This window comes from Astyanax mexicanus, chromosome 11 (genome assembly GCF_023375975.1).
Source record: "Astyanax mexicanus isolate ESR-SI-001 chromosome 11, AstMex3_surface, whole genome shotgun sequence".
NCBI lineage: Eukaryota > Metazoa > Chordata > Actinopteri > Characiformes > Acestrorhamphidae > Astyanax > Astyanax mexicanus.
The window spans coordinates 16,048,680-16,192,858 of NC_064418.1; the positions used below are offsets into that span (position 1 = coordinate 16,048,680).

Below are 144,179 nucleotides of genomic sequence, written 5' to 3' on the forward strand. Positions count from 1 at the left end.
GTTATAATCCATTAAATCAGGCTTACGAATACAATTTATTAAAAAAACAAGTGCATAGACAAATAAATAAGCTACATTGCTGCTTTCATCTCTTCTAGTATTATCCTGCTAATTATACTCTTCTTCAAATTTAAGTCTTAGTCTAAGTCTTTAAATTAATGAAGAAGGTTCTGTGTTCTGAACTAGCCTGTATTTCTGTAGAGTTTAACATGGAGCAGCAGCTGAGACAGCATTAGTTCATAGCTATAGTAATTATCTGGCTAATATATCAGTTTAAACTGCACCTGCAGAATGCAGATGAGTCACATCAGATTCATATCACATTCTCACCACAAACAAACCTCTTCAGAGTTCATTTGGAACAGAACTGAGACCACCTTCTCTTAAGGGTGCTGTAATTTTGGTTTGGAAAAATTAACCAGAGTCCAACAAATCCAAACTACCAGGACTAAAAATACAGGTATAAAAGGGCCTTTCGGAGAAATCGGAGTGATTTCTGCTTCTGAAAATCCCAGTCATCTTAAACACATTCATTCAATGATGTTGAGGTCTATACAATTGGGGGTGGGGGGTCATACTGTCCTTCTGAGAACTGCAGCAGCTTCAGACGTTTGATATTCTTTATTTTTCTGGCTCCATTTTTCAGTAATATCATTTAGCTTCACGTTCTTTCATTGGGCTGATCTCCAAATATCTCCAGAAAAATGAAGAACCTGTTCTTAATGGCTGGAACATTGACTGGAAATAAAATGAATCAATGGTGGAAGGTTGATACAGTATTTGTGAACCTCCATCTATATACTGTATCTGCAAAAAGCCAAAAGAGCTCAGATAGAGAGTAAAATCTACCCCAGAGGTGCTGAATGGACCATTAAATACCTTTGGGATGAATTGAAGTGGTAGAACTAATCTTCCTACATCAGTACCTGACCTCACTAATGCTCTTCTGTCTGAACGCAATCAAATTCTCACAAGAGCAATCTAGTATACAGCATTCCCAGGAGAGTAGAGGCTGTTACTGCAGCGATGAGGGGCAAACTCTCTAAAAAAACATTGATTTGGTGGAAAGAGTGAGTCACACACCAATTATAATGTAAAATGTTGCACAGAAACTCATGTGGTTAACCAGGTTCAAGTACAACATGCATTTTAGCCACCTAGCAAGGTTATCAGACAGTTATTTCTCCAGATTGCACCATAAAAGTAGCTTTTTATTGCAGGTAAGCTTGATTACTGACAAAACACAATTCATTTTATGTTACTCTCCTCGTGGTGTAGGTAATATAGCATGATTTAAAGCAGATTAACTGATTTTAGTGAGTTCTAGGCAAGATACAATACAGCCTCCCAACAGGGGATTAGTTTTAATGCAGTTTTATAATTAAGCCTTCCCAATGAGAGTAGTCTATATCTACACATGCACAGTAAGAAAACAATTGTTTTCCAATTTTACCCACAGCTAACTGCAGAATTTATGGCAGTAATCACTTTTATATGAATGCAAATAACATAGATCAAAGCACATAACATTTTCTGAGATGTACTTAGGATATTGAAATGTGACAATGAATACAAACTTTTGTTGAATAGCCCACCTCTATTTTTTTTAAAATACAGTGCTTTTAACTGATGCTCCCATATAGCTTTTAGTGCTGGCAATAGGGGCATAATGTTGCCCATGTAAAGAAATTGCTAATTTACACCATTAACAAGCTCAAAGTAGTTCCACACTTCATTGGTAGAATTCTGAGGGTCCTGACTTTATATTCACACAGTAAAATTAAGTCAGGATAAATATCTCTATAATATTGATGCATTTCCACAGAATACATTTTTCAATCTGTTCATCTATCCTACCTGTTCGTTTGTGCTTATCAGTCATTATTATCGTGACATAATTTCAGAGAACTAGCTCAAGGTATTGTGTGTATAAACAGTGTTTTTAATAAAAAACTGTGCACTTTCATAATTCTTACTGTCTTGTTTTAAAGGTGTACTCACACAAGGCACAGTTCAGGTAAATTGTGCTGAAGCACAGTTCTGCCCCTTCTCCACTCCCCCCTTGCTAGTCTACACTCACACTGTGTTTAGACAATCCATGCCCGGGCAAGCTTATGTCTTTACTCACTGCTTAGTGGGCTAGGCGGTGTTGTGCCGAATTTAACACCCCCACCATGCAAAGCACGTTCTCTCGGGAGCACGTCTTCTTGATAAAAGCAGAGAAAATCCGCTTTAACTTACTTAGAAATATGTGCCACAAGTCATGGTGACCTCTGTTATGGTCATATAGGTGGGGGTGTTTTCCTGACGGCGGTGCTGAATTCGGCACAACAAAGCCATGCTTGTTTACAGGAAAGACGCATCGCTAGCGCCATCTTGTTCCGTGCTCGGGCATGGATCAAGCTCACAATGCATGTGTAGCTGGGCCCAAGTCCAAGTAAACCATGACCTGGACCACCTCTTCAAGCTGGCCAGGGCACGATTCGGAGTGATCAAACTAGTCAATCGAGCCGTGCTTTGGGATGTAACCATACCAGGGCATGCCACGGATTGCTTAATGTGAGTAAACCCTAAATGTCAAAGCCCTCAAAATTCTACATATAAAGTGTGGAGCTGCTTTGAGCTTGTTAATGATGTAAGAATAGTGATTTCTTAGTATGTGGAAAGATATGCCCCTATCACTAGTATTTGTAAACCTGTTGGGAGCATCGGCTAAAAGTACTGTATTTTTAAAATGCTGGGAGTGAATGGAGGTGGGATATTCGACAAAAGTTAGTACTCGTTGCTATGTTTCATTACACTCCAAGTCTATTCCACACCGGATTTCTCCTTTAAAGTGAAGGTTATGGTAAAATGGTTAGTTGAAGAGTTGGTGTGTGTTCAGGGCTGGAGTGCGTCAGTAAGAGGGTGTGGTGAGTGTGTAATAAGGTCCTTGTGGGGACCAAAGCAAACATCTCCAGCATGATGGAAACACTTGACTACTCCCAGTAATGTAAAAAAAAACACATATATATTTATAATTTAATTTGAAGTGAAATTTTTATGTGTTTAAAATGAAGCTAACATTAAGGAAACATTAGCACAGAATGTAGAGTACATACCCCACAAAGCCAGGAATACAAAAACCGTGTGTGTGTGTGTGTGTTTGGTAAAGGGGGAGGCTCCGCTGCTGATGCCGGGACACACACTGCGTTCAGCAGCGCATCTCTCCGGCTGCATGGCGCCCTCTCTCAGACTCTGAATCTGCTCTCAGAGCTCCACAACCGCCCAGAACTCACACAACCATGACGGAGCCCTCCGCCTCCTCCCCCGTCCCCGACCCCACCGTGGTGGACCCCTCCGCGGTCAGGAACGGCCGCTGCGCCGCGGCTCTGGAGCCCAGCGCGGGCATGAGAGGCAGCGAAGTGCGCGCTGTGGACCAGGACCAGGAGATGAAGATCACGGACAGCGTGGAGGGAGAAGGTAAGCGCGAGGGTCTCTTTATCATCATTATACAGCATTTATTAGGGCTTACCTTCAGGAAAAGTTTATATAAAGTGGTTTATTAATAAGTGTAGGTTAAATATTAGAAGCTCATCTGAAGTTTCTATTAGAACAGGCGCAGAAATCAGTGACTCGATTCTTTTTTTCTTTTTTTTACTGAAAAGGATCAATTAAACTGATTCGAAGTTTGTGAACTAGGATCTATATGACATGGTGTTGCCATATAAGCAACAAATCACTTTTTATTATTACACTGTCCCCTCATTTTTTTATATGTTAAGACTATATTCTGAAAGCCAAAAAAGCATCTAAAACACGCAGTTCAAAAGAATCGATTCAGCAAACTGAATCAATCTCATCTGACTGAGACCCGAGGGCATAAATTAAAATAACAAATTATTTTTTTTATTTTTTACTAATATTCAGGCAGAACATAGTTTAATATCACTGTTAATATAACGCCAAATTGCATACACTGTCCTCTAATTTGTTAATATATTATATACTGAAAGTCTATTTTAAGGCCAAGGTGTTTTTCTTATTTACCTCCTTTAACCTCGTATTTTTAATATGTTGCCTCAGATCAACATTACACAGATCACAAGGCAATAAGGCTGAAGTAATGGTTCTCTTTTTTTTTCTGACAGATATAACAGGGACCCCCAAGCTTCTAACAAAGTGGGCTGATCTTTATGCATTTATCATGCTATAGATGGTTAAGTTTGCTAAAATAAATAAAATGATAAAAAATATATATATAATAATTTGCTTTTCCGTTTTTGTTAAATCTTACAATTCATAAAAGTCGATTACTGGTGTAGGTTAAATATTGCAAGCTCATCTTAAGTTCCCATTTGAGCAGACTCATTGAGTCTGAATTGTTTGTTTGATTGTTTGTTTTTTAAATAGACCCAGTTCAACTATGTCAAAAATAATTTAGTTTTCATTAACGCTTCAAATCAACTAAACAGATTTAATTGAACAGATTTAAAGTTTGTTAAGACTTATAATAATATAATATTTTTACTTCAAGATAAATAATGTAATGTAAGAAACATTTCTATAAAGTTTATACTATTACAACTAGTATAAAGATTATACAATTAAATGCAGGTAAAATATCAGGAGCTCATTTGAATAATCACCTTTTAATGAAAAGGTTTTATTGATTTTATATTGAAGTTTGTTAACATTTCTAAAATAATTAATTTGCTTGTCATTTTTTTAAATCATATAATCCTTCAAGAAAAGTCATTATAAAGTAATTTACTTTGGAGTGTCAATTGAAGTCTGTTAAGATATTTATTTTTTTCTTAAGATGAAAACTATGGTTTTATGTATTTTTGTTATAAAATCAACACTTCAAATCTGTTTTTTTTTTTTTTACATAAAATCAACACTTCAAATTTACTAGTTACATTTTAGAGATTGGTTCATTGTCGAAAGCAGGCAGGTCAAAAGAATCGACACAGCAAACTGAATCATACTTTCCATCATTTAGGAAAAACACACATACAAACACAAAAATACTTACTTTTTTTACTTTTATATAATATTACATCAAATTTAGACACAGGGTTAGTCGGTTGTTTTTTTATTCATTTCACTAAACAGATTCAATTCAGCCGAATCGATGGGTGTTAAGATAGGTCAAATAATTCATTTGTTATCTCTAAATTGTCGCTTAATATGAATTTTAAAAAACACTATTCTTCACAGTTTAACACGTGGAGTAATGAAGCAGTAACTGTAGTCGAAGTCAAATTGGGCAGGGTCAGTCTTAGGGAGTTTAGAGTGTCTATGTTTCAATAAAAATATCCATATTTGACACATATTGATAAGGTATCTGAAACTAAAACAATAGGATAAACTGCAATATTGATATTTTGTCCCACCCTTGTACATTGTAAAATGCCAGGGCTTAGCTTTGGCTGACGCAGCCAGTAGTCTGCTAAAAGTCTCTTTTCTAATACAGACACTCTGATATTGAGCCCTTATGTAAATTCATTAGATTAAATACTGGTGAAAGATGTCAGATTGATATATCCAAATTTAATTAAAAATCTATATAAAAATCACCACAGGGATTCTCCTGCAATCGTAGTAAGATGGTGCTTCGACTTATAGGAACATCACAGCCTGTGCCTTCCACATCATTAGAAGAGAAAACAGTGGGGGGTGGGGGAAGGGGCAGGTAGACTGGATTACCCTTGTAAGAATGAACAAACCTAAATACTCTGAATTTGGATAGCTCATATTAAAGTAAATAAAATGTTGCTGTTTCTGTGCAAAGACTGTAAACTACAGCTGTAATGAGATATCAGTTCCTAATTATGCATCATTTTAAAAGCTGTCAGTAATTAGTCACTTTATGAGTTTATTGTTCAATCATCGATTGAGATTATGTTTTGTTGATGATAGAGATGACTGTTTCTGGATTGGTTTGACTAATACCCAGCTGAAGTAGAGCTCGAGCTCTGATTGGTTCTGCCTCTGAGTTTGACTGTCTCTTTGAAAGCTGATGCACAAGAAGGCATGCAAACAGTTTGCTGAAGACAAGCCTTATCTGGACAGGATTAGTTTCTCAGCGGGTCCTGGAGTAATTTTCTCTTTTATGGGGGGTCCTCTGTGATTTTATTCCCGTCCAGAACAACCATGTACGTGTTTTTCTCAGATGTCCTTTGAGAAGGTTACAGGCTGAATTATCTACTGTTTTTCTCTGAACTCCATGGTCCTCCAGTAATTTTAATCCAGTCTGAATCCATATCTATGAGTTTCGTCACCTCACGTTAAATAAAATAGCTATTTGTCCTCTGCTACACACCGTAATTACACTTTGGGTGCGCGTTTCCACGAGTGGGAAATGGAGGAGCTACTGAACGCGATGTCATGTGACCAAGAAAGCCAAAAAACTCACTGGTCCTCCTGTTTTTTCAATTGCAGTGCGGATGCAAGAGTTTTATCAATGAGTAGAAGTGTGAAATATTTTTCACAGACGTCCCCATTAGAAACTAATCCCATCCGAATAGGGCTTAAGGATATATTTAACTGGAATCATGTTCTGTGGTCTGAGGAGACCAAGATAAACTTGTTTGGATCAGATAGTGTCAAGCGTGTGTAGAAGCCTCACCTGGCGAGTAGTACAAAGACAACTGTGTATTGTGTACAGTTAAGCATGGTGGTTTGGGGCTGCATGAGTGAAAAGTCAGGGTAAAATTAATGGACTGGCCAAGCATGTCCCTGTTGAGCAGCTGTAATGAACTCCGTGCCCAATGCTCCATTAGAGTTTCTGGAGAACTCCATTGTGAAATGGACTTTGGTGTATTAAAACATGGTAAAAAGTACTTACCTTTGTTGAATAGCCCATCTCCGCTCTCCCGCAGCTTTTCGAGATCCAGTATTTTGTACACTTTGCCCAAACAGGCTTTAGCATGGATGATATGGGGCATGCCTTGCGCCTGCAGATAAATTGCTTTTTCCACCGTTATCCAGGCTCAAAGTAGCCTCACAGTTCACTGGTAGAATCTAGAGAGCACTGATATTTAAAACGAGGCATTTAGAACTTTAGTACTGCACAAGAAGCTTATACAAAAACACTGTTTACATGCCATAGCGTAGGTAAATCTCTATGCGCCACCATCTTAAATTTAAGTCACAATAAGTCAGCTATTAAGCATGAATACTAAAACATTTTGAGCAATTTTTATGTCATTTGTTGTTGGTTCTTTGCATTCTAATATCGACAGTAACCAGATATTTTCAGCAACAGCTTGAATTCATGCATTTCCAAAAAAATTATTTTGCAATCTGCTCAACTATCCTACCTATTCATTCTTGACAGCTGACTTATTGTGACTTAAATTTAATTTACCTACGCTATGGGATGTAAACAGTGGCTTTTAATAAAATTCTTGTGGAGTTTTATAGTTCTAAATGCCTAGTTTTAAATGTCAGGGTCTGGATTCTACCAAAGAAGTGTGGAGCTACTTTGAGTCTGGATAACGGTGGAAAAAGTGATTTATCTGCAGGGGCAATGCATGCCCCATATAATCAATTCTAAAAGCCTGTTTGGGTAAAATACACAAAATACTGGATCTCAGAAAGCTGTGGGAGAGTAGAGGTGGGCTATTCAACAAAGGTAAGTACTTTTTAGGTACCACTTTAAAATACTACTACATTTATAACAGGTTTATAAATGGTTTACAATTAGTTTATTAATGGTTACTAATTTGGACCTGTTGTTTGCCAAATAGTGAACCCACAGCCATCTATATTGTTGCCCTTTCTACGTATGTGTTATAACTGATTATTAATGATTTTTAAGGCATTTACAACCTAATTAGTAACCAATAATAAACTAATTGTAAACCATTTATAAACCCTTTATAAAGGTAGTCTTATTTTAAAATGGTGCCACTTTTTATCATGTTTTAATACACCCAAAGTCCATTTTACTCTGGAGTTCTCCTTTAAGGCAGTGCTGAGCAATAATGGTGGAAACACAATATTACCACAATTTGTTCATTTTCACATAGGTGTGTACTCCCTTACTTGCTTGTATTTTATACAATGATTTTAAAACCCACCCTACCTCTTGCTAATTCTGATTTAGCCAAATATTTTTGGTTGCCAAATATTTCTGGTTGCCAAATATTTCCCGTTGCTAAATATTTCCCGTTGCCCGATATTGGTGCACCCCTAATTCTTTGGCTTGACTATATTTCTGGCTTTTTGATCCTGCTTGTCTTTTGGTTTACGTCTAAGTCTATCTAACCAATGACTGTTTTGGTTGCCTTAGCTCTGTTACTTTATATAATCTGTTTATCACTGCACACCTGCGATCAGTGATTGCTTGCTACCAACACAATCACCTCAATCTTTCCATCTATAGATACATTATTGCACAACACATCCTAGTACAATGATATTACTTTTTCTTATCCTCTTAAATTCTGGTATTAGTTGCAGTGATGTTTATGTCTGTGCATTATCAGATCTGTACATCATAATATTGCTACTGGCACCAACCCAGACCTCTCAAATCGATACATCGATTTCATTTGGGAAAGCCGCAAATGAAAGAAAACACTGAACTGTGTTAGTGATGGATCTTTCTGTTTTATAAGTCTTCTTTTGTTGTTCTGGGATCTCTTTCACACTGATCATCGCTGCTCAGTGTTCTGAGACCTCATCATTTTCAAATAAAGCCCTGAAGCTGACAACTTCATTATTTTTGTAAAGCTTCCAGCTACAACTATTGTGTACATACACCAATCAGCAGTCCCAGCATGCCACCAGAACAGCTCTGACCTGTTGAAGCATGGATTACACAAGTCTGTTAGCAGCATCCTTTAGTCAGAGTTCTTACATCCTGGTCACGGTTCCTTCTGCCCAGCAAATTAATGGTTTTCCATTTTTCTAACACATGTTATTCAACTAATCTGTACATTAACAAGCCCATTCAGAGCTGCCGTGGGTGTCTTACAGCAGGTAGTCCTCTAAAAAGTGCATGACAATGGCCATGTACTCAGATACAATATAACTGATCATTTTAGAGTTGTCTCTTATTTTTTTCCAGAGCTGTATATAGACACAGGAAACAGGCAGAACTGTGTGTGCAGCGCTGAATGGGAAATTACAGTGCAATCTTTCTACACCTGCTGTCGCTCCCGTCTGTCAAGCTAAGGATTTTTTATCCACATCACAAAAGATATCTTTCCTCGCAGTCCCAGGTGGAAAGAATATTTTGCAGTGTGTAATCCAGCCTCTGCAGGCATCTACTGGGATGCCTTCACATCCTTCCAGCTCCATGCAGAGCAGATCTCCTTTTTTGGGTTAAGGAATTGAGAACATGGTGAGAGTAATTTAATCAACATCCTGTCGTATGTCCCAAACTGTTGCCTGATGATGTTTGAGTGATGAAATTTCTTATTCTCCCAAATTACCACATTTATAAATCTTCCCTGTAGAGCGGGGTTCTCTAACTCAAATTACCTGGGGGCGGCCACTAGCCAGGCTGTGTGAAGGATTGCAACAAATTGCAATGCAAGAGTGAAAATCAGCTCCTCTTATAAACTATGTACCAAAATGTTTAATTTCTGATCTGATTCAGATACTCAGCTGCTGATACCAATACAAAAGAGGCAAACACAGGGCCCAAGTGAACTCAGGACATGCTTTTATTTTTTAAACTTGCCCTAAACCACACCCAAAAAAACTTAAACACGTATGGTAGCGTTGTAGCATCTTCTTACATGGAACGCAAGAGTCCCGGTTGCCTCAGCCCTCCTTCTTCCGTTGAGTCCTTTCCCAAGTGTTGGCTGAGGTTCTTTTGAATGTCCCTAGCTGAGCTAATCAAGAATACTAGAACCGAGTCTGAGTCAAGACCAAGACCGGGACATGTCGAGTCCGAGTCAAGACCAAAACCAGGAAAAACCAAGACCAAGACAGAGACTAGATTAAGATTGAAAAATAAAAACATTAAATCAGCTTAATCTGTGTCTCTTCTAAAACTTAAAAAGGAGTCACCACGTGACGTCAATTGAATCAAATTCTACTTATTTTTATGATAAATTGTAAAAAAAAAAAAAATCACAATTTGCCCTTAAACAGCTCGTCGCTAAGATTAGCTAGCTCGTCATGATGCTAGTTCGCTGCTAACATTAGTTATCTGGCTAATTTGTATTTATCTCTCCTTATTTTTCTAAATGTCTGGAAAAATTAGCTGTGGTCCCTGAGGTCCCTGTTATCGTAATGTGGCAGAATTTACATTCTGCAGAATGTTTTTTCTTTCTGTAAGTCCTGCATATAAAATTTACGATCATTCACATAACCAAAGAGTATAACTCCAGTGAGCCGGTGAAAAAGGGCACATTTAACTTAACATTGGACTATTCAAAATGAAAATGTGCATTGATTGGATACTGAAGGAAAGTGGGAGTAGCTTGTTTTTTCACCAGGATCAGTGTTGTGCCAGTTCACAGCTTTTCTGAACTAATTCAAGTTCAGTTCATACATGCTGAAAGTGAACAGTTCATGTTCAAAGTTCACCATTTTAATTCTGAACTGGTTCAAAGTTCAGTTCATTCAGTTCACTTTTTTCGTGAGATATTCAAATAAATACTTTTTTTCACACTACAAGCTAGCCCCCCCTTGCCTTCGCCCTTGCGCTCCGCTCTCTCTCTTTCTCTCTCTCTCTCTCTCTCTCTCTCTCTCTCTCTTGCTCTCGCCCTCGCGCTCCGCTCTCTCTCTCTCTCTCTCTCTTGCTCTCGCCCTCGCGCTCCGCTCTCTCTCTCTCTCTCTCTCTCTTGCTCTCGCCCTCGCGCTCCGCGCTCTAGCCAACGTTCATTTACAGGGATGTCTGCTGTTCATGACACATAATGTGAACTAATTCACGTTCAGGTTCTTTATTAAAAAATGTGTTGCGTTCAGTTCAACGTTCACGAAAAAATGAGCGTGTTCAATGAATGCGTTAATTTGAACTCGTTCACGCACAACACTGACCAGGACTTCACCAGGACAGTCTTATCCATAGTCTCAGAGTCCACTTCCCCCTGAGACCGAGACAAGACCGATTCCAAACAAGGTCGAGTCCGAGACGAGCCTGAGACCGCTCGTTTTTGATCTCGAGAAAGGGTCACTACAACACTTTTAATCAGTCCTGTTCTGCTCAGCTGGGCATCCTGAGAAGGGGCGTGTCACATTTTCAGGTTGGGCCCACGGTTCTCTTGCCTCGCTCTGTGTCATTACAGTACCAGTCAAAAGTTACATTAAAATATCAACTTTTTAATCAAAGCAGCTAGTTATTGGCTCACTGGGACTGGGGCTGCTGCAGATTTATGGTAAGATGTGGAACTGGAATCTGGATTGGTGATGTGTCTCATGTTAATATTATGGCAAGTTTATGGTCCAGCGCAGGCTGTGGACTGTAATTTGGATCGGTAAGTGGATAGGCCTTGTCTGCCTGTTATGTGATACACTAATTATCTAATTACACAATTAAAATGTACAGCAATTTAAGCTCATTTTGATCAGTGTTTGCATGCAGAAACTTTGCAGTACTCGTCTATGCATATGCCGCAAGTGAGTTTGCAGTGGACACACTGATGATGGCTTGGAGAAGGACAGTCAGTCAGCCTGGATCTGTGCTTTGATTTATTACAATTTTTAGTGGGGAAGTGGGTTTTTCACACAGATCAGTTCTCCCACAGAGACACAAGACTGGCATTAACAACTTGGACAGCTCTGGATGGGGGATGGGGATAGCCCTGTTTGAAACTGTCCAATAATATCTAGTTTCCCTGGTGTCTCCCTATGATTTGTTTGGAGATCAGTGCTGCACTGCAGATCTATAAACTCCATCTGAAGCATTACTGTAGCCCTGTCCACATCAAAGGTAAAATGGGTCTGTATATCTGAAAAATGTTACTGCAGTTATTATTGAATCAGCAAATCACTGGTCAAACTCCTGCTATAGGTTCTTAAGAGCAGCAACATACACCAATCAAGCATAACATTATGACTGTCTCCTTGTTTCTACACAATATATGTTTTGTCAGCTTTATTGATCATATAGGACATAAAGTTCTATAATTTCTGTAGTCCTGTATCTGTTTCTCTGTATATTTTATTATTATCCTTCTTTCACCCTGTTCTTCAATGCTTAGGACCCCACAGGGGAGACCACCAAAGAGCAGATTATACATTTTTAGGTGGGTCATTATTCTCAGCACTGCAGTGAAACTTATTAACATGGTGGTGGTGTATGAACTGTTAGTGTGTGTTGTGCTGATGGTATGAGTGGATTAGATGCAGCAGTGCTGCTGGAGTTTTTAAACAAAAGGTAAATACAAGATGTAGAGTTTGGGCAAGTAATTAAGTGAAATTTTAACTAAATCAACAGCAAATTCCTTTCAATTTATACTGCTTTCTCTTACAATTATAATTAAGGTTGATTTGAGTATGTAATTATGGGCCACTAATAGGTTATAATTATGCATTTGTATATATAATATACTGTTTATATACAGCTCTTAAAAAATAAGAGACCACCTAAACATTGTGTTTCTTTGATTTTACCAAATTGAAAACCTCTGGAATATAATCAAGAGGAAGATGGATGAAGCCATCAAACCAAGCTGAACTGCTTGAATTTTTGCACCAGGAGTGGCATAAAGTTATCCAAAAGCAGTGTGTAAAACTGGTGGAGGAGAACATGATGCCAAGATGCATAAAAACTGTGATTAAATCCAGGGTTATTCCACCAAATATTGATTTCTGAACTCTTAAAACTATGAAAATGAACTTGTTTTCTTTGCATTATTTGAGGTCTGAAAGCTCTGCATCTTTTTTGTTATTTTAGCAATTTCTCATTTTCTGCAAATAAATGCTCTAAATGACAATATTTTTATTTGGAATTTGGTTTTATAGAATAAAACAACAATGTTAATTTTACTCAAACATAAATAGCAAAATCAGAGAAACTGATTCAGAAACTGAAGTGGTCTTTAATTTCCAAAGTTGTATATATGTAATACATTGTATCGTTTTCTTTTGCACTACATTATTGATATGTGATGTAGGCACTCTACACAAAACATTGGCGCTTCAAAATATCTAAGACAAAGACTCACCATCCAGTTTGAGTTACTAAAGTTACGGCTTCATTATGGTGGCCCTAATCAAATGAATAAAACCTGCAGTGAAGAATATTGGTAGTTATATTCTGTGAGTATTTTATCCTCTTCAATAAAACTGATGCTGTGAAGTATTATAGAGAATTGTCTTGCAATAATATATAGAGAATTGCAGAATCATAGTATTGTTATTTCATCGTTACCATTTCATCATTACCAGTGTATTGTGATAATATTGCATCGTTAGACGCCATGTTATTCTCAATCTGTAGTTATATTTTAATTCCCTATAACCTTGGATGTTTTCACACCAGCACTATTTGGTCTGGGTAAAAGAGAACTGTGGATCGATTGTACTTTTGGTGCAGTTAGTTTGGGCAGATATAAAAACAGTAATCACACTTAGTTGATGATTAAAAGAACTGTACAAGATCTGCGAGAGGAGGTGGTCTCAGTCCGGTTCCAAACCAATGCCCTAGTTGAGAATGTGGTCTGACTTCGATCCGACACAACTATCAAATATACTCCTCATGTTTGAGCTTTAACTGCTGTTCAGGTGCAGTTTAGCCTGATTTATTTACCAAGATAAATACCATAGCTATGAACACACGCTGTGTCTGCTGCTGCTCCATGCTAAGCTGTTTTCACACTGAATGCCGTATGTGCAGCTATCAATGCTCATGTCCGCACAAGGCCACTTGCTACATGGATTCAATGTGTTCAACATTAAAGCTGCTTCACATTGCACAACTATATGCACAGGTCTGCAAGATACACCCTTTTTGCTATATTTACCTTCTTGGTCCTGTGCCATACAGCTCTGACCAATCAGATTAGACAACGTGCTTGCATGCTTTGTTAGGGCGCATTTTGGTGTGTTTAGGTTTGTGCCTGTGTGAAAACAAACCAAACAGGTGTGAAAATGCCCTTAAATTCTGAGATCTGTACCAGATATCTACCCACTGTTATTTGGCGTTGACTTGCCTAATGTGCTTTAGCGCAGTGTATAACAGACCAAATTGGGTGTTTTCGGCACTAGTTCTCCATAGCTGCCCTTAATGACACTTGATGACACCTCATTAATGCGCGGTCAGTGTGCAGCAGGCTTGTTTGTAATTGAGAGGAAGATGAGAACGCTGCTGCACAGCAGTAGTTCAGTCAACATTACGGCAGCCCCTCTACATAAACGACTGCAGGGCAGTAAAATCTCTGCAGGGCCAGAGAATATTCCTGTGTGTAGCTCACCAAAGACCAGGATCAGTGAGAATCTGATCTGCTGTTAAACTGTCTAAATGATGGGTTCTTAACATTTTTTCTGTGCGATAGAGTTCAAAATATTTTGCAACCCCTTCCAACTATAAAAAAACACACAAAAACCCTGCTTTCTAAAATAAAGAAGATAATTATTTGATAAAATTACTCATTTAATGTAAAGGTTGGGCTGCAGTGAGACACAGGGCCCTATCTTACACCCTGTGCAAAGGCGCATTGTGATGCCCATTGCAATCTTACACCCCGTCAACAGTCTATTTTCGTCGTTTAAATGGCACAGTGCGGATCAAAGAACCAGAGTTTGGTTCAACCAAAAGAGGATGTCTCGGCCCAGATCTACTGAACCATGGTCTGGTTTATTTGCAGTGTGAAAGCACTTTTCTTGATGGTTCAGAATTTCAGACCAATTACAGGAAGTTGAGTCAGTCTTTAAACAAACCAGAGGTAAAATGAATTGGTGTTGTGCCGGAATCTGACTCCCCTTGGTGTTCAGGCACGTCACGCAGAAGTATGAACACCACGCTTAGACTGGAATTCATTTATTTACTGAAACAGTAGATTAACACTTTTATATAAACAGAAATAAAAGAAATTTGAGGAGAATCTTTTAAACACATTCAGCAGTTTGTAAACTGATCATAAAGTATTATACTGTATAAGATGTGAGGTGGTATCTTGTGAGTGGTGTTGTTAGTAACGCTAACCAGTATGCTCATGGTAAAGCATACATACAGTCGCAAGAAAAAGTATGTGAAACCTTTGGTATTACTTGGATTTTTTTGTAAATTGGTCATTAAATGCGTTCTGATATTCATCACAAAAAATAAATATGTTTGCATGGTTTTCTTAAACACAACATGTTAACATCAGTGTTCTCAAGTCTCACGCTTTGAGCGTGTGACACACACACTTCAGCGAGTTCACACGCTCACACACCACACATGGTATTTCTCACGCTTGCCAATCCATGGCTGTATTTTATAATGTACTTTCGTTGAGCCAATCAGAATATAGATCGCTCTGTTGTTAGGCAGACCTAGTCTAAGAGGGTGGAGTTCAGCCAGAGTGTCAGGTGCGAAGAACTGTCCGAAGACTCCCACAAAACTTTAAAACTTGAGAGCCCTGTTAACATACTTTTTCTTGCAACTGTTTAAACTGCAACCTTAAACTGTTGGACAAAAAATACATGTTAAGCTTCTCAATGAAACACAGCAAAACAAATACAAAATAGACAAAAACAAAAATATAGCTATTATCATGGTATGGATTTTTTATTTTTTTCATAAAAAAAATTCTAACACTATTATCATATAGGATATGATATGGCACACCCCTATTCAGCACTATTGCAGCACTGCCAGGCCACAGACTCCACCCTTTCCTGCCCAACAGCGCAGAATTCTAATCATTAATGTGCTCTTTTCTCATTACCTGTTTGTGGAGACAAGCACCATTACTTTAAACTTTAAACAGTACTGTTCCAGGATTAGTTTTTATCTTGTTTTAAGAAACGCGTCTGCGGATCGATTTTTTTTTAAACAATCGCGGATCAACATCTGAACTCACCATCTCATCATCCACCCCCTGCCCACCATAGTGTTCCTCACAGCATGAGCTGTGGAACAGCGTTCCTGCATGGTACCTGAAATCCCACCATGCAATCAATTTGTGCCATTGAATAATTTATAAGGGTTTTTAATTTGCTGCCGGGGGTCCTAGACTGCGTGGTGGGGGTGGGAGTGGGCTGCAGACATGACTTCCAGGCCTGTTGTTGATTTTTAAAGGGAGGACTTGGGAAATGAGTTTCCTCCCTTTCAGCAGATTTAATTTCTTTAAAGAGCTGCTGGTGAAGTCGCAGTCAGCAGTCGCTATAATTACAAACAAGAAGTGTGATGCAGAGCTGATACACTGATATTATTCACTTCACAGCTTAGGTGCTTGTTTCACTATGGCAAATTTCAAAAATGTTCCCTTGCAGTTCTCAGATTTAGCAGGATGCAGGTTTCATGAGAAAAACTCAGCTCGCAAATTAGCACAATATCTGCAACTACTTCAGAGTTACCGTATATACGGTGGAATAAACAGCAGCAAGTTTTAGAGAGGTACAGTGCTTGCAATGCATTTTTTCATCTTTAGAACCACACATTTAAATGTATTTTATTGAGATTTTAAATGACAGACCAACACAAAGTAGCACATCATTGTTTAGGGTCATTGTCTTGCTGGAAGGGGGATCTTCTTCCCAGTCTTTTCTTCCAGGATTGTTTTGTATTTAGCTCCATCCATCTTTCCATGAACTCTGAGCAGCTTCCCCACAGCATGATGCTGCCACCACCATGTTTCACAGTGGGGATGGTGTGTTCAGGATGGTGCCACACATATTGCTTAGCATTTAGGCCAGGAAGTTCAACTTTGGTTTCATCTGATCACAGCAAACTGGCAAAATGCAAATGACACTTCTACGTCTTTCTTTTTACAATGGTTTTCTTCTTTCCACTCTTCCATAAAAGCCAGATTTTTGGAGTGTATGACTTATAGTTGCCTGTGGACAGTTCTCTGAGCTGTGAATTTCTGCAGCAAAAATATCAATGCTGGATTATAGTGACTTAGTGCTTTGTGAATGGCAGAATGATTGCGAGTTTCCCTTGTCAAAAAACCTGATTATGCTCACGGCATGTCTCTAAGCTGCCTGTATTTCCTAGTTTTTGACACTCTCAAACTCTCTTCCATATTCCTTATTTTTTGCTTGGATGAGTTTATTTGCAAAAACAGAGTGCTATCCTTTAACCATAGCTTTATCTGTTTTTGCCAATGAACTCTTCATATGTCTGTTCATCAATCTGTCTGACGTTTTTTTCTCTCTGAACAATAGTTGCTGCTTTTTCTTCACACTGTGAAGCTCATCTCAAATCACCCGTCTCAGTAGGGTTTAGGTCAGGGGATTGTGGAGGACAAATAAAGAAAAAAACTTTGAAAGAGAAGGTGTTAGTGTTGCCAACTCCTCAGTAAGGAAAGTAGCGTTTGGCTGTCCTAAAAGTCGCTAGAAGTCACTAAATGACATCATCATCTAATTTGCATAATACATGTTTTTGAAGCTATGAAGGATTAAAGTTGTGGGAGAAAAAAAGAGTAAAAACACTCTAAATATGGTAGAAATTTTACAAATGAAATCTAACAAATGAACAACTTCTGTTCCTTTTTAAATAGGCAGTCACCTTTTTTTTACAATAACTTCATTTTTACATGAATTACATAAATTAGTTTTTCCTATGTTGTTAAATGTTTTCTTTATTTTTAAACCTATTATAGACAAATTGTTTAATAGATATTTAGCTTTTTATAAAGAGGCAGACACTGTGGAGGAGGTGAGTGACAGGCTATGTGGTGAATGAGGTGAGTGACTGACTGAGACTGTGTGGGAGTTAAATTCAGTGATTTCTTTTCATGTCACACTAAAGACACATTTATATTTACATCCTGCTCTGTAAATACTTGGGCGGGGTCAGTCAGTGGTGGCTTTGGTCATACGCAGTTTATTTACAGTGTGTTCGTGGAGTGGTGTGGGTGAGACTGCACTGTGAGTGTTGAGGGCGGGACTGAACCCATTTATCTTGGGAACCAAGGCTGTATTCGAAATGGCTCTCTATTTACTGTTTAGGGCACTATTAATGAAGGTCATTAGAGGGAATTGGAACGTGATTTTGAGGGCACTATAAACTCCCACAATGCATTCTGAATTATTGTAAACATTGCTGCTTACTACTCGAGCTGAATGTGTCCCAGACTGCATTGCACAAGCACATTGTTTTCTCCAAACAATTACAAACACAACTCGGCATTTAGCGTGAAACCACCCAATCTGTGAGCTGGTGTACGCTGTTAATTTCATGTTTCTCCATGTAGTTCATTAATGGGAGGGTAAATGTTTCTAAACAGTGTAAATGTAAAAGTCAGAGATTACTCCATGATCAGCTCAGAGCTTCTGTCACACCTGGCGCTGTAGGCGCTTCTGTCTCTCCCACAATCAGCTCTACCTGCAATCTGCAGCCTCCGGACTCCATTGCCCAGGATGCACCTCACACTGAAACTACACTGACTCATGATCACATGACACATCACATGCTTCTACCAGGAAGTCGGTCCCCAGAATACTAGGCCTCATGGCCTATAAAAGGGACTCATTTTGCACCTGTGCTCCGCCGAGTATTGATGGTATTTTTCCTCATACAACGCGTTTCTTTTGCCTATTTTTGTATCTCTTGTTTTTTGACCTTGCTTTGTTCACTGACTCTGATTTTTGCCTGCCCTCTGATATTGCCTGCCTGTGTTTGACCTCTGGACTGTTTCTACTCTGGTATGTTGTATTCCTTCTGCTGTTGTTCGCCCCTGTTGATATATTTCTGTCTGACTATCCCTTTGTCTGCTACTTTATTTAATAAAGTCACGTTTTATCTGCATCAGTCCTGTCCAGCCATGACAGCTTCACTAACTTTTAAAGACATTTCAGCCCTTCAGGAGTTCAAGTGTTTATGCGACCAATACTGGAGCATGTTATTAGTGTACCCCTATATAGTGCTACACTAATGAGGAAGTAGAGTAGGGCTGCAGCTATTGATTATTTTAATAATCGAGTACTCTACTGAAAAATCGATTAATCAGATAAAACATAAAATAATAGATTTCATAAAATAAGAAATTTCACTTAATAATGAATGACCAATTGGTTTAATATTTAAATTCACAACATAGATTTCCACATTGCAACACAAATATAAATAAATAAAATACAAAATAGACATAAATACCACAAATGATAATTTAATAATTTAATCAATTAAATTAAATTATATCAACTTAGGTGTCATATTCTGGATAGGACTCAGACAAGTGCAGATTCAGATTTGGGTTTCGGAAGCAGTGTAATAACAGCAAACAGGAACCACGTAGACAAAAGCATACCATAAACAGGGATAGTCCAGAGGATCATACACAGGAAGGCCAACAGCAGGGTTAAACCAAAAGGCAGAAACGATTAACAGTCCAGGTCAAACACGGTAAATCCAATAATAGAGGAACAGGCAAAAATCTTCGTCGAAAAAACAAAGAGCAAGGTCATACACAAAAAAATCTGAGACTAGAGACAGAACGCTTTGTAATGAGGTAGAACCAACAATACTGGGAACAGGTGTGTGCGTGAGGTGCTCTTTTATAGTGCCAGTAATCAGGAAGCAGGTGATGTGTCATGTGATCGGGTGTGTGTGTGATGTCAGCTGGTGGTGCGTTCTGGGTAGTGTAGTTGTGTGGGAGAAACAGGAGCGCTTTTAGCACCAGACGTGACATTAGGATTTCTTGTATGTATTAAATATAGGGCATTAATCAGTAATAAAGGCATAAATATTGTTGTTGTTATGTTGTGCATCTTAGACAATGCAGTAAGTATTGTCATGGCTGTGCATTCTGGCCAGAGTAACTTTATCTCGCTAACTTCAACATGTATTTATTTATAAACTCCACAGCGCTGTGTTTACTGTGTACATAAAGCCTGTATTAAGTCTAGAACGCGTCTCTGTTGTAATAAACTAAACACATGTATTAGACAGTATTCCTAATAATCAGCGCTCCACAGCGCTGTTTCGTTATGTTATTAAGGTACATTAATAGTAATCTTATTGATTTATTATAAGGTAAATTGACCTGCTCACCGCTCCACCACTTCAAAAACCTCCGCCTCCTCCACCTGCTTACTATGCATGGGTGATATAACGCTAAGCACGCTTTTTCACAATAAAAATCCGCACAAAAATTAGTGCTCTGCGTTTTAAAACGAATTAAATGATTACTCGAGGCACAGAAAATGTATCGATACATTTTTATAATCGAGTAACTCAAATTACTCGAGTAATCAATTCACCTTTAGTGTAGAGAGCCATTTCAGTCACAGCCCTAGAATCTTAGGTATATTGGGTCCAACTATTGAGAGTGAGTATATGTACACATGCCTATGTACACACATACTTATTGAAGGGATGTATTGGATCATGTGACTTGGTGGAGTAGTGGGGAGGGGGCATTTGTTCAATTCCTCCTAACACTGGTAGACTTCTCCCCCCCTCCCCATTAGCATGTGACTGCTTCACCCCCGCCGATCACTTTATTAAAGCGGATGGAGTAAAGTAAAGCAGTTTAAGTACAGCGTTTCTGCTAAAACAAAGATGAGGCTATGCATGCATAGAGCTTACAATGAACAGTGGGTAGTTTAGGCTACTGGTTCTTAATGGACTGGTTGCATTGTTCAGCAACTTACTGGAGTCACGTCTCCCCTGTGAAAGCCCCTGTGCTGAGAAACACTGAGCGGGCTGTTTTGCAGTTTAAGGCATCATTGGGAGCTGTACGCTCCTGGCATTGCTTTGCGGCAGGCTGTGAAATGCCTCAGACTGTCATTAATAGCTGTACCTCGTCTCTGCACGTATCTAGAAACCCTCCGCATGTGCTGGACTGACCCGGAACATTCTTGACATCAGGAACATTCTGGAATAAGGCTGGGCTCTTATTGTTTCTGTAAACTGTTCTGTGAGTATTTCTTGGTAGACGTTGTTTTGTTGGTTTTCAGGAGGCCTGTCACAATAATTATATTATCAGCTTATCGATGGTACAATAAATGGACACAATCTCATAGTATTTAATAATCGTGATATCATCCATTGTGTCTATTTGTATATGTTTTTTCTCATATAGAAAAATTGAATAGTATTTTAGACAATCATGCTTCAATGACTGTGACTCCATACACACAGTGTGAAGTGCAGTAGATGAAGAAAAAAGTATTTTTATATGTATTTTCCAACTTTTGGTTAATTATTATATTTTTTGTCTTTAAAACCGTGTAATTGCGTTGTAATGCTATTCTATTATCATTATTTCAGTTGAATTTAATGGACTTAAAATTGCAAAAATATTGTTTATCACAATCATTTCTTGGATGATATATCTGCTTTTTTTTTCTACAAATAATTTAATAAGCTGGAGAAGGCTGATTTATTCCAGAGCATTAAGGTTAAGGTCAAAGGAAGCATTCATATATTTCTCTTTTAGTTAGCATATATTGGTTTAAGTACCAAAAATAGCCATTCTCTATCATTATTTTATATATGTTTTATAATTATGTCTTCTGAAGTGACCAGGATGTTTTGCTTCTTGTGCCTTTAAGACTGAGTAGTAACATGATGTGTTAGAAACATCCCCCCCCCCCAAAAAAAAAAAAAAATCTAAACCAGTCAAACATTTGGACACACCTCCTCATTCAATTATTTTGTTTAATTTCTTTATTTAATTGATTTTGTACATTGTAGATAAATTTTAAACCATGCTCTTTCAACTGATTTACAAAAAGCGGATGGACAGATTTTTTTTATGTTTGGAGTGTTTATAGGGGCAGTTAAGACTCAAGTGCAAATACAAAAGCATGCAAAAAGTGAGTTTTGCAAAATATGTTATCCTTAAAAGGGGCATTAAACCCACCTTCACTCAACCCTCCAGACTCCACCCTCAGCCTAAATAAAAAAAAGGCAAAAAAAAATGTGAGGGGGTAGTTTGGGAGGGGCACTGGGTGATGGTATGGGTTTAGAGGCAGGGCAGGAGGGAGAGCTGATTGGCTGAGCTGAAGCAGCAGCAGCAGTGTGCCTCTGATAGCGGTGAGACACAGATAGTTGGATGTGATTTAGTGTCTGCGTACCAAAGTACACAGACACATCACCCACGCCTATAGCACAGTTGAACCTGAGAAGGTGCTACAGAGGTGGAAAATACCATAAAAAAACAGTTTTTTTAAAGGTCAGAAAATTTTAAGCAGGTTTGGTATGTTTCATGACACATTGTTTCAAAGGAACACATTTCAGATATTAATGGAAATATATATGTTTTGGGTTTAGTGGATCTTTAAAGTGTAGATGAACATCTACCGAGCATCTACAGTGGAAAATCCATATAAAGCTTTATTGAGTTCTTTCTTTCTTTTTTTCTCCCTCTTTCTTACTTTTTCTTTTTCTCCTTCTTTCATTCTCTCTTTCTCTTTCTTTTCCCTGAGCAAGTATTACAACCATCACTCAGCTAATAAGTCACATCCCCTGTGAGTTCCAGCACCTGCCTCGCAAGCAGAACTAATTTTCCTTTTATTACAGGCAAAACAACAAATTAGCGAGCCCTAAATCTTGTAGGAGAGCATTCAATTCAGCTAATTTAACAGGCCCATTTAGTTCCCGGCTGCGAGTCTCACTCTCTCTCCCTCCGGCTGTTCAGCTCGGAGAACACTTAGCAAAAGCTCAGCCTGGCTTGGCTCGGCTCGATGCGGTCACGGATCAGCACATTCCTAATAAGCCCTTGTCGCCGGCTCCTGTTCAGAGAACGGGGCGGGTGCTATCAATTGTCTCTAAAGCAGTGTTTTCATTGTTCTTGTGACAGGTCTGTTGGAGAGCAGCATGCGCCTCAAACCCCATGAAGCTCAGAGTTACAGGAAGAAGGCCCTGTGGGTTTCGTGGATTTCCATTGTGGTGACCATCATTCTGGCGGTGGCAGCGTTCAGTAAGTTTGCACTCCAGTACTTTTGCTGTGGGATTGGATGGAAGGGGGGTGGGCTGGATCTCAGTGGATTGTGTTGCTTCTCAGCTTTGGGCTTTGGAGTTGTGTATTGGAGTTTGTGTATTGGAGTTTTGGAGTAGCATTTTGCTACTCCAGGCTCGGCGTGCAGCTAACTGCACTATGTGACTTTGGTGAGATTGGCAGGACAGTGCTTACACAAACTGTGTAAAGCCTTGAAGATACTCAAACACAGAAACTTTAAGAAAGTTTTGCATGTGCCACGACAGAGTTTGTGATGCAAAGCAAGTGCTAACTGCATTCTAAGCATTGCCACATGGGGCAAAACAAACTGTTTCTTGTAAGCAGTATTGGGCACCTTACTTTGAAAAAGTAATTAGTTATAGTTACTCGTTACTTCTCCAAAAAAGTAACTGAGTTACTAACGGAGTTACTCCACTATAAAAGTAACTAGTTACCAGTAAAAGTAACTATCGCCTTACTTTTATTATTCGCCCGTCAAAAAAAAGGAAATCAATTATGTATTTACTATTATTATTAGAAAAATAACAAACGAAAATAAACCCAAAATGTTGACAAAAATATAATCTAACGAATTACAAAAAATAAAAACTAAATTCTTCACAGAACCAAAGAAAATTACTAAAACAAATAATACTGAAAAAAGCGGAAAAACGCGTCTGGGGATGGAGTTAAACAAACCAAGCCACACTCAAAGGAAATATGTATATAAACAAAACAAAATAATGGACGAAAACAACAATCTAATGACCGTTAAAATAGTATTAATATAACAGCTTCACCAAAAGAGAATAGAGCTCAGAGATCGGCCCAAAAAATCCGACCCAGCCCGAGCCCGTGCACGTTCTGCCCAAGCCCGAACCATGAACTGTCATTATGAGACCCAAACCATAAACTGTCTGTTTTCGGGCTGATTGAATGAGCGAAATATAATCAGAATTATGTTAAATAACACTGAAACATAGCATAAAACTATTATTTAATTAAAATGATTTTTAAGAACAGCTACACACAGTGCTGCAAGTCAAACGCGGAGGTGTTCACGTGCGCCCAGAGCTACGTGATTACATTTTTCATTTTATTATAGTTTGATTCAGTAAGTTTTAATTTGTTTTTAGGGTGGGCTTGCTAGTTTTTATTAGTTTTCACACATCTCATCAGAGAGATCAATCTAATAAACGTGAGAGAGAAAGAGAGAGAGAGAGGGAGAGAGAGAGAGAGAGAGAGAATGAGAGAGAGAGAGAGAAAGAGAGCGAGAGAGGGAGAGAGAGAGAGAGAGGGAGAGAGAGAGAGAGAGAGAGAGCGAGAGATTTGCATGTTCTGGTGTATGAGCTACTCACAGGTAAATGTTCTCACACATTGTATCTCCTGTTTCTCTTTCATCTGCCTTGCGCTCATATTGTAATCCCATACATAGTTCTGCAGTTTCTCAGTGTTTTCTGTCGTATTTTGCGGCTAGCGCGAGCGCTTTACACAAGAACTAACGCCACAGACCACGAGGTGATGCGCTGTTGTACAACTCCGCTGTACAACAGCGCTTATAAATAAATAAATAAATAAACACGAAAATTCAGTAATTTTAGTTCGTTTTAGTTAGTTTTATAAACACAAAATACAGTTCGAGATAGTTATGTTTTTTTCCTTTTAATTACCGTTTTTATTAGATTCAGTTAACACAAATGTTTTTTCACTTTCAGTTTTCGCTATTTCGTTCGCTTTAGTGAACAATAATAATTGGTTACTTAGCAACATTGTGATTATCACACCAGAGCTTTATATAAAATAAAAATAGGAGCCCGATTTTGGGACGGTCTTTGGGTCAGGTCGGGTTCGGGCAGAGAATCTAAGCTCTAAAAGAGAAAGCAGCAGCACCACAAAAACCGGAGCAGCTAAAAAAAGCTTAACGTCCTTAAATCGCAACTTGGCCTGTCCACGGCAATCACTGAATTGATTAGAGCAGCAAATCGTCACAATTGTGCCTCACTTCACCACGCCAACACACAGGCACAGCGGCCAGAAGCTCAAGTTCACCGGAAAGAAGAGGGGTTAACCAGGGCAAAGCAAAGTTACAACAAAAAAAAGTTCATAGAGCGGCTAAAGTAACGTGCAGTAACGGGGTGTCGGAAATGGTAACGGCGTTATAGTTACAGTCATAGTAATTAGTTAGATTACGTTAGTAACGCCGTTAGTTTTAACGCCGTTACTCCCAACACTGCTTGTAAGTATGTATGTGTGTGTTTATGCTAAATGCTGAGTGTGAACTCAAATTGTTACTCCAATTTCATTTCAGCTTGTTTTCATTCTTTCATTCATTTCAAAAAACTCTATCTAGATAAATCTCTCCATTCAGATAGAGTGAAGTTGATTGTGGTTGGAGGAAAAGTATAAATATATACCATTCGACACCCTATTGGTTTATACGTGATCCATCACACCTGCACATCATGTCATGTCACACTCCAGCAGAACATAGCAGACGTATGTAGCCTGTTATGACTATATTAATATATATAATATAATATATTTGTATTGTACTAAAATTAATTCATTTTTAATGGGTATATATATCGTCGCTGTCCTATGAAAAACACAAAAAAAGTTTACTATATAATTTAAACAGACAAACTGTCCCTTACACTGTGCCAAAGTTTCTTGATGAAAGTACCAATAGAAACTCTTCAAAATGACCTGAAATAAACTCTTTTTACATTGACTTACATTGAAAGTTTAGAAGGTTTTTTTATCTCTCCTGTAAAATTGCTGTTTTGAGATATGTGTTTTCCATTGGACAGCGACAATATACATTATAGTCATTATGACTTTTAGAAAAATGTGTTTTGTGTGTATATTAAAGCTGGACGATATGGCCAACATTTAAACTGCAATATATTTTCTTAATTTTGGTCGATACAATATGATTCCGATTTCGATATAAATACTTTGAAGGCCTCAGAAAAACTGCTACAAATCCCTACCAAGTAAATCTGTACCTACTACTGTCTTCAAAACCTCTCACAAAACACTATATTATACCATAGAAATGAAAATGTTGTAAACAAAGCAGTAAAAAAAACCTGTCCATGACAGGTTCTGTAAATAATACATATAAAAATACTACAAAAATTATATCATCGTTATTGAAACATTTCTTATCGCGATAAATACCCATATTTAATTATTGTCCAGACCTAAGGGCACTATAGGCTCCTGTGGTGCTGCTTAAGCTTTTGTCCTCAATGGCATGTTTTTCCCCTTTCATTACTTTTACTTTTATACTTTAAGTAGCTTTGAAACCACAACACAGTTCATGCTCTCTGAGCTACAAATGTAAGACTGAAGCTTCTAGCATGTTCCTTTAGTCAATAAACCCCTGACCCAGACGCTCCTTCAGGCCTGAGCGAATCCTCTGATCAACTAATTGAATTGTAATGCTTCAGTAAGTATCTGTCTTCGGATGCCTTTGCTTAGGTGTACAAGATCCCTGGGGTTTGATAATCTAATTTGTAGCATGTGTATCCAGGCTGTTTTAAGTCACCCATGACCCACTAATTTATATTACTTAATATCACTATAATAAAACTAATAATTATAAAGATAATACTCTTTTACAAATTATTGAGTGTTGATTTAACACTTCCTTATGTCACTGTGTATGATAGGCAGGACATCAACTTTCTAGTACACATAGCAATGGATAACGATTAATCAAAGTTTTTTTTCTCCTTATGGCTAAAATCTTTTAAAGGTCATTTAAATGAAAATAGTTTATTAATCACGACAATTTTCTGTGATTTATACATGATTCAAATCGTGATTCAATTTTTTGTTTCCCTGTTTTTTTGGAAGAGGGGTAGTAATAATAGTGTAGTGTGGTTGAGTAATTTGTAGGGCTTTTCAGTGTGTCTTTGCTATCATAACGTATTTTGCATGGCTCAAAATATACAAAAGGCATGTACTAATTCTCCTAATGGATTGTGGGTTTGTTTTGGGCGTAACATGAAATGAACCAATCAGTGTGTCACTTGCCATTCTCTTTAAGAGCCAGGTGCAATCTGACTTTGGTGGATTAGTTTTTTATGGAGCAGCGTTTCAGCGCTTCTCAGCAGTGGAAACTGTCCTGCTCATTCACAATGTGACGGTGCAACAGCAGGTCATTTACAGGAACAGAAGTGTTATTTTATTTTGTATTCTGTTTATTGCTGATGTAAAAGTTGGGTTTGTGCACTGCTCCTCATCTGTCTGTGTGTGTGTAGCGAGTGGGGGTATATGCATGCCAAGCATACGGTGCACCTGCATAGGTAATATAGGAATGAATGCCTGACTTTTGACTGTTGTCAGGGTTCAATTCAGTCAGTGGTGCACCAGCAATACACCAGAAATGTACCTAAACACATGTCATTTCCAGACCACCCCTTCCAGCTGCGTAGTTATATTTGTAAACTCTGTTGCTATATAAACGACATAGATGGAAGGTGTGAAAATGGCTTGTTGATGGGGTGTAATATAGTAATAAGTATTGCCACGCATTATTTGCAGGGTGTTATAACGCTACAGACAAGAGTCAGACGCATGCTGTAAAAATGAGATGAGACTTTAATATAAGGAACAAAAACAGAGAGTAGTCATTATACAGGCAAGGGTCAGAAAAGACGAGGTCAAACGGGAAATTGTCCCTGAGGTGGAGATTGCCCATTGACGGAAATGGAGGAGTCCGGGTTTTGGACTACACAGTCTGTATAAGGCATGACAGGTGAAAGATAAGGCACACAGAGAGTGAAAAAGAGAAAGAGCACAAATAATAAGTAACTCTGCAGTTTTGACTCTGTTCAGACAGTCATCTTAACAGATCTTATTTAAGAATCAAATCTAGTTTGCCTTCAGTTTAAACATAATATAAGCTCAATGTCAAAATATATTGATACTAATTTACCATATACTACTATCTACAAGTGTACCAGAGTGGCAAAGCGGCAATTCTTGATTGTTCACATTAATAAATGTAAGTGAGCTGTTTTTGCTTGTAATGTAAATTAATCTGTCCCTGAAACAGCACATGTATGCACATTAATACATTTTTCACGTGTTTTCTCTGCATGAACATGACTGGGAGAACCCTGTTTCATCAGTGACTGTTCTGTAATGCTTAATATGGTGTCTGGTTACGGATAAAGTCACCTTTGGCTTGCTGAATATGGTAAGGCACAACATGCTAGTGAGGTAGCCCCCCTGAATGTGGAGCTGTGCACAAGCGCAGTAGCCAAAATAAGCTGGAAAACCATATATTTTTTTGCACTATTGGTGCAAACACTTTAAACTGTTTAGGAGTTTCCAATCAGACTTTATCATTCATTTAAAATGTGCAATAATCTGTTCAATAATCTGCCCATCAGTTTAGAATATTTTAATCTTTCCCTGTTTAGCAATGAAAGATCAGAGCCTAAGGGAGATCACCGGTTCGAATCCTGTTCATGTAGCTTGCCATCGGCTACTGTAGACCTAAGAGAGAGCACAATTGGCTGTACATTTCATTAAGGTGATTGTAAAACTGTATGTTTAATTGGAAAGTGTGCAGTAAAAACTGAATTAAAATAATTGCACTAAATATGTGCAGTATTTGAATAGCCGTTTTTAAGAATCTGCCACTGCTGATGCATTTTGTCTGAACATGTAAAAGACTTGTCTTTAAGAAAAATCACTGAGCTCTTCTAGGAACAAATATTTAAGTAACTTAAATCTGATTTTAAAAGATCAGTTTTGACATGTCTTCACTGTCCTGGAAAATTAGAGTTCACATTTAGGCAAAAAATCTGATTTGAGTTACTTTAGCCTGGTAATGTAAACATAGCCGAAGTATTTAAAACAGAAAAACCTCATCTACATAATCTAATAAAGCTTCAGTTTCCCCTGTTGTTGTTTAATTAGCACTGAACTCTGCCTTTGAAGCGTGTGGTAGACTCTGTCCTGGATCTTTTGTTTGATCTCTGCTCATCCTCGTCAGGCAGAGCTTTAGGAAGACAGCTGACTGTCAGTCCAAACCCTGTAGACAGGATGAACAGACCACACAGGACTGAAAAAAGAGAGAGAGACAGAGTTGAAAATCTGGTAATGACTGAGCTGATTGATGCTCCTCAGTGCTTTGCTGCTTCATGTGGATTTTGAAGGAGCTGGCAGGCTTTGTCAGGAAAACTACACATCGTTGGCAGCCTTGTTTTAGTCTAGGGACTTCCTCTTTCCCAGCAAGTCTCGTTATCCTTACATTTTTGTTTCTTGTTGTTTAGTGTGGTCCTGTGAGTCTTTCTGGCCTTCTTTTAAATGATACTTTGCATCTTATCTACTAGTGCATCTCAGAAAATTAGAATATCATTGAAAAGTTACTTTATTTCAGTAATTCAGTTCAAAATGTGAAACTCATATATTATATAGATGTATTACACACAGAGTGATCTATTTTAAGTGTTTATTTCTTTTATTATTGATGATTATGGCTTACAGCCAATGAAAGCCAATTGGTGCTTTTTGCAATGTGGGCAGTGTGCCAAGTCCTGTTGGAAAATGAAATCTGTGTCTCCATTAAAGCTGTCAGCAGAGGGAAGCATGAAGTGCTGAAATATTTTCCTGGAAAACACCTGGAATAGCTTTCAGTTAACAGCTGTGCTGAACTTTTCAAGAGTTAATTACCTACATTTCTTCTCCTCTTAATGTGTTTGCATCAGTTGTAAAGTTGTAAAGAGGTTGGAGAGTTGGTATACAGTGAATAGCTCTATTTCAGTAATGTTCTAATTCACAGTATGACAAGAAATACTCAATTAAGTAAAGAAAAAAATGACTTAAAGCAATGAAGGTCTGTCAATTTGAAAATTTTCAAGAACTTTAAAAGTACCTCAAGTGCAGTCGCAAAATACCATTGAAAATGTTTTGATGAAACTGTCTCTCATCAGGACTGCCCCAGGAAAAGAAGAGCAAGAGTTACCTCTGTTGCACAAAACAATAAGAGCCACCTAGATCCTTCATAAAATATTTTGGTTTGTTTAACACTTTTAGTGGGAAAAGTATTAATTTACAATGTAGGAAAAAAAAAGAAAAACATGGAATGAGGAGATGTGTCCAAACCTTTAACTGGTACTGTATCTTTGAAACATGACAAAGTCATTATGAATAATTTAACACATCTGCAGCTCTAGATCAACCATGTTTCCATCAAATTAGTAGTAAAAAAATGGAAAATCTTGTTCTTTTTTGGAAGGTTATGAAAACCAAAATGCACAGTATTCTGAGAATGACCCACAGATAAGAGCATGTGGGTCTGGTAGGATTAATAGAAGGGAATAGACTGGTCAATGGACAGAGACAGACTTTCCAGTAGTTGGGAATGAATGCTTGGTTCACATTGACGCATTATCTGTTTTCCACATTAAATCAGCTTCATATGTTTCTCATTAAATTGCTAGAAATCACACTGTTGACCAAGCTATTACACATTAATTGCTGTGTAGTGACTTGATTTATCTGTGATGTATCAGGAGTTCATCAGGATTTATTAGCTACTGATTATATAATACATCTACAGGCTGTGTAGCACTGCCTGACAGTCTGTTTTTTTTTTTGTTTATAACAAATACCTCAGCTTTTCTTACAAAGTCTTCACAGTAGCCAATAAAACTTTCAGAATTGTATTTAATTCCAGTTTAAAGATATTGCATTGTTTTGAACCACACCTGTATACTGATAACTAGGGCTGTATATAGGCCGGTCACCATATTTGTTATTAGTGCAGTATGTACAAAATGACATTTATATATTTATTTGTGTGTGTGTGTGTGTGTGTGTTTAACAAAACCATCAAAAAAATAATACAAATAAGACGTTATATCAACCGTGTTTTTCTATTTCTGTTTTATTCATTTATACAGGATATTACATAATCTCAATATTCCTCAAACATACAGCACCATTTAAAGTGATATGCAAGCTTCTTTTTCATATACATTTTTTTAAAATAAAAAGCACTTTTACATGAACATTTTATTTATTCAAGAAAAGAAACTATCCAAACCAATCTAGCCCTGTGTAAAAAGTGTTTCCCCCTAAACCCAATAACTTGGTTGTGACACCTTTGGCAGCAACAACTGCAATCAAGCTTTACTGATAACTGCCAATGAGTCTTTCACATCTTTGTGCAGGAATTTTGGCTCCACTCTTCCTTAGGTTTTAATTCAGTCACATTGGAGGGCTTTCCAGCATGAACCACCCGTTTAAGATCATCCACATCATCTCAATCAGACTTTGATTAGGCCACTCCAAAACCTTCATTTTGTTGTTTTTAAGCCATACAGAGGTGAAATTGTTTGTGTGCCCTGGATTATTGTCCTGCTGCAGAATCCAAGTACGCTTAAGCTTGAGCACATGAACAGATGGCTGGACGTTCTCTTTCAGGATGTTCTGGTTAACAGCAGAATTCTAGCTTCCATCTATTACAGCAAGTTATCCAGACCCAGAATCAGCCCCAGATCATCCCACTACCACCACCACCGTTTTACGTTCAGTAGGATGTTCTTTTTCGGAAATTATGTGTAAGTTTTATGCCAGATGTAACGGGACACACACCTTCCAAAAAGTTCCAATTTTGTCACTTCAGTCCAAAAAATATTTACCCAAAGTCCTGGGGAATATCAATCTGTTTTTTGGCAAATGTAAAATGGGCCCTTGTGTACATTTTGGTCAGCAGTGTTTTTTGCCTTGGAGACCAGTTTCACCCAGTCTCTATCTTACACTAGACCTTAACTGAGTTGTTGTTCTGGGTTCTTTTGTGACCTCCTGGATGAGTTGTCCGTGTCCTTTTGGAGTCTTTTCGGTAGGCCTGTCACTTCTGGGAAGGTTCACCAGTGTTCCATGTTTTCTCCATTTGTGAATAATAGCTCTCACTGTAGTTCTCTGGAGTCCGAAAGCCTTAGAAATGACTTTGTAACCTTTTCCAGACTGATAGATGATCAATGACTTTTGTCATATTTTTTTTTGTTGCTTTATCAGATCTTTTAGCTGGTTCATGTTATCAGACAGGTTCTATTTAAGTTATTTTTTTATTCTACAGGTCTGGCAGTAATCAGGCCTGGTTGTGGTTAGTAAAATTGTACTCAAGTTTCCAAAAATGTGAATAATCACACTTAATTTATGGGGGGCTGGGCAAACAATTGGTTTGGATATTTTTTTTCCCTAAAATAAATGAAATTATCATTTGAAGAGTATTTTTAATATTTACTCAGGTTATATTTCTCTAAAATTAACGTTGCTTTGATAATCTGAAAAATGTTAGTATGACAAAAATGCAAAAACAAAATAAATCTGTAAACTAAACTAAATATTGCTGTATTTCAATGTATTGGTATTTTCTAACACCCCTACTGATTATTATATACGTTATTATATGCACTTACCAAAAAGACAGGGCTGATAAAGGATAGGGCCTAGAGGTGGGTGCTATACACTGGCATGCCACATGTGACTTTCATTTTTTTGAGGTGCAGTAAAATAGCTGTACACACAGTGTGTGCAGTGTGTGGAGAGGGTAGTGTGAGCTTGGGGAATCAGCTGCTCTATTTCTCAATAAAAGGTTATTGAGATAATGTCATATTTATCTTACATATTTCCTCAGAATATCATGAGACCATGTTTTTCCACAGGAAATAAATGGTAGGAAGTGGCACTTCTGAACCTCGAAAGAGGGATCATATGGTTGAACCTTGGCCACGTTTCGTCTGCAGATGTGCAATCTGATCCTAGAGCTGTCATTTCCTCTTTCTTTTTAATGACTGATTTACACTATATTGCTAAAAATATTCGCTCACCCATCCAAATTATTGAACTACAATCACTTGGTTCCAATCACTTCCATGACCACAGATGTATAAAAACAAGCAGCTAGTCATGCAGACTGCTTCTACAAACATTAGTGAAAGAATGGGTTGCTCTCAGCAGGTCAGTGAATTTCAGTGATATGATGCAGCACCTGTGCAACAAATACAGTTGTGAAATTTCCTCACTGCTAAATATTCCACAGCCAACTGTCAGTGATATTATAACACAGTGGAAGCAGTATAAAATAACAGAGCGGAGTCAGCGGATGCTGAGGAGTATAGTGCACAGAGGAACCAACTTTTTGCAGGGTCCATCACTACAGACCTCCAAACTTTGTGCAGCTTCAGATTAGCTCGAGAACAGTAGAGCGCAGAGACACTCATGGAATGGGTTTCCAAAGAAAAAATAAGAAAATATGGAAAAACCCAATCATCCAAAAAAAAAAAAAAGACTCATAAGTACTTACAGCGGCATTCATAACACATTATAAACTACAAGTATAAGGGTTTATAAAGAAAGGACTTATAATGCCTTATAATATATGTTCATAAGAACATTGTACAATGTAGTGTTGTAATGCACTATCACACAGATTTGGTATATTTTGGTATAATGCTTTATAAAATGCAGCTATGATTTCTCAAATTAAGCTTTTATATAAGTGCGTAACACATTGTAAAGCCTATATTATATATTATATTATATGCTGTCATTACTGTCAAGACATTATAGTGAAGCATAATAACATTTACTTCATGTTTAAAAAGCTTATGAAAATTAACTTTACTTAAAGTCAGTAATGACTGTATATAAGGCTTTATAATGTGTTTACTTCAACTATTCTGTGATTGCTGGCAGTAGGAACCTAAGATATTTAATGTTTTGAAATATGATGTGCAATTTAATTTAATTTATTAATAAACAACCGTTCCTGCATTTCAGGCCTGCAACACATTCCAGAAAAATGTTGGGAAATTCGAAATATATTTAGGGCTAATAATGAGGTAAAAATAGTATGTGATGATTTTTGATTTAAACAGTTTCATTATAAATTGATATACATTTATTATAATCATGATTTTGGTACAGTGATGCTTATAGCTATCTTACACGCCACCAACAGTCTTTTTTACACCTTCTGTCTGTGCCGTTTAAAAATCAGCGATGCTTGTGAATATATCTATGCTTGAGGCTTGGTGGTCTGAAAATGAGGTGTGTTCAGGAAGATTTCTGGCCCAAATTCACCCCTGAAATAGCAATCTGCCAAAGTCAGAGTGCACCTGCCTCTTAAACACTACATTTAAAATTAGTAACAACAGCATTAACTTTGGCTATTCACTGTATGACAAGTTTTGGAACCCTTCTTTAATTTTACAACATACAACGTCATATAAAATAAAAAAGGTACCATGGATGACTTTATAAAAAGGAGAAAAATTATATTATAGGTAATGTCCTAAAAAAAAAAATGCTGCAGAAAACTTGGTCTTTGGTTCACCCATTCCCGGGACATGTGAGCGCCTGATTTAAACATACAAACACTAAAATCAGATAAATTACACCCATAAAATATCTTACTCTCTATCATAAAAAATCACCTGAACGCTTGCCTCTTGAGAAAAAAACATAGATGTAAAACAATATTTCACATCACACCCAAAACACACCCACGATTAATTAAGATCATTAATACATGCCTCTTAAATGTTTTGAGCTGTGCAAGGTGTACTTTTACCTTTGTTACGATACAAAGACACACTGATACACCCTACATCAAGCTGCACGGTTGATGGCTCACCTATGGATCACTAAAACAGGACCCTCTTTGAAGATAGAGCCCTTCAAAGAGCACTTACTCTCCTAACACCTCTAACTAACTACCTTCTACTACCAGATCAGGAGAATCTCTCACTATCTTTAATAAACTCCTGAAGACAGAGCTTTTCAAAGAGCACTTACTCTCCTAACACCTCTAACTAACTTCCTTCTACTACCAGATCAGGAGAATCTCTCACTATCTTTAATAAACTCCTGAAGACAGAGCTTTTCAAAGAGCACTTACTCTCCTAACACCTCTAACTAACTTCCTTCTACTACCAGATCAGGAGAATCTCTCACTATCTTTAATAAACTCCTGAAGATAGAGCTCTTCAAAGAGCACTTACTCTCCTAACACCTCTAACTTACTACCTTCTACTACCAGATCAGGAGAATCTCTCGCTATCTTTAATAAACTCCTGAAGACAGAGCTCTTCAAAGAGCACTTACTCTCTTAACACCTCTAACACACGTACTACTTCTAACCTCATTTCTTTCTTCCCCTCCTTCACTTCTCTATCCCATTATTTCCCTTTGACCTCCTTTAGGCCCTATCTAAAGATGTTTTTACCTTTAACTTCTATTACTTTTGTACTTCACTATTGTAAGTCGCTATGTAATGTGTTAAAATTATTTATGAAATCCATCCCTCTATTAAGCAGTCCTCATTTTGATGAGTCATTTGTGTGAGCAGACTTTAGCTTGGTCTCAAATTCGCAAGACTGTGACTCATCTGTCCACAGGAAGTCTGACTGTCTCGTGTGAAGCTCGACGTCCTGCTCGCATTCTCTCACACTCATATCCACTCACCATGTGCCCAACTACCACCCTCATCACACCGGAAAGAAGACATGCATCTGAATGACCTGGATATTGTGTAAAACCCCATGATCTCCACAGCAAGCATGCTCTCCATTTCTGAGACTTCTCTGTTCATTAAATCAGTAAGGGCTTGGATGAAATCTGCATTATTCAGACACAGCCACAGACACAGTGTTCAGGCCTGATTACTGCAAAAATGCACAGTCATGGAATGACCTTAAAGTCAAAGCTTGGCACAAACTCTCATTTACACGCAGTTCTGTGCTGATTTTGGAGATTTTCTCAACTTACAGTACATAATATCATCAAAAGATTCAGAGAATTTGGAGAAATCCCTGTGTGTAAGATACACAGCTGACAGTCAGTACTGGATGCTGGTGATCTTCGGGCCCTCAGGCAGTTTGAAACTAGCTTCTATGCAGTCTCATAGTATGACTTTTGCTTCTTTTATAGACAAGCGTAAAATATTATTACAACGGAAATCTCACAGGCTTTCTTCGTTTGAAAAAAAAAAAGGTTATTTTGTATGGATCAACAGACAGATTTTATTGTTATTGGAAAACCCTGTCAGGCCTCTCCATATATTGATTAATACAGGACTCACAAATGAACAAACTTTGTTTTATATGTAGAGAGTAGCTTATGTATAAATATATATAAATGTATATGTCTTGCTGTTGTTCTTTGTATGTGGCAATGTTCAGAGCTTCAGATTTATTGAGAAGAGGTTACTACATTTATTTCTCATTTAATTAAATATGATATGCTAATAGATTGTAAACCCTGTTTGCTGCACATTTTTCCTGATGACTTTGGAGGGACTGAAAAAAGGAGGCAGCTTGTCAGTTTTTGCCAGCTACAGCCCAAACATGTGATTTGTGTTGAACAGGAAGAACATTGAGGGGCCAAGATAAACCAATGGATTAAACAAATGTCTAGAAACCTGGCATTGGAGAAACTGACTTTTACAGCTTACTTATAGCTTACTACTAAAGCCAGCAGATGATGAAGCTTTTAGTTTCATTTTCACATTTTCAGTTCCACTTTAAAAGGCGCAAATGTGACATTAAGTGCTTTAAGAGTGAAAACAGTCCATATAAAACTTTAAACAATCTAAAATCTTCATGTGAGTGATTTGGTTAAAACGGACTCAAAACAACCGCACCGGTACCTGCGCGAGGAGGTGGTCTCAATCTGAGCCAACAATCAAATATACTTCATAGTTTATTTGAGCTAAATGGCTGTTCAGGTGCAGTTTAATCTGATTTATTAGCCAGGCAATGGTAATTACCAAACTATGAACAAACACTGTCTCTGCTGCTGCTCCATGCTATGCTGTTTACACACTAAACATAATATGTGCAGCAAAAACACTATGTTTCAAAGCCCAGTACCAAATTTTCTGCCTTCAGTGTTAAATCAGCTTCACACTGCACAACTACACGTGCTGGAAAACAGAATCTTCAAGCTATATTTGCTTTATTGCTCTTGCACCTGACGGCTCTGGCCAATCAAAAGAGACGTTGTGCTCACATAGGACACGTTTTGGTGCATTAAGAAGGGAAACGCTGCAAGAAAATGAATTATTCAATTAATTTGGAGCAGAGAAACAAACTACAGGTGAAAAAATGGCTGTAGAAAACTAGATAGCAGCTACTTACACATAGATGTGGGAGCTATCTTAATGGGGAGCCAAGGCAGGACCTTATTTTCTTTTGCCTGGATTTGTTTGTGGAGTCCAAGTCTAGTCTCAAGTCTCTGTTTGTGCAACTTTAGTGTGACTTTAAGCTTAAATATTTAAATAAATATTGTAACTATGGCATTAAACAAAATGTTGCTCTTTAGTGTTACTTTTTATAATGTTTGAAGGCGAATAAAAAACAAAACAAAAACAAAAACTACTGACATGTATTTACAAAGATAAGATTGGTTATTGTTCAAGTTCAGTGTTTGTTATTAATGTTAGCCTAGCTTCTTTCCTTTTTTTTAGCAAACTAAAGCACACTCTAAAACATGTCTAGGCTGATCGACTGCGTCACGGATGAGTGATCAATCGTGTCCAGCTTCTTGTTTTTGTAACAGTTCAAGAACTGTGTAAATACATCACTTTAATGCCTTTTGTGAGGCCCGTACTTGTGACTTCATGTCCTTTAGCCCAGTCTGAAGATGAACACCAGGCTTTGTTCTCCTCTTGTTTTCTGAGATCCAGAGACTTTGCTTCTTGGGCCTTCAGGGGAAGTCATGTGATAGGATCCAATCACATGATGTGCTGACACGCAGATATCATGCAGATGCTGCACTGGGCAAATGCATTCTTTAGGGACAGAGCATGTGGTTTATGAAAACTTTCTCATAGTGACTTCCACCTCTCAGTGCTTCTGTAGAAGTAGAACTACCTTAAGTTCAGAAAGACAATGAGGTGGGAGGTGGATGAAATATGAAAACAGTTTAAATCAGGATATTATTTAGGCAGAAGGTTAAAAGTATTAGAACTTCTCTTTAACCCAGCATAACTTAATGAACATTTTTTTTCATTATGAGCATCGGTGAGCATTAGGCACCATGGCAAAAATGCAATGTTTGATAACCCTCTTTAAAATCCCGCTATAGATGTAAAAAATACCGTAAATTAGTTTAAGGGTTTTTCAGCACATGTCTTAGGGCGTTTTCACACCTGTAGTTCGTTTCTCTGGTCTGAATCAGTTAATGAGTTTGTTTACTTGGAGCGTTTTCTCGCTCTGTTCGGTCTGGTTTCACATAGGCATAAATGTAAACGCACCAAAATGCGCATCAATAAACCACGCAAGCAGCCAGTGTCCTCTGATTGGTCAGAGCTGTCTGACACGGGAGTACGTTAAATATAAATATAAGAAAAAAGTAAATACAGCGAGAAGATTTTGTGTTCCAGCGCAAATATCTGTGCTTTAACACTGAACGCTGAAACGCTGCACTTTCAAACACAGTGTTTCTACGTGCAGCGCAGATTTATATATACATAATAAACAGAGTCACGCGGCTGTGAGCAGTGAATGCAGCGCAGACGGCGCGTGCATGGACACAGTGTTTGTTCACAGCTGTGGTAATTAGTGTTATCTGGCTAATATATCAATTTAAACTGTTCTTGCTTTATCAGCAGTTTAGCTCAAATAAATGGCTTATTTTTTTTTTTCAAGTCAAGTAGTTTTATTGTCAATACTGCATATGTACAGGGCATACAGAGAATTGAAATTACGTTACTCTCCTTCCCAATTTTACAGCAAGTACAGATAATAGATATAATAAAGGAGAATGGGAGACACTATGTGTACAATACAGCAGGGACACAAATAGACATACATGAGACAGAAACAAGGTGCAGTGGTGTGGGGGAGGAATAGATATATAAATATAAGTAAATAAGTAAAAATAGATATATAATTATAATATAAAAGAGTGGGAGACACTATATGTTCAATACAGCAAGACACAATAAACATACGTAAGACAATAGTGCAATATTGATGGTGATTGAGATGGAATGACAGTAAAAATAGTAAATAACAGTAGTGCAAATACGGTATATACGGTATATATATTTAATAGCTGGATCCGATCAAGACCGGATCACGTTCTCACCACAGGTGAACCGCTCCAGAGTTCGTTTGGGACTGAGTCGAGACCACCTCCTCTAGCTGGTCTCGGTCCGGTTCTTTTGATCCGCACCCGAGTGCGATTCCTGTTTTCACACCTGCTCAATCGAACCGCACTAAAGTTACAAACGGACCAGATTTCGTTTTAACCAGACCAAATAGTGCTGGTGTGAAAACGCCCTTAGCTGCACTTATTTTTCCCCGGATAAGATGTGGTTATTGTTTCTTTACTCTATGTTGCGATTGCATACTGTTTAACCCAACCCATTCACATTTTGCTTAATAAGGTGTGTCAGGCGTCAGACTGGATTGCTTTTAATTGAGCATTTAAAGATAATCAGAGCAGGAACCATTATATACAGTATATAGAAATATAAGGACTGTGTTTAAGAAGCTGGTGACTATATAGCCATAGCATAATCTACGTAATTTTAATAAACATTAAATGATTCAGTGACCTGTCCCTGTCTGCTACTAGGGTTTAGATTCTCTGCCTGAACTCCAACACTTTCCACTTTTCTAGGAGCCTGTTGGGTCGGGCTTAAGAAAGTGGTCTGTGATGTAGGCCTACGTTTTTAATTAAATTCTATTTTAAAAAATGCACATTTTTATATAAAGCTATGCCGTGATAATTGTAGTTGTAGAATTGTAATTGTAGACTCGATATTGTAGTAAAAGGTGTCCTTCTGCTAAAATCCACTTTTTCTTGATCTTTGAAATACAATAGGTCTCTATGCATGCTGCAAATTCCAACTTTTACTCAACCTCTTTTTACTTTCTGGACCTGGACCGAACTTTAGGTTTACATAGGATCTCCAGTGGATTTCCCGTTTTACAGAGACTCCAAGACTAAGTCAGTAGCAGGGCATAACTCATGTTGTAAAGTAACATATGACATTGCAAAGGCTGACAGTGTACAATTTGTGTTAAAATTTCTTTATTTTAAAACATTTCTAACTGTTGTCCATCTTGATGCCTCGCAGTGCTTTTAGCCAGTCAGAGGCGCTATGTCTGTATGTATGAATATTCATAAGCAAAAGCAGAAATCCTATCGTTTCTCCTCGCCCACTCCTCCACCGGACTAAAGCAGTGTTATAGCGGATCACAGGAGCAATTTTTTCACAAAAACCAGCTCACATAATATTCATTTATTCTAGAGACTACGCTACCGGTAGACATTTTAAAATGTATGACAAACCAATGAAATGAGACATTTTAAAAGCTCAATTTTAAAGCTTTTCACTTAAAAAAAATGCTGGGTCTAAATCAGGCTTGGGATCATGATGACAGTTTATTGGGTGTGCGCGGGCAGAACATGTACAAGCTCTGGATTTTCACATTTTGATTTTCTAAAATGATTTTAAATACCAAGATATTTTACCATGATAGGGTGGGCAGATTAGGATTTACTTCATCTAAGTATAGAGACAATATGATTAATATTAAGAATATATTAATATTATTAATTACTGAACATGCATCAGCAAGTGCCTTCAGTTCCTTAAAAAAATAAAAACAGTGTAAGGGTTGATATATCACAGAATTATTTTTTTTAAATGGGCGTGACAGGGTAAGGTGACAGGGTAGATAGGAAATTGTTGTACTCAATTAAAATAGTTTTATTTTTCTATGAAAATAGCTAAATTAAAAATGGATTTGCCAAAATTATGTTAAAAAAAAGTCAAACACAGCACTGTGGACATGGTAAAAACCCCAAAATTTTGCCCATATTAAATAAAAACTGTATAAAATGTAAAAAAAAAAAAAATTAATTTAAGTAAGGGTTAGGATTCCTCTATGTGTGTAATAATGTGTTAATTCATAGAACATATTGAAACATCTATTGTTACAGAGTGTTTGTATGATATTTATTGATATATGAGTCCCATTATGTTAAAATTGATCCTAAAACATTCTGTGCATTTCTACACCTCTGTTACAGAAGTTTTTCAAATAGCTTTATTTGCAGTAGATAGTAAATGTTTATGCTCTGACAGCAGCTCTTATGTCAGAGCGTGTCTGGGGCTTATCTGCCAGATGATGAGCTTTGTTTTCAGCATGTCTGTAAATAGGAGGTTGTGTGTAGAGCTGGCAGAGCGGGTGCTGGAGGTTACATGAGCTGTACCCGCTGCTGCCGCTGCTGCTGCTGTTTTCCTCATTCATGTGTAGCTGCTGCTGAGTTTCAGCTGTGCTCTGAAGAGCTCCACTGGGATACAGAGGAAGAAAGCAGCTCGGGTAAACACACACTTAAAATAAAACACTGCAGCCCAGCCGTTCCTCACACCATCACAAGCACCCTGTCTGGAGCAAGAGAACATCCTGCCCTAAATTCTGCTGTTAGTGAACCTGAAGTCGCATATGAACAACACACACACACAGACACATACACACCGATCCATGCAATCTCAATTAGGGTTAATTGCAGCAGATGTAAAATGTAAAACTGATCCTTTACCCTTACCCATGTGCTGTTGTGTAAGAAGCACCATAAACAAATGTGAATATCATTGAAAAGGTAGTACATTAAAGTAAATAAATTCAGTATAAAATTGGTATTTATAGGTATAAGTTTAAGTAAAATAAACATTGTTGTTTATTCTATAAACTACGGATTACATTTCTCACAAATTCCAAATAGAAATGTTGTCATTTAAGAGCATTTATTTGCAGAAAATGAGAAATGGCTAAACAAAAAAATGCAGACCTCAGACCTCAAATTATGCAAAGAAAACAAGTTCGTATTCATAAAGTTTTAAGAGTTCAGAAATCAATATTTGGTGGAATAACCCTGTTTTTTAATCACAGTTTTTATTAATATTGCCATGTTCGCCTCCACCAGATTTACACACTGCTTTTGGATAGTTTTATGCCACTTCTGGTGCAAAACTTCAAGCAGTTCAGTTTGGTTTGATGACTTGTGATCATCCATCTTCCTCTTGTTTATATTCCAGAGGTTTTCAATTTGGTAAAATCTAAGAAACTGTTCATTTTGAGTGGTCTCTTATTTTTTTTTCCAGAGCTGTATATATGCACCAGCCTGCTGGTCAAACTTTATTAATTGCACATTGCACCAGTAAGAGCAGAGTGTGAAGGTTCAATAAGCAGGGTAAGAGCACAGTTTTGCTCAAAATTTTGCAATGCACACAACATTATGGGAGACATACCAGAGTTCAAAAGAGGACAAATTGTTGGTGCACATCTTGCTGGTGCATCTGTGACCAAGACAGCAAGTCTTTGTGATGTATCAAGAGCCACGGTATCCAGGGTAATGTCAGCATACCACCAAGAAGGAAGAACCACATCCAATAGGATTAACTGTGGATGCAAGAGGAAGCTGTCTGAAAGGGATGTTCGGGTGCTAACCCGGATTGAATCCAAAAAAACATAAAACCACGGCTGTCCAAATCATGGCAGAATTCAATGTGCACCTCAACTCTCCTGTTTCCACCAGAACTGTCTGTCGGGACAATCAATTATTGTGGTCTAAAACCAGGTGTTTCAGTTTCATTGTCCAACCCCTGTATATACTTTACTATTAATACAACATATAATTTAAAGCATATTGCTTAAAAATACATTTTAAGGAAATACAGAGAAAGTATATGTAATGTATATGCTTATAAAGTATATTCATTTGAAAATGCATTTTTTTTTATTCTTTACCTAATTAAACATACTTTTAATGCTCTTAAGTATACTTCCTTTTCACAAGGGGTTCCATCATATATACCATAAGCTATCATTTTCGAGATGGATTTTGCCTTATTTATATCAGTGTTATAGGCTATTTCTTTGTCCAGAGTTTCTGATGTCACGGCTTCATTGTATTACCTCTGGATTTAGGAGTAAACTTACTCCTAAATCCAGATAAATACACTCTACACAACACAAGAGCCTACAAACATGAGACATGATCTTAAACAGCTGCTGTTTGAACAGTAAGCAAGATTTGCCCACGCTCTCACGTGTTATTAGTTTCACCTAATTAGGTTTTATGAGTGAACTGCTAGTTTCTCAGTGCTGTTTATGCCCCATCAGCAAAAAACTAGCCCAAATCCCTGCGTACTGCTTCATCAGTCACTGTCATCCTCACAGTGTGGAGTATAATCAGACCACAGCATTAAATCTTAGCTTCTACTGCCTCATCAATCTCATCACTGTTATTCCAGCACAGTGTCAGCACCATGTAGCGTCATTAAGCCTGCGTCTGGATATAATGTAGGTGTGACTGGGTTTCATATATAATGCTATTATTTCATTACAGGTGTATTTATTTTTTACTGATGCTATATTATATCTAATTAAACATAGTTCCCAAATGGTGCTGGTTTGATTCCTGGTCTTGCCATCTGAGGCTAGAAGCGGCCTAAAGATCTTAAGTTTCATGTTAACTAAGGAATTTGTAGCAGTTACTTTATTATTTTTTAGTAGTGTATATGGGTGTGATGAGATCTTGTGCCATGAGATCTCTTCAGAGATTAAAATGGTGTTAAATGTGTCTCGCAAGACTTATGCACAGGTAACCAAAATAAATGTTTGGGCATTTTGGGTGGAAAATAGCAGCACTTTTTTTGTTTTGTGATCCGTAATCAGAGGTGGAAAGCAGTGGATTACATTTACTCACATTACAGTAATTGCGTAGATTTGATGAGTAATTTGTCATTTTTAAAGTAGTTTTTAAAATAGTTAATTTTACTTTTACTCAAGTACATTTGACACAACTAATTAACTTTGCTACATTGGAAAACTCCCCGTTACTGAGTAAAAAATAAAATGCTGTGAAAAAAACAAATGTCTGAATTAAAAAAAAATCATTCCTGCGGATGGGCCGGTGCACGGATGCTTGCGCGTGGAATAACGAGGCAATAACGTCCTCATGCAATACAAAATGTGCCCCGTCTGACGGAGCTGTCAGCTTTCAAAACTTCCACATCAAACCTGCGAAAGCATGTGGTGGTAAGTATCTTTATCATTAAACAATCTGCTTAAATGTAAAAAAAAAAAACATGTAAATAGCAGTTAAAGCATAGCAATGGCAAGTTAAAATATAACAATGACCCGTAAAACTATAAAAGTACGGTTTATAGTCACCTATATGACCATAACTTTTTAACAGTAAAGAAAAAAAGGATCATAGAAACCTATGCTACTTGTTCTTGAAAATGTTTTATGGGGTGGTCTGAAATTATTATGTGGAATAATAATTCATTAAAAACGATTTAATGTATGCTTTGTTGTACTTTTTACATCAAATAATTAAAAGTAACTATGTAACTTTTACTCAAAGTACATTTTTACAGAGTACTGTTTTACTTTTACTCGAGTAGATTTTTAGATTGGTACTTTTACTTGAGTAGAATTTTAGCAAAGTAAAGGTGCTTTTACTTAATTACAATTTTTCTGTACTTTTTCCATCTCTGTCCGTAATGTAATTAGACTCCGCCTCTTTTCGACCTGCCACAGAAAATGCCTGATCCCTGACAAGATGCCTGTGCTGACCGACATTACACAAGTGCGCTAGGATGGCACCTTGTGCTCTCTCGGACTCTGACTGCTGATGGCAAAGAGCATGATCAGGAATTCCAGAGCCAGGAACCTGGGAGTCCCATGTTACTGAATTGTTTCTAGTAATGAATTCATAATACAGCTTTGAAAAAAAAAAGAGACCACTTAATGATGATGTTTTTCCTTGATTTTACTAAATTGAAAACCTCTGGAATATAATTAAGAGGAAGATGGATGATCACAAGCCATCAAGTCAAACAGAACTGCTTTAATGTTTTGCACCAGAAGTGGCATAAAGTATCCAAAAGCAGTGTGCAAGACTGGTGGAGGAGAACATGACAAGATTCATGAAGATCAGCAGCACTGAGAAATCATGTTAACAAAGTAGCTAGTATGTGCTGGAAATGTTCTTTTTAGAAGAATGGATTGTTCTTCAACAATGCATTAATCTAAACTCTTTCTGTTTGAGAGTTTCTATTTCCTGGCTTACGTAAGAGTAATACCATTGTACCAGCAGGCATTCTGAATCACTACAGTAGATCATCCTGATCTCCTCAGCTTTTTCATCACTCTATCAGCAGATAAAAGCCTGAGCAGTGGGGTTTACAATGAACTAGCCTACAGCGTCTGCAGATTCTTAACAAGCTCTGCCTCTGTCTTCCTGATACCAAAACAAAAAACCTGACAGAACCAAAAAAACAGCATCCAGTCAGATCAGCTCTCCCAGGAAAATGGAGAGAAGACTTTCAGTCAGGTAGCGGGGGGCAGCTGGGCCAAGGGGGGAGGATGAGAGGATAAAACAACAGTGTTGTGGCTGCTGAGTCAAACAAAGGAATGCATATGTATAGTACCATACAAAAGTTATACACACCTTAGATTCTTTTTTTTATTTTTTGAAAAAGTTCTGCATTTTAATTAATTCTGTTTCGTTTCTATAATTGATCAGGTGTGAAAACAGTAAATGCACTCCGGTGCTGATCAAAACAGCCTGAGCTGGTCTCGATCCGACCCAGCTATTAAATATTCTCCTTTTATTTGATCTAAACTGCTGATAAGGCGCAGTTTAATCTAAAAATATATTAGCCAGATAATGCTAATTACCACAGCTTTCAAAACGCAGTCTCTGCTGCTCCATGCTAAGCAGTAAGCAGTTTTACACTTATCCCCATATGTGCAGTGTTCACTATTTGCAGCCGTGCAACTTCGTCGTAATGTCTGCATACCACCAAGAAGGACGAACCACATCCAACAGGATTAACTGTGGACGCTGTAAGAGGAAGCTGTCTGAAAGGGATGTTCGAGTGCTAACCTGTACTGTATCCAAAAAACATAAAACCACGGCTGCTCAAATCACGGCAGAATTTAATGTACACCTCAACTCTCCTGTTTCCACCAGAACTGTCCGTCGGGACAATAAATTATTGTGGTCTAAAACCAGGTGTTTCAGTTTCATTGTCCAACCCCTGTAGATGTATTCCTAAACTTTGCTGCTATAATAATGGTGCTGGTGCAGGGTGTCAAAATTGACTGTTGGCTGTCAACATCCCTTGCTCAGGGTGTATGATAGGACCACAAATGTTGCTTTGATATGTTATTTTTGTAGGTGTTGATGAGTTTGAGTGTGTGTGTGTGCAAATAGAGTGAGATCATTTGTTAAGTAGGCAGGAGTGTTGAGTTGGGAATTGGCTGTTCTCATGGTGGGGTTGATTTTGTGGGGTGTTAACAGATGCACAGCCAATTCTATATTGAATCTGCATGTGGCTAATGTTATTAAAGCACTTATGATGCATTTATCATAAAAACTCATATCTCGTAACACCAACAATCAGATTTATCTTACAGCCCTACTAAATTTACTCTTAAGAAGGGCCTTCTCAATACTTTTTAGCATATAAAGTTCACATTTTAAGCCTGACATCCTTTCAGATATTTGTCATGCCACAGTTTTAAGCACCTGTCCCCCTCTAGACCGGGTTCATATCTGACTCACAAATCTAAACCGGCCTTTGGCTTTGTTGTAATGGGACTCGTGTCATATTGACAAATGACATCTGGATAAAAATAGTCGCAGGCATGAGTCAGAAGGCATGAATTTTTCATCAGTGAAGGTGTGGAGTGTGTGGTGAAGCAGGCGGAGGGCTTGTTCCTGTGTTGTTGGGTTTTTTTGGGGGTTTTTTTTCTTATAAATTCTTGTTAGTGCTGTGGAAATTGAATTTGGTCAATTTGGCCTTGAGTTTAATCAGGTCTTTATTGTTACAGAGTTTTAATGTTGAGCTAATGTGAAACAAGGTAAATAACAGTGATTCATTACTTTTGTTGAATCTGGAAATAGAATGGTAATAGAATATATATTAAAAAAGGTATTTTTATCTGACTTGAAACATCACTGATTTACACTGATTAACCCTGTAAACCCTGTAAGACTTTTGTAGTCATTTTGTTCTGATATATTTACACGTTTAAATCTAGGGATGCACTAAATATTTGGCAACCAAAAATATTTGGCAACCATCCCAGTGAAGACAGTTTCAAGTGAAAAGTCCTCTATAACTACACTTGAATGAGTGAAAAGGTAGAATACTTTATATTGAACAGTGACAAATTTATTTGGGTGATTTCAGGACACAGTAGCTTATTTATTTTATCATTTCTTTTAGCAGTGGTGGCATTTTACTGGATTCAAAAATAGAACAAAATTAGCGTTAGAATAAAAACAGCTTTAAAACAGACAGGAGGCTTCCTATAGTTACAGTGTCAAGTGTGAAGACTGAGCTCACACAGAGACTTCAGTTTGTCATCAACTCAGTGAGTAATCCAGCTCAGAAAAAAAAAACAGTTAGCATTGTAGCTAAACCACTTCAGCCTAGCTGAGGCTGCTGTGTTTGTTAGCATTACAGATGAAACCCAGCTAAAAAGCAAGACAAACATACATTTAGGATATTTAGTTTTTTATGCAGTGGTGAAAGTAGTGGCAAAATAAATGAAAACCTGCAAATTTACCTTATTTTTATTTTCTACTCACATAAATTAAACAAATTAAAGCATTATTTACATGACTATTCAGACTTGCTAGTGTGCTTTGGATCATTGTCCTGCTGCATAAGCCAAGTGTGCCTGAGTTTAAGGTCATAAACCGATGGCTGAACGTTCTCCCTCAGGATTTTCTGGTAGAGAGCAGAATTCCCGGTTACATCAATTACAACAAGCTATCAAGGTCCTGAAGCAGCAAATCAGCCCCAGACCATCACACTACCACCACCATGTTTTACATTTAGGATGATGTTCTTTTTCTAAAATTATGTGTTAGTTTTACACTAGATTAACCGGACACACACACCTTCACAAAAGTTCCACTTTCGTCTCATCAGCCAACAGAATATTTTAATAAGTCCTGGGGATCATCAAGATGTTTGTTGGCAAATGTGAGATGGGCCGTTGTGTTGTTTTTGTTCAGAAGTGTTTTTGCCTCAGAATCCTCCACTTTCGTCCAGTCTCTTTCTTATTATTGAATCTTTAACACTGACTTTAATTGAGGTGGGTGTGGCCTGCAGTTCTTTAGATGCTGTTCTGGGTTCTTTTGTGACCTCCTGGATTAGTTGTCCATACCCTTCATTATGCCAGTCACTCCTGGTGATACGATAGTTACCATACAGGTGTTATGATTCAATATATCACAATATATTTTGTTACTGTAAGCAAAGGTGTTTATTGTGACTGTTTGAATCTAATTTTAGGAAAACTGTTATAGTATAAAATCATACAAAAAAGCATACAAAAATGTTGAATGAAAGAGAAGAGGCTTCTTATAGTTTCAGTGCTAAGTGTGAAGACTTTAGTTTGTCATTAACTCAGTAAGTAATCCAGCTCAGAAAAACCCTAACTGAGACAGGTGTGGCCTGCAGTTCTGTACGTGTTGTTCTGGGTTCGTTTGGGACCTCCTTGATGAGTTGTCCATGTCCTTTTTGGAGTAATTTCTGTATGCAGGTCACCGCTGGGAAGGTTCACCAGTGTTCCATGTTTTTTTTTTTTCATTTGTGAATAATAGCTCTCACTGTGGTCTACTGAAGTCCCAAAGCCAAACCCAGAACCTTTGTACAATTGCTCAAGAATTGGTGATACGATATTTTTCATTCAAGTGTTACGATTCAGTATATTGCAATATATATTTTGGTAAGCAAAGGTGTTTTATTGTGATTGTTTGAATCTAATTTTAGAAAAAATGTCCAAAACAGAAGAGGGGGATCTAGTGAGTGGGGCACTAAATTAACCACTTTGTCTGACACCTGTAAACTATTCATTAAAATCAATACTGTGTTTTTTTAAAAACGATTATTGTGTATTGCAAAACAAAATATTGTGATACTTTGATATATTGATATTCTCTCTCACTCCTGTATAGAACTGTATATTGAAGTAAAGTAACAGTAGTAGTATAAGATTAATGATTAAGCAGAGGGACACTGCTAAAAGGCTGTTCCAGACTGACCATGAGATATCTGTCCAGCTACATTACCTCTCTGTATTGAGCTTTCCTCGGTTCGCTCCATTAAATCAGCACACAATAAGGCCAGAGCCAGAATCCTGTTCCCCCAACTCTGAGGGCAGTGAACTGTACTGCTGGTAGCTGAGTTGGTGCACTTCAGGTCTCTTCCTGGAGTTATATCTGAGCTTAATACAATGTCAGTCTACCCTTTGCAGCTATAAAACCTTCAACTCTTCTGCGAAGGCTTTACACAAGGTTTAGTAGTGTGTTTTTATGGGAATGTTGGACTATGATGTTGGAGGAGAAGGCCTGGCTCACAGTATTTGCTGTAATTTATCTCAAAGGTGTTCTATCGGGTTGAACTCAAGACAGTCAAGTTCTTCCACACCAAATTCTCTCATCCATGTCTTTATGGACCTTGAAACGTGTAATGATGTTTAGTCATGTTGGAATAAGAAGGCGCTGTCCCCGAACTGTCTTCGCAATGTTGGGAAACTCTTGGTTTGCTAAAGCATTAAGAGTTCCTTTTATGGGAACTTTGGGTGCAAAAACCCAACCCCTGAAAAACAACCCAACATTAAAATGCCCCCTCTACCAGGCATTACACTAATTGGCCATTTAAAAAGTGAACAGTTTCCAGTAGCACCTATTTGTGAGTTCGATTGACATATTAGGGAGTGAGTGAACATCATGAACATCATCCTTTAAGCTGATGTATTAAATTAGGGTAGACTGGCAACCAAACTATGGTTTTCTAGATGACTGGGCCAGAACATCTCCAAAACGTCAATGCTCCAAAGAAGCACTGCTTCCTCCAGGACAAATGAAGACAGTCATAGAGCTTTATAGGCTGCTGCTAATGCAGATTCACAGATCTACACACTTAGAGGAAAGCACTAAGCCCCAGCAATGCTACCTCGCCTAGGAGACACCTGCACTGAACTGCACCAAATGATGATGAGGAGTGGAGGGACCATCCCACCATCAGCATTTTTGTTTTTTAATGATAGGTTTCAGCACACACAGACACACACACACACATGCGAGTGAGAGTACAGAGGTGAGTAAAGTCTGTCCCCTGACTCCATGTTCAGAACATTACAGTCTAGTTCACATAAGCCCAACCTAAAGCTCACATAAGCAGAACATGAGCATCTGCTGCTCACACACACACACACCTGCCATTTACTCGGCCACACAGCCTTCCTACAGTACATGCATACTATACGCACTCACCCTCACACACACACATGCTGAGAGCAGGCAGGTGTTCAGAGAGACGTCTTACCATTAGGTCAGCTTTCATCCTGTGTTCCCGGTCTGGAAACAGCCGTGCTGGGGAGAAGAAGAACACAGTGTGTTCAGGGTTTCAGTGTCCCACATTCAAGCAGGCTCACTCTTTGGTTTTTTCCAATTGTGGTCTGTGGAATGATAGTTTTTTTCCAATTGCTAAAACACAATTTTGTAAACTAGGCAGGTTTTATCAAATTACTTAACACGATTCACGAAACCACACCCTGAAACTGCAAAATACTTCATTCATCCTGCAAAATGAAGCTCTCCAACCAAAATTACATATAGCATTATCAAATGTACACTTTGTCAGTGTCAGTTTAAATCAGGGGTGTCCAAACTACGGCCCGGGGGCCAATTGTGGCCCGTTTCCTTTTTTGGAGCGGCCCGCGAGGTATTTTAGAAATAAAATGAAAGTTGGCCCACTGTTAAGCAGGTGTTTATAGGTGTCAGAAACTGGCCAAAGAGTCCAAAAGCGGCGAGAGTGAAGTTTTATCGCAGAAAAAACGGGCCAAAGAGTATAAAAGCGGAGAGGGTGCGCAGTTTTAGCGCAGAAAAAAACAGGCCAAATAGTCTAAAAGCGATGAGGATGCACAGTTGAAGCGCAGAAAAACGGGCCAAAGTGTATAAAAGCGGAGAGAGTGCGCAGTTGTAGCGCAGAAAAACGGGCCAAAGAGTCTATAAGCGGAGAGGGTGCGCAGTTGAAGCGCAGAAAAACGGGCCAAAGAGTCTAAAAGTGGAGAGGGTGCGCAGTTGTAGCGCAGAAAAACGGGCCAAAGAGTCTAAAAGACTCACAGACAGAGTCTGTGGCCCTTGACTTCAAATATATTTCTACTTATGGCCCGCAACAAAAAAAGTTTGGACACCCCTGGTTTAAATAATTGTGCTACACATTTTAGTGTGTTAGCAATTGGAAAAAAATTTAAACCTCACACTGGATAGTATAAACTTTGCACATATACTGAAAACCTATTGCCAAAAGTCCAGGCTTGTGTGAATTACGTTTGGTGATGTAAGGTTTGAATGGAGCTGCGCAGCCATAGAACCCCATTCCATGAAGCTCTCTCTCTACACTCTACAGTTCTTGAGCTGATCTGAAGGCCACATGAAGTTTGGAGGTGTGTAGTGATGTAGTGTTTTCACACAAATGAACATTACCAGTATTTTAGCCAGTCCTGTGCTTCCATACACAAATAGTAGACTGCAAACTACTGGTATTAAATGTTCACTGTGCTTTGAAGTAAAGTGAATGAATTATTTTGACTTACCATTATTCAATGGAATTAATTTGTCTTAAAATAACAATAATATTGTTATGCATTGATTATTAAATTTATTTATAATTAGAGGTGTGTATTTTTAAGCCATTATTTATTTATTTATTATTTTAGTGATCTATAGGTGAGCTGTCAACCCTGCGCTGTGTATCTTGATTTAGGGAATGTCAGTTTGATGTGTTGAAACAGGAAATATGAACAAGCATAAGAATCGGAGACACTTTGAATAGAACCAAGCTGTGATGTTCTAGACTAGATCTAACATCTCTAGAACATCAGGCAGGTTCTGTAGTGTGTTTTTCCAGGATGCAGTGGTCAATATTTTCCAAATGAGAAGAAAAGAACAACTGTTGAACTGGTGACAGAGTCATGTTCATGACGCAAGTTCTGAAGACTGATATGGTAGATCTACAACTGATCTAGTGGGTGGGGCTCTGGTGGGGCTTTACAGGTAAGGGGTGGTGCCATTTTTGTTCAATTAAGGTTTCCTTATTGTGATAATTCCTGACCCCAGACTCTTTCAGCTGATTCACAGAAAACAAATACATTTTGTTTACACTTGGGGTGCTTATAGGGGCAGCTGAAACCTAAGTGTACCCCTACCACTTACCCCTACCACTTCTTTTCAAGTGAAATCCTCCCCCTAAGAACTGGACAACCCTTCAAGCACCAGATATGACATCAGGAGTGCAAAAGTTCAGTAACCTAGCTGCTGATTAACTAGTTAATTTTAGGGCTTTATTATATGTTTTCACAAAGGGGGGAGATGGAGCAAAAATGTATTATTATTATTGTCCATTGCTTGATTCCTCTTTGATTGTGAGCTAAAATTAGCTTTGATTAGCTAATTTGTTTTATTTTACTTTTCCATTCTGCATTAAAGCAATCCGTTGTATACTTGTTATGAAGAATTCGGCCATAAAACATTGAAACTACATATTAAACGATGGTAATATAGGGTAATATTGTTACGCCATCTTACCAGAGTTTCTCATACCCCTCGGTTTAAGGTGCCTCTGAAAAATCTTGGTATGAACGGCTAATAAGCCTTATCCCTTCCCTCTACCCCTCCAGCCTAACAAGAATTAAGACATCCCTTCCCCTTGGCAATCATACGCAAAACAGAGGGGTAGGGTCAAGGGGTGAAATGCGATTGGGCCTTGGTTATTGGGGCTATTTTGGTGGCATAACAGGAAAGAAGCTACTCAAACTGCAGGTGGCAGGTGGTTCTAATGTTATGGCATACGACTGCAAATGAGAGGTTCTCTGAAATGAATGGGTGTGTTGGCGATACAGATTTTGCTCTCTGGTCTTGCAGAAATGCAGCTATACTTTGTGAGAGTCAGAGTTACAGGCCCTCCAGTGATGTTCATTACCGTCCAGAGATACAGAGAAGAAAAGCAGAGCCGGCTGCATTCCCCCCGGGACCACTGGCCTGCTGCAGGCCACCGCTAGCTGTCAGTCGGGCTGTTAGATAGCCGCTCACGCTGCTCTGTAGGGACATGCTGGGTGAAAAGAACAACTGAGTTAGAAAAAGGAGAAGAGAGCAGCTTTTCAGACACAGGAGACATGAACGTCAAGCAGACAAGAAGAAGAACTGCAGGCCAGTTAAATAAAGAGCTACAGCCTGACAAGACACATCCGTTCATCCCAGATGTGATAGTGTTAGTTGCCCATGCGTATTGATAAGCTGTACCCTGTGTTCACACTGGTAGGTGACAAGTCGCACTTTTCCCCTGTCTGTCTGTCTGTCTATCTATCTATCTATCTATCTATCTATCTATCTATCTATCTATCTATCTATCTATCTATCTATCTATCTATCTATGTAGATTAAAAAATGCCTTTTTAAAAGGTGCTGGGGACATGCCCCCTGGTTATGTCAATTGGTGGGGGTGAAAGGTGAGTGTGGCATGTATTGGCATGGCTGATTAGCATGCTAGCTAAACTAGCAAGCTACCCATACATGTAAGGCCACTTAAAATGATGAGTTTCTTTGATTTTCTCAAATTGAAAACCTCTGAATGTAATCAAGAGGAAGATGGATGATCACAAGCCATCAAACCAAGCTGAACTGCTTGAATTTTTGCACCAGGAGTGGCATAAAGTTATCCAAAAGGAGTGTGTAAGACTGGTGGAGGAGAACACGCCAAAATGTCAAGAAATAGCTAAATAAAAAAAAACTGATGTGTAACTGGTGTGTTACTAACAGTAATCTTTGAGACTGCGGTCCCAGGTCTCTTCAGATTATTGACCAGGCAACGTGTGGTTATGGATTCATTTTTGGTAGTTCAGAGATCAAAACAAGAAACATTTGACCAGAGAACATATAGAGAGGAGAACACACACTTCAGAATTAGGAAGCTGTCCCAAAATGAAAGGGATTCATATGGAGGAATTAAGTAAAATTATTTATAATATTGTTTATAAATGTTTGATCATTTTTATACTGAAGGAAAGTTGTTATTTTCTCAACAACAGTATCATCATAATTGTTTCAGCATCATAGATATAATTCGAATTCTTTTACTTTACCTTATAAAAAAAACTCCACCATCAGCTCACCAACCAGTCAGTTAGCTCACAGTAGCAGTAATGAGAGCATCTCTACTGCTTATCACCTCCACAGCTTTTATCCTGATTTTAACACAGATTTCCAGTGGTGGTGATTCTGTGCTAGATTGCTTTAGTCTGAAGACTCTGGTGCAGTAAGTGCTGACAGTCAAACTGAAAGTCCTGTAGTGTATGATGAGCTAAAACTCGACTTCAGTCACAAGAAAATAAACTTTTGATTTGGCACAACATCTGTTAACATCAAGGCAACTTGCCAAACTGAGAACCGTCTACAAACCAATTGGTGTCAGATATAGAGTAACACATCCCACACAGGTGATGATGTCAGGATACAGTAGAGTTGACCCGAGCTGAGGGAAATATTGGGTCATTTTTAAATTTCATATTTCATAAGTTTCCTTTATTGAATCCATTAAGATATTTAGTTTTCACAGTCATCTTTCCATTCACCAAAACCTGCAGTAGGAAACCTGTAATAGGAGGCAGGTGCAGATGCAGGACAGCAGCCAAGCGGAGCCGCTCTGGCTGGAAGTCGGTGGTCTCTGGGGGGCCGTGGAAGCTCAGCTCAGGCCTGCTACTGCACTGACCTCAATAAATCAACCCAGATTAGAGATGCCAAACCTGGTCTGGGCTGTAGAATCCAACTCTCTGTAATGACGGGTTTGGGCAACACATGGACTGGAGTGCTTGGAGTCAAGACTGAGGTCACCCCCAAGGAGAACATTGTTTGGGACTAGGTGGCATTCTGGGAAAACAATAAGGCTGGCTTTGATTATGTTATACAGCTCTGAATAAATTTAAGAGAGCACTTTAGTTTCTGAATACGTTTCTCTGATTTTGTTATTTATAGATATATGTTTGAGTAAAATGAACATTGCTGTTTAATTCTATAAACTACGGACAACATTTCTCCCAGATTCCAAATAAAAATATTGTCGTGTAGAGCATTTATTATTTACATAAAATGAGAAATGGCTGAAATAACAAAAAAGATGCAGAGCTTTCAGACCTCAAATAATGCAAAGAAAACAAGTTCATATTCATAAAGTTTTAAGAGTTCAGAAATCAATATTTGGTGGAATAACCGTGGTTTTAATTACAGTTTTCATCTTGGCATGTTCTCCTCCACCAGTTTTACACACTGCTTTTGGATAACGTTAAGCCACTCCCGGTGCAAAAATTCATCATCCATCCTCCTCTTGATTATAGTCCAGAGGTTTTCAATTTGGTAAAATAAAGAAACTCTTCATTTATAGGTGGTCTTATTTTGTTTCCAAAGCTGTATATGAATACCACAGTTCTGACTCACTGGAATACATTACATTATAGAGATACTGTATTGAAATAATTCTGTTGATAAACTATATGGACAAATGTATTGTTTCTTCTGAAATCAAGGGTATTAAAAAAGAGTTTATTCTGCTTTTGATAGACTGGCTTTAATGTACAGGAAAAGGTTCTTCTAGTTTTTTTAAGGATTGCTTTAAGGATTTGATTGCATTTAGATGATCCCTACTATACACCTCATCCCCACAGTGGTGTTAGAGAATTCTGTGTTTAATCATATAATCATTTAATCATAGTTCAGAAACACAGCTCAGTATATCTGTTTTAAATAACTAACCTGAGTATTGATGATAAAAACTGACTGTCTGAGAGAGTGAAGTCTTAGATAGGTAGCTAGAAAACTAGCCACTTATAGCACAGCACAAACCGTCAATGTTTGAATTAATTGTAATCTAAGTTAGTATTGTAAATGAACACTTGAATCATTGCAATGTTTATTATTAACATATAATGTAACTGGTAAGAATCATCACTGATCATAATTAAATTTAAAACAACAGCTGATTCAGTTCTAAGCGGTAACAAAAGGTTAAACAGTAAATACATTCATCTTGTAAACACACAAATTAATACTTGTTTTTTCCTAGGGAATCCTGTGTATGAGTGTGTGTGCGCAGTGATGGATGCAGTGCATTAACTGGATTAGAAAATAAACCCCATAGCCACACTGGTACTCAAAATAATATGCTTTAGCTGTAATCCGATCACGTTGAGAATTACCTCACTTTATTTTGTGGATTTGTGTAGAAGCTTTGGCATTTTCTGAGTCTTCTATCATACAAATGAATATCATCACAAAGGATGGGGTACAGTGGTGAAATTAATACCATGACAGCTACCAAGAGTAGATGAGAAAAGACAAGACCAAAATTAGGAGTTAGCAAGACAAAAACAGTAGCTGTGTTCCAAAGGTTAGACTTTAGTGGAGGTGGGCTGCATTTCCCAGAAGCTACCTCACAGAAGGCTGTTCCAAAGTAAAAGAATTTCACACCTTATTGTCATAACATGACATTCACACTCACGTGACAAAGCCTACCTCTACTCCAGCAAAACCATTAGTATAACGCAGCTAATGGTATTTTATAAATAGTTACAGTGGCAAGCCATACCAGATGCCTTGTTTTAATGATCTATAGGCGAGCCATCAACTTGTGCAGCTTCATTTAGGGGGTTTCAGTGTGTCTTTGCTATTGTAACGTCTGGAAAAGTATGTCTTGTGCAGCTCAAAACACACAAAAGGAATGTACTACCCCTTTTTATTAATCATGGATGTGTTTTGAGCATCATGTGCAATAAACCAATCAGTGTGTCACTTGCCATTCCCTTTATGAGCCAGGTGCACTCTGACTTCAATGATGCAGCTACCTGGATGTGTCCAATGCTTCTCAGCAGAGGAAACTGACCTCCTTGTTTGCACTTGTTCATTCTGTTTATTGTTGATGTAAAAGTTTGCATAGCTGCCAACTACAGGCACGCGCTATGGGTTTGTGCGCTGCTGAATGTCCATGTGTGCATAACAAGCGAGGGTGTACACATGTTGGGGATGCACCTGTGTTGACAATTTACTGCCAAGATAGCAATGAACGTCTGAGTGTTAACGTCTGTCTAGGTTGTATTCAGTCAGTGGCGTACCTCTGTTTTCTTTTTCCAAGATAAACAAGCAATACTCCAGAAATTTACCTGAACACAACTAATTTTCCTAATTTTTAGATCACCATCAGCATAGATTTATTCATAAGCATCGTTGCTATTTGAGTGACCCAGGGGGAAGGTGTAAAAATAGTCTGTTGGCGGGGTGTAAAAGAGCAGTGACTAAAACAAGACTGAGACCAGGTGGAGGCAAGACCAAGACAAAGGCAAGAATCAGGTGAGATTGAGACAAGACTAAAGACTAGCATTTTCACAACAACACTATTTGGTCCATTTAAATCTAGTCTATGACTCGCTTGCACCCATTGTGCGATTCGTTTTTGGCAGGTGTGAAAACAGAAATTGCACCAAGGGTGTGGACCAAAACAACCACACTGAGACCTGCAAAAGATGGTGGTCTTGATCCAGTTCCAAAGGAATTTAGGGGTGGTTCATTTATGTGAACTTACCTCTATCTGACCTCTATTTAACAGTAATTATCAAATATACTGCTCATGTTTGAACAGCTGTTCAGGAGCAGTTTAAACTGATTTATTACCCAGATTATTACTACAGCTATTAACTAATGCCACCTCTGCTGCTGCACCATGCTAAGCTATTTCCTATTGTATTTTGTCCTTCCATGTTTGTCCTTCCAGTTCTGGTGGAGTTTCTCAGTGCTGGTTTCCTATAGTGACTTTCCTCTGAGAGTTTGGAGAATGGAATCAGTCAGGCTGTGCTGATTGTGCCAACAGAAAATCCTCAGTAGTGCAAATAGTGCATCCAGAAAGCCCAGCAGAGTAAGATTCTGCTTGCTGCACAAATATGCTGCAGCTGAATTAAGTAGAATCCTGTTTTGTTTCTGGGGTAAACCTCTGCTCATATTTGGAGCTGATGAGGTGATATGTCTCCAGGTGTTGAGGTAATAACAGGATCAGCTTCAGGTCATTTAGTTTATTACATTAAGACGTGAAATAATGTTATGAAATATTTGGAAAACCAAAAGACCTTGTCAACATTAGCCTAGACTCTTAGCGTCGGTTTCCCAGTAAGGAACAAAGCCTAGTCCTGGACTATATTTTCATTTAGTCCCAGATTAGGCTTAATCTCTGTCTGGGAAACTGACCTATTGTAACACAGAGGAGGAGGCAGGATGCAAATGCACGTCTTTATTTTCCATATTTTAAATTAACAAAAACAAAACACTAAAAAAAACGAGGATGAACTAAAAGGCTGCAACAAACAAGCAAAAATAACAAACAAAGAAACAAACCACAAAAAGCAAACCTGAAACACTGAAGACAAAAAACACAGCAGGTCTGAGGTTAAACAAAACAGATAAACTAGATCTGGACATAGTAACAAGACAAGATCAGACAAAAAGCACGACAGAGAACAAAGGAGCACATGGGGTATTTATAAACAGGCACACACTAGGGACACCTGTGCAGGTAATGAGGGGGGCAGAGTTACAAATGAGACAGGAGGGGGTTACAGATGACAAGGCGGGGCTAAGGCGGAGACAAGACCAAAACACAACAGTAGCACATGGCTGGGAAACATGACAGGTAAACAATAGAGAACAGGACAGGAGCAGAAAGGAACCACAAAAAAGGAAAGACACTGGACAGACACAGGCTAAGGTGTGACACCTATAGAGTCCAGTCTAAGTGTTAACAATTTCTCAAGAATTTCATTACATTATTGTGCTGTGAAGTGGAAGTTTAGAAACTTGGAAGCACCTTGGAACACCACAACCACCTGAAAGTGTGAAATTATGGGCCTATTTTAGGTCTATAGACAAGCATCATTGTGTCTGCTATCGTAACAACAGGAAAAGTATGTCGTGCATGGCTCAAAACACACAAAAGGCATGTACTGATTCTCTTAATTAGTTATGGGTGTAAATAAACCAAACTTGGGGGTAAATAAACCAATCAATATGGCTCTAAATTCTTAGAGTCTAGGATAAGTGTTAAACAAAGCCTACCAGTATCCCTAAAATTTAATTACATTATTTTGTGATCCCATAAAGGCTGTTAGGTTAAAGTATAAAAACCCATAGTAACTTGAAAGACCTCAGAAACCACCTGAAAAAATCCTTAAGTGTGACAGTAAGGGCCCTTACACCCTGCACAAGGCATATAGCTGTGATTATTGCTATCTTACACCCCGCCAACCATCTATTTTCACACTTTATGCTGCATTGTTTAAATAACAACAGTGCTTGTAAATACAGTATATCTACACCCATGGGTGTGGTGGTCTTGAAATGAGGTGTGCTCAGGTACATTTCTGGTGTATTGCTATCTTGGCAACAGAAAACACAGGTGCGCCACTAACTGAATACAACCTAGGCAGACATTAATAGTCAAACGTTATCTAAGCAGCAAACTGTCAATACAGACCAAACCTAAAGCACGAACACCCCCACTTGTTATGCACACAAGGATATGCAGCAGTGCACAAACACATAGTGTGAGCCTGTGGCCAGTTGCACAAACAGACAGAATACAAAATAAAATGACATTATTCTACATCAACACAAAATATAGGTCAGTGTTATATTACTTAAATGACTTGAGCACCTGTTTTAATGTCTGTGGACACCCTTTTAAATTACCATATACAGCTACTTTAAGTTGAACCACATGCTGACAAATGTGAAAATAAACACACATGTTCTAGTTCTTGTAGAAAAGCACTGCCAATAGAATAGGACTCTTATTCAAGGTGTAGGGCATAAATAGTAACGAGAATTTAAAACGTGTAACAGTAACCTAAGTTAACTGAAGATGTTAAACATATTGGAGCATTTCTATTGGTCCATTTTTCATGAAAATTGGACACAATGTAAATATTTGTCTGCCAAAAATGGCAAAAAGGCACTTTGGGAGCTTTTCCCTGAATAATGACAAAAATAAATGTATGCTATGTCATAAGTGGAGAATAATAGTAAAGAATCAAATCTGGTTAACTTGCTATGTTCAGTATTCAAGGTGCTCCAAAACAAAACCTAAAGAAATAAACTAAATAAAGACACCAGACATGTTTTGGCTGTTGGACCATATTTGGGGTAATGGAATTGGAATCAGTTTGATTTTGGGCTCTTTAGGAGCTTTAAAAGCTGGGTGACCTCCAGAAGACTGTCTGTACCCTCGACTTCCCCTCGCCTCCAGTCAGTCAATGTCAGGGTGGTCCGGGGAAGCCCGGAGGGGGAGGGGCCGGAGGGGATCCATCCTCTCTCCTGCAGGATAACGGAGCGCTGGGTCGGAGTGGTCCTGAATTATTAAACACAACATATTGCAGCAGAACAGAGGGAGAGCACTGTGGGCTGTGGCTCGGGGGTTTCACACCCCCCCTCCCCTCCCGCTGCAGATGCTATTTGTGGGGTACTGCGGCGGGGGGTCTGGCTGTAGTTCGGTGAGTGGTGGTAATGCGGCAGAGGGGGGTTTGGATGGTGCGAGCTGGCGGCTGAGGCTGGTTAATTGCAGTGGGAAGATGAGCATGGGGATGGTTTCCTCTTGCTACAGATGTTAGAACAGAGTTTGAATGTTGCTAAGCAGCAAGGGATAGATATTGCTGGGTTTTTAGGACCATCACATCCTGCACAGCAGGTGCACACACACCCAGCACAACCCCACTGACCCTTAGTTACTGGTTTACTGTACATTTGGGTAAATGAGTGGACGAATGATTTTCAGTGAGCGTGATGCTTCCACGTTAGTGCCGTGTGAAAGGATAAACAGAACAGCAGCTGTTCCTCAGGTGAAGATCAGCTCAACTAACTTTACTTCTTTTTTTTATAATTTTATTTATATATTTTATATATTTTTTCTTTAATTTGCAAGGCCAATTAACCAACCCACTCATTAGGACTCCCCTATCACAAGTAATTCCCCAACACCAGAAGAATTAAGACTAGCACATGCCTCAGTTCTGATACATCAGCTCACAGACGCCTCGTGCTGATCGACATCACCCTTTGAAGTAATGAGGGGAAAGAGTGCCATCTACCAGGCTTTCTTGTGCATCAGCTTTAGAGAAGGCTTCCTTCTAGGATGCAGACAGTGCTATACAGACAGATTATTGTAGCACTAAAGAGTTACATGACATTGGTCATGGGAAATGGATAGTTTGGCATAATTTGGCCATTTTCACTTAGGTATAAAATACAGTATATTATAAAACTACTGATAACAGTAGTTAACTGCACATATTTTACATATTTAACAGGGTAGACATGTGCTCAAATTGATACTCATGCATTTTATTACAAAGTCTTCAGAGGGCAACGTGTATCAGTGCATGCAGATGCTTTGTGAGTCTGAGCACTGTTAGATTCGCTGTCAGCCTGCAGCTTTGGACTCTGAACTTGTGACTTAGGACTCCAATTCCCAGCATGCAACCTCACCGGAACTCTCACACTCTCTCACTGATCATGTAAACCTACAGTGCTCCTGTTCACCCAGCTACTGATTGCCCACATCTGTTGTCCTGTGTATATATACCTCTCACTTCCTTCCTGTCCTTGCCAAGTTTTGATTCTAGTTTTCTAGCTCTCATACAACACACTTTCTTGTTTTGTCTACCATTAGTGATCTGTTTTGTTTTTTGACTATCCTATTGCCTTGCCTATTCTTCTTTGTTGCCGACCCTTTTTGTATTTTTGACTTTGCCTTAGCCTGCTCTCTGATTTTTTATTTATTGTGTATGACCCTGGACTGCCTGGCCACTCTTTTGTATGTTGTTTGTATAAGCTGTTATCGACCTTGCATGTCCCTCACTGCCACTTTTGCATTTGTCTGCCTTAACCTTCTTAGGAGTGACTGGCTTACCAAATGTACTCCAAAAGGACATGGTAAACTCATCCAGGAGGTCCCAAAGGGGTGTGTCTAGCATGTGTGACAGCATGCCAAAAAGTCACATTTTTACATTTTTTGACTGCATTTTAGTGCATTTTTCTGTCATAATATTTATTTTGTTACATTATTATTATTTATCAAAGTTGCTGTTGTTTACAAAGTAGACTAAAGTTTACATATAGTTTTGTTTCTACGTAATATTTGAAACTGTATATCAATTTTATCATTATATAAAATTTATTTTTTGTTTTGTTTTATCCATGTTTTGTCATAAATCCAATACTTTTGTTATTGCAAATGTACCTAAGTAACTGAGTTCTGAAAATATTGTGAAAATAATTTTAGGTCATTTTGCCCACACTTAGTATAGAGTACTCAAGGCTTTGTTAGACACTGGGTTCTACCAGTTATAGAATCTTCCAGTGGTTCTGGTGATTAACATTGTTAGACATTTTTCTTCGTAAATAAGGTTTAGGAATGACATGAATTATACTAAGGCAGTACTACAGTATGTTAGATGAACCCCTCAGAAGAGTCACTTACTGGCACTGTCCTAATGGACATGGTGAATGGATTGAATGGAGACTGGAAGGCGTTCGGCTCAGTGGGGGTGACTGATGATTCCGTCATTTTTAAACAGATTTACACCACCGCTAAATGGATGACAGCCTCTTGCCCTTTGCAGAAAAAAAAAAAAACTATTAGCTGCTCTGAGTGATCTGTCACCCTAACACAATACAATCATCTTTATTATCCTGGCTAGCTGTGAAACACCATTAAATAGGTGAAAGGTTACAGCAGCTTCAGATTTGGATCAGAAAAAAATACTGTTTAGAAGCATTAATGCAGTTTCAGCCTTTATAATACTGATGGGGAAAATTTAATTATTTCTTGAAATTTTTTGATTTGGAATAATAGAAGTAATGTTGCTCTGTTTGTTGTAGATTGTAATGACTTGTGACATCACAATAAGAAAACTTGTATAGAACCACCCTGGAACTACCCCTCACCTGGCAGCCCCCGTCAGTCTAGATCAGTTGATGATCCTACATTTTGGTATTTTGGTTGAGAACTTCAGATTATACACAGCAGAATTAGCCATCAGACTTTGTCTGAATGAGGGATCTGTATCAACTGTTCGTAAGCCAGCAAATTAGGGAAATTCAAATTGTATAAGTATTTTTAAATTATAAGTTGTGTCCTTCTACTGCAATTGAGCTTCAACTAGCTTCTTAGTCTTTGTGCATTAATGTAGTTTCAGCCTTTATCTTCCTGATGGGAAGATCAAAAAAATGTTTTTTGAAATTTTATGATTTCGAATAACAGAAGTGCTCTGTTTTTTGTAAACTGTTATCACTCATAGTTGTTTAGGACTGACAATAGCCACACTTTAAACCCTAAAAAAATCTAATATACATTAATTTAATCTGAAATAATCTGTTGCCCTTGTTTTTTTCTGATAGTGTTTATTAAATACCATATTACAAACCATAAGTACATGACACCCAAATTTGAATCCTGTTCATGTAGCTTGCCATTGGCTACCGGAGCTCTGAGGGAGCACAATTGGCCTTGCTCTCTCTGGGCGGGTAGATGCCCCTCTTTCCCGTCATCACTCTAAAGGGTGATGTCGATCAGCACGAGGCGTCTGTGAGCTGATGTATTGGAACCGAGTTGCTGTGCTTTCCTCAGAGCGCGCTGTAATGCTACTCAGTAATGTAACATCAGTTTAAAAAGAGGCGGTGGTTGACTTCACATGTATCGGAGGAGGCATGTGCTAGTCTTCACCCTCCTGGTGTTGGGGCATCACTATGAAAGGGGGGATAGGGGGAGCCCTAATGAGTGGGTTGGGTGATTGGCTGTTTAAATTGGGGAGAAAATGGGAAAAAAAAGAAAAATATATATTAATCAGACAAATACAGTTTACATTGAAACTACTTTAGGTACTAAACATTGCATGATAGAACAATTATTTTAATTAAATTAAATTACTTTGAATATGGTAACTTGCTCTTACAGCCTACAACATTCAGGCCAGACAGTTAACTATTACATAAGATATGCATGTACATCCATGGGATATATCAAAAGAATAGTCAGAACACACTCAGTCCTATAATAGTTAATTGTCACAATCTTGTGAAGACCACAAGTGATGTATGAATCCTTTTTTTTTTTTGTATTTGTATGATCAGAATTTCCTAATGAATGGAATATAATGTCCCCTGTAGAGTTGACATTTTGGAGATAAGAGGTTTTTGTGTAAGAGCTCTGATATCTTTCAAGAGATGAGTGTTCATGCCATATCTTTTTATTTTGATATCGCACTGTAAGAATTCAGTGATTGAAGAGAATTCCCTCAGTATCTGCCACAGCAGTCTGAGGGCTGTGTTGAGATTCTCATCACGCTCTGAATGATAATAGAACGACAACCCTGCTCATCTCAGACCTGCAGAGAGCAGAGCTTAGAGTAATGGAAAACACCCAACGCTGCTATCATTATCAGTCCTCACCCATAACACGTGCACACACACACACACACACACACACACACAATCTGGCAGTAATTCTCTGAAGGGATCTCAGTCAATACTGAGCAGATTGGGGGTTTAATTATTGGAATTAGGTGGAGATATGGGGTAGAGGGACTCCAGTATGAATAACTTAATAAACACTAACTTGTTTTTAAAAAGAGCTGGTAAATAGGATGGCGCACGAGATTGGACGTTTTTAGTAGATGTAGGCAGTAAACTGCAGGTCCCAGAGTGCATTGCAGTCACAACCTAGACAATGCATTTACACTGCTCCAAACGGTCAACACACAATGTATTTAATTCATTTCCACTGGCAAGCATCGGCTCCATCAGACACAGTTGCGCGGTGCATCATGGGTCTGACGTGTTGAGTCCGGGGGGTGCGATGTGATGAAAAGTTAAGCCGAGATCAACTTTATGCAAATGAATATGTCCAATGTGATGCATCTATCCAATCAGAGAGCCGGTGTTTGCCTGATACATGTCCTCTCAGCGCAGTGTTCGAAAAAAAAATTAATTCCACTTTCAAGCGTTCCAGATAAACATGGAAGAAAAGCTAATCATTGTGGTTTTAGGCTAATCAACGCAATACAGTGTGAAGAAGGGTTGTCGAGATTGTTGGGGTCTCTGGTGGCTTTTGAAAATATTAATATAGAATTTAACTGGAAAAGTTTGCTTTTGTTAGCCTATATGCTGCTCACTAGACAGTGTTATGAATAGATTTATAGATAATAGGAAATATATAGCTTGTATAAAACCATTTTCCAATTTATTAAAATATTTAATTGGATGAAGCAGGGTGGCAAGCATATATTAGACTGTTAGAGGTACAGGGGTTGGACAATAAAAATGAAACATCTGTCATTTTAATGTGGGAGGTTTCATGGCTAAATTGGATCACTACTCCACCAATAAACCCTCCAAATGCAAAAAAAAAATCCATTCGTTTTCTGCGAATCAGTTAAAAGATTTTGGTGTAAGGAAACCTTTGCTTCTATGAGCCGTTTGGATCCTCCCTTATTGTGACGTCACAAGAAGGAAACCTGCATAGAACCACTCTTGCACTACCCCTCAACTATTAGCCTTGAACAGTACAAAGCAGAATTAGCCAGCAGACTTTGTCTGAATGAGGGATCTGTACCTACTGTCCGTGGCAAGTTAGCAGATGAGGGAGATTTAAGTATTTCATGTTTTTTCAATTTAGCACAAGCTAAAATTAGCATGTGGAAAACACCCTTAAATGGTTCTTAAATGGATCATTCGAAAAGTGAATGGACTGGCAAGAATAAAGCTGGTGAGATCTCATAATGTGAGAATATTTTTAAGCAAAGAGCTTCATGAATATGTTTTGTGGAGCCCATAGACCTACTCTAACTTGACTATAAAAAGTTATAGTATGTCCCCTTTAAAGAAACAATCAGTAATTCATGAAAATGAGCCGTTTAAGACACCAACCCTCCCCAGACATAAAGCTCACATTAGGTTGCCAGACTGAGGAAATAGTGGCAAGCGATAAAGAGTTTAAAAACATTTAATTTTAATAAATTACCCACCCTTTAATGTGATTAAGTATCTAAAACCTTTGTATACTACTATTTAATATACATTATAAATATTTTCTGCACTTTCTATATTTTGTTATTTAACACTTGTTTACTGCATGAAGATCTTACTTTAGTAGCAGTATTTCTGTTTCCCTCCTAATTGCTGTCACATTCATTGTGATTTCATTGTTAGGGCTCTAAACGATGCTGTAGTTTGCTGAAGATTACATGTTCCTCATTGATCATCTCCACTAATTGTGTACGGGGATGCTAATTAGCTGTGCTCTAAAAAGCTTCTGATCTAGGTCCAGCATTTTTCACGTCCCAGTCCAGTTCCTCCTACACAACACAGACACACACATGGTTCCATACATTCACCAGCAGCCAGCAGATCTGTGATTAATACACTTCTGAGTGAGAAGATATCAGCCGTCGCAGAATTAGACCTGAGGAAGTGTGTGAGCTGAGTTCTGGCAGTAATAGAACTCAGGGGATGATGGGTAAGTGTTCATCTTCACACTCTTTTATTAATTACATATGCTCGCCATAACCAGACAATAGTAATATATCATTAGAATGCAATATTGTTGACCTAATCATTTTTTTTGTTTTAAAAAATCAATTTAAGATGATTGACCAGTGTAGCTCTCCCCCATTTCCCCATTTTCTCCCCAATTTATACGGCCAATTACACAACCAACTCATTAGGACCCCTCTGTCACTAGTGATGCCCCAACACACCAGGACACCAGGATGGTGAAGTCAGTCACTGCCTCTTTTCATACTGTTGCTAATACAGCATTGCCGAGTAACATCACAGCGCATTCTGAGGAAAGAACAGCGACTCAGTTCTGATACATCACCTCACAGACGCCTTGTGCTGAGCGACATCACCCTTTGGAATGATGTGGGGAGAGAGCGCCATCCACCCCCCAGATAGAGTAAGGCCAATTGTGCTCTCTCAGGGCTCTGAGTGCCGATGGCAAGCTACATGAACAGGATTCAAACCGGCGATCTCCTGAACATAGTGGCGCTTAAGCGCTTAACCCGTTGGACCACTCAAAGCCCCCGTTTTTATTTATTTTTGATGGATTAACTGGTTTATACTCATTATTCCAGCTACCAATACCTGAATGATGCATTTAACATGTTTAGACATTAAATATCTCAAGATTTCTGGATGTTCTTAGTACATTTTAGTTCAACATTTTTAAATGTTCTGGTAACATCGCTGCAATGTCACTGTATTTAGCAACATTTTGAAAAGGTTCCATCAAGGTTAGCCTGCAATGTTACAAAAAACACTTAAAACAGTAATGATCACAGCGTTATTAGAATTAATTAGAATTGTTTCACACATAGCATTACCAGCTAGACACGGACTAACATTAGGAAAACGTAAAAAATAATGTTAAAAATTTAAACATTTCACAAGTGACGTTGCAGTGATGTTACCAGAATGTTTAAAAACATTAAAAGAAAGAAAGAGGTTCTATTTTAGTTACCAAGTTGCAAACAAACCGGACAGAGCCTGATGCTAATGTAAGTGCTTTAAATTCAGATTGAGGCGGCGACAGTCTGTGAATGAGAGTCATTTGTTTTACCTCTCTCTCCCTCTTTCTCTTATTCTCTTTCTCGCTCTCCATCACTCTCACCAGTCCTCATATGCTTGTCTTGTTCTGGTCTCGCCTGCTTTACCTCGTAATGGATGCCTGGTGTCTGCTGTTGCCCCACAGAGTATTTCATGTGATTAATCACAGACAGGAACTCCAAACAGAGCTATTCCTGCTCTGATGGCTCACTCCACTGTAGTGATGTTTCTGTTATTATGAACAAGGCTGATGCTCAAAGATCTCTTCAGTTCTATCAGCTGTGGGCTATAATATAGAGCATATTGAAACTGATATGGAATCAATAACTTTGTTCCAAGGCCAAGGTAGGCTCTGTTTTCAGCAACTTAATCATAGAAGTCTGCCCAAAATGAAGAAATATTTATCGCTGCCTATTTTCAGAGCAAATATGTTCGGACACAACTGATGTATCCTTCCTATCCAGCATGTACAATGTGAAGGGAAAATTTAAAGCAGCACCACAAAATTGTGTAGAGTTTGTTTAAAAATGTTAACATAAAAAAAAACTAATTAGGATTTATGAGTGTTTAAATATGCAATCCTTTCTGGTGACGTTACCACAAACAGTCTTGGCTGAAAGTATTGAAATCCCAGAGATTTTTCCGGAAAATGAAGTATTTCTCATAGAAATATTATTGCAGTTAGACATTAGTATAAACGTTTATTTCCATTTTGTGTATTGGGGGGAAAAAAACAATACAACATTTGGCCGGACAAAATTGTTGTCTATTAAAAGATGGTGTACAGAAAACACTTGAAATAATAATGGGTTGCATTACCACAGTGTGGGAATGCTTCTCACGTAGCATTCCCAGCTAGACACGGACTAACACAATGAAAACGCTAAAAGTAACATTAACGATGATGTCTGTAAGTTTTAGGATTCAGGACCCTCTCTGGTGAGAATAGATAATTGCACCGAGCATGAGAAAGAATCATTTTAAACTGGGTGGTTGTGATGTAATGGTAGTATAAACAGTCATGGCTGAAAGCATTGAAAGTATTAACACCCAGAGATTTTTCAAGAAAATGAAGTATTTCTCATAGAAACATTATTGCAGTTAGACATTGTTATACATGTTAATTTCTTTCTTAATTTCCTTTGTGTGTATTGGGGGAAAAAATAATCTGGCCAGACAAAATTATTGTCTATTAGAAGATGGTAAACTGTGGACAAAAAGGGATTCACAGGGTCAGCAACAATATTCAAATGCACAATGGCCAAGAAAACAGACCTCATACCATTACAGTGTCTACACCAGCCCAATCAGTTTACACACAATGCAGCATAGAGTCATGAAATGTCTGCTGTTGGTGCCAAATTCTGACCCTACGATCTGTATAATATTGAAATGAAATAGAAAATGGGAAGAGGTGCAAATATTAATTATTCATTCTTTTAAGTATTCTAAAATTATTGCTAATTTAAAGCTCATAACAAATATTTAAGTAGTATATTTTCCACTAGCTTTTAAATTCTGTGTTAGCCATCAGAGGTGTCAAGTAACGAACTGCAAATACTTTGTTACCTTACTTATGTAAAAATGTTTCATTTTCATTTTGTCTTTTCACACTCCAGCAAGAACATATCGGACGTATGTAGTCTAGTATGAAGATGATCCATTCAGAGACTCGAGCTCTCGAAATGTCCCAAATAAGCTTTTTTAAAAATATTTTAATTGTACTAAAATACATTCATTTGTAATCGGCATATATGTAGCTGAAATGGCTTTTAGAAAAGTTTTTTTGGGAAGTGGGCGTAGTGTACTTGAGGCTCCTGTAGTTCAACCTAAGCTTTGGTTCTTAATGGTACTTTTTCAATTTACATTACTCTTACTTTTATACTTTAAGTAGTTTTGAAAGCAGTTATTTTACACTTTTAGTTGAGTAAATAGCTTGAGTTGATACTTCAACTTCTACAGAAGTATTTTAAAACCCTACTATCTATACTTCTACCTTAGTAATGAATGGAAATACATTTCACACCTAGGTAAGTCAATAAATCTTCAGTGCTGTGTAGTGAGCTGTACACTAAAATACACCTAATTAGCTGTCCGTTTGAACATCCAAGCCTTGCTTTAAAAATGTATAAGCAAGCTGAACTGTTCTGCTCTGTATGTGAGGAGTGTGAGCAGTCTGTGGAAAGACGTGATTAAGACCACAAGCAGAAGCAGTAAACAAATGGTAAAGATGTTTGGTCCAGTATTAAGCTTAGCATACTAAAATAAGCAGCGTATTTTAATCACCAGCAAGAGTTATATCTAAACAGCAGACGAAGTTACACTCTCCTTACCCTGCTCTTGTTTAAATTAGATATTGATCTACATGCTTCAAACAAACATGGCGTGATCAAGTGCAGCTATGCTATGCCAGTAATTAGCTCCATATTCTGAGACAATCTTAGACACTTCACTTTCCCATGGCCATAACCCTGGAATGTGGACCCCAGTCACACTCATGGGCTTAACCTGACCCATTTCTTTAAGTGCACTACTGGATCTGCAGCCACCGCCTCCTCCACACCAGCACTCTTCCTGCTCTCAGACGCTACAGGGGAATAGAAGAAGCTCATTAGCATATAAAACACTGCGCTTATTAAGAGAGCGTGCCGCACGTTACACTGCCTGTTATTCCTGCTGAATCACTTCATCTTGGAAATACGGCCAATTAAAATACAACACACGAACGCACACACACACACAAACTCATAGACTCAAGGACAATCTGCTGTTACTTTTCCAGTAACACACTGATCACAAAGACAGCAGAAAGACATATTTGAATGAATAATTTGTGTTTAATTTTCTATTTTTAGTTATTTCTAAAAATACATAAAATTTTTTGCTATTTTTAAAACTATTTCTATTAGCTATTTCTAGAAAGCCTTCTCTGGACATTATAAAGAGAGTTACCCCAACAAAACATAAACTGATAAACTGATAAACAGTGAGAGTGGAGGTGTCCTAAAACTTTTGGATGTTCTTGTCAATACATTTGTTGCTATTTACTGTGATGCTCGTTGCTATCTTACACCCTGTCAACAGTTCATTTTCACGTCTTATGCCTGCAACCTTAAAATAGCGGCAGAGTTTAGGAATATATTTTCACACTGATGGGCGTGGTGGTGTGGAATTGAGGTGTGTTTAGGTAAATATCTGGGCTGTTTTTTTCTTGGCGGTGGGAAATAAAGGTGTGCCACTGACTGATTAAAACCAGGACAACAGTGCTGTATGTTGTGGGTGCTCAGCATGTGTACACTCCCGCTCGTTATACACACAAATAAATGTGCTGCAGTGTGCAAATCCAGCTTTTACATCAACAATAATCTGAATAAAAACTAATAAAATACAATTCTTAAATCCACTTTTTCTGCTTTGTGAAATACAATAGGTCTCTCTGAGTTGTATATGCATGCTGCACATAAAACCTTTACTCAACCTCCACCTGCCGGGACTAATTCCTGCTCAATCACTTCATCTTGGAAATACGCCCAATTAAAATACAACACATGAACACACACACACACACACACACACACACACACACACACACACACACACACACACAAACTCTTAGACTCAAGGACAATCTGCTGTTACTTTTCCAGTAACACATGGATCACAAAGACAGCAGAGAGACATATTTGAATGAATAATTTGTGTTCTATTTTTAGCTATTTCTATCAACATACAACCCCAGATGCATCTATAATTTTAAATACTAAGTAGTGAATGACGTACAGTACCATTCAAAAGTTTGGCCACATTAAATTCTGTTGTTTTACATTATTTTAAAATGTTCTGCATTGTAGATTAATATCAAAGCCATCCAAACTACGTAGAAAAACACAACAAATGAAAAAGTGTTCAAAAACATAATATTTATATTTTAAATTCCTCAAAGTAGCACATCTTGTTTAGATGTCAGCTTTGCAAATCTTGGCCTTTTCTTAGTCAGCTTTATGAGGTAGAGTCACCTGGAATAGCCTTGTTCAGTTAACAGCTGTGCTGAATCTATCAAGAGTTAATTACTTGAGTTTCTTGCTACTGTGAAGAGGTAGAGTTGGTATACAGTGAATAGCTCTATTTGAGTAATGTTCTAATCCATGTTTTGGCAAGAACTACTGGTAACACTTTCTATGAATGTCATCTCTATACGACTCTATAAACATACTCATAGCACATTATAATGCATTCATAAGGCATCATACACATGGCTAGGCATATTTAAAAATGTATAATTCATCATAGACATGTTTATTATGCATCATGAACTGTGATTATAATGCATTAATAGCTGTGTTTATAAGATAACATAACAGTCCCAGCTTGCAGACCGTATTATGACTAAAAAGGTTTCTAACTTATAAACACACCCTCAATAATCCTAAAAATATATTTGTAACCACTCATAAATTATTCTGTTCTTGAATGTAATATTAGTTACCGTCATTTATAATGTATTATAACAGGTCTTTGTGCGCTCTAAGTAAAGTGCCAGACTTTCATTGTGGGACTACTTTATTACTGATAGATATATCAGATATAGATATAGATATATTTTAACATATATATTATAAGCACAGCTTATAATGTATTATGATCACAAGTCATAATGCTTAATAAAAATGGCTATAATGGGTTATGCATTTTTATAAATATTTATAGGCATGCTTATAATGCCTTATGAATGCATTATAATATGTTATGAATGTGGTTAAAGAGTCTTATAGAGATGATATTCATAGAAAGTGTTACCGAACTACTCAACTAAGTAAAGACTAAATGACTTCAGTCTATCTGAAACATTTCAAGAACTTTGAAAGTATCCTCAAGTGTTGCAAAGACCATCAAAAACATTATGATGAAACTGGCACTCATCAGAGCTGCCCCAGTAAAGGTAGACCAATGGTTACCTCTGTTGCACAGGATAAGTTTATCAGTGTTACCAGCCTCAGAAACCACAAGTTAACAACATCCCATATAAGAGCAGATAAATGCTTCACAGTGTATTTTGGTTTGTTTAACACGTTTAAGTTACTAAATGATTCCTTATGTGTTTCTTCTTAGTCTGAGTGACTTCAGTATTCATTTACAATGTAGGAAAACAGAGTGTACAAATACTTATGGACTTTATGTACACATTTTTGTGAATACCCCTGCTAATGAAAGTGTTTAGCTACTTCTAGTTCCACCACATGTTGACACAGTCCCTGTAGACAAGCACTGCCAATATAATACGACCCTCTGGAGCAGATAAACAAACACAAGCCTACTGACAGCAAGCCTAATGCCAGAAGTGTACTCTATAGAGCAGTATAAAGCCCCTAGCATTATGTGTGGTGCAGTGGAACCATGTCCTCAAGAAAATTGCTGGGGATTAGCTCATTAATGCTGTCAATGTAACTGAATGCAGTCAAGTCTTACAGCAGTGCTCCAAAATAGTGTAGAAAGCCTTCTCTGGAGATTATAAAGAGAGTTACCCCAACAAAACATGATAAACTTTTTTAAATAACCTTGATTTATGAAGAAACAGTGAGAGTGGAGGTGTCCTAAAACTTTTTTTTTTATTTACTGTGATGCTCATTGCTATCTTACACCCTGTCAACAGTCTATTTTCACGTCTTATGCCTTCAACCTTAAAATAGCGGCAGAGTTTAGGAATATATTTTCACACTGATGGGTGTGGTGGTGTGGAATTGAGGTGTGTTCAGGTAAATATGTGGGCTGTTTCTTTCTTGGCGGTGGGAAATATAGGTGCGCAAGTGATTGATTAAAACCAGGACAACAGTGCAGTGCAGTGTGCAAATCCAGCTTTTACATCAACAATAAACAGAATAAAACACATAAAATGCATTCTAAAATTCACTTTTTCTTCTTTGTGAAATACTATAGGTCTCTCTGAGTTATATATGCATGCTGCACATACAACTTTTACTCAACCTCCATTGTCTGCAGTAGCTAGTAAAAGAAAATGTTCAGATAAACGAGTTGATCAGGAAAAGCACCGTGTCTACACGTATCAGCTCATGAGTTCATGGCCTCGCCCACCTTGGCTCACGGCCACCCACAGGCAGAGCTAAAGCCGACACGTCTCATCAGACAAGAGCTAACAGCTTTAGGAACAGCATGGAAGTTTGTTTCTGTGTTATTTGTGTTATATGCTTTGCCCAGCAACTCAGAGCTAAGAAACAAATGGTTAGAATTTGTCTATGGAACACCACCGGCGAATTACAATTAAGATAAGTAGGTGTGTTTTTAGAACAGTTCTGTTTACACTAGTTAAAATTGAAAAAAAAAACACCCCAGGGTTTTGTTCCAACTGCCTGGGTGGCTCTGCTGCGGATGGATTTTTACTTTCTGGACCTGAACTATCCACCTCTGTGTGTTTACATAGGTTTACATAGGATCTGCAGTGTATTTCACATTTTACAAAGACTCTAAGACTAGGTCAGTGGCTGAACTGCACTTAGCAGGCAATTACACATGTTGCAAAGACTGTTATTAGTGCAAAAATGTCCATATTTTAAAATGTTTCTACCTGCCATCTCCTTGCCTCACAGTGCTGTTAGCCAGTCAGAGGCGATATGTTTGCATGTATGAATATTCATGAGCAAAAGCCAAAATCCTTTCTTTCACAAACAACAGCTCACATGGTGGCATACATTCATACTAGAGACCACAACTAGACATTTTAAAATGAATGAAAAAAACGATGGAATGAGACCTTTAAAGTGAATGACAACTGGCACACAGATTGGTTTATTTTACATTACTCCCAAAACACATCCATGATTAATTAAAGAATTGAAAGACACACTGACACGCCCTAAATCCAACTGCGTGATACGCAATTTATCTGTATGCAATCGATCGCTAAAATAGGTCCCTCTGTCTCTGACTTTACTTCTTATCTACAAGGTGGAGCAGATATAGGTAGGAGAGTCTAAAAGAGTGAAGGACAGTAAGTGATTAAACACAGTGTTTAAAAACACCAGCAGCACTGCTGTATCTGATCCACTCATACCATCAGCACAACACACAACACACCTCATACACCACCACCATGCTAAACAGTGCTAACCACTGTAGTGTTGAGAATAATGATCTACCACCCAAATAATAATATATGTTTTTGGGTCCTAATCATTGAAGAACAGGGTGAAAGGAGGATAGTAATAAAGGATGTAGAGAAACAGATGCAGAACTACAGTCTGTAATTGTTGTGATAGAACTAAAAAAGTGTCCTATACACTATCACTGGAGCTGATAAAATGAATAATGGGTCTAGAAACAAAAAGAAGGTGGTCATAATGTTATGATTGACCAGTGTATAGTCTTTAATGGTTTTCATTAATGGTAGGTTTGGGTGCATTAGTTATATACTGTAACTCCAGTGCAGAACTAAACAACAACACTAAACATGTCCTGGTTAATTGTATGTACTGTATAAGCAGTAAGGAAGAAACTGTGTTTATTCGATGTTTGTACCAAATTCTTACCTTCAGGACTTGCTGTGTCCTACACAGGATGTCCTACAGGAGCTCATTTGTGTCTCTGGACTGGAGAAAAAGCCAGCCAAGGACTCACATTTAAGAGAAACCCCAGGCCAGGATTGTTTAGCTTGAAATATTAGAAGACAATGCTGGCTGGCTGGAGGTGCTGGGGGGCTGCACTTGGGTTGCTATGACACATGGTGGTCTGGCTGTGCTTTTAAATTTCAGAGATCAATAGAAAAGGCAGGGTTTTTTCCACTCACACTGGAAAAGGAACAAACAAAGGCAGTAGGATGCAGGCCCACGGCTCTTACAGCAGGATTTACCACGTCCAGACAGCTGCTGCTGAGACAGCTCTGTGAGCCGCATCAATAATAACTCATCTCCAAAATCTCCTCAGTTTCAAGAGCTGGAAACAAGTAATGAAAGATGACTGGAGTCTCTCTTTTCAGAACCCTTTAAAATTGTTTGATTTGGACTTTTAGGAAATGAGTTTCGTGCTGGTGGGATATTGGAGAGGAAAAAAGAATGAATCCAATCCGATCCAGCATCAGATCTATCCTAAAATAGCATATTTTAGCTAAAATAGTGATCTGATGTTACCTGTGTCTTCCCTCATACAAGGGTTAGAAGAGGGTTTTTACAATCTAAACACTAAAGTAATTCTGATTACTTATGATTTCAATTATTGGTGTTAGTATATTGTTATGGCTTGTGGAAAAGTTATTGAGTATTTTAAGTATGTAACATTGGCCAATACTGATACAGATTTCAATATTGGTAGCAGTACCCACATTTTTTATATCAGAATCGGTATCATTAGCAGCCCATACTCAAGATTTCAACATTGGTATCAGTTGGTACCCAAGATTTTAACGTTTGAATTGGCTGGTACTTAAGATTTCAATGTTGGTATCAGTTGGTACCCAAGATTTCAACATTGATATCGGCTGGTACTTAAGATTTCAACATTGGTATCGGTTGGTACCCAAGATTTCAACACTGGTATCTGTTGGAACTCAATATTTCAATATTGGTATTGTTTTGTATTTAAGTACTTACGATTTCAGTATTGTATTGGTTGGTACTTAAGATTTCAGTATCGGTATTGTTTTTTATTTAAGGACTTACGGTTTCAGTATTGTATTTGTTGGTACTTCAGATTTCAGTATTGGTATCATTTTTCATTTAAGTACTCAAGATTTGAACATTGGTATCGGTTGGTACTCAAGATTTCAGTATTGGTATTGGTTGGTACCAAGATTTTAATATCTCTCAGGGCTCCCGTAGTACTTCTAAAGAAGTATTCTAAAGCCTAGTATCTATACTTGCTGCTGTCCACTGAAAAACAGCTAATTTACAGGAGAGAGAAAAAAAACTTCTAAAATTTCAATAGAAAAAAAAAGTCATTGGACAGTGATGATATATTGCTCTTACTGAATTGGGTGATATAGGTAATTGTAAGTAGATGTACAGGCCTTTTTCTTTAAATAAGTGTTTGTTGGGTAAACATTGCAGTGAACTGACTGTCTGTTTATTTGTTCCTGTTCCTGTTTAGCGGTATCCTTCATGAGGCACAGCGCATCGGCTTTCGGATTTGCCGTAAGTAGAAGCTTCATTAATACACTAGCATTCCATATGTCATAGGACAGCAGTATGTACGTTGATTATTAAGTGTTACCTTTTTGGGACTTAGAAGTGCGTGAGTGAATCTGAATACTGGCCAGTATGGCCATGGCGAAAGTCATGGGACACGATACTAGTTCCTAGCTCAAGCTTTACAAAATTACAACAGTATCATCACCTCTTAGTAGTTACATTTTTCACAGCCTCTGTCAAGGTTTTTCAGAATTAGCGAAGCTTTTAATGAAGGGGTTTAATGAGATAATAAATTTAATTCATTGAGGCAGTCGATGTTAAAAGATATTACAGTTTAAAGGCCTAAATGGTATAATGTGACATCAGACCATGAGCTTGTAAACTTATTTGAAATGTTAACTATAAAAGAACATTATCTAAAATTCTGTTCAGATTTTTATAAAAATGAATATGAAAGAAAATGTATTCTAATGATCACAGCGCTTATATTTAAGGAAAAAGAACCAATTAACTAAGCAAGCTGTCCAAGGCTGACCAACATTAGCTTTGAATGTCTTTACTTAGTTATTTTGTGCCAAGTGAGCCTAAGTCACAAATCAGCCATTGCTGTGTTCTGAACTCTAAGTTTATTTAATACGTGTACCATATGATATGATAACATCACAGTGTGAACAATACACAGATTAAGCATACCATTATGACCACCTCTTTGTTTTTTACACCCATTGTTCATCTTATCATCTCCAATGACACAATACTGTCGGACACTTCGTAGTTCTATAATTACAGACTGTAGCTCTGTCTCTATTTCTCTACATACTTCAGACATCCCAAGTTGAAAAAAATTAATTTCAGGAGGGTACCCCTGGACCTGGAATTGAACCAATTGATGGGAAGTCTGCATCCTTTATTATTATCCTCAGTTCACCCTGTTCTTCAATGTCTATTATTATTTGGGTGGTGGATCCTTTATTCTCAGCACTGCAGTGATTAGCACTGATTAGCAACTGATTAGCGTTGCGATGGTCCAAGTGGATCTGATACAGCAGTACTGCTGGAGTTTTTAAACACTGTGTTTAATCACTCGATTAGACACTTCTACCTACAGCTGCTCCACTTTGTAGATAAAATAAAATAAAAAATAGAAGCTCTGAATGTTGATCATCCTCTAGGCTCATCTTCTTCAGTGTAACACATGACTATTCTCAGTCCAGTATTGACACTGAGGTGTTTAAAAACTTTGATCCACTCCTACCAGCAAAATGAACACCTCATACACCACCACCATGCCAATCAGTGTCACTGCAGTGGTAAGTATGACCCACCACCCAAATAATAACAGCTGCTCTGTGGTGTAAAAAAAAAGGAGATAATCATAATATTGTAATGTTTGTTTGGTGTATATAATAACTAAAAAGGTTCCTATAGAAATTTCACTGCAATAACAACCCTAACTATAACACTGCATTCTGCAGTACAGGTACATGTGTTTCTGTACATATATCTGTTAAACTGCTTTACAAATGGCTGCTTGTTTGTCTTGCAGTTCGATGCTACGTTAGATGTGCTCTCATCCATCATCGTGCTCTGGCGCTACAGCAATGCAGCAGCTGTGCATTCTGCCCACAGAGAATACATGTGAGTACCCAGCTTTAATCTGAAACAAAAGAAAGTGTTCCACACATAAACATACAGAATCTGAGATTAGAATGTTTTTTTATATTGAATATTTTACACATACCTGCCTGGGCAGTTAAATGAATTGCTGCCAGATTTTGGCCCTGTTATTGCATATAGTTTCTGCACTTTATATTGTCATACTTTTCGCACTATAAGGTGCAATTAAAATCTCGCGAGATTAAAAAGTGACGATATTTCTCGTCAAACTTTAACCTGTCTCGCGATCTGGCAACACAGCAGGAGTGCAAGTCCGGGGGGGAGGGGGTGGAGGAGACACGTTCTGTCATTACTTGCCCACCTGGCTCCGCAAAACCAGCAAGCTGATTGGCTGTTTCTCCTGAGAGAAAATTTATTTGGGGCTTTCATTTGGCGCCCCCTGTAGTGCAGCGCCCCTATGCATTTCAAGCATAGTCTTAATATGACTGGTTATGGTTATGCATAGTTAAATTACAAGAGATTTAGGAGACAAAAACACAAACCATAGGTTTAATATGACTGGTTGTAGTTTGCACTTATTGTTTGTGCTATATAAGACCTAGAAAAGTTTTATTTTATTTTTTTATTCTTATTCTTATTCCTATTTCTTATAAAATGTGTGAAAAAAAACAAGTCTGTTAAGTTTTCGTTTTATGATTTTGTCAAATAAAACTCTAGTTTTCAAGCCATTTTTCATTTTTGAAGTTTTCTTTAAAATTTTATTTTTAAATCTTGTCTCGTCTCGTTCTCGTGAACCCAGTATCGTGTCTCGTCTCGTCTCGTGATATTAGTGTCTCGTCACACCCCTAGTGCTTTATAATCTGGTGCACCTTATGTATGAATTTTACCAGTCAGGTTATAAGGAGCAGTAAAGCCACTTCAGTGAAGTACAGCTTTATACAGGAGTTTTAGCTTAGTTCTCCAGCACAGAGATTCGAGACTAGAGCAGCATTAGCATTAGCTACTAACTGCACTAAGTGCTAGCTCTTTCACTGTTCAGAGGTGAGTATTATTGGCTTGTAGCCTGCTGCTAACCCCAGCTAGCACTGCTGGAGCAGCATTAGCTTTAGTCGCTAACCAAGCTAAGTGCTAGCTCTTTCACCATTCAGAGGTGAGTATTATCGGCCTGTAGCCTGTGTGTTTACCTTGTTAAAACAAGCTAAAAGCTACAAGCTTTCTGAGTGTAACGCTGTCGGGCGGCATTAGCTAGTGATTACCTAGTGCTAGTGGTTAGCTGGTAATACTAATGCTGCTCCACCCAGCATTAGTAGAATTCTGGAAATCTAATCTTACTGTAAATAAACAGAAGTGCTTTACTTACCCAAATAAACAGTTTTCAGGAGGGAAATCTGTGTAGATTAACATTCAGCGCTCATTTGACTTTAAAATATTTTTTGAAGAATTACAGTTATTATCACAATATGATTTTTTTGATCATTTACAAACATTATGAAGTTTTATTGTGCACAATACGATATGGCAAACCCCTAATTAACAGACAGTGATTTGTGTTGTTTTAGTCCCCTTTATGCTTGGTGTGTAAGATAGATGGGTAGCTAGAGAAGTGAAACATGCCTTTAAGTGTTAATGGGTTCCAGTCTAACGAAGCATTTTCATTCAGTTAGCCTACAACATCTGTCAACATCTGCTTCTGGCCTGTTAATGAAGAGCTCCAGCTTATCTTTATCATTATGGATCATCGCTTATCTTGTCCATCATGTTCTCCGGGTAATGCCTGCTTGTTGGATACCAGAGTTTGCAGAAATCTGCAGTTTGAGTTGCTCATCCATCTTCAGGCGTGTGGAGGCTGCGTGAGCGCGGCTGATGGCCGTTTCTCCTGCGGAAGTGTCAGAGCTGAGATTAATGGAGATGTAATAGAGGAGAAAGCAATGCAAGGCTGGACTCCGTCCCAAGTGGTAAACTGCTGGAGCTTAGTAGCTACCTGTCACAGTGCAGAGCAGTGCTGTAGAACCTCTTATTCCTATTGATAAAACTGCACACTGGACATTTATGGGAGAACACAGTGATTATATATATATATACATATATATATATATATATATATATATATATATGTATATATATATATATATGTATTTTAAATAACCCCTGGGGATTTACAACCAATGGAAAATGCAAAAACATAAAAACTGCAGTGTGTCTTAAATTTTAAATGTTTTATCTGTTTTATCTTCATTTATTTATTTAAAATACATCCATTGCTACATTTCAGTCCTGCAGTACTTCAGTAAAAGTTGGGACAGTAAAGAATTGACCGCTTCGTAAGGTTGCAATTATTTCTCCAACACTTAAAATATGTTTTAGCACTGATGATACCAAGTGATAAAGTGTTTCAGGTGTTATTTTGTCCCATTCTTCTTCTTCAACACATTTTTGTCACAATGTTTGTTTCATAATTTTCCACACATTCTCTGTTGGGGACTGGTTAGGGTGGCAGGCAGACCAGTGCAGTACCCATACCCTCAGTGCAGCATATGGTTTTGCATTGTCTTTTTGGAGAATGGACGGTGCTTCTAGACATGGTGATTATACCACAGTTAGTTCCAACCCTGCAATGTGATTGGCAGAGAGGCATTCTATAAGTGCCATTATCATTCGGTAATGCACTGTAACTAAAGTTCTCTATGTATTACTCCGCCACATACAGGTAGTGTTTGTAACCAAACAGATATTTTGTATTTTCTCGTCCTCTTTAACTCAAAATCTTTTAATAAACAGTGATAATAGAACTGTGGTATATTTTTTAAACGACATGCATTGTGCACCGATATATCGTTACAACCCTAGAAGAAAGCAATTATACACTTAAGCAATAATACACTCGAGGTTCATGCTATAATATGTAATATTGTCACTGTTGTGTTGTGGTCATAGGCACGAGGCCGATGCTGCAGTGCCAATATTACACGTTATAGCATGAACCTCAAGTGTATTATTGCTTAATAGTATTATTGCGTTCTTTTAGGGGTGTAACGATATATCGGTGCACAATGCATGGCATTTAAAAAATCGCAGAGATTGATAATTGAGTGTGTTCTGTTATTTTTGCCATTTATTGTAATTTCTGGGCTGCAAGCCGCAACTTTTTTCACATGCTTTGAACACTGTGGCTAATATTGTTTTTTGTTAATGGGCTAACAAGCTTCAAAATGTTTTCAGGAGAGATAAGTTTGTAGATTAATCCAAGTCTCGTCAGGCAAACTAAGTTTTTTGCAGTTACTGGACATCAGCGTGAATCGTTCATTTAAAGTGGCGCTCCAAGCTGAGTGGAACATTTGGAAGAAAAGTGCAAGAAATACAGGTGTATTAATTTTTTTATTTAATCAAATCAAATCGTAAGCAGAGTATATCATTACACCCTTACTTTCTTTAATTTCCTAAAAATGTAAAAGTATGTAAAAATGTTCATAGCTGCCAACAGACACATGCTATTTGTTTGTGCACTGCTGTGTATCCATGTGTGCATGTAACAAGCAGGATTGTACATGCATTGGGGATGCACCTGTGTTGACAATTCACTGCCAAAATATCAATAAACATTTGACTGACATCTGCCTTGGTTATTTTCTGTCAATGAAGCACCTGTGTTCTCCATTGCCAAGATAGCAATATGCCAGAAATTTACCGTTCCACAACGTGCAGGCTGTAAGATAGGGTCCTATGGGTGCTATTCAATATTTTCAGATGTTTATAGGAACAGATATCTATTGTGAGCAGTTTCTGTCGACTTTTTATTGTTTATATTGAAATTGAAATGATTAGTTATATTGATTATCTAATATTGTGTCAGTCCATATTATTTTGTTTCTAAACTGAAAGCAGAAGCATTTCTAAGTGGAGAAGGGATAAAATATTGTGTTTAATGGTACCAGTGTGCTGGAACAACCATTCCTGCTAAGCCTAAAATACTAATTCTAAAAACTGGGGTGTTGGGTCTCTTTGAGGGAATTCTTCTGGCCATGTCACACGTCTTTACGTACTTACCTCACACGTACAGCCTCTAAAATAGGATCCGGCTCAGTTTAACTGAACATGAGTGGCTGGTGGAGCAATGGAGACTTCAGAGGGGAAACTCAGAGCTTAGTAACTCATTTACCCACAGTAAAACACAAGAAACAAAGAATTGAAGTTTCTGACCAAACATAACCTGGAATCAGATTCATCCGCTCTGAAAGGATGATTCGGACATGCTCAGTGCAAGCTGATATCAGCTTTAACCAAAATGTAGAAATATGCTGTGATAACAATTTTGGCCAAATACATCTACAATAGTAGCAAAAACACAACATAAGCTGTCTAGTATTCTAAAGGTGTTCTTCTGTTTTTGTCTGCATCCCCAGAGCCTGTGTGATACTGGGGGTGGTGTTTCTCCTGTCATCACTGTGTATTCTGGGGAAAGCCATCCATGACCTTGCCACCAATCTCCTGCCTGAAGTGGTAAGTGCGTTTCACTGTGAATGTGTGAGCTGCATTTCTGTGCTGTGCCAGATCCATTGAATTTTACACGCATGCTGAATAAAAATGTGATGCTAGTTCTCAGCCCTTGATCTGTAAATGATAAATGAAGAGCTTTGACTATGGAATGGACTCTTTACACATCTGGAAAACCACTGTCAATGCTGAACAGTATACAAACGTTTTAGTAGAGGGAACAACATACTGTATTTCTCTTAAGGAAGGCTTTGCATATTTCAGCAAGACAATACTAAACCACATACTGCATCCATCAAAATAAAATTGCTTTTCTGAAGATGAGTCTGGATGCTGAACTGGTTTGCTTGAAGTTGAGAGCTTTTACTAACAGAAAATATACAGCAAAGAAGAGCCAGGACTTTTAAGTAGATACATTTATCCATCAAACTTGATCTAAAAGTTCTTTATCGAAGCTTTTTCACACTAATAAAAATTGTGCTTTATAGAACATAATTAATGATTCGGATATTGAACAAACAAGACTGGTCCAAACACCGTGTTCCAATCCACAGTTTGCAATGTAACATCAACAATAGACATATTACCAGTCCAGATCCAAGTTCCACCTTTTACGCATGCAGCACCTTCATCCTTTGACTAAAACATTGTTTATTTGGAGATATTTTAGTGTAAAAATACTGAAGACCAAGACAGTTACTTGTACTGTGAGTAAATTCAGCATGCTGAGGGCTGGAGGTAGGGCTCCATCTAAAAATTCATCAGTTTTACCAGTTTCATCAGTTTAATCAGTTTAATCAACACCTGCAGATGTTTTCTGTGAGAGAGTACCAGGATAGCATGCTTACAAAGCTGTAACTGAGCAAGCTAGTGGCATTAGTGGATGTTTTGAAAAATAATTATTTGTAAAATATTGTTTATCTGGAAATATTTTAGTCTGGAAACACAGGAAATCATCACAGTGCACTAACTTATGGAGGTACAGCTGTCATATAATTAATCTGTTTAATCAGCACCTGCAGAGACTTCACCTGAGAGTACCAGAAGTTCATTCTAGACAGTAAATAGGCCTTCCAGAGACTTTAGCAGAAAACCCAATGACCAACAGACTTACAGAGACTTAGCTTACCATTATACTCAATGACCAGTAACTGTCTTCTTTGTAAAAGTATAGATTTCACAGCCTGTTGGTGCATCTGCATCACAGATAAAATCTGTTATAATAAATTATAATTTGGGAATCCATTTAAATTCAGTGTTTTATGTCTTTTTTATATTTTTTATCTTCTAATAACATGTGCTGTGTGCTCTATTTTATCCTCATGATGTGACCTTAAGCTCAACACCAACAATAAGAGTTATAATATTACCAAAAATAATAATGTCAAATAAGTAAAATAAACAAACATATTAATATTAAGATCAAGAGTTATTGTATTGGAATCTGACTGGAACTCAAAAAATTGGTCCACCTGTACTCCTTAACCCTCCTGTTCTGGGTCAAATTGACCCCTTTTTTAAAGTTAGAAGTATTTTTTCAGTATAAAACCTCTATGCTTGCCTTAATTAGTGACATCAACATATAATATGAAAATGGTTCATCTCACATGTTTGCAACTACCCTCTGCAAAAAATAAACTAAAACTAAATTATAATGTCATGTTTCAATGTTATGTAAAACAATTGTGTTTTATATGTCGGTCTTTCAAAAGTAATAAAGTAGTGAAACATTTAAAAGATGTTAAACATGTATTTGTTTTATGAAAAACGAGTGAATTTTTCTAAATGAACCAGTTAGCGGTAAGGAACACCATTGCACTAAATATTGATAAAATAATTAGTAATGGAGTTAGTAATGAAATATTCACACTGCTTGTTAGGATTTTTTGCTTTTAGTCATCTTTTTGATAATTAAACATGCACTGGGTAAAACTGATCCAGAAACACCATTTCTGTTTCTTATAAATGAACATAACGGGAGGGTTAATGGAACCAGTGCACAAAGTAGCCTTTGTAGCCCTTTTATATTTGTTTTTTATTCATAAACTTTTGTTAAACTTGCTTCCATACTTGAGCTGTATTTTACTATGAAAATCTTATAAAACAGTTTAGAAACTAAGTAAACATTGTTCTTCCAGTCCAGCAGGAAAATAAACTAGATGGAGTAAATCATTTGTCTTCTCCTGGTAACCCTGGGTAACCATTAGTTTGCGGCGCTCTGTAATTGCCACCAGCCAAACCACACATCAGTTGATCAGGCTGGCGTTGCTGCAGTAGGCTAGGCAACCGAGTACCAGCTGCTGTTTTTCTGTTTGTTTGTTTTTAACTTTCCTGCCCTGAAGTCATTCAATTAGAGACCACAACAAAGCTTCAGGCGTCTGATTCAGACCTCACCCTCTTATAGTTCATATAGGAGAGAAACAAAGAAGCAGAAAACACTGAGAAGAGAGAGAGAGAGAGAGAGAGAGAGAGAGAGAGAGAAACAAAAACTTAATAGACCACAAAAGTCGAGCATTATTCTGTAGTTCTCATTATGTTCATAATTGGTCTAAAAGCCCTTTGGCATCAAGAGTTTTGTACAGAAACTTTATGGAGGCTTCAATTTTTGAGTCTGTTCATGTTCCTCAAAGAGGAGAACTTTAAGTTTCTTCAATAACGTGAGATATATAAAAAAAATGAACAAGATAAAAAGAGAGCAGGTGGCAGACAACAAAAAAGAGAAAAGGTTCAAAACGAGATTTTTTATTTTTTTTTAAACATGACGCATGACTCAACTTAAAAATCGCATCCAAAGGCCTTAATATTAATTCTATACCATCAGTTTTATTTTTTTTCCTGTTTAATTGAATGCAATAGTATTCTTCAGTGGGGTAGGTAGAAAATATTATGAATATAATTTCAAAAAAGGACACTATTGAAACACTCTATTTTAATTATCTATAGGCAAGCCACCAACCGTGCACCGTTTTACTTGATTTAGGGCGTTTCAGTGTGTCTTGTGCAGCTCGAAACACGCAAAAGGCGTAAAATATTCTAACTCTCTTAATTAATCATGGGTGTGTTTTGAGCGCAACGTGCAATAAACCAATCAGCATGTCACTTTCCATTCCATTTAAGAGCCAGGTGTGCACTGACTTTGGCAGATTGGTACTTTAATGGTGCAGGGCTTCTGCCCTTCTCAGCAGAAAAATCTGACCTGCTCGTTTGAGCTGTAAAGGTGCGCGAGCAGCTCATTTACAGGAACATAGAGACAATTCCTTGTTTTAGTTAAAGTTGTATTTTGTAGATGTGGATTTAATTTCCCTGAGGGAACCTCCCAAAGGGATCAATAAAGATAAAACAACCAATAAAAGTTTTGGATTCAAAACCCCTTATTTTTCATGCATGTTGCGTGTGAAAGAAACTACGAGGTTCGAGGCTAGTGAGCAGCATGATGCACTCACATCCATGTTATCTTATTTTGTATTCTGTTTATTGTTGACAAGTGGGGTGTTGCCAAGATAGCAATGAACGTCTGACTGTTGACATCTGTCAAGGTTGTATTCAGTCAGTGATGCACCTGTGTTTTGTGTTGTCAAGATAGCAATACACCAGAAATGTACCTGAACACACTTTACTTCCAGACTACACCACCCATCAACGTAGATACTGTATATTCGCACACAATGATGTAGGCAGAAGACGTGAACGTAGACTGGGTTGACTGGGTGTAAGATAGAAATGAGCATTGAGGAGAGTGAGAATGAGTGACAGAGGGAGAAAGAGAAGCCAGTTGCAGTCACGTTTGGAGCCACTGCCCTGATTTAGGTCAGCCTGTTTAGACGTTCAGCAGCATTGGGATGTTTTTCCTGCTGCATTTGGTTCATCCAAAAAAAAAAAAAATCTAAAGCTAAATATAGTACAGATATTTTCTTCTTTTTTTTTTAACTTCTCCGACTCAGGAACACATCTAGGCCTCGTACATATTTCTTCCCAGCCCCTTCATCTCCTCAGCCTATGAAATGCTAATGAGGCCTTCTTCTTTTTTACAACATTGATGGGTTTCCTTGTCAACGGGACTTTGCTAAGCCCACCTGAGTACCACAGCGCCATCTTCACCTTTTCATTACATTACATTACATTTGGCAGAAGCTTTTGTCCAAAGCGACTTACAATAGTGAAGTACAGAAATAATAGAAGTTAAAGGTAAAAACATCTTTAGATAGGGCTTAAAGGAGGTCGAAGGGAAATAAGGGATAGAGGAGTGAAGGAGGGGAAGAAGGAAATGAGGTTAGAAGTAGTTAGTGTGTTAGAGGTGTTAAGAGAGTAAGTGCTCTTCGAAGAGTTGTGTCTTCAGGAGTTTCTTAAAGATAGCGAGAGATTCTCCTGATCTGGTAGTGGAAGGTAGTTTGTTCCACCATTGGGGAACTCTGTATGAGAACAGTCTGGATTGCTTTGTGTGAATGTTTGTTTGGTAAAGCGAGGCGACGTTCATTGGAGGAGCGCAGCGGCCGGGAGGTAGCATAAGTCTTTAGGAGTGATCAGTGCAGGTAGGAAGGAGCTGTTCTGTCATCACCTTGTAGGCGATTCTAAGAGCTTTGAATTTGATACAAGCATCAACTGGTAGCCAATGAAGCTCAATGAGCAGCGGGGTGACATGTGCTCGTTTTGGCTGGTTGAAGACCAGAGGTGCTGCTGCATTCTGGACAACTTCAATACAAATTCCCATCATTCATATTTAGTCCTAAAATAATGGACTCATTTCTTTGTGTTGGAGTGTAGGTGGTGTTTCCATTATTCTGGTCCAGTGTAACATTTCCATTGACCACAGGTTACAGTAACAGTAAAAGGGTTTACCTGCCTAATACACTAATAGTCTAATCTTCATGTCACCAAAAAACAGTCCAACAGATCCATGAGTCTTGTTAAGGGATACTGTGGTATCTGGCATTAAGCAGCAGATCCTTTTAGAACTTTTGTTAGTTTTGAGGTGGATCTACTGCAGTCTGGGGAAAATCCAGTGCATCCTACTGATCATTCACGTGACTTTTAAAATCAGATGACCAGTACAGCATATCCATTAGAATGGACATTTTAAATGATCTGCAGCAGAGTGTGCAAATCGAGAAGCCACTCCCATTGCTGTCATTTAATCCAGTCAGCCATCCCCAAGTTAAAATATTTCTGTCCAAATACAGGCTATGAATTAATTACAAATGCATTTCTGTACTGTTTTCTTGTAAACCTCATATGAACATCATGCTGCCATCAGCAGCCAGAGTCTGAGAGAGCACAATTGATCATACTCTCCCTGGATGGGTAGATGGCGCTCTCTCAGAACACATAAGGAAATCATGTAGTAACTTAAAAGTGTTAAACAAGCATTTAGGTGCTCTTATCTGGGGTGCTTTTAACTTGCGGTTTCTGAGGCTGTTAACTTTTTACCTTCTATCCATCTATCTATCTATCTATCTATCTATCTATCTATCTATCTATCTATCTATCTATCTATCTATCTATCTATCTATCTATCTATCTATCTCTGATTAACTTATCCTCCTAAAGAGAGGAAATTCTTGCTCCTCATTTTCTAGGGCAGTCCTGATGAGAGCCAGTTTCATCATAACGTTTTTGATGGTCCTTGCGATGGTCCTTTTCTTTACTTAGTTGAGTAGTTCTTGCTATAATATAGATTAGCACATTCCTTAATTGGGTCTATTCACTGTATACCAACTCTACCCCTTTACAACAAAAACTGATGCTCTCAAACACATTATTCAAGAAATTCAAGTAATTAACTCTTAACAAGTTGAGCTCACCTGCTAAGTGAAAGCTTTTCCAGGTGACTCTACCTCATAAGGTTAAGATGCTTACTTTGAAGAATCTAGAATATAAAACATTACGTATTATCAGTCAGTATTTATCTACAATGCAGAACTGGTACTGTACACAATATAAGATTAGATTGGCATTTCCCAACAGATAATCAACATCCATCCAACACTAAATGATACTGAGTCGTAAAAATGAAAGATGTTTTATATTTAGGATTGTATTTTAGACTCCACACACTGCAGGATCATTTTAATCTTCCTCATATCTGCCCTGATTATTCTGTAGTGTGGCTCAGGCATTATTTTTATGCTGTTTGGAAAGATGCAGATTCCGCAGCGTCCGCTCATTCTGATGCGGATCACGTTTTTTCTGCTGCAGCTTGATTCCTTTTTATATTTTTTCACTGCACACCCCTGTAGATTGAGGTCCCGCCACTCAACATGTGCCACTTTCCATAAGACACCCAATCAATCAACAGCAGCGCAGAACGAGAAGAGCAAAACCAAAAATTACAATAGGTGTGTACGTCTGAATTGAGGTCAGGCCGCTGCTTTGAGGAGCTCCAATCGATCTGCTGTCTAGTAGCATTCATTAAATGGCAGGTTTAGCTGCTCCAGTGAGAGGTGAGGTGAGAAGCACATCTGGCGTTGCGGGGCTGTGTCCAGCTTAACAGAATTAGCTGTCCGAACCAGTAACTCCAGTCAGGCAGGCTGTGAGGAAAGACCCGGACTCGGGAAGCACCACAACCAGCCTGTCCTGATTAAAAATGTAGGAGAAGTGAGATTGGTTTCTCAGCTGTTGTGTAGGAGGGAGGGAGACACACTGGTTGGAAACTGAGAGAGAAAGAGAGAGAGAAAGGAAGAAAGGAGTGAAAACAGCTCTGTTTCCTTCATCACAGCCTGATCTCGGAATAGACGCTGACGTTTCTGCCCGATTAAAAGTCTCAGTGTGGTTATCGAGAGGATGAAGTAGAACAGGACGCTGTTTCTACTTCATCCGATACTTCGTACGGTTTATGTACAGTGGGCGTTTTTTTTAGTTCAAATGGCTCTAGAGTTCACAGTGTTTTAGCTAGACTGGCTAAATCGGCATATTGAAACTATTTTACTGTATGAATCATAAAAATATTGTATCCCCATAAGAATAAATGGGGGGTCCAACATTCCGTCCCATACACTAGCTGAATCCATGCATGGCAGGCCTTTTCTGTGTCGCTCCTCAGTACTGTCTGTGTATGGAGAAGCTTATAGGCCAGGGGTTTTTAATTAGAATTCAGTACGGTCCAGTTAAAGAAAATGTTGTCAGTCCAAGGTCCGGACCGTTGCCAATGTTGCCAATTCAGTGCTATATCCTATATATATATATATATATATAAACAGGGCTTTAGCACCACACACACCACAGGCTGAACTACAGAATGAGAAAACGGAGGAGAGGCTAATTACAGCTTTTTCAGGATTTTTTGTGCTTTAAGATACCCCTTTGTAAGATTACAGAGACGGAGGACCAGCTGGTTCTGAACTGGATGTTTTAGCAGGGTTCACTGGCCGATAAAAGAAGAACAGCGTCTCGTTCAAACACAGCACTGAACTACAACTCTGTACATTCTTGCTGGTGGCGGATAAACTGCTTGCTCTTTCAGGCGACACGCCCCAAAGCGGCAAGAGAAAAGCGATTGGGAGCGATGCCACGTCGCAGTGTGAACAAGAAAAGTTACGCTGCTTTAAATGAACACCTTAAAATAAAATCCTTCTCAGTAGTTTATCGGTTTGGGTCTGCATTGGACCACGTCTGGGTCCAGATCTGGACCGCGGTCCGCCTATTAGTGACCCCTGTTATAGACCAACCAGCTTATGTTCTGCTATTTACCCTAATTTCTTTTTTTTTTCTTTCTCTTTTTCTATACTTGTCTCTCTCTCTCTCTCTCTGTCTCTCTATCTCCCTCTTTCTCTACTGTCAATGTCTCTATTTCTTTCACTCTCTCTACTCGTCTCTTTCTACTTGTCTCTATTTAGTTCTATTTCTCTCTCTCTACTTATCACTCTCTCTTTCCATTTCTCTCTACTTGTCTCTCTTTTTCTTCATACTTCTCTCTCTATTTGTCTTTTTCTCTGTACTTGTATTTCCCCTTTCTCTCTCCATTTCTCTCCCTCTACTTCTCTCTTTCTTTCTCACTACTTCTCTGTATTTCTCTCTCTACTTTGCACTCTCTTTCTGTTTCACTTTCTTCACTTCTCACAGTTTCTCTTTTTTTCTATGTACTGGTCTCTCTCATTATTCCAACGCCTCTATATTTCTTTTTGTCTGCATGTCTCCATCTCTTCACTTCTTTCTTTCTCTCTCCCTCTCAACTTGTCGCTCGGTCTCAATTTTTCTCTCTCCACTTTCTCTTTCTTCTTGTCTCTCTTTCCATTTCTCTTTATACTTTTCTCTCTTTTTTGTATATTTATCTACCTCTCCCTCTCTACCTCTCTTTCTTTCTCTCTCTACTTCTATCTTTCTTTTTCTCTTTATTTCTCTCTCTCTTTTTCTCTACTTCTCTTTATTTCCCTATCTCTTGTTTTCTCAGTTTTTTTCTCTACTTCTCTGTCTCTATGTATCTCTTTTTCTCTCTAGAGCTGTCTTTCTCTCTGTCATTGTACTGTTTAGCTAAATGTTTTGTAACCATTATGTTCACTATTTCTGAATTTAAGGTAACAGTGGAATTAAAATAGCACTTGATTTATATTTTAGAACTTTTACAGGTTTCTTGCTGTTTATAAACCTTTTTAAATGTAATTGGGGAACTTTTTTAAGCCGACTTAAAGCTGCACTCCCCTGTCACTAGTAATGCTCCAACACCAGGAGAGTGCAAACTAGCACATGCCTCCTTCGATACATGTGAAGTCAGACACCGCCTCTTTTCAAACTGCTGCTGATGCAGCATTTCCGAGTAGCATCACAGTGCACTCGGAGGAAAGCGCAGCGTCTCGTTTCCAATACATCAGCTCACAGAAGCCTGTGCTCACTGACATCACCTGACATCTGACACCTTAGGTGAGAGAAAGAGATTGTTCCCAACAGGCTCCCAATACCTTTTCTAATACTAATATTTTTACAACATTAACAAGCTCAAAGTAGCTCCACACTTCATTGGTAGAATTTCAAAGGTCCTGACATTTAAAAATGATGCACAGGGTGATCGATATGTCAAGTACAAATGAATAGGTAGGATACAGGAGCAGAATGCAAAATTAATAACCCTCATATTCTGCCATCCTTGTAATATTTAGCCAACTCCTGTTGCACCAACTCCAGTTTAAAATTAATTAGAGTATTCATGTGACTTATTAGGTCTAGTTTTGTTCATGCTCAGCAGTCGTGAACTTCTCAAGGTACTCAAAACAATAGGGGTGTGACGAGATCTCGTGGCACGAGATTAAAACGTGACGATATTTCTCGTCAAGCTTAAGCCTGTCTCACGGGTTTAGTGTGGATTTTTTAAGAGGGATCTGGCAACACAGTAACGATAGCAGCGAGTGTGGTGGCTGAGCAGTGAGAGCAGCTCTCAGCAGAAGAGGAAAATTCGGGCATTTGCATAGAAGATGCTTCTTCTACTTTTAAGTTGTATGTCTGGTTGCATTTTGGCTCCAGTGGAAACAATAAGCGGTAACAGAGTGACCAACAAGACACAAACCATATATAAATACTGTAAGTAAATCCTACATGTGACTGTTTCATAGGCAGTTGTACTAATCCCTTAGCTCTGTACTGTAATTTTAAAAAAATATTCTGTCTCTGTGTGTACTTCAAGCATAGTCTTAATATGACTGGTTATGGTTATGCATAGTTAAATTACAAGAGATTTAGGAGAAAAAAACACAAACCATAGTTCTAATATAACTGGTTGTGGTTTGCACTTATTGTTTGCACTATATAAGACCTAGAAAAGTTTTATTTTTATTTTTTATTTTTATTCTTATTTCTATTTCTTATAGAATCAGTGTGTGAGAGAAACCAGTCTGTTAAGTTTGCGTTATATGATTTTGTCAAATAAAACTCTAGTTTTTTTAGCCATTTTTCATTTTTGACGTGTCTCATCTCACCCCTACAAAACAATATTTTTAAATAAAATATTGGTGTACTTTCAAGTTCAAGTCTCGTTTTAAATGTCAGGGCTTTCAAAATTCTACTAATGAAGTCTGGAGCTACTTTGAGCTGGTTAATGGTGTAAAAATAGTGATTTCTTTGCAACACTATGCCCCTATCACTAGAGTTGTAAGTCTGTTGGGAGCGTCAGCTAAAAGTGTGGTATTTCAGAATGCAGAGGGGGAATGGAGGTGGAATATTCGACAAACATTCATACTCGTTATCATGTTTCACTACAACCCAAGTCCATTTAACGCTGTATTTCTCCTTAAAGCACTAATGAAGCCTTGCTCACGCTCTGTTAGGAGGACACCTCTGAGCATGCTCTGAGTGAAATGTCAGGCATATCTTCAGTACCGGTGGATTAATCAGTATGCAGTGAACACAGAGCGCTTTTATTTGCTGAAAGTTCAGCAGGAACGATACTGCAGTGTTGATGAGGGAGCTGCAGCAGAGGCACTATCCTGCTATCCTGAAGGCAGAGGGAGACGGGGCGGTGGGGGCAGGGGGAGGGCGGTGAGCGATGATTATCCATTGCATCAGAAATCACAGCAACTGACCAAGCAGTCATGTGGTTTATTTCAGTATTTGGTCTGTTTAACTCAGTACAGATCAGTGTTGCGTAATGCTGTGCTGTAGGGAATGATTCAGTTATTCACAGTTATGATAAATGATTCTTGCTGAAATAAGCCATTGTAAATGTAAAAAGGGGGGGTGGAAAAATATCAATCATGATATTATATATTAAAAAAAAAGAAAAAAAAAACATTATATAAAACCGTTTTATACTGTGACCATGATTAAATAAATATGATCAAATAAATTGGTTTGTGTTTGCTTGGGTTGGGATTGGTGTGTTTTGGTTTAGTCTAATGTGGTTTGGTTTGGTTTAGTTTGATTTAATTTTGTGTGATTTGGTTTAGTTTGTTTTTGTTTGGTGTAGTTTGGTCTGATATGGTTTAATTTGGTGTAGTTTGTTATGGTTTAGTTAAGTTTGGTTTGGTGTGGTTTGGTTTAGTCTGGTTTAGTTTGGCGTGGTTTTGTCTAATATGGTTTAGTTTGGTGTGGTTTGGTGTAGTTTGTTATGGTTTAGTTAAGTTTGGTTTGGTGTGGTTTGGTTTAGTCTGGTTTAGTTTGGTGTAGTTTGGTTTGGTTTAGTTTGGTTTGGGTAAGTTTGGTTTAGTTTGGTGTGGTTTGGTTTGGTTTAGTTTGGTGTGGTTTGGTTTGGTTTAGTTTGGTGTGGTTTGGTTTGGTTTAGTTTGAATTAGTTTGGTGTGGTGTGGTTTAGTTTGGTTTGGTTTGGTTTGGTGTGGTTTAGTTTGGTGTGGTTTACTTTGGTTTAGTTTAGTTTGGATTAGTGTGGTTTAGTTTGGTGTGATGTGGTTTAGTTTGGTTTGGTTTAGTTTAGTTTGGTTTGGTTTGGTTTGGTTTAGTTTGGTGTGGTGTGGTGTGGTTTACTTTGGATTGGTTTAGTTTGGATTAGTGAGGTTTAGTTATTTAGTGGTGTGGTTTAGTGTGGTGCATTTTGGTTTAGTTTGGTGTGTTTAGTTTGATATGGTTTGGTTTAGTTTAGTGTGGTTTAGTTTGATTTAGTTTATTAGAGTTTGGTTTGGTCTGCTCTGGCCTTGTTTAGTTTGGTGTGGTTTGGTTTACATGCATAGCTGTGGTAATTATCTGGGTGATACATCAAATTAAACTGCACATGCAGAATACAGTTCAGCTCAAACCATGCAGAGAACTATTTGTGATTGTTTAATTTACACCCGCCCAATCAATTTGCATCAAGGGAGTCTGTTCTCACCGGACTAAAAAAAGTGCAGGTGTGAAAATGTCCTTAATCGCTTGTGTGAAGACCTGATTTATAAAAAAAACTGAAAGCCTTCTTTTCTTCTTCTCAGTTATATTTTAAAGATTTTATTTTAGCGAGTTTAAGGTTTAAGCTTCTTTGTTGCTGGTTCATTGGTTTATTCACAAGGTTCATTAATAATGATGGAGGTTCCAACTCATAACTTATAGGACTTAAATTTTCTGCTGCTAATGTTACTCTTGGTACCATATACCACAGAAGACCTTCAGATATCTTCAGAGGTTTTAATATTATTTTAATTTAACATCAGTGATATGTGATTCTGAAATGAAACGAAGGAAAAAGTATGGTTCCCACTGAGTAAATAAATGTAAGAAGTTCTTTAATTGCTCTTATTTTTTGTCTTAGGATGACTTTCTCTTCAGTGTGTCCATTGTGAGCGGGATCACATGTGTCCTCCTGGCCGTGGCCAAGTTCATGCTGGGAAGGGTGCTGACGAGCAGAGCCCTGATCACTGATGGTAGGAACACACAAACACACACACACACACAAGCTGCTGTAAGCTAACAATGACAGAAAGTACTGCACCCGAGTTTATGAAAAGCATGCATCATCCCTATCCATGTTCTCCTTTTGGCTCAAGTAATCACACAACACACACACACACACACACATCCTGCATCCTTGCTTCAGGACTACAAGCAGACCAAGAACATCCCTCCAATAGGTCCAAACTTTCTTTAATAAACTCATAAATTGCAAAATAAATGTTGTAGTAGAGCAAGCTGATAACCTACTTTAGCTTCTTCTTCCACTGAGGCTGATTCAGGATTCCCTTGGGCCCTTAAAATTTTTAAAATGTCTTAAATTAAAAGGTCTTAATTTGTTTTAAATTTACTGTAAATTTGCTGTAGGTATTACATTTTCAGAAAGTGTGTTTAATGCTGGTGGGAAAACACAGTGGCCCACAATAAACATCTAATCCTGGGAGAGAACTACGGTTAGCAGAGAGCTAGCTAACATACTTACTTTAGCCGTGAGTTAGCTAACATTAACAGGGAGAGAACTAAGTTTAATGGAGAGCATGTTAACATTAGTCTCAAGCTAGCTAACATGCTAACTTTAGCGGTGACTTAGCTAACATTAATGGGGAGAGAACTAAGTTTAACGGAGAGCTAGCTAACATTAGTGTCAAGCTAGCTAACATACTAACTTTAGCGGCAAGTTAGCTAATGTTGCCTGGGAGAGAACTAAGCTTAACAGAGAGCTAGGTAACATTAGTGGCAAGCTAGATAACATACTAACTTTAACGACAAGTTAGCTAATGTTAACGGTAAGGGAACTAAAAAACTAGCGTAGAGCTAGCTAACATACTAACATTAACGGCGAGTTAGCTAACATTAACGGGGAGAAAATTAAGTTTAACGGAGAGCTAGCTAACATTAGTATCAAGCTAGCTAACATACTAACTTTAGTGATGAATTAGATAACATTAACAGAGAGAGAACTAAGTTTAATGGAGAGCACGTTAACATTAGTGTCAAGCTAGCTAACATACTAACTTTAGCGGTGAGTTAGCTAAAATTAGCGGGAAGAGGACTAAGTTTAATGGAGAGCTAGCTAACATTAGTATCAGGCTAGCTAACATACTAACTTTAGCGGTGAGTTAGCTAACATTAACGGGGAGAGAACTAAGTTTAACGGAGAGCTAGCTAACATTAGTGTCAAGCTAGCTAACATAATAACTTTAGCGGCAAGTTAGCTAATGTTGCCTGGGAGAGAACTAAGCTTAACGGAGAGCTAGACAACATTAGCAGCGAGCTAGCCAACATGCTAACATACTAACTGGAAGATTCAAAAACAGTGTGCCACAAAAGTGAGTAGACCCTCACATTTCTGCAGAAATCTTTTCATGAGACGACACTGACAAAATGATACTTTGACACAATGAAAAGTAGTGTGTGTGCAGCTTATATAACATGTAAATTTATTCATCCCTTAAATAACCCAATATACAGCCATTAATGTCTAAACCACCGGCAACAAAAGTTAGTAAAAATTCCTGAATATTTTGTGTGGCCACCATTATTTTCCAGAACTGCCTTAACTCTCCTGGGCATGGAGTTTACCAGAGATTCATTGGTTTCACTGGAATGCTTTTCCACTTCTTCATAATTACGCTACAGAGCTGGCAGATATTCAAGACTTTGAGCTCCGCCACCTTCTGCTTGAGGATGTCATTCATTTTATTTTTATTATTAATTTTTTTCTTTTCAATTTTTGTGTGAAATTATATACATTTTTTTTTCTCTGTCATTCGTGTTCTCCCATAATTCTGGGAGAAAATTATATGGCCATGATTGTATGTGTTGAACCTCAATTTCAGTTTTTTTAAGTTGTAAACTCACAGCTGCATTGGAAATTAGGGTTAGAAAATTAAGATGGATTGATTTGTATAATGTTTAAAAGTAACATCCCTCTCTACACAGTACAATGGCCAGATTCAAATCAATTTAACATTTACAAACATGGATTTAACACTAGAAAATGTACTGAGAACTATTTTTATGGACAGTTTTCAAGCCTCCTTGTAGTCATAAATAAATCTACAGTCTGTTTAATGCAGCATCGCTCTAAGTTTGTCCGTTCTCCTGAAAGACACCGATGAACTTGGTGAATGGGAAGGACAAAGAAAGGAATCTGTGTAGCTGAAAGATTAAAGGCTTTTCAACAAGTGACAGACAGAGCCTCAAAGCCTGTCAGGAGAAAAACTGATTCTCTCGCTGTTTCTGACCTGCTTTGATGTGTGACGTGCATTATCCACGCACAAGAACACCAAGAACACCCTGAGAACACCGAAACACTAAAACCAAGGCCATCACTGCTGCAGACTTAATTAAATATTACGTGATATGAAAAAGAAATCAGAGTACACTGTTTAGTGTCTTTTGTTAATGATAGAAATGAGAGAAATACTGTGAAAAACTTTGGACAAAAGTTTTGTTTTGTATGATTTTTTTACATTGTAAATTTCAATTTAAATCCATCACCCCATCTCCTACCTTTAGCTCTGCAAAACACTGTTTTTAAAATAAACTCCTCCCAGCTGTATCCCAGCTGCCCCACCAACATTCAGATTTTCCTTGTCACTGACCAAACCCATATATTACTATTCTTTTCATTCCTTCATTTCTATTATTATGTGATCAGTTAAAAAAACTTAATTATGGATTGATGAATCACAACTGTTCTGTAAAGTTACTTGATTTAGACATATCTCTTCTCCATCAATGTGTTTTTACTTTTTTATGATTTTTTACACTAAATTTAATATTGAAGACTTTAAAGCTATACAGGAACACGTACAGAATTTTTCAGTAAACAAAAAGTGTTAAACAAACCAGAATATGTTTTATATTTTAGATTCTTCTAAGTACCACATTTAGTCTTGTGGATAGATCGGTACACTCTTGATATTTTAATCTCAGTGTCTTCATGAGGGAGAGTCACCTGAAATAGTTTTTTCAGCATCTTGAAGAAGTTCCTAAAGGTGCTGAACAATAGTTACTGCTTTTACTGCTACTGTCCAAACTTTTGACTGGTACTCTAGGTGTATGATTCAATTGATTATATTAAACAGAACAATGCAATTGCCCATTGGCTACACTGATATTACTAGAAAGTGTGACCATTTATGATATCTATTCAAATAATCATTATTTCATTCTCTTTTATTATACACTTAACTGTGGACTTCACAAAAAGATTAATAATTTTTACTTGTAGAAAGGTCGTGTAGAAAGATTAAAATATAGATTTTACTTTGATTAATAATGCAGTGGTATGTGCAAATTATAGAAAGAATCTTAACATTTCTTCAGAAATCCAGCTAATTCAGAATTCTTCACTTTTAAAAAGCGCATATGCATAAGAGCTATTACTGTCAAAGGTGCCACAGTGCAGAGAGCTAATGATATAACAATTATCCATCAATGTTCATTTGTTTCTGCAGGTTTTAACTCCATGGTTGGAGGCATTATGGGTTTCTCCATCCTCATCAGTGCAGAAGTCTTTCGGCATCACCCTGCTGTCTGGTACCTGGACGGCACGATTGGCGTTCTGATTGGACTCATCATTCTAGCTTATGGAGTAAAGTGAGTGCAAACACTTCAGATCTGCCTCAGATTTAACTCTGAGAAGGGTTGTACAACAGAAATAACAGGGGCTGAGAGAGGAATTCATTTTCGTTTTAGTTTTTGATTATTTTATTTTGAATAATGTCAATTATTAGTATTATGTAGGGGTGAAAAATTATATTGAGATTGTGATATATGTTTTGCTTCGTTCATGACATATGTTATCGATATGTGGCATCAAATATTGATATTTGCACTAAAACATAGACAGTCCCTAAAACTCGTCCCTAGTTACACTTACTTAAGTTACTGCTTCATTACTCCACGTGAAAGCATTAATCAAATTGTTAGGGTACACCTGCAGTAAAGAATATTGGTTGTGAAATTCAGTGAAACCGACACCAATAAATCCATAATTCCTGGTGTTTGCTTATTTAAGAGTGTTTTATCCTCTTCATCGAAGAGAATTGCGATTAATCTTGTGATACACTGAGTATCACAAAATCACAGTATTGGGATTCTTGTTATCATGAGAAACGTATTGTGATAATATCTTATGGTGAGATGCCCTGTGATTCCCATCCTTAATATTAATGTCCTTAATCATTGCATAACCCGTTGTAAGAGGGCTCAATCACTCCTTAAAATTAAAGTAAAAAATTGTGTTTTTGTTGTTTTTAAACAGAAGTGTGTCTCTGATAAGCGAAAAAATGTTGAAACCATAGAAAGTAGATCATTATAGAAATTTTAGAATAAAATTACAGCAGTCTCAGTGTATGTGTGTTCAGCCAGTCAGTCATGGATATTGGGTTGTTTTTTCCAATGTAAAGAGCAGGTTCAGGGGAAAGAATAAGGTGAGGAGATGCCATAAAAAACATAATTAATAGTTTTGAGTAGCTTTATAAATTAGACTACAGCAGAGATATATGAATCGTAATGTAAATCTGTAAAATGAATAATAATGGTGTGTAAAAAGTTTTTAATAAGTCCCCATACCTGCAAAAAAACCCTGCTTTTAAATCCAGAGGAAGAGTAAAGAAGAAAGCACGTCTTGACGGATTAACTATGTGTTAGGTTATTAACTTTGTTTTTGCATTAAGGTCCATCTGTTGGTTATCTGGGCTGTTTTTTGTTCTGTCCAAATGAATGAAAAAAACATGTATAAATATGAACATTATTAAATTATTGTTTCTTTATTGTCTTTTTGCTACAGGTTGTTAGTCGACATGGTGCCACGAGTACGACAGACCAGGAACTATGAGCGTTTTGAGTGAGTGTGGTTACAGAAGAGATACAGCAGAAGAGGGTCAATGTACAGACATGGATAGTGCCATGCTAAAGTGCCCACCAACATCTCCAATATCTACAGCATCTCCAACATCTCCACCATCTCCACCTCCAACAAATCTTTAATTACCTCGAGGCAGACCCAAGTATGAACTGTTCCTGTTGTGATGATATCTAAATCTGATCTGTGGTTAATACTAACCCCTGCCTGAGCTTCATCTGAGCTTCATCTGATCTTCATCTGATATTCTCTTGATCTTCACCTGCTCTTAACTTGATCTTCAGTTGATCTTCACCTGGACATCACCTGGTCTTCACTTAATGTTCACCTGATTTCAATTGATCTTCACCTGATCTTCATCTGGCCTTCTTCTGAGCATAACCTGCTTCACTTGATCCTCACACGATCCTCACAGGATCTTCACATGAGCCTCATCTGATCTCCACCTGTTCTTAACCTCGGTTTCACCTGAGCTTCACATGATCTTCCCCTGATTTGCACCTGAGCCTGATCTTCACCTAGTCCTCACCTGGTTCCCACTAGATCGTTATCTAATCCTCACCTAATATTTACCTAAGCTTCACTTGATTGTCAAAACCTGATTGTCACATGATCCTCAGAGTCAATCTGGCAACCAGTAACACCTATGCTGAAGAAGATGTAAAAAGACATAAAGAAGATGGAAAAGCTGTTAGAAAAACTATATTAAGTCTGGGAGATTTAGTCCAGGCAAAGGAACCACGTTCTCAAGGAACCAGTATGCTATTGAGACATACAGAACTTCTCCATTCAACAATGCCCTTCATGCTCTTCATCCATTATGTTTTCTTAAAAGTTTGAAGTTTTTTTTATTTATTTGCTCCAGATTCTAACTCACATCTGCAGTGTAATGTGATTTTCCATTTGGAAGTCATATGGTGTCCCACTGGGTGTCCCACAGATTCTAACCTCACAGCCCCACCCCCTCACTTCTCCTGTACTCCAGCTAATGAAGCCCTGTCACCCTATATATATAAAACATGTAAAATTGCTATAAATATGTGCTGAGAAAGAAGGTCATGCAGCCAGGCGTTTGTAAAGTTGCCAGAGTAGTTCTCGAGACTGGAAGGTCAATGATTAAGCATGTATAAACTAGGGCTGAACGATTTTGGAAAATAATATAATTGCAATTTTTTATCTATAAATTGTGATTGCGATTAATGTCTTCTCAAGTATTTTTCAACAAACAGAAGCAATAAATCAATTTGTTTAATAATAAACAAATAAATGTCAGATTTATTTAAAGCACAGATAACAATAAAGCAAACAAATCTATGCTTTTCCTTTTCACCATTTGTTTTTTTTTTTAATAGAAAAATAAATATATAAATAGCTTTTCCTTTTCACCATTTTTTTTATAAAATAGATATAAAAAATTAAACTTACTGCTCTCTAGCTAGTAACATCATAAAAAAATAAAGTGCAAAAAACATAAAGAGAATCTGCTTTAACCAACTCGTTATTTTCTGTATTTGAAGATGCAGCACTGGTCGTTGGCATTTTAGCCTTGCAAATACAATACGAGGCTTTGTGATGTTTTTTTTTAGGGCGTTTTCACACCTGTAGTTCGTTTCTCTGGTATGAATCAGTTAATGAGTTTGTTTACTTGGAGCGTTTTCTCGCTCTGTTCGGTCTGGTTTCACATAGGCATAAATGTAAACGCACCAAAATGCTCATCAATAAACCACGCGAGCAGCCTGTGTCCTCTGATTGGTCAGAGCTGTCTGACACGGGAGTACGTTAAATATAAATATACGAAAAAAGTAAATACAGCGAGAAGATTTTGTGTTTCTACGTGCAGCGCAGATTTATACATAATAAACAGAGTCACGCGGCTGTGAGCGGTGAATACAGCGCAGACGGCGCGAGCATGGAGACAGTGTTTGTTCACAGCTGTGGTAATTAACGTTATCCACCTCTTCTAGCTGGTCTCGGTTCGGTTCTTTTGATCCGCACCCGAGTGCGATTACTGTTTTCACACCTGCTCAATCGAACCGCACTAAAGTTACAAACGGACCAGAGTTCGATTTAACCAGACCAAACAGTGCTGGTGTGAAAGTGCGCTGTGTTGACTTCACTTCTCCACCTCCCTGCCTCCTGCTCGGGTTTGCTCCGCTCGTCCTCGGCTTGGCTCGCTCCCAAGTCACGTGACCAGTCAAATCGCAGCCTGTGCGGTTAGAGAATCTCGTTTTAAAATATCGCAAGATAATCGCAAATGCAATTAATCGTTCAGCCCTAGTATAAACCAACTGTATGGATTCAAACCAGCTTAAAAGCAGAGCTGTAGTCAGTCCAATTCAATTTATTTATATTTTTACTTTTTACAGCAAATGTGTTCACAAACCAGCTTCACAGAGATCCAGGTTCTGAGCCTCTTTAGAATAAGCACAAAGAGAACAAGGAAGAAAACTAGGAAAAACTCCATCAGAGCTGGAGAAAGATACCTTAGGAGGAACCAAGACAAAGTATTCCTACTTCAAACTACTCCTACGTCTAGCTCAAATAATTTCAATACTTTTTTTTCTTCATTTAATTATGTTTTAGGAATGCACCAAATTATTTTTTGCAAGTGAAATTGATAAAAGGAAATAGTAAAAAGACCAAATTATTTATTTCAAGGAGTGTCTTATTTATTTTAAGTTATTTTGCTACAAGTGTTTCCTCTAGGATTTTTCTCAGCAGTGGCAGCAAGCCCACAATCCACTGCTCCTCAATATGGGGCATGATGAGCTGAAGAGTCTAAATAGTGGCCAGCACTGCAAAATATCTGTAGAGGAATCATTGCTTTGTGTTTTGTTGGTTTGTTTGCTGTATTGTTAAAACTGATCAGTGTTCAATAAATCTTTTAAATTGTAGTTTTGTATTTGATTTTTTCTTTGAAAAGGAAAAATATATATATACAGTACCAGTCAATTCAGTGTTTTCTTTTTTTTTGTATTTTTTCACTTTTGTTCTGCATGCAGATTAATACTAAAGGCATCCAAACTATGAAGGAAGAAACACATATGTAATTATTTAGTAAAGATAAAAGTGTTAAACACTTTTATATTTTAGATTCTTCAAAGTAGGCACCTCTTGCTTAGATGACAGTTTTGCACATCTGGATTTTCTCAGTCAGCTTTAAGAAGTAGAGTCACCTGGAATGGCCTTCAGTTAACAGCTGTGCTGAGAGTTAATTACTTGAATTTCTTGCCTCTTAATGTGTTTGAAAGCATCAGTTGTGAAGAGGTAGAGTTGATATACAGTGAATATCTCTATTTGAGTAATGTTTTAATCCATACAATGGCAAGAAGTAAAACTAAACTACGTAAAGAGAAAATACTTTAAGAAATGAAGGTCAGTCAATCTGAAAAAATATCAAGAACTTTAATAGTATTCTCATGTGCAGTCACAAAAGACCATCAAAAACATTACGAAGAAACTGGCTCTCATCGGGACCAAACCAGAAGTGGAAAAGCAAGAGTTATCTCTGTTGCACAGGATAAGTTCATTAGTGTTACCACCCTCAGAAACCACAAGTTAACAGCAACCCAGATAAGAGCACCATGCTTTACAAGTTACTACATAATTCCTTATGTGTTCCTTAATAGTTTGGATGGTCTCAGTATTAATTTACAATGTAGGAAAAAAAAATGAATAGGTGTGTCCAAATTTTTGACTGGCACTGTATTTGTAGGCTATTTATTGTATTTAATAGTAAATAAAGGCAACATTCATTAAAACATACCAAATATGTGCAGCCTTTATGCAAGTGTTTTATTTTGGTGCATCCCTAATTAAACATTTCTTTGTTTTGTTTTTTGTGGAATCAACTTTTGCCAGGTCACAAAAACTGTAGCCTGAACTATAAACGGGGTCAGCAAAAACCATTACCTAAAACAGATAAAGTTAATTTACAGAAAATGTTGATAAATAAATTACAGCCAGTTTAATGTATCTTAAAAATGATCCAGGCATCCATGTTACCTAAAAGAGCACAGATGCTTAAGAAATCACCAGCATGGAGCTGAGAGACAAAAGCACAGTACCTAATGTACCATGATCACCTATGACCTGAGAAACTAATGAGCTGCATGCCTGGGTTGATGGCTGTTCTCAGTCCAGTTTAAAGGTTGCTGTAAAAATACAGAAATTTGAGGTTCTCAAAGGATTAAACCAATGACTGTGTAAAACATGGGCACAGTGGTTTCATTCCCTCACCAGCTATAGAAACTAAGAACAGGTATGTTCATTTTGTTTTGTGTGCTGTACCAGAGACCAGAGTTAAAGTCAGAAAGGCCTATTCCCGCCTCAGATCAAGCGTCTCAGCCCGCCTTCTTTGAGTTTACAGCACAGCTAAAAGGACCAGAGACAGATGGGATTTTCTCCCTGGATACCCATGAATTTTATTACCACACCGTTTACATTTCCATCAAATTACACTACCATAGATCATCTTTGTTTACTGCTGTGAAAAAACAATACTACTACGCGAGAGAGTCAGCACACACTGGTGATAGTTGTAACTACACTAATGCTAGCTGTCTAGCTAACAGCTAATTAGATTACTTTTGCTATTTTGCGCTAACATCAGACTAACCAAAAAAAAAAACACTGTAAAGAACATTGTACAGAGTGTCTGATAATGTGACAAACAGCACAGTAACATCACATGTTCAATAATAGTATGTTAAACTCGTTACAGCAGCTACCCGACAGCTTGACTACAACTCAGCTACTCCATGTAATGCATGGATGGTCTGTTCAAGCCAAAGTCGCGTGTCAATCACTTTATTTCTAAGTGCAGCCCAACTTTTCAGCAGAATAAGGTCTTATTTGGGGTGTGTTACACACTGGAAAATAGGGGTGGGAATCTCAAGGCACCATACGATTTAATTCAGTTTAATTTGATTCGATTGAGATTGCAAGGTCTGCAATGCGATCATAAAATGATTATCGCCGCATCTTGATGCATCTTTTTCTTCTATACAGGACTTATTTTTTTTGTGGCATGATTACTGGGTTCTTTTAGTAAGTAAAGTATCTATCTTTAACACTATTTCTGTTTACTTGAAAAAAGACTTTCAAGTAATCAAATAATTAATACAAAAATCTAGGATTAATGTTGTTAGGCAAGGAAAGTAGAAACAAGAAGATGATTATAATGTTATGGCTGACCAGTGCAATGTATATACAGAGCTGGTTTTAATGTTGTGGCTGATCTATATTTCACATTTTAATAGGCTTTGCTATACTTTATATACACAGAAGAATCTAACCAAAGAGTGTCTTACCTGATATTAAATTTGCAAACAAATTTGACTCATTTCCCTTAAAATAAGATTTTATGGTTGATTAAGGGTTAAGGTTAGGGTTAAGTGTAGGTTTAGGTTCTATTTTGAATCATTTACATTCAACATAGGGTTAAGTTCAATTTAATGGACATTCAATTAAGTGTTAGTGGAATGTCAGTTGAGCATCAACAAAGCCATAAAATGGACCATCCAAGTAAAGTGTTACCAAAACGTGTAATAGCAGCTAATCTAGTGTCATTAAAACAGTCCAGATATAAAATAAAGTGCTTTAGCTACTTTAGAAGTGAATAAGAAGTAAGAGACAGAGCAAAGAACAGGGATTTAAATGTTTTAGTGGAAGTAAACAGTCGTTGTTAAAGTGGGCGGAGCTTCTGCTGCTCATTGGAGCTGTTTCAGCTAGCAGGTGCTACACGTCTGCACTGCTGAATTCTGCCTTTAGCGTCCCATCATTTTTTGTCATCTGTGAATTGATTTAGAACTGTCCACGTCCAAATCGAGATGCATCTAAAAATTGAACAAATGGGTGGAGCTACACATCATATACATCATACTACAACTAGCCAGCAGGATTGAGTTGCTAGATCTGTGCTGGCTTTACTTTTGAGAGGCGCTCTGTCCATGTTTTCTACAGTCACTGGATTTAAGCCTGTCTCACTTTCAACATCTGATATATGTTCTATGTTCTATCAAATCATTGTATTCTGTTGTAATTCATATTTAATTACATTAATTACATCCTAGAGACACAGTTATGCTCTCTAGGAGCGTCCGTAACCAGGAGTCCTAGAGGGCATAACTGTGTCTTTAGGATGGCCCTCCCTCTCCCCTCCATCACTTAACCTAAAACCATTGTAAACCACTGTGAATGTCTGCTAGATGACTTAACAGAGAATGCAGTTTAAGACAGATAACTTAAAAACATAATATTAATATATGTGATATCTTCTGTAGCCCATTACATGATACAATTTCCTGCTTTTGAATTGTCTAAAATTTGCAGCCTTGGAGATAAACATGAGAGCAATATATGATATTCCCACTCCTTCTCTAGGAATCAGAGTCGGAAGGGCGGGGATGTTTTTGGCCTAATGGTCTATTTTGTTACTATTCTTAGCAGAGGCATATATTTCATTACCAGAGAAAAAAATCTCTAAATCTGATGGTAATGGGCTGTAATGTGGGGGATCAGTTAGGACTAATCTGCGATTTGCTTGGCATGAACTGCTGAGCCTGGATCCAGAAACCAAAGGATTTGTCCTTCCTTTTTTCACCAGGAGGAATCCAGATTAGAACAGCCTAAAAGAGCTGCCAGCACTGAAGTGTTTTTTAATAGATAAATCTCTTTAATATAAGATTGATGGTGTTATAAAGGCATGGTTTGAAATGACCCTGTGAACTGAAATGCCAGAGGCTATATATGAAGGTCAGAAAACAGAAGAGTGAGAGAGAGAGAGAGAGAGAGAGAGAGAGAGAGAGAGAGAGAGAGAGAGAGAGAGAGAGAGAGAGAGAGAAAGAGGCAAAAAGGTTTGGTTAAAGCAATAGAAATTGATTTTAGGTTGAATCTCTTTTCAAAATGTCCCCCTTTCAAACCACAGTTCTGAATAAGCTGGGATGCTGTGTAAAATTTAATGAAATATAAATAAAAACAGAATGCAAATATTTGCAAATCTCACAGACCCACATGTTATTCACACTAGAACATAGAACACATATCAGATGTTGAAAGTGAGATACAGGGGTTGGAATGAAACTAAAACACCTGGTTTTAGACCACAATAATTTATTGTCCCGACGGACAGTACTGGTGGAAACAGGAGAGTTGAGGTGCACATTTAATTCTGCCGTGATTTGGGCAGCCGTGGTTTTATGTTTTTTGGATACAATCCGGGTTAGCACCCGAACATCCCTTTCAGACAGCTTCCTCTTGCGTCCACAGTTAATCCTGTTGGATGTGATTGGTCCTTCTTGGTGGTATGCTGACATTACCCTGGATAACGTGGCTCTTGATACATCACAAATACTTGCTGTCTTGGTCACAGATGCGCCAGCAAGACATGCACCAACAATTTGTCCTCTTTTGAACTCTGGTATGTCACCCATAGTGTTGTGTGCATTGCAATATTTTGAGCAGAACTGTGCTCTTACCCTGCTAATTGAACCTTCACACTCTGCTCTTACTGGTGCAATGTGCTATTAATGAAGATTGGCCACCAGGAAACCTCCCCCACTAAAATGACAGGTGTTTCAGTTTCATTGTCCAACCCTTGTACTTCATCATTCTATTAGAACAATTGTAAACATAAGTGGTACCAATACCTTTTTAGCCTTTTGTTGCCCCCTCCTAACATCTTTGGAATTGGGCTTTGTAATGCTTCAAATGGTTGCAAAAAAATATGGCTGGAAAATGTTAAAAATAAACCCCTAAAGATGTTCAATACTCAGGATCTTTAACATCTCTGAAAGGGTTGCAGTTGTCTTATCAAACCCTAAATACTCTCTCTATATATATATAGTACCCTCGATTTCACTGTTTTTTTTTTTCAGTGCTTGAAGTGATTCTAGTACATACTGGCAGTATATGTATATATGATAAATTATGTAAATCCAGCTTAATTCTATTTAACTCTATTGCCTCTTTTACATTCAGTGGTAATGCATAACTGTTCCATATGTTCTCAAGCACAAAAACAACACACTGACTTTTCTAGCTCATGATTTGTGACACAGTTGTAAATGAAAAACAATTAAAGCACATGGTAAACTTACACTAAAATAAACCAAGGGGGTTGTTGAATTAAAGAACTGCAAATACCAACATTGAATGAGCTGAGGTAACGTAGGCTGTAAATGCTGACAGTATGTATGATGAAATATTGTTTTAATTTATTCATTTTTCATCTTTAATCTTCGTTTCCACCCATTGCATCATTTGGAATTAATTAAATATGGAAAAGTTCACCAATTTTTCAGAATTTCCGCTTGACTAAATGGTTGAGATAAAAACAAAAGTCATTCAGAGTAGGTTTGATGTGAAACACTCCATTCTAGAGAAACACCACTCTTTTGGATTGTATCTGTTTTAAATGGGTCTTATAACACCTCCTGAAGGGGATCCAGCGCTAAGATTTGTATCTGTTTTAGGCAGTTTTCACACCAGCACTATTTTTTCTTGTTGATTTCTGATTGATTTGTACTTTCGGTGCAATTTGTTTGGGCAGGGGTGAAATCAGTAATCGCACTCTGGTTCAACTCGAAACAACCACACCAACCATTCCAAACCAAACTTCTTTGTGATAAGAATGTGATCCGGTCTTGATCTGACCCGACCTGGCTATCAAGTATACTATTGTGGCGTGGAAGAGGAAGGAAGACCCGTGAGACTCATGCTGAATGCTCAACAGCTCCTTTATTGAACCGGCTTGCCACTCACTTACAGTCTTTAACAAGACTAGGAGAGCTAAAACCATTACCCCACAGAGCTCAAATAGCCCAAAGGCCACCAACCCAGCTGTGTGTCTCCCAGATGGCAGATCCAGAGTGGTGCCCACCCTCTCTGCATAACCCCTCCCAAGGGAGATGCCCCACCCCTGTCATCCTCGCACACAGGAGAACAGAACCATGCCTACAGGCAGCCACACACACAACCCAGAGCCGCCACACTATTTTAAATGGCTGTTCAGTTGCAGGAATAATCAGATTCATTAGCCAGATAATTACTACAGCTATGAATAAATATCTGCTGCTGCTCCATGCTAAGCTGTTTCACACTGAAAGCTGTATGTGCAGCGTTCACTGCTTGCGGCCACACAACACTTTTATTATAGGACGTCCCATTAAAAACACGGTGTTTAAAAACACAGCATTAAATTTTCTGCGTTTAGCTTCACACTGCACAAATATACACGCTGGTCTGGAACACACTATCTCCTTGCTATATTTATATTCTTGCTCCCACACCAAAAAGCCTAATTGGAGGGGACAGTGTGCTCGCGTAGTTTAAACCAAACCAAGGGGAAATGCTCTAAGTAACTCATCAACTGATCTCAACCAGAGAAACCAACTACAGGTGTGAAAATAAAGTGCATCTTAGACCACCTTCTGAAGTGGTTTGAGTGAACAGACTTCTATCTGGTTTAAATGTGTCTCAGACCACCTTCTGAAGTGGTTTAAGTGATCAGATTTGTATCCATTTTAAGTTTAAGTTTAAGTTTTAAGCTTAAGATCAACCCTGAAGTGGTTTAAATGTGTCTCAGGCCACTTTCTGAAGAGGTTTAAGGATTGGATTTGTATCTGTTTTAAATGCATCTCAGACCACTTTGCACTGTATTTCTGTGTCACTTGGATTTATCCAGATATAATCCTGATACTATAATCCTGACACATGATGGGAATTGTATCTGACAAAATTCATTAGAAGAGGTGTCCACAAAAATTTGGACATGTAGTGTAAACCATGCAGTTTCTTTTTTCTCTACAATTAATCATTTCACTCTCAACCCACTCTGAATATTTGGACCTGCACTACTAATTTGCATGGAAATTTTGAAAAATTGGTGGAAATCCATCTAAAAATACACACATTTAATCATTAGGATCCTAGATGGTGTTTTATGTTACTGTGACTACTTAGATGGTGATTTATGTTACTGTGACTACTTAAATGTAAAATTATATGTACTGCTCTAAATATGGTAAATATAAAAATGTACAATATAGATGATGTAATAATCTTGTTTCCAAACAGATCATACTGAACATTATGCGGCAGGTCTAAAGGGGCTGCAGTTGATGCCTAATAGATCTGCTAATATATGAAAGTGTTTTGATCTGATATGATGTTGATATTGATTGAGTGAGATCTGATCTGATCTTAGCTCAGCATCTCAGCTCACCAACAGCACACTGAAATGTATCCCCACTACTACTGTTGGACGACAATCACAGGCCAGCTTACGATGGCTGACTGCACTCTGTAACTGGGTGTTTCTGTGTGTTTATTTATTTGTGTATTTTTTTTTTCTTGAAGTGTTGAAATGTGACATATTTATCAATTAATTCAATTCTCTTGGATTCATACTTTTTTTGTTCTTTGCAAATGAGTGCTTACCAAATCTACTCAGTCCAGACAGAATCACACTAAGGCCCAATCCCATTTCACCCATTGGCCATACCACTTAGCCCTACCCCTCTGTTTTGCATGGAAATGCCTAGAGTGTCTTGATTCATGTTAGGTTGGAGAGGTAGGGATATATATATATATTTGATGCTATATGATCCCTTAAACAGATATTTTTTTTAAAGCACACTCAAAAAAGAGGAATATGAGAATCACTGGCAGGATGGCGGCACAAGCAACCAAAGAAAACCCAAAAATTTGAGTAATTTCCTTGTTAGAAATTATGATTACCAGTATATTACCATAGTTTAAGGTGTAATTGCAATGTTTAATAGCCATTTTATTCATAAGAAGGCTAAAAAAATCACAAGTTGGTCACCCCAGTAGTTAGCTAGCTAGCCAACGTTCTCGTTCCACCTTAAATAGTGCACATGGCAACAGATGGCACAGGTTGCAGCGTTTAAGGTGGAACAGAAAAATAAATAAAATCTAATAAACGCTGATTTCAGCTCCCAATCAGAGAGGAATTGAGGATGTACACTAACAATTAATTGCTATGACAAAATCTCACCTGCCCTCTTTCTAAGGACAAAACCATGCTCTAAAGTTAACTAGCTAACTAATCAGCAGTTAGGTTGCTGAACTTTAGCGCTACATGGCTATAGCTATATCTGTATTGGGTAACCGAAGGTTTGTCCCAATTCTTAGGGGGGGATTTCACCCCTAAGGGTTACACTTAAAAACAAGAGGTATAAGAGTACAAAAGAGAAATGGGGTTGGGTCTTACTTTCCCTTTTTTTTTAGCTCCACTGATCATACAGGAACACTTTGTAGTTCTATAATAATTGCAGACTGTAGTCCTGTATCTGTTTCTCTGCATACTTTATTATTATTATTATCCTCCTTTCACCTTTCAGGACCCCACAGGAGAGACCACCCTGAGTGGAAAAGTCACACAGCAGTGCTGCTGGAGTTTTTAAACACCTCAGTGTCACTGACATGTCACAACCAGAAATATCCAGATAACAGCATCCTGTGGACACTGATGAAGGGGTGGGCAATATGGCCCTATAATAATATCATGATAGTTCATGGTATTTTTGCCATAATGATACTTTTGACAAAACACTGAATAAAAAAAAATCAAGAATACACTACTGCAACAAAATAAAAATTACATTTTATTATTGCATACAATATGATATGATATGGCACACCCTTAACTGAGATACTAAAAAAATAGAAGAATTTCATCAGATTTGTAACAGATGTCAATGATCTAGATTGTCATGATATTAATAATGCACTGTATATATCTATATATATCCAGGATTAAAGTAAAATAAATTTTACTGGACTGGACTGGATATAATCTGTCTCTAGAAAATGAGAACAGTGTGAATTTTCTTTGGCTAAAAACAGCAAAAAAGTAGCATCCTGATGTGATAATTAGGTGTGGGTAATATAGCACGATATTTCAGGGTATAACATTGTTTATGATATTCAATATTGTTGTTCGTATTATTGCGTATGATAAGGTATGGCACACCCCTCATGCAGCAACAGATTCAGAGCTTCTGTCTCTGACTTGACTTTTTCTACAAGGTGGAGCAGCTGTAGGTAGGAGTGTCTAATAGACTGAAGGACAGTAAGTGATTTAACACAGTGTTTAAAAACACCAGCAGCACTGCTGTATCCATAATTTTGTACTATAAAGGGCTTATATATGTTCAGTGGAGCTGATAAGATGGACAAAGTGGTGGTCATAATATTCCGATATGGCTGCTTTATATATAATATTATAACCCAATAGAGTGTTGATTTTATGTGTATTTTAAGGCCATCAAGTGTTATAATATTACAATATTTGTTTGCAATTCTCTAAGTGCTGTTTATTACAGTCAGTGCACTGACTGCTGTCAGTGATCCACTGATAATGGTATGTTATTTTGAGATGTTTAAGCAATGTTTGGAGCAACATTTTGAAAAGTTTCATGCTTTCATTTAATTTCTCTCAGCTGTATTGTGCTATTTTGTAAAACTGGACTAAACATTGGGCCTGAGTGTAAACCATGTCATGAACAGTGATGGACAGTGATGCCTAGTTGTGTCGTCTGGTAATCGCAGTGAGTGACTGATGAATTAATATTCATATTACTGTAAAGTTCATGTTGTTAATAACTTAATCTGCTTGTTGCTTAATCTGTATAACAAATTATTTCAGACTCCAAAGAGAAACTGTGAACACATCTTAATGTGCTGTACTATAATTATATTTCTGTAATAGATCTGGACCCAAACTTTCGCACACATGACACGTAAATACTGCTTGTATTAATGCTGTAGTGTATATATTTACAGTGGCTTAAAAAAAGTATTCATAGCTCGTCTTACAACCACAAATGCATTGTATGGAGATTTTAAGTGATAGACCCAAAACATAAAGTAGGACATAATTGTAAAGTGGAATGAAAATGATTAAAAGGTTTTTTTTTTATTTAAATCAAATTAAAATCTGAAAAGTTTGACCTGCAAAAGTATTCAGCCCACACAATATATATAACCAGTGGCGTGCACAGACATTTTGGGGGGCAAGTGCTCAGGGGGGAAAAGGGCACTTTTTATCAATACCATATGTACAAATCAAGCCCTGAATATATTTATGGCTTCAACATAAATATCAACATGCCCACTTCATTTTACTGCCCCCCCCAAGCAAATCAGTCCAGAACCGGGGCTGTATGTGGTCGTCCTCATGTTATCTATCATTGATTTGGGCTAGAGCGGCTAGTTTATCTGGTGACCAGTCGGCTAAAGATGCTTAGTAGTTTGGTGATGTATGAGACATTTTACTGCACAACAAAATGATTTCAGGCTGGGTTTAGAGGGCAAACGGTAGGACTTTACTTGATGTGTATGTTACCTGGCTGGTGGGAAACGGGGGAGAAGAAGCCTATCTGTTGCCCTGCGTGCTGTGCTGAAGACTCGCTGAACTGAACTGCTGCTGCAGCGCATCTAGTGTGCCTTGCGTGCGACTGCGTGGGGTCACGTGACAGAGGAAGAGAGAGGTCCGATGTGTGCGAGCTGATTTCAGAGTATTCTGTTTTCACTCGTTTTTAATCGCTCAGATTTTCAAAAGATCATTTCAAACCGGCCTCAGTAAAATTTTAATAATAATAATAATAATAAAAAATGTTTTCAAAAGGGCACTTTGCTTGATAAAGGGCAGAGTTGGTGGTGCTTTACCTGATGTCTATGTCTGCACGCCTCTGTATATAACTCTTAGTAGAGCCACCTTTCACTGCAATTAGAGCTGCAAGTCTTTTGGGGTATATCTTTACAAGCTTTGCACCTCTAGAGATTTTTTAAATATTTTTTCCTTTAATTATTCTTTGGAAAAAAGCTTAAGCTCAACCAGGTTGGATGGAGAGCATCTGTGAACAGCAGTTTTCATGTCTTGCCACAGAGACCCATTAACTCTGACCAGCCTCTTTGTCCCTACCGATTAAAAAAAGCATCCCCACAGCATGATGCTGCCACCACCATGTTTCACACTGTAAATGGTGTATTCAGGGTGAGGAACAGTGTTAATTTTCCACTACCAACCTAGCACTTTGCATTAAGGCCTAAAGGTTCAACTTTGGTTGACCACAGAACCTTCTTCCACGTTTGCTGTACAAACAGCACTTCTTATGTCTTTCTTTCAACAGTGGCTTTCTTCTTGCCACTCTTCCATAAAGGCCAGAGGTTTGGAGGGCACAACTTAAAGTTGTCCTGCTGTGGATTTCTGCCGCTCCTCCAGAGTGACCATGGGCCTCTTGGCTGCTTCTGTGACCAGTGCTCTCCTTGCTGGATCTGTCAGTTTGGGTGGACGGTCATGTCTTTGTGGGTTTGCAGGTGTAGAATATTTTTTTTTTTCATTTTTGGATTATCGATTAAACAGTGCTCTTAGGGATGCTTAAAGCTTGGGATACGTTTTAAACTTCTACAGAACTTTATCTCTGACCTGTCTGGTGAGTTCCTTGGTCTTCATGATGCTGTTTGTTCACTAGTGTTCTCTAACAAACTACTGAGGCCTTCACACAACAGCTGTATTTATACTGAGGCTAAATTACACACAGCTGGACTCTAATAACTTATTTAGTGACTTCTGGAAATTGACTACACTGGAGTTTAGGGGGGAATACTTTTGCACGACACACGTTTTTTAGATTTTTAGTTGATAAAAAAAAAAATGATGAAAATCATGTATCATTTTCATTCCACTTCACATTTATGTGCTATGTTTTTTTTGGTCTATCATTTATAATCTCAATAAAATACATTTAAATTTGTGGTTGTAAGATGACAAAATGTGAAAAAGTATTCAAGGGGTATGAATACTTTTGCAAGCCACTGTATAGCTTTAGACTGATAGATAGCAATAGTCAGTGCTTAGATTTTGAATTTGATTAATTGAGTTAGCCAGATAACTTAATCCAGAAGTCAAAGTCGTAAATTCGTCGAATTTTACTTTGTAAAAAGCACCAAAGCAACATTTTCTTAGGGCGTGTCTCAAATCGACGCACAGTTCAGTGTGTAGTGTACTTGTCAAGCTAGTCTCAGCCTCAGAAGCTCCTCCCACACGGAAACGAGAAGAATCTGGCAAGTAAAGGGATTTTACCAGCTGTATATACTTACTTTTAACAGGAAACAAAGATTTACCTTCTATCTAAATGCTAGTCAGCATTAAACGCCTGAAGTTGTAAAAACATGAGTCAATAATTGCTTGAATCAAAGTGTTATTATAACATTTATTACACAACATTCCCAGGTAGAGCAAATTTAACATTATATGGAAACATGTGAAGTTACTTTCCCAAAACTAAACATAAACTATAAATAAAATGCAATACTATAAAAAAACATTGGTTAAAATTCTTTACCAGTTTTAGCACCATTGTATATTAATACTTAAGTCCTCCGAACTATGAAGAAAAACATATGGAATGATTTAGTTAAATAAACCAAAATATGTTTTATATTTTAGACTCTTCAAAGTAAGCATCTTGCTTAGATGACAACTTTGCACATCTTGGCTGGATTTTCTTAGTCAGTTTTAAGAGGTAGCGTCACCTGGAATTCAGGCTTTCAGTTAACAGCTGTGTGTTGAGAGCATCAGTTGTAAAGTTGTGAAGAGGTAGAGTTGGTATACAGTAAATAGATCTATCTGAGTAATGTTGTAATTCATATTATGACAAGAACTACTTAACTAACTAAAAATATATATATTTTAAGAAATGAAGGTCAGTCAATGCAAAAAAATTTAAGAACTTTGAAAGTATCTTTAAGAGCAGTCGCAAAGACCATCAAAAATGCTATGATGAAACTGGCTCTCATCGGGAAGGGAAGGGAAGGGAAGAGTTACCAGCATCAGAAAGTTAACAGCTCCCCAGATAAGAGCACCTAATACTATTTAATAGTATTTTGGTTTGTTTAACACTTTTGAGTTACTACATGATTCCTTATGTCTTCCTTCATAGTCTGAATAATTTCAGTATTCATTTATACTGTAGGAAAAAAAAATTAATGTGTCCAAACCTTTGCCCGATACTGTATATTATTGAATAGATATATCAAAAACCCTTATTTTAAATGTTTACCTTATAATTCCTTGCTGTAAATTAATAATATATTCAACTTTTTAAATGTACAAAAATGACAAATGTATAAATACTTGGTGTTCAGAATGTATAATATCTTTATATGTCAGCATATTATAAGCTACATTATTATTAGCTGTGGTTATTTAGCAGTTAGCTTGCTGCAATGCTAAAGGAGTAGTGTATGTTTACATTTCAGTTTCTGTGGAGTCTACAAGCTGTGAGATTCACATGATTGGCTCTAATCTCATTCCATACTTACCACCTTTTTTGCATTTAATAAAGAGCCCTCTTTTCTTTTCTAATAAACCTTTGGATGAGTTTAACTACTTATAAAGTGTCCTGCAGCTGCTGCTCTGAATTCCAGTGATTAATAAACACACTCTGCATGTTTATTAATGGACCAGCCTTAACTTACACCATATACCTGCTGTGCTGCAGTGATTATGCTGTATTTGTACATCCCACCTTAAAGCAATATAAAAGATAAAATCACAAGTTTAAATCCTGCATGATTCTGCTTTGCCATCAGCAGCCGCTGGAAAAAAAAAATCTTAGCAAGTGAAATGATCTAATTTTTCTGATAATATTTTTTTGACTAGAAATTTAAGAGAACCTCTCTTGGAATTTTTACCTTATTTTCACTCAAAATAAACACAAAAAGTCACAATCATTTTGACTTTTTAATTGGAAATTATGTTTTTTTAAAGATTTTTCCAATTTGTTAGATTGACAACAATTACATTACATGTTACAAAATTATAAAAACATTACATGTTTTTTTCCCATCATGCAATTTTAGAGCCCTGGTGTGTTTAAAGATATTGTAAATAAATGTCATATGATACAAACATTAAACCTCAAATGTCTTGCTCTATTATTTGTTAAGCTTTGTTCTTGGAAAAGTTCCAGTTCCTCAATTGAAAACAATTTCAACATGGAATGCCCTGCAACCCACCTGAAACATTTCAACTTGATCTGTTTTCATGAATGTATGAGCAACAAACAAGCCAGACAAATTCTGACCTTTCAGTTGGGAATTAAAAATAAAAAACTCTCCATTTGAATATTAAAAATTGCAGGGACATTTCATCTTTTCCACTATGCATTTTTCCAAATTACTTTAAACAACAAACACACTTATGTCCCTTGTTCACTTAGAAACTAAAGAATCTCTTACTTCCCAATTGGGAATTACCAAATTACCTTTTACAGCTCCAGAAATTAAGAGACTACTTCAAAATAATCAGTTCCTCTGATTTGTCTATATATGTGTATGTTTGGGTGAAAACCTCTAGAATGTAATCAAGAGGAAGATGGATGAGCACAAGCCATCAAACCAAGCTGAACTGCTTAAGTTTGTGTGCCAGGAGTAGAATAAGGTCACCCAAAAGCAGTGTGAAAAACTGGTCGAGACAAGTTATTCCACCAAATATTGATTTTAAACAAGATTATTTTTATTGCTAAATGAATATGAACTCTTTGCTTTATTTAAGGACTGAAAGCAAAATGTTTTTTATTGTCTGAAAATGAATGCTCTAAATGATGATGAGATTTTTTCCAGAGCTGTATATTCCAAAATGTTCTGATAGGATTTAAAAGTTGAATAAAAACTTAACTGTCTTGCACTACTATTATTTTTAAGTTTTGTTTTCTCATAAGTTGAACAATTCATAAGCTTCCAATTTCGTGATTTCAGGTTTTATGCATTTTCCAAACTGGATTGTCCTGTAGCACACCAAAACAACATCTCAACATCAGATGATTGCTTAAATGTATGAGCAACAAACCTGCTATTGTGCTGGGGTTTCTGAGAAGCTGGGGAAACTCTGATTTTCCTGTTAATATGTAATAATTATATATGTATATTATGTAATTATTATGTATCTGTTTATCAGGATATTCTTTATTTTCAGTTGGGCAGGCACACTTTCCAAGTAGCCTGCTGTGTTTAAAGCATTATATAAAAAGTTTATTTCATATAATACCCACATATAAAAATACAGCTCTGAAAAAAATAAGAGACCACTTAAAAATATGAGTTTCTTTGTTTTTACCTAATTAAAACCCTCTGGAATATAATCACGAGGAAGATGGATGATCACAAGCCATGAAACCAAACTAAACTGCTTAAATTTTTGCACCAGGAGTGAGTAGCATTAAGTTATCCAAAAGCAGTGTGTAAGACTGGTGGAGGAGAACATGCCAAGATGCATGAAAACTGTGATTAAAAACCAGGGTTATTCCACCAAATATTGATTTCTGAACTTTTATTAAAACTTTATGAATATAAACTTGTTTTCTTGGCATTATTTGATGTCTTCTCATTTTCTGCAAATAAATGCTCTAAATGACAATATTTTTATTTGGAATTTGGGAGAAATATTGTCCATAGTTTATAGAATAAAACAACAATGTTCATTTTACTCAAACATTTACCTATAAATAGCAAAATCAGATAAACTGATTCAGAAACTGAAGTGGTCTCTTAATTTTTAACAGAGCTGTATTATTTTTATTTTTTGTATTTTTTTATTCCTAGTTCATCGCTTTTGCCCCACAGTTTGCATGAATCTATGAACAAACACTGTTGTCTTCTAATATTGAAGAAATTGAGCAAATCTGACTTTCCATTTAGGAATGACCTATTTCTATGAAGACTTTTATAGGAAATTGCCAGTTGTAGGGATTTTTTTCACTTTGGAGGTTAGAAACTTCCCATTTCCCATCATGAAGGCAACATTTGAGTACCTCTTCATGATATGATAGAGTAATGTAATACATAGGGAACTATGGGGTTGATTTCAGACACAGCCTTGTTTCTGAAAATGCAGCGTGTCATGCATGTAAATGTGAATGTACAGTGACATCTGCTGCATTCTTCCCTGTGGCTGAATCTCAAATGGCTCCCCCTGATAAAATACATGGGCTCACAAAAAATGACCAATAATGTTCAGACCAGTTCTGCACCCAAACACTGCACTGCATGAAGATTAACAGGACCCGTTTGAGATTTGACCTGTGTAATATAGAAATATACAGTACCAATCAAAAGTTTAAATGCACCTCATCTTAATGTGTTTTCTTTCTTTTTATGATGTTTTACACTGTAAATTAAATATTAAAGACTATATTAAAGCTATACAGGAACACATGTGGAACAAAGCAGAATATCTTCTAAGTAGCACATTTATCTTTGAAGACAGATCTGCACACTCTTGGTATTTTAATCTCAGTGTCTTCATGAGGGAGAGTCACCTGGAATAGTTTTCTCAATATCTTAAAGGAGTTCCTGGAGGTGCTGAACACTCTGTGAAGCTCCAGCTCATCCTAAACCACCTCAAATCACCATCTCAGCTCATCAGGTTTAGATCAGGGGATTGTGGAGGACAAACATTTGTCGTTTTGTTTACTACATAATTCCATATGTGTCCTTTAATTGCTTTTATGTTTTTACTATTAATCTACAATGTAGAAAAAAAAAAAAAAAAAAAAAAACATTGAATCAGAATGTGTCTCCAAACTTTTAACTCGTAAAGGAGGATACCTACTGTAAATATTTCACTGGTGCTGTGAACAGTGTGCTGTATAGTCTTCCTGTAAGCTATTGGATAAACTGGGCAGTTTTTACTGATATATTATATGGAAAATAATATCTGCTTTAGGAAATGAACGCCTGTGTGTTCGTGTGTTCTGGTTCCTGTGCTGTAGATGTTCTGGGGTGAACTGGAACATTGATCATGGGTTCAGACTGCCTTTGAGAACCTGAACAGTTACAGACAACTGAGGACAACTGAGAAGATGCTGCCATCTACTGGACAGAAGATGCAAACATTATACATTAAACAACATTATACATACTTTCCGGTAGATTTGTTTCTTATACAGATGTGTTTGAAAGTTTGTGAACCCCTAGTGAAGTCTGAAAAGTAGATAAAGAGAACCCAGTTAAACAAATGAGACAAACATATTATACTTGGACATTTATTTATTGAGTAAAATTATTTAATATTACATATTTGTGAGCGGCAAAAATATATGGAACCTCAGGTGTTTTAAATCAATGGGATGATGATCAGGTGTTTTTTTTTTTTTTTTTTTAGGAACACAGATCTATCAAGGTCTGCTATTTACAACACAGGTTTCATGGCATGAACAAAGGAGATGACAAGGACCTCAGAAAAAGAGATGCTCGTCAGGCTGGAAAATGTCACAAAACCATCTCTAAAGAGTTTGGACTCCAGTCAAACAATCCACAGTCAGACATAATGTGTAGAAGACCATTCAAGATTGTTGTTACCCTCCCTGGGAGTGGTTGAACAAAAAAAGGGAAGGCCTCACTCCCATTGGCTAATGTTAATGTTCATGAGTCAACCCTCAGGATAACACTAAATAACAATGATGTGCATGGTGGAAGGGTTGCAAGAAGAAAGCCACTGCTCTCCAAAAAGAACATTGCTGCTTGTCTCGATTGCTAAAGATCACATGGACAAGCCAGAAAGCTATTGATTGGAAGAATGTTTTGTGGACGGATGAGACCAAAGTAGAACTTAATGATTTAAATTAAAAGTGTTAGTTTTGGAGAAAAGGAAACCACTGCATTCCAGCATAAGGTATATCCCATCTGTTAAGTGTCGTGGTTTGGGTTTGGGTTTTTCTGCATCAGTTTGGCCCAAATGTACAATTAAAATATATATTGTTTATTAGTTCAGTGATACAATATACCAAATGTACTGTACCTTTTTGCTGGTTAAATGGTACAAACCTGTGCTTCCTGCTGTTACAAAAGACTTTGTATTTCAGAGGGAACACAATCATGAAAAGTGTACCTTCGAGTGCCTCTGTTATTTAATGTGTAACAGATAAATATGCTGGTTCAAGTGATCTGAGAGTTTTGCTCTGCTTATATCATTGCAGCATATCAAATAAATATGCTGGTCCTAATGATCTGAGAGGCCCCTTAACCTATATCACTGCATCATACCAGATAAATGTGCTGGTCACCAACCAGCCAAACAACCAACCAAACAAAGCTGGACTGCTTGCATTTTTGCAGCAGGAGCGGCAAAAGTCACCCAAAAGCAGTGTGAAAGACTGGTGGAGAGCATGCCAAGATGCATTGAATCCATGATTTCTGAGGTAAAACTTTAGTAGTATTGTTTCTAAATTAATATAAAACTTGTTTTCTTTGCATTATTTGAGATCTGAAAACACTGCATCTTTTTGGTTATTTTTGACCATTTCTTTGACTCATTTTCTGCAAAAAAAAAAAGGATGCTCTAATTGACAATATTTTAATTTCTAATTTGAAACAAATGTTTTCAGTAGCCTATAGAACAAAAAACTATGTTTATTTTAATAAAAACAAACCTATTAATTGTAAAATCTGATAAACTGATCATTTTAAAGTGGTCTCTTAATTTGTTTCATAGCTGTATATAGTGTTAGTGTTATACACTAGTAAGGCACATATGTAATGTGAAGAGTAGTGGCTAGGCAGTGAAGTAAAGCCTAAATTTACACTGTAGATAGAAGAAAACAACATCTACAATTGTATAACGTTTTATGAACATGTACTACAGTAAATAAGATAATCATGTAGTTGCTAGTACTTACCACAAGATGGCACTACATTCATGCTGTAGGTAGTACATGTAGGCCAGGCAGTGTTTACCCGCCAAAACAGTTCCAAGGAAGGACAACCTGTAAACTGGTAAAAGGGCTGTGGATACTCAGGAAAGATTGATCCCAAGATTGACCCAACTTCTCTGATTCTACATAAGAGCTGCTGGAACATAAACATCTGAAAAGGTTAATGCTGGCTAGGTCGTCTGGAGTCCATGCCTCAGGAAGCCAGAGCTGCTTTGGTGGCACAAGAGGGATCTATGTACAGAGGTGGTTTTAATGTTATGGATTATTAGTGTACATGTGCTAAATATGGCAGTCGTGTTTGTTTTCCAAATGCTGTTATGAAATAACTAATAAGTTTTGGGATGAGGAACATGGCTGAAGCTCCTCCCCTTTACGATTGATCCATATAAATCCCCTGTCAAGATAGGTTTACACAACCCTCCTCCTCCATCTACTCACTTTAACTCTGTTATCTCTCCTCTCTGACTTTACTATAGGAGAGGGGGGTCTCACTTCCTACAACAAACTAAAGCTGCCCAAACTCCACCTCTTCTCATTCATTGTGTTTTCTTTCTTTTCATGATTTTCTACATTGTACATTTAATATTGAAGACATTAAAGCTATACAGGAAAGCACACAGAATCGTTCCTTAAACAAAAAAAAAGTGTTAAATAATACTTTAGATTATTTTAAGTAGCACATTTATCTTTGAGCACAGATCTGCACACTCTTGGTATTTTAATCCCAGTGGAGGTGCTGAACAATAGTTTCTGTTTTCTTTCAAACTGTGAAGCACCAGCTCATCTCAGATCACCTCAAATCAGCATCTCAGTTGGGTTTAGATCAGTAGATTGTGGAGGCAAAACACATGTTTTACTGTTTTTCCATATGTATCCCTTAACTGTTTTCATATCTTTAATATTAATCTACTATGCAAAAAAGTGAGATTAATATTGAAGACACCTAAAGTAAGAATCTGTCTTGATGTGTGTGGGGTCGCCTGCATTTAATATGAATGTGATTTTACATGGGCAATTCTAGCCAGACACTGCTGGTCCTGATACATGGCACCCACTGTGTTGTTCACTGTCCTATGATGTGTTTCCTTTTTGGCATCAACTAACAATTTATGGTAGGTAGAACGTTTTCTAAACTGTGAGAATTTAGACTCACTTACAATATAACACCTCACAACTTACTGTATACAGGTTCAGCTACCCCCTGTGTAACACTTCATGGTCAATTTACATATATCTCATGACTTTGGTCATTAAATGAACAGAGATACAATTGTTGGACATACCTCCACATTCAGTCTTTTTCTTTATTTCTTTATTTAATTCATTTTTCTACATTGTAGATTAATATTAAGGACATGAAAACAATTCATATACTCATGGAATTTTGTAGTAAAGAGTAAAAAAGTGTTTGGCCTCCCCCTGACCAACCCCAACTGAGATGGGTGATTTGGGATGAGCTGGAGCTTCACAGCGTGAAGGAAAAGCAGCAACTATTGTTCAGCACCTCCAGGAACTCCTTCAAGATGCTGAGAAAACTATTCCAGGTGACTCTCCCTCATGAAGACACTGAGGTTAAAATACTAAGAGTGAGTCCAAACCTTTGACTGGTACTGTACATCCAGTGTTTCTTAGCCATGTTAGCATACATAAGGTGTGCTCCTTTAGTTTAGGGTGGGAGACTATTCTACTATACTGTATTTTTTTCACCAAACTATCCCTTTTTAAATATGTTAATAACTGAACAGCAACCAGTGAGATGACACAGCGTGTTCCACCAGACCTCGAGCAGAACAGAAGAATCTGACCTTTGCTTTGATTAGCGTTGTTTTGATAGCTGTGTCAACCTGAAGACAAGGGGTGCAGGGAGCAGCTGAGCTGAGATCAGGAGGAACGGGACGTGATGACCTGGTGCTTCTAATCACAGAGAGATGACAAGACCCATCATCAGATTATTACTGTATACAGTGTAGGTGCATCTTTACGCCTGAAGGTGCTGCAGTATGAATATCTTCTAGTTCAGCAGCTCTGGTCCCGGAGGGCTGGATTACAGAGCATGGTGGTAAAACTGGAACTGCTTACTTTTTGATAAACAGCAAGTTTGTACAGTAGACGTCATGTAAAACTGTAACAGATGTCGCAATAATAGAAAAAGATACATAATGTCCAATCAGCTCCTCTGGGGGAGGAACAGATCATTCTGTTAGAGAGATAAGAGACAGGAAAGTGTCTTCCTCTGCTCTGTGGACAGTGATCATCTGATTTCTTCTATGAGACAAACATGTAGAACTGGGTCGTTTTTACTTCTTTTCACTATCCATATCATTGCTGTCCAATGAAAAACAAGTATCTTCAAAATAACAACTTTACAGGAGAGTGATACAACCTACTTCACTTTCAATGGAAGTCAATGTAAAAAGAGTTTATTTAAAGAGCTTTCTATTGTTTCTATTTGTTTTGGAGAGTTTCTATTGGTCTGTTGTTGGTCTGTTTTTTTCTGTTCAAATTATGTAGTATACTAAAAATGAACAAAAATGGAGGTACTTGTTTTTCTTTTTGAAAGTGACAATATATAGTTAGGTCTAGAAATATTTGGACAGTAACTCAGTCTCAGTTAATACTTTGAGCTCTGCATGCCACCACATGGATTTGAAAAGAAAGAACTGGGACTTTCAGGTTTAATTTAAGGGATTGAGCAAAAATATCATATGAAGCATTTAGGAATTACAACCATTGATCTATAAGCCTCCTCAATTCAGTGGTTTAAAAGTAATTGGACAAATGATATCAATAGCTATTTTATTTTATGCTGCATGGGCTGTTTCCTTATTAATCCATCATCAGTTAATCAGGTAAAAGGTCTGGAGTTGATTCCAGGTGTGGCATTTGCATTTGGAAGCTGTTGATGTGAACCCATAACATGCGGTCAAATTAGCTCTCAATGGAAGTGAATCAGACCATCATTTATATGGAAAAAAAAAGAAACCCATCAGAAAAATAGTGGAAATGTTAGTAGTGGCCAAATCAACAGTTTGGTACATTCTGGTAAAAAAAAAAAGTGCAATGTGAACTCAGGAACTCAAAAAGACTTGGATATCCAGAGAAGACATCAGTTGATGATCACATAATCCTTTCCATGGTGAATAAAAAAACCTACCCAAGTGAAAAACGCTCTCCAGGAAGGAGGTGTATCAGTATCTCAGTCTACCAGAAAGAGGAAAGCAAAAAGAGCAAATACAGAGGGTTCACAACAAAGGTTAAATTATTAACAGAAAGGCCAAATTAGACTTTACAACAAAAAGAAAACATCTAAAGAAACCAGCCCAGTTCTCGAACTGTAATCTTTGGACAGGTAAAACTAAGATCAACCTGTACTGGAATGAAAGAAAAAAGTAGGAGAAGGAGAAAGCTTGTAACAGCTTAAAACAAAGCTCTCCACATCTGTTAAACATGGTGGTGGTGGTGGTGGTGGTGGCATGGACGTGTATGCCTTTCAGTGGCACTGGGTCACTAGTGTTTATTGATGATGTAACAGAAGACAGCATTTCACACACTTAAGACAAAAGTAGTGGTAGAAAGACCAACAAACCAGCACAAACTGAAGACAGCTGCAGTAAAGGCCTGGCAAAGCATCATAAAGGAGGAAACTCAGTGTTTGGTGATGTTCATGGGTTCCAGACTTCACTTGACCCTCCTTTGGCAGCAATTACCTCAACCAAATGTTTCCTGTAGTTACAGATCAGACCTGCACAACAGCCAGGAAACATTTTGAAACATCCGTTTTTACAAAGCAGTTTCAGTTCAGCAATGTTCTTGGGATATCTGGTGTGAATCGCTCTCTTGAGGTCATGCCACACTATTTTTTTTTTCTGTTGAAGCCATTCGGTTGTTGATTTTACTTCTTTGTTTTGGGTCGTTGTCCTGTTTCATAATCCATCCTCTGTTGTGCTTCAGTTGGCGGACAGATGGTCTTAAGTCTTCCTGCAAAATGTCTTGGTTAACTTGGAAATTCATTCTTTTTTTAATGACAGAAATCTGGCCAGGCCCTGAGGCAGCAAAGCAGCTCTAAACCATGATGCCCCCTCCACCATATTTCACAGTTTGAATGAGGTTTTGATGATGGTGTGAACTTTCTCCATTTGTAGAGCGTCTGTCTTACCGTGGACACATGAACATCAAGACTTTTAAAGATACTTTTGTAACCATTCCAGCTTCATGCAAGTCAACAATTCTTGAACGAAGATCTTCTGAGAGCTCTTTTGTTTGAGGCATGATTCACATCAAGCAATGCTTCTTAAGAACAGCAAACTCAAAACTGTTTTTTATAGGGCAGGGCAGGGCTGTGTTTGTCCATTGTTGTGACTTAGATAAAGATCAGAACACATATAATGCCCAAAATGCAGAAATCCAAGTAATTCCAAAGGGTACAGTACCAGTCTAACTCACTGGCTTTAATACAAATACACAGATCGACCAATGACAGCAGAGCTAGCCTCTCTCACTCCAGTTTAAACACTAGACAGTGGCTGCAGTCAGCAGCATTATTATTTTCATTTATTTTTTTGTTTAGTTTCCTATTATGCCGCAAGTGTCTTCAGTCCATCAAACAGTGTGAAGGTTGTGATGTCACTAATGTCAAAAATTACCTTCTTAATGGAGTGATGTTATGCTAACAGCTGGATCAGGAGGGTTGGAGCTGCGAGTCTAACAGATACAGCAGACAGGTTCAATGGTTTCGAAATGGGTTAGCTACAATATAAACAGCTGGGCTCAGCAGGGCTGGAGCTGCATGCCATCCAAGTTATTCAAATTTCTCTTACGATAGAATAATGTTTTACAGAGCTGTGAAAAATGTTAACCTTCTTTGACAGCAACGACTGTAACCAGACACTTTTGTAAACATGTTTTAGCCTTTAATCTTCTTTACAAAATGTGTATAATTCAGCTGTCGGAGGGCTGTGGAGCATCAGCTGCCTGTTTAAGTGCCTGCCACAGCATGAACTTTGACCTGGCCACTCCAAAACCTCAATTTTTCTTTCTTTTCAGTCATTTAGTTCAGAAGTTGCTACTCTGCCTTAGGTCATTGTCTTGCTGCCTAACCCAACTGCACCTGGCACAAGCTTCAGGTCACGAACTGACAACCTGCCTTCTGCCAGAAAGAAAATCATCCAGGCCTTGAAGCAGCACAGCATAAACACACCATACGTCACACTACCACCACCATGTTTTTCTGTTCAGATTTTGCTGTTCTCTGGGAGGAGTTTTGCTAGGATGGTCAGTTCTTTGCTGGGAATTTCACCACTGTTTAAAAACTTCTCTGTTTGAAAATTCCCACACTGTGGTTTGCAATGGCTTACAGCAGTGGCTAACAGCAGTATCAGTAATAAAGCCTGAAGAAATAGTTTTTTTCTTGTTTCCTGGAATTTGTTCTTTGAGCCACCCTCAGGAAGAACACACTACGAGATACAGAAATGATATCTCCATTAAAATAGGTATGTGGACTGAGGCAGTTGAGTAATATTACAGGATTTTACATTAATATGACTCACTAAAATTCTCACGTGTTATCTCCAGTTACAGTGGAGTGGAAACAGTGTTTGCTCACTTCATGATTTTTTTTTTTGCATGTTCGTCACTCTCAAATGTAACAGATCATCAAACAAACTTAAATATCAACTCATGTAAACACAAAATGCAGTTTTTAAATGAAGGTTTTTGTTATTACTGTTCAATATTAACAACTATCTGACTAGACAACAGTCAAATTGCACTGTTCCAATTACTTAGCTGGCTAACTTGGCATTATCATCTTGCATTACACTATTTTTTTCTGGTCACCTCATGTAGCATTACTTCTAGTAATCACTGCACAGCAATATCAGTATTTATCTTAATAATCTACATACTGCACAGTATTTGTGAACTGCTATATTTATGCAATGACAATTCAAAAAATACATCACTAAAAATTGTCTAATCTGTCTTTTAAATCAGTAAATTATTAAAATCCCCCTCTGACTGGTTCCCTCTCCATGTAAAGCATAGTCTCTGGACTGAGTTTTGGGTCAGACTGTTAAATCAGGACATTGAGGACTGTGGGATCAGACCATAACCATAACTGGTGTAACGAGTCTGCAGAGCAGTGTGATATGGTACCTAGTAACCTTAGCAACCAAACTTATGCACAGTCTTCAGGGAAAACCAAGGAGCACTGCAAGGCCTAAAATTCAGCGATCTCCAGACCGCTGACAATAGTGTTCAGAGGCAGGACTGGCTGACTAGAACAGTCACAGATAGTGTAACACTGGTTGAATGGGCTTACTATAACTTGTGGTGGGAGGTCTGTAGGGATTGAATATTTAATAATGAGGAAATTTCACGACTGAACTGGTTGCACAGGTGGCATCCTATCACAGTACCAATTTGGTAATATAGAGTAAAATCCTGCTTTCAGATGCAGACATTACATGGGGGTTGGCCTCGCCCCTACCTTCAACATATGGCAGGATCTCTGAGGGTCCAGATCCTGCAAGTCCTGGGTCAACAACCTTTGGCCTAAACCATTCAGATATTTTTTTTTTCTTCAGATATTGTTCCAATAAAACTGTTAAGATTTGGACTAAAATGAAAGCTGTTTTTTATGAACTAGTCACTGGATTTGGTAAAAATGGCTGATTCATGGTTGTACATTGGAAAACTCAAATGATAATTTCATATAAAATGGAAATAAATGCACTTTCAGTCCTCTAAACATTGACTTGCCAACCCATGTAGTACTAAACCACAGAGAGTCTGTGATAGTTTTACAGGACCCAGGGTAGAATGCTGTACATTTCACAGCATTCAACTCTTTCCTGAAACAGTATAACCATGAGAATGCTAGAGCCCAGAATACACCGCAGAAACACATTCAGCAGCTCAGAGCCTGAAATTGAACTAAGACGTGCTGCTTGGTGACAGACTCCAACAGCGGTGCTATGTCAGCCAGTGGGTACGGGCTTCAGAGGGAAGACCAGGCTTTCAACAGAGCCCTAAAGCCAAATGGAATGGTTGGAATCCCAGAGTCCACGGTGCTACACCAATCATCCCCCACAACAACAGCGCGAGTGTAAATCCCTGTCTGACGTGCTTAAAATGACTCCTCCAGCTGCTCTGTGTTGTTTTGGTCTGGGGGTCTCTGTGGATAAAATGGCAGCCACATTGTATAGATTCCACAAGTTCTCACGTGCCATAGAGACTTCATTTGAAATGGAAGCCAATGGTGTCACATTGAGAATGCGGGCGGATGTTTCTAAGTAAGGAACTGCATAGCTTAATAAATGCTTTTTGAAACATGACCCGTTCAACACTCCCTTCATGAGTGAAATAGTGTAAGAAATAATCATACAGAATTAATATCGTTTTTTTTTTTTTTTTTCAGACTATGAAGGAACACATAAAGAATCATGTAGTAACTTAAAAGTGTTAAACAAACTAAAATACTTAATGTGAAGCATTTAGAAGGCTCTCATCTGGGCTTGCGATTTCTGAGGCTGATACAACAGAGGAAACTCCTCTTCCTTTTCTGGGGCAATCCTGATGAGAGCCAGTTTCATCATAACGTTTTTGATGGTCTTTTTCTTTGCAATGGATGATATTTTCAAAATTCTAAAAAGTGTTTGGACTGACTGACCTTCAACTTTACTTAGTTAAGTAGTTTTTTTCCATAATATGGATTAAAACATTACTCAAATAGGACTGTTCACTGTATACCAACTCTACCTCTTCACAACACAATAGATTGTTGAGACGTTTGGCAAAGCTGTTAAGTGAAAGCTACGGAGCCCCTAAAGGGATATTTGTGTATGTTTTTTTTTACGTAAAAAGTGGTGAGCAACAGATAGTAAGTGGTGAGCACCAGATAATATGTGATGAGCACCACATATTAAGGGTGAGCACCAGATAATGGTAGCAAGCTATAGTTTAAACTGACTTTATTACAGTGGGGAATGTTTTAGCTAATGTTAGCTTGGTTAGCTAATGTTAACTACTTTATTTCAGTGGGGAATGTTTTAGCTAATGTTAGCTTGGTTAGCTAATGTTAACTACTTTGTTTCAGTGGGGAATGTTTTAGCTAATGTTAGCTTGGTTAGCTAATGTTAACTACTTTGTTTCAGTGGGGAATGTTTTAGCTAATGTTAGCTAGGTTAGCAAATGTTAACTACTTTATTACAGTGGGGAATGGTTTAGCTAATGGTAGCTTGGTTAGCTAATGTTAACTACTTTGTTTCAGTGGGGAATGTTTTAGCTAATGTTAGCTTGGTTAGCTAATGTTAACTACTTTATTACAGTGGGGAATGGTTTAGCTAATGTTAGCTTGGTTAGCTAATGTTAACTACTTTGTTTCAGTGGGGAATGTTTTAGCTAGGTAGCTTACAAGCCAGCTAACTCATATTAGAAGTGCACAAGGCAGTAGTTTTCATTTTGTAAAAAAAAAAAAAAAACTTTTGGGCACACACACACACACACACACACAGCGGCTACTTTTTTTTACATGTCAAGGACATTTCTCAGAGGCACGTGCTTACTTTACTTTTTGCACTTTTTTCATATTCCACTGCTGTAAATAATATGTACTTGTTATAACACATAACCAGAGGTGGAAAAAGTACTGAAAAATTGCAATTAAGTAAAAGTACCTTCACTTTGCTAAAATTCTACTCAAGTAAAAGTAAAAGTACCCATCTAAAAATCGACTCGAGTAAAAGTAAAAAGGACTCCATTTAAAATGTACTTTGACTAAAAGTTACATAGTTACTTTTAATTATTTGATGTAAAAAAGTAAAAACAAATCATAAATTAAATTGTTTTTAATGAACTATTATTCCACATAATAATTTGGACCTTTCAGGCAGTATTTGTTCAGACCACCCCATAAAACAAGTGGTAAAGGTTTGTATGATCCATTTTTTTTCTTTACTATTAAAAGGTTATGGTAATATAGGTGACTATAAACTGTAATTTTATAGTTTTACAGTTCATTATCATTTTAAACTAGCCATTGCTATGCTTTAACTGCTATTTACATGTTTTTTTTTTAACATTTAAGCAGATTGTTTAATGATAAAAGTACTTACACCACATGCTTTCGCAGGTTTGATGTGGAAGTTTTAAAGGATGACAGCGCTGTCCGGCGGGGCACATTTTGCATTGCATGAAGACGTTATTGCCTCGTTATTCCACGCTCGAGCATCCGTGCCAAAGTTTTTTTTAATTCAGACAATTGTTTTTTTTTTTCCTAGTATTTTTTACTCAGTAATTGGGAGTTTTCCAATGTAGCAAAGTAAATGACTTGTGTCAAAATTTACTTGAGTAAAAGTAAAATTACCTTTTTTAAAAACTACTTAAAAATTACAAATTACTCATTAAATCTACTAAATTACTTGAGTATTAACTTGAGTAAATGTAATTCATTACTTTCCACCTCTGCATGTAACACATTACTGTTTTCATGTACATATTTCCATCCTGGATGTAAATTTAACACCAATTTAATATTTATATTTAGTTAGTTCATTTCTATCTTATTGTATGTTTTCTACTTTTATCTTTATGCGGCATACTTGGCGAGGAGCAAAGTAAAAAATTTATTGTACAAGGAAACTTGTTTCTTACTGTGAACATGACAATAAACTCTTTGAATCTCTTGAATCTTTAAACCTCTTTCTAAGCCTAAGTCTACCATATATTGTACAGAAAGCAATGCAAGCCTTTTGAGGTAAGCTAACTTAGCTAGCCTTAGGTTAGCTGGGTAGATATTTGCAAAAGCAGCCTACATTAGAGCATAAGATGCTAACTGAATGGAGGATTGCAGAGCATGTGCACAGCACAACATAGCAGTCTGTGAAGTCATGTACAGACCAGTGAATATCTGGTGTTTACCACTTAGTATGTGGTGCTCACCACTTAGTATCTGGTGCTCACCACTTTTTTTCCTTCAGGGGCTCCATAGAAAGCCAATGACTACCTCATAAATTTGATTGAAAAAATGCCAAGATGTGAAAGGTGTGTAATATACGCAAGAGGTGCCTACTTTGAAGTATACAAACTTTTGACTGATACTGTAGATCTGAATGAAGTCTCACATTGTGCTCAAATTTGCCACATTTGAGGTTGACTCCTTGAACCTCAGATGCTATAATGATGCCTAATGCTATTTATCCTAAGTAATTTTAGAAGACACATCTGTGATAAAGTTGATCTCTAAATAAAATCTAAGTAAATTTTTCCCTTTTTTTGAAAACCACATTAGATAGATGTTAGTTGTAGATGTGCAGGTGGGGGAACTCAGAGGAGCTGACTAATCAGTGCAGAGTTGAAGGGTTCATACAGTCAGTATAACCAGTTCATTCCCACCACGTGGAACTTCTGAAGTAACCTTAAACTGGCCAGGCTTTCCATCTGAACGGCTAGCTTCAGAGCTAACAGCACATAAAAGCAGAGCTGAAGGTCAGCCAAAGGTGGGTCTTTGTTCACTGAAGGAGACGGCATTCCGAGTGCGGCTCGGCTCGATACCAGATCAAGTGAGCAGAATTCCCAGCTGCAGATATCCTGACTCACCTTCCGTGACCTTGGCCGCTACTGTTAGTGTATGCTAGTGATTATGAAGAAGATAAAGAGCAGGTCTGTGACCTCCTTTTTTTGGGATAAGGCAGGTTCTTGCTTTTCATATGAACAATTGGAGAAACACAGGACAGTCCGATTTTGCGGTTTAGCGATCTGCTGATGCACGTGATTCAGTTTATGAAAGGACGGTGATGAACTGAACCAGGTGTGGGAGCATAGGGAAACAGTAAAGTTGGTGTTTGATGTACAATCCAGATGTATGACCTCAAAAATTGATTGCCTCGCTAACATGGTCATGATCCGGACATCTGCTGAGGAAGAACCTAATCATGAGTATGAGGGCATGGATCAGGCTTTGCTTTTGCATAGGGTGACCATATATCTAGCGTGTTTAAACATAAACATACACACTAAATAAACATACACTTGGAGTTAATATAAACTACATGCATATCAGACAATATGGATTAAAAGGACTCTAAATGTAGAAATTAAACTGCAATCCTAAAACTGATCCTAAACAATCCTTTACACTTAATTACAGTTTTTTTTTTTTTGAAGATTTTACTTTTAAGGCCCAATTTCTGGAACTATTGTAACAGGGTGAACACCAACTGCACACTGATGGAATAAACTGAAAACACTACTAGTTTGTGTTTTCAAGTGTTTAGTAAGCTGGTATGTCATAATAGTCAAACATGCATATATGTTTACAAATACAAAGGCTATATAAAAGGATTTAGCGTAAAGTAAAACACAATAACAAGAGTAATGTTTATTTTTTGGGCTTGAACAGCATGGCAACTCACATAAAAATGTTTTAGAATACTCACTGCCAATGGTACAAAATGGTACAATGGTAAAACAAAATGGCACAAAATCCAATGTAAAAATTGTATATTATTTAAAAAATTGAAAAAGCCATATATTGTTTAAAAAGAGGCAAGAGGCCAGTAGCAAAGGAAATACCTTGACTTTTGAAAATGGATGTTAAAAATGTCAAATTACAAAGCTTTTGTTTGTAGTAAAGCAGTGCTGAAACAGAGCATGTTACTGCACCTGGCACCTCTCTCCCCTCCCTTCAGGACTTGTACAGCTCCCGCCTCACACGGAAAGCCCTCCGTCTGGCAGGAGATCCCTCTCACCCACTACACAGCTTCTTCAGCCTGCTGCCATCAGGGAGGAGACTGCGGAGTCTCGGGGCGAGGACCAGCAGACTGCGAGACAGCCCCATCCATCAGGCTGTGAGGATGCTGAACTCTCTTCCTGCTCTACCCCCATCCCAATCCTGCCCCCAGCACACACTCACTCAGCATCCTGACCCCCCCACTAATAAAGTACTGAAACTCTGCACTACAATGCACAAAGTACTGGTCCCTTCCAAACGGACTTGCACTACACAACACCTGCACTACTGATATACTTGCACTGTCATACACACTTTAATTCCACTTAATTAAACTGTGAACTTTAAGGACTTACGCACCCATTCACTTTACCAGCCTTAAGCTATATACTATATACCGTATTTGCACTACTGTTATTTACTATTTTTACTGTCATTCCATCTCAATCACCATCAATATTGCACTATTGTCTTACGTATGTTTATTGTGTCTTGCTGTATTGAACATATAGTGTCTCTCACTCTTTTATATTATAATTATATATCTATTTTTACTTATTTACTTATATTTATATATCTATTCCTCCCCCACACCACTGCACCTTGTTTTTGTCTCATGTATGTCTATTTGTTTCCCTGCTGTATTGTACACATAGTGTCTCCCATTCTCCTTTATTATATCTATTATCTGTACTTGCTGTAAAATTGGGAAGGAGAGTAACGTAATTTCAATTCTCTGTATGTCCTGTACATATGCAGTATTGACAATAAAACTACTTGACTTGACTTGACTTGACTTGACTTGACTTGACTCTCTACTGCAGCATTTACAAAATGTTAAATGAGTGTAAGGCATATATTGAACAGTTTAGTGTACCAGTTTAATAGACAGGCTACTTGAGTTAGTAATTCCCAAATTATGGGTCTTAGCAACAGCATAAAACTGTAATTAAAAGAAAGATTCTTCAAGGTTACAGTCAAATGACTGGAATCCTAGCTGTTTTAATTATCTTTTCCATTTAAATTTTTTTTCCAAGAAAAAGTAAGATCTATCTAATAAAGGACTGTAAACAGTTATCACTAGACTTTGTTTGCAAGCATGTTGGTTAAACCATTTAGACACTGGATGTAAGGCGACCGGACAGTTCCAGGCAACTCTGTATGCCTTTATGGCAAATCTGATTCTGATATATAGAAACAAAGATGTGTCAGGGATAGAGAATTCTTCCTATCAATCCATGAGGAACTTTTAAAGGGTTCTACAGTTTGAAATAGTCTATTGACGTGCTTTGAGGAACCATTAAAAAAACAAAAAAAATGTTCATTAAAGAACATTTTCTTCTAAAAATATTTTATTTGTATTATTAACAGTGTACTTTACAAGATAAATGTTTTACTTTGATTTCAAATCACCCAGTGAACACAGCCACCACAGTCTCCTGGCATACGTTCCAGATAAAAAGTTCCATATGACGCACTCAGACTCCGGTACAGGAGACGTGAGTAAGATAGAAGAGAACAGCTGCTCTAGAGATCAGTAGAAGGTCAGAAAACTTATCTGAGACAAACATCATTATAACGTCTAAGAAACTGAGAAAATGTTTACTTCTGTGGTCCGTGCTGATATTCTAAACTGTAAATCAGAACCACCATTTTTTTATTTTAATGGCAAAAATCTTTGAAGATTATGGTCCTTACACTGAGCATTACGATACCTATTGCTATCTTTACACCTCACCAACAGTCTATGTTCACTCTTTCCTCCTACATTGTTTAAATAGCTATAGTGCTTGAGAATATATCTACACTGATGAGCTTGGTGGTCTGGAAATGAGGTGTGGTAAGGTAAATTTCTGGTGTATTGCTATCTTGACAACAGAAGACCCAATTGCTCCACTTACTGAATAAAACATCAATGTCACAGACAGACATCAACAATTACATAATGTTCACTGTTGCGTTTCGAGCCATGCAAAACATACTTTGCCTGTCGTTCCGATAGCAAAGTTACACCTTAACCAAGCTGTACAGTGCATGATTTACGGCTCACCTATAGATCACTAAAATAGCGCCCTATAAGTCTCATTACTCTTCATAGTAAACAAATTTTTTTTCATTGGACTTTATCATTATGCATAATGATCAGATGATTGCTAGTTTAAATCCCGGATCATTCCCGGCTTTCAATAGACTGTAACACTCACTTACATATTTCGGTACCACTTTAAAATAAGACTACCTTTATAAAGGATTTATAAATGGTTTACAATTAGTTTATTAATGGTTACTAATTAGGTTGTAAATGCATTAAAAATCATTAATAATCAGTTATAACACATGAGTAGAAAGGGCAACAATGACCTGTTGTTTGCCAAATACTAAACCCACAGCCATCTATACTGTTGCCCTTTCGTCGATGTGTTATTACTGATTATTAATGATTTTTAAGGCATGTACAACCTAATTAGTAACCATTAATAAACTAATTGTAAACCATTTATAAACCCTTTATTAAGGTAGTCTTATTTTAAAGTGGTACCCATATTTCTCTTCCTCTTTTTACATGTTCCTCTATATTTCTGCAAAAACAGAAAATAGATTTGTCTCTCTCATCTGGCTACGTTTAAAAGCATGCACAGAGAGATGCAAATGAGATGCAAATGAAAGAAATCAGAGTAAGAGTATACATGCATTGTGAAATGTAATTACTGAGCTAAAGTCCTTCTCTCTTAATCAGATTTCCTAATCCGATTTCTAGACCTTAATCAAATCTAAGACAATTATGACTGCAGATATGTTTATTACGTGCAGGTAAACACACTCTCTGTTTTTTTTTTTTTTTTTAAGTTGATGTTTCTCATCAAAATAAAACGTATTTCCTTTACTACTGGCTGCAATAAAGGCTAACAGCTTCATCAATAAACGTTTGAATAGCAGTGTTGGTTAACTTATGGTGGCGTAAAAAAATATTCATAGTGAAAAAAGTATTTAGCCCCCTATATAAATACTTACTATAGCCACCTTTAATGTCTCTACCAGCTTTACTCATCTAAAGACTAAGATTTTTGGCCATTCTTCTTTACAAAACAGCTCAAACTCAGCCAGGTTGGATGGAGAGTGTCTGTATATAAACAGCAATTTTCATCTCTTGCCACAGAAGCTCAATGAGATTCAGGTCAGGACTTTGACTGGGTCATTCTAACACATGAATATTCTTAAATCTAAAACATCCCACTGTAGCTCTGGCTGTATGTTTAAGGTCATTGTCTTGCTGGAAGGTGAATCTCCTTCCCAGTCTCACGTCTTCTAGGATTGTCCTGTATTTAGCTCCATCCATCTTCCCATCAACTCTAACTAGCTTTCTTGTCCCTGCTGAAGAAAAGCATCCTCACAGCATGATGCTGCCACCAACATGTTTAACAGTGGGAATGGTGTGTTCAGGTTGATGAGCAGTGTTACTTTTCCGCCACACATATTGCTTAGCATTTAGCCCAAACAGTTACAAAATATGTCCTGTATATGGCTTCCAGTGTTTTTCTTATTTTCCATAAAAGGCAGATTTGTGAAGTGTACTGTGGACAATTGCTCCCACTTGAGCTGTAGATTTCTGCAGCTCCTCCAGCGTGACCATGGGCCTTTTGGCAGTTTTATAATTACATTCTGTGCCTGATAGAATTTCTTTAGCCTATGTTGCTACCACAGTAAAGCTGTTTCCCCCTTCTTATTTCTTCATATTTCAATCTAAGCTCTGCCTGAAATATGGTAATATAAAATAGCTGAAATAACTAATTGACAGCTTTGTATGCATTCTCTGACTAGTCTTTCAACACCTGCCTGCAGGTATTTATGGCTCTCTGTGAGTCATAAAGGAGTGTGTCGTTTGTAACAGAGCCCTAAGTGACGCGTTTAAGGTTTAGGAGATGTTTCACCTTGAGGACTGAGCAGCTTTGATAATGTTTAGCTCGTCTTCAAAAGGCAGCAGGTATAATCCAGGTCACATAACACTGGAGCCGGTTCCTGCACTTTGTGTCCTTTGTTTGACGCAGACAACGACTCCCAGAAGCCACCACACTTTTATGTCCTCCTTTGAAGCAGGTCTTTTTCAGCTGCTGATCATCATGGCTGTGGTCATAATGTAGTGGATGTTATAAAGACATTTCCAGCTATTACTACAGTTGTATTGCGATCTTAGATTGACACTTTTATCTCAGAGTCTTGTGAAAAGTATGTTGAGTACTTTAGTACTTCCACTTAAGTGTAAAGCTTGAAGAACACTTCAACTTCAACTTAAGTCACCTTTTTGATAGAGTACTTACTTTTACTTAAATCTGGCTCTTTAGTACTTTATACATCTCTTACCACATAAGAAAGTGACACAAATCTGATATTCACACAGTACTGAATAAAATAGATCTGTGCCCTATTACTGCGAAAATGTATTTAGATTTAATTTACTTTAGCTGGGTAATGTGGATAATAGCGATAATGGAGTGGTCTCTGTAACATCTTAAAAAGATTCATTTTGAAACAGACAAACTAGATTTGCAGACAAGTTTCAATAAATTAACTGTATGACATTGGTTTGACATTCTACATGAAACCTCTTAAAAATAAAATGATATTTAAAGGTATTTAAATCTTTTAAAAAATTCTATTCTCTAATAAATGTTATAATTTAACATAATTAAAGTCTGATTTCCCATTTTAAAGGATCCAGGTAAGGCAGGTAAGCTGGAAGAGCAGTGTTTGTAATTCCTTAGTAATTCTTTAGAAAGCCTGGAAAGAAAAAAAGGTGGCTGCTTGGTAACGAAGGCTCACAAGTCAACAAAAACCAGCACTACCGTTTGCTTAACTAGTCTTACCAGTGCTTCTGACAGGAGTGGAAAGGGGACCTTAAATAAATAAGTGGAAAATAAATAAATGCCACCCACTCACTTCGGAAAGTGGAGGCCTGAACAAGGAACAGGTGTTGCTGTTTACCTGCATCAGTACAAACACAGAGTGTGTATCCAGCTCTGGTCTCCACGGAGCAGGGCTGGGCCTGAAATAGCTACATATTTGCCAGTCAAATTATAATCCGAGGTCATGGCACTACCCACGTCAGATCACCATGAACGGCGTTCCAAGATTAGCTCATAGATACAGCGCCTTTCAAAGAATGCGGGGATTTTAGGATCAAAGTGTTTAGTTTTATTAGTTTATAACAGTTTGCTGACTCTGGTGCTGCTGTGAGACTTTATACAGTACTTGCCTCCTACAGGAGTGTTGCAATAGTCTTGAGAGTGAGACAGTTTAACCTTTTTAATGGTGAATCTTGGTGGTGTAAGGGGTTTTATTTTTAGGGCTGTGAACATTAAAGCGTTAACGCACACACTAAATGTGATTTTTTTAATGCATGTTAATTACGGCACCAAATTTGACACCAACTTTTGCCATAATCTGCCCCGCCCCAGCCCAATGTGCAGATTTTTTTTGTCTGTCTGAATGCCTATTGAGAGCTTTGGGGCAGGTGAACTGGTAACTGACTACTGGCCGTGACATACTGTAATTCCACCAGGCCATTTAAATGGTCATCACCCCATTGTGATCATGTGTGTATTTCCCCCCCATTAGTTGGCTGATGCAATTTTTTTAAGTGTTATGTGAATGTACGAGAAGTTTGCAAGTGTCATGTTATAGGAACTTGTATATTATATAATTTTGTGTCCCATGACTTTTGCCATGTCCCATTGAAGCTAAAGATCCTACTGCACTGAATGAGTAATAGTGTGAATTTGTTCACATGGACAATTCTGGACAGAGACTGCCGGTCACGATCATTACCACCCACTGCACTATCCACTATTCAACGACCATAAATATAATAGGAGGTTTAAACAAATTTTAGATTTGCTGTATGTATCATGTTTCTCAGAACCCCAACTCCCACAAACCCAAATAAAAACTTTTTACCTTTTTGTTTGTTTAGCTGTTGAAAGAATTCATGGAAAGTCCACTCTCACATGACATTATCCCCATGATGTATATCTGTAAACTTCCACCCATAGCTCTATTTTTGGCAGCGATAAACTCATTATTTGCATAGGAAAATAAATGTAATAACATCACTGTTTATTTGACGACTTGTAAAAAAAAAGGCAACTTCATGCACTGATACAGTGGCACTGATTGGCATGGTGGTGGTGTATGAGGTGTATGTTAGTGCGTGTTGTGCTGGTTGTACGAGTGGATCAGATACAGCAGTGCTGCTGGAGTTTTTAAACACTGTGCTCTTCACTCTCTATCATTCACTCTATTAGACAATCCTACCTACAGCTGCTTCACCTTGTAGATAAAGTAAAGTCAGAGACAGAAGTTTTGAATCTGTTGCTGCACAGTTTATGTTGGTCATCCTGTAGTCCTTCATCAGTGCTCACAGGACTCTGGGTACAGGATGATGTTGGCTGGATGTCGACTATATTCTCAGTTCATGAGTGACACTGTGGTGTTTAAAAACTCCAGCAGCACTGCAGTATCTGATCCACTCGTACCATCAGCACCACACACACTAACGTACACCTCATACACCACCACCATGCTAATCAGTGTAACTGCAGAGCTGTATGAGGACCCACCACCTAAACCAGTGGTCTCAAACACAATTTATCTTGGAGTCTGGGTGAGGCTGGGCTGCATCAAGCCAACGACTCACTGAACGTATTTTTTTTTCAACGCATTATGCCATGCTAGTGTGGAGTGCTTCCTAAGGACACTGCGCATACACTACACTGCATTTTTTCTTATTATTTCTTCTGTGTTTTATAATTATTTTATATTATATTTATATTATTTTTTCTAGTATTTTTGTGCATTTAACAAACTGGACTCACTGTCTTTACACTGTCAAAGTGAAACGGCAATTAATAAAAATAATGGAAAAATATTATCTAAAAAAAATACAAAAACAATAAACCCTTACTACCATAACCTTTACCCTGATACAGTGATTTAGGCGATCCAAAAATAATCCATGGACTTCTATTGGAAACATGCTCTAATATTGTGATGCTTTTGTATTTTTACCTTTAAATATACACAAAAGGGAAGCACGGTTTGACAGGGTAGCAAAACTCGACAGAACACCGGATCTCTCGGCTCACCGTGCGGGCGTATCCGTGACGATTTTGAATTCAAATGAAGCAACAAATGTAGCCAATCATAAGTTTAAGTTACTAACACCTTTACTTTTTTTAGTTACGAGTAATCTAACTAATTACTCTGACTGTAACTATAACGCTGTTACCATTTCCGACACCCCGTTACTGCATGTTACTTTAGCCGCTAAATGAACCTTTTTTTTTTTTTAACTTCGCGCATACATACAAAGGCGCAAGTGTGTGTGTGTGAGTTACAAGGGAGGGGAGGATGAGATAAAGACTTTAGATCTGAGATAAGGACTTTAAATAAGGGATTTCAAACTCGCGGCCCGCAGAACGATATTTTGTGGTCCGCGACTTGAAATTAAATGTTAGTGGGGCGCACCTTCAAGAAAGACGCATCCTCTCACCGTCCACCAGCCCAGCGCATTCTATTAATTTCAATAGAGAGAGCCGCTGCATGAGCGCAGCCCCGCCCTCTGACAAAAAAGTTCAGCTGTGTGTGATACGAGCCTCACACACACACACACAAGCCTCTCACACACAGAACAGCTGCCTTTCAACCACAGTGGAGAAGCTGAAAACGGATTTATAGAACTATAGATCACAGTGAGGTTGATAAAAAACCTTAAACTTACGATTGACCACACCTGTTGCTTGATTTGAATAAATAAAAACGTCACGGGATAGTAACGCAATAGTTACTTTTACTGGTAACTAGTTACTTTTATAGTGACAGATTGAACATTCTATAGTTGTTAACTGTAACACTGTAACAGCAGTGCCAATATTACACGTTACAGTACAAACCTCAAGGGTATAATTGCAATTATACCACAGTTCCATTATCGCTGTTTATTAAACGATTTTGAGTTAAAGTGAATGAGAAAATACAATCTGTTTGGTTTTAAACACTCCACGAGTTAAAATAGTTCCATTGCTGCTCTGTTTCTAGCTGAGCTGTTTGGTTTGTAAGTGCTGCATCGTTGCTAGGTTACCTGTATGTGGTGGAGTAATAAATGAACCCAGCTGGACACCAACATCTTTAGACGTTAATTTAAGGTTAAATGTTGGTCATGACATCAGATAAAAAATATTCATCATAAACTTAGTATAACGTCTAAAACTGTTACCTGCTTGCAGGGAAGAGCCTCGGTTATAGTGCATTACTGGCTGATAGCGGCACTTTTAAAACACCTCTCAGCCAATCACATTGCAGGGTCGAAACTAACTGTGGTGTAATTAAAGTTTTTAAACGTTGTGATAACATTGCTTCAACATCTCCTTTTTAGTTTGGGGAATGCTACTATTAACGTTTTCATAATGTTATTGTCTATTGTATTCGTCTATCCAGGAATGTTATGTGAAAAACTTTTTAATAATATTGTGATGCAAACCATGATTATTATGTCACACATTCCTGGAACATTATTTCTGTAATGATCTATGTTAGCTGGGTAGCAACAAGGAGGTGGCCATTATGTTATGGTTGATGTATATACTTCAGTAACACTTGAGTAATACAGAAAAAAGCAACACACACGAGCATGCATTAGCACACACACAGACACAGACACACACACAGACATACACACACTCAGCCTAAACTGGCTAATCGTGCCCTGCAGGCTGGGAGAGGGAGTCCTGGCTGCAGCCAAAGCAGTTCTGCATGTTACGGAATGTGGGTGAGATGTTTCAGCCAATCGGGAGCGAGAGGGAAGCCCTTGTTGCCATGGTAACAGTCATAAGCCTTCCTCACCGAGGGAGAGGATGAAAACAGTGGCGGCCTGAATTAGACGGATGGGTCTGATCCACATTCACGGATTTATTCTACGTTTAGTTTAAGAATAGGTTCATTTCTTGCATTTATGTAATAATGCAACAGGAAAATCAGACACCCTGACATTTCCCTGCTAATCCTTACCACTGGTTACACAACAGCACCAGCACAAGCCCTAAATCTTTCATTAATTACACCCATTTATTGACTATAGAGGGATTCAGAGCTGCTGTAATAGGTGTTAAGCTGGTGCTATAGGTCATGTGTGTAAAATGTATTGAACCAACAGTTCAATGTTGGAATTGATTACATTCTGTAAAAATAATCAATATGAAATCATATTTTATGATACAATTATTGGTTTTGAAAAGTTCAGGAGCTTTGGGATTTCTCTAAGGGCAAAATCTAATTAGGGATGCACGAATATATCAGAATTGTATCGGCATTGGTCGATAATAGCTGTTTTCATATCTATTAGCATTGGAAGATGCTGAATAACTGAAGACCAGAGACGTCTTACACATATCATATTAAACAGCATAACTAGCCCATTTCTATCTAGCTCAGTAACATCATTTTGATATAAAAAATTAGTAATTAATTAATCTTAAAACGACTAACGTCTGCTGCTGAATACGACTGTTAGCTAACATTGACCAAATAGCTGCAATTTGGTGTTCTGAATGCTATAACCAATCCATCCATCTGTTACCAGCACAGCATCATCCATCTGTTATCAAACACCAGAACCTACTAATCTAACCAGCACAGTACCATCCATCTGTTATCAAACCCCAGAATCTACTAATCTAACCAGCACAGCGCCATCTATCTGTTATTAAACCCCAGAACCTACTAATCTAAACAGCACAGGACCATCCATCACTTATAAAACACAAGAACCTACCAATCTAACCAGCACAGCGCCATCCATCTGTTATCAAACTCCAGAACCTACTAATCTAACCAGCACAGCACCATCCAAAACAGAGAGTTAACTTCAACTTACATAATTCGCCCTACCTTTCCATGAGCACGCAATACGGCTTGATTTATGGTATGTCAGTGTGTCTTTGCTATCGTAATGACGGGAAAAGTATGCCCTAGGCGACACATATTCGATTAATGTTATTTTATTTTGTGTTCTGTTTATTGTTGATGTAAATGTTGGCATAGCTGCCATCAGACATGCGTTATGGGTTTGAGCACTTCTGCAGGTCAATGTGTGTGTAATAAGTGGGGATTAACACTGTGTGGACAATTTACTGCCAAGATAGCAATAAATGTTTGACTGTGGATGTCTGTCTAGGTTAAATTCAGTCAGTTGTACACCTGTGTTTCTCACTGCCAAGATAGCAATATGCCAGACATTAACCTAAACTCACCTTCTTTTCCGACCACTACGCCCATCGAGATAGATACATTGACAAGCATTACTGCTATTTAACTGCTGAAGGAGAAAGACGTAAAAATAAACTGTTGGCGGGGTTTTAAGATTTAAGATAGCAATTAGCATCGTAAGATAGACATTTAAGATAGAGCCCTTGGTGTTAGTTTAACTCTGTTTTAAAGGATTTAAAAAGGAACTTTGATAAGATGTTAAATGTTAAA

At 37.7% G+C, this 144,179-nt stretch overlaps 1 protein-coding gene across 1 annotated transcript; it reads left to right on the plus strand.

Moving 5' to 3' along the window:
* The first annotated feature begins 3,161 nt into the window (after positions 1 to 3,161).
* Positions 3,162 to 101,373, plus strand: tmem163a (transmembrane protein 163a). The gene is made up of 8 exons (XM_049484748.1): positions 3,162 to 3,462; positions 22,848 to 22,967; positions 76,860 to 76,903; positions 78,447 to 78,538; positions 82,918 to 83,014; positions 95,166 to 95,277; positions 98,770 to 98,911; positions 100,107 to 101,373. The coding sequence occupies exons 1-8, from the start codon at positions 3,285 to 3,287 to the stop codon at positions 100,165 to 100,167; spliced, it is 846 nt and encodes a 281-aa protein (XP_049340705.1). The 5' UTR covers positions 3,162 to 3,284; the 3' UTR covers positions 100,168 to 101,373.
* Positions 101,374 to 144,179: the final 42,806 nt, after the last annotated feature.

Bases quoted from the DNA above. Each gene is read 5' to 3' on its own strand.
- tmem163a (XM_049484748.1), top strand. From the start codon at position 3,285: ATGACGGAGCCCTCCGCCTCCTCCCCCGTCCCCGACCCCACCGTGGTG. The intron at 95,278-98,769 runs GTAGGAACACAC...TTGTTTCTGCAG, and splicing joins CAGAGCCCTGATCACTGATG to GTTTTAACTCCATGGTTGGA. The intron at 98,912-100,106 runs GTGAGTGCAAAC...TTTTTGCTACAG, and splicing joins ATTCTAGCTTATGGAGTAAA to GTTGTTAGTCGACATGGTGC.